We start from the raw sequence: 144,179 nt of genomic DNA, 5'->3' as shown, positions 1-144,179 counted from the left end.
CATTTAGAATATTGTGTACAATTCTGGAGGCCGCACCTTCAAAAAGATATAAAAAGGATGGAGTCAGTCCAAAGGAAGGCTACTAAAATGGTGTGTGGTCTTCGTGATAAGGAGTATGGGGACAGACTTAAAGATCTTAATCTTTATACTTTGGTGGAAAGGCAGGAGAGGGGAGATCTGATAGAGACACTTAAATACCTACATAATGTAAATGCGCATGAGTCGAGTCTCTTTCATTTGAAAGGAAACTGCAATGAGAGGGCATAGGATGAAGTTAAGAGGTGATAGGCTCCGGAGTAATCTGAGGAAATACTTTTTTTATGGAAAGGGTGGTAGATGCATGGAACAGTTTCCTGGAAGAAGTGGTGGAAGCAGAGACTGTATCTGAACTCAAGAGGGCCTGGGATAGGCACGTGGGATCTCTCATAGAGAGAAAGAGATAATGGTTACTGCAGATGGGCACATTAGATGGGCCATTTGGCCTTTATCTGCCGTCATTTTCTATGTTTCTATGGATGGAAGGGATGTTAAGAACCGTTATCTCTCAGAATCAGACTTTCTCACAAGAAGTAGTTGATAAATTTGTTAATGTGGACTCAAATATTTCTTTATTGGATAAACATTTTAATGTGATAGTCACAGGTTTCAGCTCTTCAAGCTGTTTCAGCTCCAGTCATTAAGGATTCTTGTAATATTCATTTTAAAACGGAAATGCTTGAGAATGCTGATAGAACTAGAAACTTAGGATTTGTGAATTTTCCAATTATATATTTGCATTCACCTGAGATCCTTTTGAGGAAATACCTCAAAGAGATTCTAGGTATGGAAAATGCTACCACATTGTCTTTTTTGAAATGCTAATATATGTCTTCAAGAAAAAAGTTCCAAAATGAACAAGAGATGGACCATTTTGTCTCATCAGAAGTAGATTTAACTGCTTTGACTCCCAAGATGTCTTAGGCCACATTTTTTCTTTAAATCGCCGGCTGCTGTGGTAAAAGCTCTGACACTCATAGAATTTCTATGAGCGTCGGAGCTTTTACCGCAGTGGTCAGACTTGCATGGTCTATGTCCTGTAAATGGCAATTCAGTTTAGGATGGGCTGGAGAGGGCTTCAACTGGAACTCCAGTGATTTGGAACATGAGGACAGTGCTGGGCAGACTTTTACGGTCTGTATCTTACAAATGCGAGACGGTTTTGATAAGCTGGAGTGAGCTTTGATGGCAACTCCAGTAGTTGGAACCTAAGGACAGTGCAGGGCAGACTTCTATGTTCAATGACCCAAAAAAAATCAAAGAAAAAAGACAATTTAATTTAAATCATGAATTTATAATGTTTGTAACTATTGGCTGGTTGGATGGACCGTCCAGGTTTTTATTTGCTATTTTAATCATTTATGTGCATAATTGGCATATGAATGTTAGTGTCTATCTCTCTTCTGTGCCCACATTAATTTATGATCTTTTGCTTTCCTCTATTCCTTTTCAACCAGATTCCCCTGTGTTTTACAGGATGCTGTTAAGGTTACCCAAGCAGTACCACTCCCAAACATTTACCCACTCACTAGCTGTCCACCTTCTCTCATCCTTTCTTTGTCTATCACCTGAGTCAACTCAGTCTCTCTTTACCATCTCCTTTCATCCCTATTTTTTCAGTTTTCCCCATACCATGTGGCACCATCAAGCAACACTTGATAACCCCTTTTCATCTCTATTTCCACTCTCTCTTCCAAAATCCCCTATCCCATATTTTGCCACCATCCTCATTTTACTTCCTGCCTTTTCTTTTTCTCCTCATCCAACCGCACACATTTGAGTACTTCATTCACTCTGTTTACTCCATTCCACTGTAAAATCCCAATAATTCTATTCTTGTACTTATTTCTTTCCTTCTTTTTCTCTCTTTTTATATTACATATTTATTTATTCAGTTTTCTCTACTGTTCTCCCCAGGGAGCTCAGAACAGTTTACATGAATTTATTCAGGTACTCAAGCATTTTTTCACTGTCTGTCCCAGCAGGTTCACAATCTAATGTGCCTGGGTCAATGGGGTGGGGGAGTGGGGGGGGAATTAAGGCCTAGATTCACTAAGGGCACGGATCTGATCCAATCCATGAGGGATTCGATCCATGTTCGGGTAGGCTGATCTACGAATCACCCTCATGCAAATGAGGGCGATTGAAATCATGCCCCCAACTGACCGCCGGGATCGCTCTGTAGCGATCCCGACACATGCACAGACTATCTGTAGATGGTCTGCGCATGCTTCAAAGAGCAACAACTTTTTTTTCTTACTTTTACTAGCCCAATGAGCCCGTGGTTTTAACCCACTTTAAACCTGTGGGCTCGCACTGTGGGGGAAGGTCAGGGCAGCGCTTGGGGCAGACAGCAAGAGAGTCAGGGGAAGAGCGCTGCACAGGAGATTCAGGCCAGAGCAGGGCGGCAGGAGAAAAAGGCAGAGAGTCAGGGCAGAGAGAGCAGGGGGTAGAGAGCTGGAAAGTCGGGGTAGACAGCAGGCAGAGAGCAGGAGATGGCAGTCAGAAAGCGGTGAACAAGTGGTCCCCAGCAGTTGCTTGTTTGTGATTGGCCAGCCCAGTCGGTGATGCAGGTTTTTTGTTAGTGAATCGCTGCCTGCCATCATTTGAATGCCATTCCCCCCTCATTTGCATGCGCTGATCAGAGGATGATCGGGACAGAAGTTAGTGAATCGGGTCAGAGTGGAATTGGGTCACAAAGGGGTTGCAAACCGATCGGTACACAATCGGTTTGCTTAGTGAATCCAGCCCTAAGTGACTTGCCCAGGGCCACAAGGAGCAGGCATGGGCTTGAACCTACAACCTCAGTGTGCTGAGGTTGTAGCTTTAACCATTGTGCCACACTCTCCCCAAAAGACATATCAAGGTCAAGAGGGCTGGAGGAAATTGTCCAATGGTACTTACTGTCAGCGCTTTTCTGTGGTGACCTCAAGTTGTTGCAGTAGTACCTGTTATTTTAATTCTTTTCCTGGATTTGAATGTGCCACTTCAACGCCACTTTCCCACATTGCTGGATGCATCAGAAAGGAATCTTGAACGGGCCTCGTAAGCTACTGTTCATGGCACTGAAGGGCAAGCCAGAAGACTGACTGATAAAAATCTTTTTATATCCCTCATTTGTAAGGAATGAACATTAGTACAACTGCTTTACTTGATTACGTATTAAAATTCAATGAATCAAGGAGATCAGGCTTAATGTGTATGTTTTGATTAAAAAATTGTATCTCATGCACACATTTTCTAGTACAGAGTATTGTTCTTGAAGAACACTTTAATTCCTATAGGTCGTACTACATTATATTAGACCCAAAAAGCTTGCATTGGCTCCCACGTTAGGTTGGACTGAAGAGCTGATGTAAGGAAGCATTCATTGCTAAAGAATGCCATGAAATAGGTGCTCCCTCAATAAAGATCTCCAGGATGTGGCAATTGAAGATTAGATTAGCATCAATTAGTATGAAAAAGTAGAAGATGAAATGCTAAAGCAATTAGAAATATTGGAATGAATATTCAGCGGCTTGGCTCCTGTTCCAGTCGTGGAACTGCTATTTATATGTACAGTATTGGCTAATTTACACATATAAATCCTCTATTTATATTTGTAAATTGTGTTTAAGCCTTCTAAAATATACTCCACGGCATCTAACTTGATTACTATAGAGAAAGGGAAATTTTGTGTATGCGTGTGTGTGTGTGGAAACAATTAGCCTTGATTACTATCCTCCCCCTCCCCCTCCCCAAAATCAATTCTTTTGTGTTGGCTGCACAAGAGAAGCTATTGTACAATATGTGAGAAATGGTCAAGCAAAGCACAGGAAAGAGCACAATATTGTTTGTGGATGTTCCAGCCAACAGCCATATTCCAGGTACAGCAGATGTTCATTCCCTTGTGCGACATAACTGATTTCATATACATTAGGGGGCTCATTTTCAAAAAAATAAAGTTATCCAAAAAATGGCATAAACTGGCACTTGGATGTCCTAATTGCCAGGATTTCCAAGTGCCAATTTTCGAAATCAACTTTCTGGACATCTTACTAGGCTTCCTAACCTCTGTGTGTTCAAAATTCAAAAGGGGGGGGGGGGCATGGTACAGGCAAGTTATGGGCGTGTTATGGACGGGATTTGGGAATGCTTAGACTTAGACACCTGAAGTTGTGGCTATATTCATACCTTTTCTAAGACATCCAGGATGCAACTTAGACATCCAGAGCTAGATCTGTTTTAAAAGCATCTAAGTGCCAAAAAGAAACTAAAAAATGACCAGATGACTCCTGGAGGGATTAAGTAATGACCCCCCACACTCCCCTAGTGGTCACTGATCCCATCCCACCCCCACAAAATCTGAATGAAAGAATTCATACCTTTCTCTAGAACAGCAGCACCTGGTATGGGAAATCCTAGTAAAGCATCACACAAGTGTCTTAAGTGGCCCGGTGGGTGAACTGGTGAATTACAGTGAGAAGGAACCAAGCCCATAAGCCAATCTAACAACTACATTTCTGGTGGAAAGTGTGAGCCCACCAAAACCCATCAAAATCCTACTTAATTGCCATATAGGTGCCACCTGCACCATGAGGGCTATTGAGGTGGTAGACAGGTGGGTATAGCAGGTTTTGGGGGAGTTTTGGAAGGCTCACCATACATTATAAGGAGGTTTGGTGAGATGTACTTCTGGCAGCCTTTATGTGAAGTTCACAGCAGTGCCCTCATAGGTGCCCCACTATTCTATTTGCATGTCTGTGTGGCCAATCCATTACAATGCTGCCTCCCCCCCATGTACAAATGGTCTGTATTTGGATGTTTTGAACTTGGATGTTTTTGTGGTCACAAATGGCCAAAATGTTAGGCATCCTAAGGTTGGATTTCCTGTAGGCCAAGACATCTAAGTCTGCAGTCTGTTCCGAGAAGAGGTTTCTCCTGACACAGCTCAGCGAAACAAGGGCAAGCAGGGCCTCTTGTTGAGTTTTTGGACAATAACCTGGTGAGCTGAATTTTTGTAATACGTGCAATGCTGGATTTGGGATGAATTACAATCATCGTTTGAACGTTTGATTGGCAACAGACAGACTGTGGTGGTTTGGCGTCCATCATCTGAAAGCTAAGTACAGCGGGGGGGGGGGGGGGGGGGAGGTTGGATTTTTCGTTTTGGGTCCCTTTACTTGTCAAAAGGTGGACTATTTATATGCAACAAATTGTTTATTGAAATAAACTCTGCCTGCATCTTGTACAGTGGTCTGCAGTTTTCTCTTTTTGTCTTGGATTTACTGTATCCTCACTGCAGATTTGTTGGATTTTTTTCCTTTGTCCGACTTATATTCTTGTACTTAGCACCCTTTTTCTAGTATTAAGTTTTTTGCTTGTTTTTTTGGGCTAGATATTTTTTCTCCTTCAGTTGGTTTTAGGAAGGAGTTTTTTCTCTCTAGCCTGTTTCCAGAGCCATCTATAATAGGATGGTTCAGACTCTTTAATGGATATGTGTTCTCCCTGAGTTCTGACTCCTCTATGGAGCTGAGGTCCAGTTCGATAATATATATAATTACTAAGGGGTGGCTGGATACAAGAACATTGGAAGATTTTTTGGCTTAGTGGTCTTACTATTGGCATGTGGTCTTAGTATTTGATCTTACTTACCAATTTTTTGATAGCTTTATATTTTGAGTCATTTTTTTTTTTTTTGGGGGGGAGGGGGTTAAACCCCTACATGTATATTTTATACAGAGCCTCACAATCTCCTGTATGACTTCAAGGATTATGTTTTAAGCAGAAGTGAACTTTGGTCTACATCTGCTCCTTAGCAAGAACTGCTCAAGGCTACTCAACTAGTGCAACTTTGGACCAGCATTGCATTATACATTTTTTGACCAGGCATGTACTGAGGGCAAGATGACCTTAGCCACTAAGGAATCCTTCATAGGAGCCAAGTTCCTGGAACTGCAACCATGGGTGATGCAATGTGGTTATTTTTGGAGTGTCCAAGACCAGGAGGTAAAGAGTACATCTTATCTCCAGAGATAAGCCCTCTGAGTCGTATAAATGAAGCATCTCCAGAGAGCATCGAGGTTGATCTCTGTTTCTAGAGGTCTAAACTGGGCTGCAACAGTTCCTATGGTCCTACCGTCAGCAGCTCATTATTTTTGATGGCCGATCTTTACCTGGATGTATTAAGCATTGCTTCAGAGCTCTTCTGGCAAACCCCTTCTCATCTGGAGCACCTCTCCCTGACAGATAGGTTGTACACAGCTCTGTATACCTGGGAAAGAATTTGAGGAGGCATAATGAAGCCTATAGGGTGATTTATGTTTACTCTAAATTGATTTATGTAATAGTGAGTTTATTGTGTTATAGTTTATAGTTTGTTCAGTATATAAACTCACATCCCAATTTTACTGTTTGACCATTTCAGCTGCTACTTGTTTTAGAAATAAAATGTTTTTATAATACCTGGCCTGATTCATTGCTTGTTGGTATTGTGTTTCAGGAGTTAGGGATTTAGATCTGATATTGGTTCTACATATACATTCATGTTTTGTTTCCTTGAGGTCTAGGATGAAGCTCTTCTTCTGCTTATAGCTCCAGCTTCTTGTTCCAGCTCTAAGTTTCATAATCAGCTCCCATTTCCAAACGCTTTGAGTTTCGATTTCAGTTGTTAGTAGGAGCTCCTGCTTGAGTTTCAGCTTCAGTTCCCATTCAGCTCTTGCCTAAGTTCTAGAACTAAAATCTAAACAAGACCTGACTATACTGACAGTTAGTGCTCAGAGAGTGACAAGTGCTTTATAAGGTATGCTCAGAGAAGTGAGACTCTGAAGAGGGGGTGAAAACCCTCTCTTAGGGTAAGAGTCTACCGTCCAATCACTGCATAAGTAGTTCAAAGTCACTTTCTGAGAACTAGGAAAAAATCTTTAAAAAAAAAATTTTTGTTATTCTTTTCAATACTGTATTCAAAAATTGATAAATCTCACTAGATCATAAATGTGCTGTAAAAGTATGCTTAACTTGTAAGCTTGTTTCTCTGGGGGTCTCGACGTGGCCCCGTTTCGTGGTCTGCTTCAGGAGACCCAAAAGACAATCTTTAAAGTACTGTAGACTGTAATACGCTGAAATGAGCTGTAAAGCGGTTCAATGAAAAAATCCTTAACAGGATCAATGAGATGATCTGAAATACAAAAATTAGTATCAGAACATAGCACAGACAGTTCTCTAAATCAGCTGCGCTATGAATAAGTCAAGACTTACTGGCTAAGAGGGAAAAAGGAAGCAAAAACAGTAAATTCAAAAACATACCGATTGCAGGAGGAGTTCAAAGGTTCCAAGCAACAAAGAACGCTGCCGATCCCGCCAAATTTAACCCGATGCGGGAGGGGGGAGGGGAACCTCCGTGCAACGACGCGATGATGTCATCATGTCGGCACACGAAGGAAAAACTGATTGAATGAGAGAGCCACTGTCTGAAAGGAACCTTTGAAAGTGCATGAGATTAAAGAAAGGCAACCCATTCTAGTTCATTATTCAACCCATGAGGAGATAGTGTGTTCAACTCATAAATCCATTTCTGCTCTTTTCTCCAGAGCAACTTAGCCATATCGCCTCCTCTCGTGGTTGATACAGTGTCAATAACTGAAAATTTAAGATCCGACAGGTCATGTTGAAATTGAAGCCAATGTGAGACCAACGGGGCTTCTTGTATGTTGGTTCTAATCTTGCTGATATGTTCACTGATCCTAATCTTGACACTGCGGACTGTACACCCTATGTAAAGTAAGCCACAAGGGCATTGTATGATATATACTACTTGTTTGGAAGTACAGTCTGTATTTAGGGGAATATGTCTTCTCTTGATGTTAACATGCATCTGGTGCAGAGGCACACTGTACTGACACATTTTACAGTGTCCACACGGACTGTGACTCCCCTTGGTATGAATAACTTCTTGAGATCTATTGATGAATTGTGAATGAACCAATCTTTGCTTAAGGTTTTGATTCTTAGAAAAAGCAAAGCGGGGCAACTCTTGAAACTCTTGGTGGTATTGCATGATATGCCAGTGACGTTTGATGATGTACTTGATTTGAAACGCGAGATGTGAATAAGGTAACACACAAACCAAAGGTTGTTCTTCAGACTTCGGGCGAGACTCAAGTAACAAAGAGCGATTGGCATATAAACCCCTCTTGTAAGCTTTATGAATGACTGAAGCAGGATATCCTTTCTCCCGAAATCGCTCCTTCATAACTGCTGCTTTAGAGATGTATTCATTCACAGAGGTACAAAGTCTGCGGAGCCTCAAAAATTGCCCAACTGGGATATTGTTCCTCAAATGTCTTGGATGAAAACTGTCATACTGTAAAAGGTTATTACGGTCCGTGGGTTTTCGATATATGCTGGTGTGAAAACTACCCTCACTTAAGAAAATATTAATGTCCAAAAAAGGAACCTGATGATAGTCCTTGGTCATAGTAAAGTGTAAATTGACATCACAAGAATTAAGCCATACAAAAAACAAGTCCAATTCATCTTCTGTGCCCGTCCATACTCCCAAAATGTCATCTATATAGCGTTTCCAAAACAAAAGATGTTTCCAATGTACAGAAGGATACAAAAATTTATGTTCAAATTTAGAAACATAAAGACAGGCTACGGAAGGAGCCATTTTGGCCCCCATAGCAGTGCCCTTGATTTGCTTGTAAAAACTATCTCCAAATTGAAAGTAATTCATATTCAGTGCAATGGATGCAAGTTGTATTAAAAAATTAATTCTGGAATCAGGAATAGCTGACTCGTGAAGTTCAGCTTTAATGATGTCGATGGCATCCTTTTGGGGCACATTTGTGTATAAGGCTGTGATGTCCAGAGTGAAAAGTATGGCGTGATCAGGGATATTGGTGAAAGTGGCCAAAAAATTGATCATGCTGACAGTGTCCAAAACATAAGATGGTGCAAGAGGAACTCGGTCCTTAAGATATGTGTCTAAAAAAGAAGACAGTGGCTCTAAAACAGATCCTATCCCTGAGACTATAGGTCTCCCCGGGGGATTCGTTAAAGATTTGTGAATTTTGGGCACAAAATAAATAACTGGTATAGTAGGGTATTTACACAAAAGAAATTTATATTCCCTTTCAGTGATCACTCCCTTTTCCAAATTCTGAACTAAGCAGTGAGAAATGATATTTTGAATAGCTTCAGTTGGATCATATTGCAAGGGCTCATAATATACAGGATCATGAAGTTGGCGTGTAGCTTCTGCTATATATTGTTCTGTGTCCAAAATGACTACACCTCCCCCTTTATCCGCTGGGCGAATAACAATACTACTGTCTATAGCTAAAGACTGTAATGCCTCTTGCTGTGGACGAGAGAGATTAAACCGTAAGGGGGACTTATGGAGTTCTAAATCCCCCACTTCCTTTAATATAAGATTCTCAAAGGCCTGTATCTGAGGATCAACGGTGCCTGGTACTATATAGCTTCTGAGAATATGTACATTTCTTTCTGATGTTACTCTGGAATTGGTGTTTCTTTATGAAATCCTAACTTGTATAAGAAAGTAGAAACAATTAGTATCTGATCCAATTACCGATTCCTCAAAAGTGGTGTAAATAATGTTAACCTCTCCCCCTCCTTAGACAAATCTATATTTATTTTTTAGTGAAGGATAATGCACAGCCAGTTTTGAGGATTAGGTGCACATGCTGTTTGATGCACCTCTGGATGTTTGGGCTTCCACTTGCAAAGATTATCTAGATATCAAGTTTTGTGATTAGTCTACTGCCACAAAGGGGGCTTTTCAACTGTTACTTGTCAACTGTTACTTTTCAACTGTTACTTTTCAACTGTTACTGTTACAACATAAGGTCAAGGGAACACTTGTTTAGAATAGCATTCCATTTGTCCAAAAATGCTGTATTGTCAAGAAAAAGTCTTGGCTCGGTCCGCATACGGAGGCCTTGCGGAATCCTTCTTAGCCGGCAATATTCAGCTAGCGTTGCTGCATGGAGTTCAGCCCTTACCATATTCTAAACAAGTGTTCCCTTGACCTAATGTTGTTAGTAATAGAAACCACAAAATCAGAACTACAATCATATCAAAATGATTACCAACTAGCTAAGGATAGCTTAGAGAAAACTCAGATGAATATAGCAAATCCCTTCAAGAGCTTAATATGAAAATAGACGGGTTTAGGGAGGATCTTAAGAAAACCAAGAAATTGCGTCGCGATGAATTAGATTACACCAAGGGATTTGTCTATGTTTGGATGGACAAATCCCGCCCCTCTAAGAGAACTAATCGCCCAACATACGCTCAAACATCCTCAGATTCATCTGATGAGGACAAAAAGCAGCAGAAGACCTCTGCACAGGGTCCTAATGTCCATTTTCAAGAGGGTTCAAAACCAATCACAAAAAGACCGACCAGGTCCAAACAAACACGCTACCAACCTTGACATCCAACATTTTCAACCTTTCCCACAGGATTCTCACTCCCATTGAAATATCTGCCTTAGACAAGGGGTTGTCCTTTGTACCTTCTATTATTTATCAACCATTTGATACTAGAATAGCAATTTTTAAGTTTATAAGGAAATGTAAACTTAAAAATTTTTTTCACAACAGAGAAACATTGAGTCAAGATAATATTACTCACACAGAAGACACCCCAAGTCAGGGCAGTTCTGAATCTGACCAACAGAGCTTTGAGAATCCTCATTTGCAGGTTAAATCCACATGGTGCCCTCCAGGCACCGTTGATCCTCAGATACAGGCCTTTGAGAATCTTATATTAAAGGAAGTGGGGGATTTAGAACTCCATAAGTCCTCCTTACGGTTTAATCTCTCTCGTCCACAGCAAGAGGCATTACAGTCTTTAGCTATAGACAGTAGTATTGTTATTCGCCCAGCAGATAAAGGGGGAGGTGTAGTCATTTTGGACACAGAACAATATATAGCAGAAGCTACACGCCAACTTCATGATCCTGTATATTATGAGCCCTTGCAATATGATCCAACTGAAGCTATTCAAGATATCATTTCTCACTGCTTAGTTCAGAATTTGGAAAAGGGAGTGATCACTGAAAGGGAATATAAATTTCCCCGAAGGACCGCTCGCACGCACTCCCACCCGCACCCGTACCCCCACCCTGAAGGACCGCTCGCACCCCCACAGCCTCCCGACCCCCCCATCATGTTGAAGCTCCTACCGGTGTCCTGCTGCTTCCTCTTGGCGGTCCCGACTCCCCGACACGGGTTGGGCCCATGTGCCTCAGGCCCCACCCCCAGGTGGGACCTAAGGCTCCCGGGCCTATTCTGATTGGCCCAGGCGCCTTAGGCCCCACTAGTAGGCGGAGCTTTGGGATGGATGGGCCAATCCGGCCTCATTCCGTCGTTGGCTGCCTGCTGGACAGGCGAGTTTGACTCCCGTCTGTCCGGCCAACTACACAAAGGTACGAGGAACGTGGATGGGGGTGTCGTGGGTGTCGGCCAGGGGGGTCGCGGGTCGGCTGAGGGGGCAGTCGGAGGTTCTTGGGGGGGGCAGTCATTGGGGGGAGGGGGGTTTGCGTCAAGGGCAGGAGGGCCTGGGATCCCTCCTGCCCGTAATGTAGTGCGGGGTGGGGGTAGGGGGTCACCATGGCCAGGAGGGTTTGGGCTCCCTCCTGGCCTGAACAACTAGCGGGGGGGGGGGGGGCCACCAGGGCCAGGAGGACTTGGGCTCCCTCCTGGCCCGATATTGTCGGGGAGTTGGGGAGTCGGCGGGGCAAGAGGGCTTGGGCTCCCTTTTGCCCTGATCGTGTCTGGGAGTCGGGGGGGCAAGAGGGCTTGAGCTCCCTCTTGCCCCGATTGTGTCGGGGGTGCTGCGCTTGGCTGGGGCAAGAGGGCTTGAGCTCCCTCTTGCCCCGATCGTGTCGGGGGTGCCGCGGTTGGCTGGGGCAAGAGGGCTTGAGCTCCCTCTTGTCCCGATCATGTCGGGTGTCGGGACCGCCAAGAGGAAGCAGCAGGACACCGGTAGGAGCTTCTACACGATGGGGGGGTCAGGAGGCTGTGGGGGTGCGAGCGGTCCTCAAGGGTGGGGGTGCGGGTGCAGGTGGGAGTGCGTGCGAGCGGTCCTTCGGGGTGGGGGTGCGGGTGCGTGCGAGCGGTCCTTCGGGGTGGGGGTGCGAGCGGTCTTGCGGGGGGGGGGGGTGAATCAAACATCGGGGGGGAACTATGTAAAAAAAATTTGTACAACGCGCTCACGCGTACAACGTGCAAGGGTATGCGCGGTACGTAAAAACCACGTATAACGCACGCATTATATGCGAGAAAATACGGTACTGCCCAGAGGAAGCGCTATTGTAGATCTAGTCCTTAGTGAAATGCAGGGCAAAGTATGAGAGGTAATAGTGTTGGGTTTGCTGGGAAACAGTGATCATAACATGATCAGATTTGAGCTAATATCTGGAGTGAAGTCACAAAGAAAATGATTGTATTGGCATTTACTTTTTGAAAGGGCAACTATGATAAAATGAGGAAAATGGTTAAAAAGAAGCTCAAAGGATCTTCTGCAAAGGTTAGGATTTTACATCAGACATGGACATTTAAAAATATCATCATGGAGGCCCAGACTAGATGTATTCCAGGTTTTTACAAAGGTAGAAAAAAGGACAAACAGCCAACATGATTAAAAGATGAAGCTAAGAATCTATTAGAGCCAAAAGAACATCCTTCAAAGAATGGAAAATGATCTGAATGAAGAAAATAAGAAGTAGCATATGAACTTGCAAGTTAAATACAAAGCATTGATAAAGAAGACTTAAAAAGAATATGAAGAGAAACTTGCCACAGAGGCAAAAACTCACAGGAACAATTATTTCAGGTACATCAGAAGCAGAAAGCCTGTGAGGGAATCCATGGGACTGTTAGATCATCAAGATGCAAAACAGAAGGATAAGGCTATAGTGGAGGGACTGAATGAATTCTTTGCTTCAGTTTTTACAGAAGAAGATATAAGTGTGGTTTTCAAGGGTGAGGATATAGAGAAACTGAAAGAAATCTCAGTGAATCTGGAAGACTGAGCCAAACTGACAAGTTAAAGAGTGATAAATTACTTGGATCAGATGGTGTACACTCCAGGGAACTGAAAGAACTCAAACATGAAATTGCCGATCTTCTGTTAATAATCTGTAACCTGTCATTAATTGTCTGTCATACCTGAAGATTGGTGGGTGACCAATGTAATGCTGATTTTTAAAAAAGGTTCCAGGGGTGAGCCAGGAAATTACAGACCAGTGAGTCTCATGTCAGTTCCAAGCAAAATAGTGGAAACTTATAAAGAATAAAATTTCAGAACAGACACACATGGGACAGAGTCAGCATGGATTAAACCAACAGAAGCCTTGCTTCACCTATTGTGCTTCATTTCTTTGAAAGCATGAGTAAATATATGGGTAAAGGTGAGCTAGTTGATGTAGTTTATCCATGATACAACTTCACTTTTATTGTGTTCAATTCTGGTTACGGTATCTCAAAAAAGATATAGTAGACTTAACAAAGGTTCAAAGAAGAGCTGCCAAAATGATAAAGGGGATGGAACTCTTCTCATTTGAGGAAAGGCTATAGAGGTTAGGGCTCTTCAGCTTGGAAAAAAGACAACCGAGGGAAGGAATGATTGAGGTCTACAAAATCCTGAGGGGTCTAGAATGGGTAAAAGTGAAATGAGTTTTTACTATTACAAAGACTAGGGGACACGCAATGAAGTTACATGGAAAAACATTTAAAACAAATATGAGTAGGAAGAAATATTTTTTCATGCAATGACTAGTTAAGCTAACAGTTGTTAGCATAAATGGGTTTAAAAAATGGTTTAGACCAGGGGTCTCAAAGTCCCTCCTTGAGGGCTGCAATCCAGTTGGGTTTCAGGATTTCCCCAATGAATATGCATGAGATCTATGTGCATGCACTGCTTTCAATGCATATTCATTGGGGAAATCCTGAAAACCCAACTGGATTGCGGCCCTCAAGGATGGACTTTGAGATCCCTGGTTTAGACAAATTCCTGAAGGACAAATCCATAGTCTGCTATTGAGATAGACATGGGGGAAGCCACTGCTTGCCCTGGGATTGGTACTATTTGGATACCACTGAACTATTTGGGTATCTGCCAGGTACTTATGACCTGGATTGGTCACTGTTGGGTTAAATAGATCATTGGTCTGATCCAGTATGCTATTTTTATGTTCTTATGTTCTAGGACTGCCTGCTAGTAGGACTCACCTGCCTCTGAAAAGAGCTAAGTTCTAGTATGATAATTTGAAATCAGGTGGTGTTGCACTGGGAAGAGGTCAGTATGACAGACATTGTACTTATTACCAAGAGTGTTGCTAAGCTGTCTCTGAGCCTCTCCTTACTTCCTTCTACCTTCTCCCCATCGGAACTGGGCAGTAGCAGTAGCACTTAAGCATGTCCTCCCTCTTGCTGCTGTGCAGAGCCAAGTCTCATAATAAGATCTGTTACATATCACAGTTCCTACTGTGAGGCTTGGCTCAGTGCAGCAGCAAGTACACATTTAAATGATTCTGCTACTGCCCGGGCTGCTGAATGGGAGGAGGGTGGAATGTTGGAAGGAGAGGATCAGAGATAGCACAGCAACACTTCTGGAAGTAAGTGCAGCTACTGCAGTGCTGACCTCTTACCAGACCCCTTCACTCACAATTCCACTGTGCACCTGGTTTCTCTGAAGCCTCTTCTATACATCAACTCCCTCCATGGACAACCACCTCAGTCCCTTTCCTTGCCCTAGAGCAGATCCCACCATTCACACCATTGCCAGGGCAGGATTAACCAATAGACCAAGTAGGCACGTGCCTAGGGCCTGAAATGGTCAGGAGGGCCCGATGAAGGAAGGCATCAATATTGTTTATTCCAAATGGTGATGGGCCCCTCCAGCATCGATTGGCAATGCGGCCCCCCCCCCGATCGGCAACCCCCCCCATCGACGGAAAGTAAAACAAGCAAGCAACGCGGGTAAGAAAGGCAACAGGAACTGTAATTGTGCAAGCGGTGCTGCTTGCCCAAAGCTTCCCTCTGACGCAGCTTCCTGTTACAGCCTGTGCACATGGTGTGGTGGGGCGGGGCAGGTGGCCCAGTGTACTTGTGTGCCTAGGGGCCCTCGACAACTTAACCCTGCCTTGACCATAGCTGTGTGCCTGACAGCTCTCTCCTGATTCTTCTGAATCCTCTGCTGCTCTCCAAAGATAAAAACCTCACCATTAACCCACACCTCTTCTTTACATTACACCCCCACTCTTACCCTTCTCCTCAGTCCCTATGCCCCATCTACCTCAGGCACCCCACCTACAATCAACATCCCTATATATATATATATATATATATAAGCCCTGATATCACACCCAATCTGTGCTCCCAATGTACACAAGCCTCCACCTCAAAATCACATCCACAGCAGCTACCACCTTCAATCCCTTATTGTCCAAGATGCCCCTATACATGTACCCCATGGTCCTAGACACCATACCTTTCCAACTCAAACATACCCCAATACTGCCTCCCCCACATCCTGACTGGAGCTCTGAGAGGATCCCCCTGGATCCCAATACCTTGGGCCACATGGTGCTATAGGATCTAACTTAACTTGCCTGGGGCCATTCAGTTCTAGCTGTAGTTAGTAAATAGTTCCCATAGCATTGATTAGTCCCTTAGAGAGCAATTCTATAAAGGGGCACCTATATATAGGTGCTAGAAGGTACCTATTTAAAGCCTGTACTATAAAGGAAAGTAGGGGACCTACTTTTCTTTAAAGAATACTAGTCCGCCCGATATTCATCTGTATTTAGCTGCCTGGGAAAAGCTCCTGGCCGGCTAAATATCACTAAGCCAGCTACTTTAGTCAGATTGTGAGCCCACCAGGACAGATAGAGAGAAATACTTGAGTTCCTAAATATAAACCACTTAGGCCAGGGCTGCCCAAGTCCGGTCCTCGAGATCTACTGGCAGGCCAGGTTTTCAGGATATCCACAATGCATATGCATGAGAGAGATTTGCCTGCACTGCCTTCTTGGTATACAAATCTCTCTCTCATACATATGCATTGTGGGTATCCTGAAAACCTGGCCTGCCAGTAGATCTCGAGGACCGGACTTGGGCAGCCCTGACTTAGGATATAAGTGATGCATAAATACATAAATTTTAGCTGGAGATAGCCGGCTATTTCCTACTGAATATCTCAGTCAGCAGATTGGCTGGGGATTGGCTATGTCATGTGCCATAGTCAGTTACCACTAATATTCATTGACTGATTGGATATGTCTAGTGGCCAGATAGACTTGCCTAAAAATCAGGTCTACCTTTGACTGTTATACCTTAGCTGGCCAGTGGCCATTTAAGTCTTTGGTGGCTGCGTTTAGCCCAGAAATTCAATGCCAGTGGCTGGATATGGCCCCAGCATTGAATACAGAGGTTCACTGCCAACTGCAGGAGGTAACTGTGCTGCCTCCAGTAGTCTGAATATTGGCCCCAGGTTAGGCACAAGCACTAACTTAAGCCTTAGAACTGGTGTAAATGCTCACACTAGGTTTGAGAGATATGCACATAACTTACAGTTGTCTATAAGTTCAAGTTCAATTTATTTAATACTAGCTGATGCCCCGGCGTTGCACGGGTATTTAATTATAGCAATAACACTGTAAATGGAATCAAATAAAGATACTTTATAGTGGTGAATGAAATTATTTTTTAACAGCTTTATAAAAAGTACAATAGTCAAATTATAATGTGAAATATTTGACAAAATGAATACAATACAACTAAAACAAAACTTGATTATAAACAACATTTTTAGTTTCACCTCCAGGAGCAAGAACATATAAATTCTTGGGTGAACCCACCCTTGAGCAAGCAACATAGAGTTGGCCAATGGGAAAAACAGGGGGATCTTAAATCCACTCCACAGTATGTAATAGTCTGTCCCTGTGATTTGTTGATTGTGATAGAGAATGCAAGTCTCACTGGAATTTGCAATCTCTTAAACTGAAAAGGAAGATCTGTTGGAATAAGTGGCATCCAAAAGTTCCAGTATTGATTAAAACAATTCAATATGTGGAAACTCAGGTTGAAAAGAAACTCCATGCAGTTGTTTCCCGGTTCAGAATGGAACCTGTGTTCCTAGTTCAGCATATGTGAGTACTCATGTAATGCAATAACATTAAGAACTGGGGTGCATGAAGGAAACAGTTACAAACACAGTTAGAACATACAAACTCTATATGTATGGTGTCTGTGGTAGAATAGAAACGATGTCCCTAGTGGTTATAGTGTCATAGAAAGTGTTTTATAGTTGGAATTACGGTGAGAATGGCAGCTTTTTACATCCTTTCCATTGACATGAATGGGTGAAATCTGATTTTCTGTTTGTAGCTCCGTCCACGTGTGCAGGTGGGCAGCGAGACCCCCAGAACATATCACCCCAGGTAGAAACATAGAAACATAGAAACAGTAGTGAGGGATCTGCATACCAAGTTGCGTTCAAATCGGTCAAGCCGTTTTTGAATTACTGAGAGAATGGCAGCTTTTTACATTTTTTTCCATTGACATGAATGGGTGAAATCTGAAGTTCTGTTTGTAGATCCGCCCATGTGTGCAGGTGGGCCGCGAGACCCCCAGAACATATCACCCCAGGTAGTTGGAATTACTGTGAGAATGGCAGCTTTTTACATTTTTTCCATTGACATGAATGGGAGAAATCTGATTTTATGTTTGTAGCTCCGCCCACGTGTGCAGGTGGGCCACGAGACCCCCCAGAACATATCACCCCAGGTAGTGAGGGATCTGCATACCAAGTTTGGTAAAAAGCGGTCAAGCCGTTTTTGAATTACTGTGAGAATGGCAGCTTTTTACATTTTTTCCATTGACATGAATGGGTGAAATCTGATTTTCTGTTTGTAGCTCCGTCCACGTGTGCAGGTGGGCCGCGAGACCCCCAGAACATATCACCCCAGGTAGTGAGGGATCTGCATACCAAGTTTCGTTCAAATCGGTCAAGCCGTTTTTGAATTACTGTGAGAATGGCAGCTTTTTACATTTTTTCCATTGACATGAATGGGTGAAATATGATGTTATGTTTGTAGCTCCGCCCACGTGTGCTGGTGGGCTGCGAGACCCCAGAACATATCACCCCAGGTAGTGAGGGATCTGCATACCAAGTTTCGTTCAAATCGGTCAAGCCGTTTTTGAATTACTGTGAGAATGGCAGCTTTTTCCATTTTTTCCATTGACATGAATGGGTGAAATCTGATTTTCTGTTTGTAGCTCCGCCCACGTGTGCAGGTGGGCCGCGAGACCCCCAGAACATATCACCCCAGGTAGTGAGGGATCTGCATACCAAGTTTCGTTCAAATCGGTCAAGCCGTTTTTGCGTGATCGCGACACATACATACATACACACATACATACCTCCGATTTTATATATATAGATTAAAATCTAAGTGGTTTACAATGAATATAAATTGGGGAGGTAAAACTAGGGTTATCAGATTTTCCGTTTGAAAAATCTGGACCCCCCTAGACCCGCCCTTCAGGCCCGCCCAGTTCCACCCATTCCTACCCCGTTATGCCCCAGCCACGCCCCCAGTCCCACCTGAGCCCTGCCTCCCACTGCATGCTCTTGTCAGGCAGGAAGGCACCCGTGCACGTGCGGATGCGACGCGATAACATCACGCGCGTGTACGTGTGCACGTGACATCATCGCGAGGCATCTGCGCATGCGCAGATGCACTCCTGCCTGACAGTGATTTGTTCCAAGCTTTTCAAAACAAAGTGCCGAGTTTTGAAAAGTCATCCAGTCCCCCGACCATGTCCTCAAAAGGAGGACATGTCTGGGGGAAATCCAGACGTCTGCTAACCCTAAGTAAAATAATACAAAAATAAACTCCATTACATTTATTATTATTTAATTAATTAATTTATTTAAAAATGTATATACCGCATACAACTATGCGGTTTCCATATCACATACATAAAATCTTGTTTCCCTCCAATTATCACATATAACATAGACATGTCAAAACAACATCGTTAATCGTCCCTGTTATAATAGGGTTAGAGCACAAATTCACTCAATTCAGAAGTACAAACAAGCTTTAAATCATACATTGATGTCAGAAAAATTCTAGAAGGCCATTATCAACTGAAATACATCTTAGCATAAGAAGGCATTAGCAAACAATTGAGTTTTCAGTATTTTCTTAAAATTCATCCTTCCCATACAAAACCGCAGCATAACAAGCAAGGCTTTCCATAGTTGTACGCCAGCCGCAGATACCATTGATGCTCCGATCCTAGCATGCATAGTCGACATTCTACCCTCCAAACTTAATTTCATCCCATTTACATCTCTAAGCTCTCTTCTCGGTTTATAGATATGGAAGAGTTCTTGTAAGATCTTTGGGAAAAAAACAATAAGGTTAGACTACAAGAAAATTTGCAAGGGAAAGTCAGGGAAAAGACCCCCCCCCCCCCCCCACTAAGAACAAAATGCTTGAGAGTAGTAGAATGCCTTTAATTGAGCTTTGAATGCAGGGAACAATTTTTCGTCACGTAGTTCTAGTCCTCTACTTCTAGTCCTTCCACCTTCCTCTCGTGGAGTTGGGCAGTTGCAGAACACTTATGCATGTTCTCTCTCTCGCTACTGCGCAGAGCCAAGTCGCATGATCGGTAGATTTGGCTCCATTTTTTATTGTTACCTGATAGTGTGCACCCCACCCATGCTCTGCCCAAACTATGCCAAAGTATATAAAGTATGCGCTATTGAAGATATGCATAATATTGAAGATCACAAAAAATGCTACGAGTGGGTATATAGCTTGTATAGCTTGGTAGATTTCTTTATATCAGAAGCCTCAGTTACACCCCCCTCCTCTGCTGAAGATGTCACATAATACTGGTATTTGAAAGCTTACTTGTTGCTTAATTCCACAAGGCTCCTTATAGAATTACCTCCTTATTGCATGAAAGAAAGAGAATAAAGATTTAGTGAATGTGAAAGAGGAGAAAATGATTACTGGAGGGAAAACAAAAGAAAAGATAAGAAAATAATTTATATTAAGTCCCAACATCCAGGCAGTCAGGACAGCAAGATTCCTAGCAAATGAACTAACCATACTTCAGGCAATAATCAGCAAACCCCAGTTATGACTGCCCAACCCATTTAAACATCTGCTGTAGGCCAATAATAACAGCAGTTGGTTTTAGCCAGGTTCTGCTGAGGAAAACTGGAACTCATCCATATTTAACAAATGTTTAACAGATACTAATCTCCAACCAAAGCAAAAAAAAAAGAAAACCCCAGCATCAACTAGAGCTGGTGTTCAAGTGAAGCAGTATGTCATCCTCTGAATAAAGACAATAACGGTGATTACTCTGATGAATTACATTCCCAAGAGGACACTTCCAGTATGCACCACACAGAAAAAGCACTGGACCAAGAATAGAAACCCATGCAGTGCCATGAGTTAAAAAAAGGATGGCAAAACTGAATTTCTAAATACTTTCCTGTTGAGCATGGGTAGCATTAACAATGTCAGCACTCTCCAGCCATGCTCTCTATTTCACTCTGATGATGCAGACGGGGTTTCTTCCACATCTGTTGAAGTATTTTGCCCTGAGAACTTTTTTTAAATTGACTTGGAGCTGATTTGTTTCCAACTTTAAAGCTATTATCAGGGGAGCTGTGATTAAAATTAATTGGATGCACTTTAAGTAGGCTCAGGTCAAAATCAGGCAACATTGCGAGGGGTACGTTTAAGGACACAATGAAAAGAAACACAACTAAGGACAAAGGAGCTAGCTCTGTGGGTGAAGGGGGATGCTTGAGCAGTGCACCCCCTATGCTGGGCAAATACCTACCCAGTTTTCAGGGAGGTGAAGTTTGTTTTGAATTGAGCACCCCCATAAATTTTGAAAAGTTGACTCCTATGTGTAGGGCTTATTTGCTAACAGTGTATAACTCTGTTATTGTGCATTATCTGTCGTAAAGCCCATTTTATGCAGTGGGCTTTGAGGCAGAAAAGGGGCAAATCTATAATTGAGCACCTCCGTTTAGGCACACTGAGTGTGTGTGGTAGATGCCTATTCACTAAAGAGCCTTAGGGCTCCTTTTACAAAGGCGTGTTAGGGCCTTAACGCGCGGAATAGCGCATGCTAAAATGTCACATGTGCTAGCTGCTACTGCCTTCTCTTGAGCAAGCGGTAGTTTTTTTGGCTACCACGCGCTATAACGCGCGCTAATCCGGCGCAAGTGTTAAAAACGCTAGCGCATCTTCGTAAAAGGAGCCCTAAGTTTCATTATAAAATACTTGCAAATGCCAGTATTCTGTAGTTATGTGCATTTCTTCAAAAGCGCATAAGAACATAAGAAGTTGCCTCCGCTGAGGCAGACCAGAGGTCCATCCTGCTCAGCGGTCCGCTCCCGCGGTGGCCCATCAAGCCCATTGCCTGAGATCTATCTGTATCCTTCAATCCCTTTTTCTTCCAGGAATCTATCCAAACCTTCTTTGAAACCATTTAATGTGTTCCTGTCTACCACAGCCTCTGGAAGCGCGTTCCATGTATCCACCACCCTCTGAGTGAAGAAGAACTTCCTAGCGTTTGTTCTAAACCTGTCCCCTTTCAGTTTCTCCGAGTGCCCCCTTGTACTTGTGGTGCCCCTTAATTTGAAAAATCTGTCCCTGTCTACTTTTTCTATGCCTTTCAGGATCTTGAAGGTTTCTATCATGTCTCCTCTAAGTCTCCGCTTTTCCAGGGAGAAAAGTCCTAGCTGTTTTAATCTGTCGGTATATGGGAGATTTTCCATTCCCTTTATCAGTTTAGTCGCTCTTCTCTGTACTCCCTCTAGTATCGCCATGTCCTTCTTGAGGTGCGGCGTGCCTATGTATAATATTTCCACTTTGCAGGTGGAAATATTATACATAGGCAGAGTTTGGGCAGAGCATGAAAAATGGAGCCAAGTCTAACTATCATGAAACTTGGCTCTGTGCAATAGCGAGAGAGAGAACATACAACTACCCAACTCCACGAGGGGAAGGTGGAAGCAAAAGAAGGAGAGGACCAGAACTTATAGACAACTGTAAGTTATATGCATATCTCTCAAACCTAAGTGTATGGGCAGCGCTTGGGCAGGCTCTGGGCAGGCTTAGACTTAGACGTCCTACAGAGATAAACAAATGTTTTGGCAGATGTTCTGGATGGAACTTACACATTTAAAGTTAGACTTGTTTTAAAAGGGTATAAGTGTTACAAAGTTAACCAAAGTGAGCAGATAAACACTGCAGGGATAAAGTAAAGACCCCCCCTCCCCCCCCACACACTTCCCCAGTACTCACTGACCCCTTCACAGAATACAAAAGTACATACCTGTCTCTAGAACAGCAGCACCTGGTATAGGAAAGCCTAGCAGACCTACATACAGGTGTCTTAAGTAGCCTAGTGGGTGGGCTAGTGAACCACAGAGAGGAGTAGCAAGTCCCATAAGCTACTCTAACCACTAAGTAAAAGTTTGGAATTAGAGAATGACACGGTGACAAAATTCATCACCGTCCCCGTCCCTGCGGATAACCGCGGGAAACCATCTTCATGTTATTCTTTAAGGAGAGAGGAAAGAATCAGAGCATGAATGGCCACAACCACTGAGCCACAAGCTTTGCTTTGAAGAATGCTGGTGTAGAAGGACTGAGGTTGAAATAGACACTAAAGAATGACAGTCTCTGGTATCCAGAGCAGATATTGTGATGTCATAATGCCTCATTCCATCAGTGCCTAAGAGCCAATCACATCAGTGATGTCACAATGGCTTCATTATTCTTGGCTCACATAAGAATCAGAATATGAATGGCCACAACCACTGACCCCCAAGCTTTGCTTTGAAGAATGCTGGTGTAGAAGGACTGAGGTTGAAATAGACACTAGAAAATGACATGGGATTATTTCCCGCGGTTATCTGCGGGGACGGGAACGGTGATGAATTTTGTCACCATGTCATTCTCTATTTCGAATGACCTTCCTTCTATAATTAGAGTTCTCTCTCAACTACCCACTTTTGGTAAAGTACTGAAGATATATTTATTTCAGAAATTTACTAATGATTCTTCTTTTTCAAATAATCAAAAAAGATAAAATTCTGGCCTATAAGACATAGGGGTCCTTTTATCAAGCTGCGGTAGGGGTTTAACACGCGTAATACCGCGCATTAAACCGCCTGCCGCGCTAGCCGCTAATGCCTGCATTAAGCAGGCGTTAGTTTTTTAGCCAGCCGCAGGGGTTAGCGCGTGATGAAATGTCCGACGCGCTAACCCCGCTAGCGCGGCTTGATAAAAGGACCCCATAGTTTCTGTTCTAATCTCCTGCATAATTTTATTAATATTTTAAGAACATAAGAATTGCCGCTGCTGGGTCAGACTAGTGGTCCATCGTGCCAAGCAGTCCGCTCACACGGCGGCCCTTAGGTCACTGCGTGAGCGGACTGCTGGGCACGATGGACCACTGGTCTGACCCAGCAGCAGCAATTCTTATGTTCTTATGCTCTTAAAATATTACCAAGTCGAGCTCTCCTGTTGGAATGAATCGGTATAAAAACCCCAAAGATTAGATTAGAAAGTATGAGCCCACCAAAACCCACCCAAAACTTACTGTACTGTCATATAGATGACACCTGCATCCATAAGGGCTATTAAGGGTAGTAAACAGGTAGGTACAGAGCAGGGGTGTCCAACCTGCGGCCCAAGGGCCGCATGTGGCCCTGTGAAGTATTTTGTGAGGCCCCGGTCGAGGGCGATGCAGTGTTTTCCTCTGCTGCCCCTGGGTGTTTATTGTCTTGCCGGCTCCCTCCTCTGTCTTCCTGCAGTGCTTGTGCATTTGTGCGGCCCCAGAAACATTTTTTTCGGCCAATGCGGCTGAGGGAAGCCAAAAGGTTGGACACCCCTGGTATAGAGGTTTAGGGGGAGTTTTGGAGGGCTCACCATACACTAAAAGGGGGTTCTGGTGAATATGTCCTGGCACCCTTTATATAAAGTTCACAGCACTGCCCTGTTAGGATGTCTGCGTGACCAGTCCTTTAAAATGCTGACCTCTTCCAGATCCAAATGGGCTTGATTTGGACGTTTTGAACATGAACATTTTTGTATTTGAAAATGGCCCGACAAGTTAGACATCCTAAGGGCCAAGATGTCCAAATAGGTCATTTTAAAAAAAAAATTTGGGCGCCTAGCGGTTTTAAAAATGGATGTTTCCCTGTCCCGTTCTTTAGATGTCTTGTGGGATACGTCCAAAGTTGGATTTAGACGTACTATCAAAAACACCCCAGTGATCAATAGTGAATACATAGCAACCGTAATGTAAGTCATGAGTAGGAACGCAAACGTAATTGATAATAATGATTATTAGCTTACAGTAGTCATGATTCCTGATAAGCGACATTTTCCAGGGTACAATGTCCACTGTTTATTATTTATAAGGGTATATTGGTAAAACTGTGGGCTCCTTTTACTAAGCCGCATTAGGGCTTTAATGAGCGGAATAGTGCGCGCTGAATTGCCGCGTGCGCTAGACCTTAATGCCTGCATTGAGCTGGCATTAGTTCTAGAAGTGTAGCACATGGTAATTTCCTGCGTGCACTAAAAAACGCTAGCGCACCTTAGTAAAAGGAGCCATGTGTCTTAGAAAAATAATAAACTGTGAACATTGTGTATATATCATAGTCCAATATCTTCAATGTTTGTTTTGTTTGAATTTTACTATATTTTATTTTATATCAGTGATTTATCAAGTTAGTGTTAAGACTGTCATTTTTTTCCATTAGGTGCTGTTATTATACTTATTTGTGATTCGTCATTCCAATATTAATTTTAATATTGCCTACAAGAATCAAGAGAGGAAATATGTAACATGATGTGATTAATTTTACTGGATTTGAATCTAAGGACTATAATTTCTTATACTAAACTCTGAATGAACCTAGGTCATCTGCCTTCAGAATACTGAAAATCTGAAACACAAGAAATAAAAGAGGAAATTCTGTATAGGATGCCAGTCTCAGCCACCGCCTAAGAAGTGGCTAAGAATCACAGACTGGCGTCCTATACAGAATCATGTCTTTCTTAACTGACAAATGCACCGATTCCATAACCAGCACCCATGTCACAGGCGCCGGTTAGAGAATTGCACTGCCATCAGCTGATCATGGCAATAGAATCCCCCTGCCGCAATCAGCTGAGCGGCTATGGCAGGGAACCCCCCAAGAATTTCCCCAGCAGGAGGGATGCCCACTCCCTCCCGCAGGAATCCCCCAGAACTTATGAACCTCCCAGTCGGTGACAACCCCCTTCCAGACCACCAACTTGCGACACCTCCCTACAGACCCTCCAATCAGCGACACCTCCTCCCAGATCCCCCCACTCACCCAAGCATGTGACCAGTCAAATTAGATGACATCACCAAGACCCAGAACAGAAACCAATTTTGAACTGCTCCAGAATCCTGATTAGACTACTACGCATCATCTGACTTCCAGCTCCTACAGCCCATAAAAAGGGCAGATTCACCTAAGCTCTCTTCTTCTTGGGATCGCCGATGGATATGCAACACACCTTGCTAGAGATCTCCATGTTCTACTTCCAGCCATTCTGCAACTAGAGAACTTTTCTTCTAGCAAGGGACCATCAGCTCCTCAAGCTATTCTCTGCAGACACAATACCTCCATTATCAGACTAAGTTACTTTCCTCCAGCATAATTAGTCAGTTTCTCGCTAACAATATTTTATCTTGTGGCACATTCCCCTTGTGTAAAGATCCCTAAATTGATAGCTAAAATCACTGCATTGCCTGCATAATTTTGTAGATAAATTTGCTCTGTAAAAATAAAATCAAGTTCTTCCTTATTGTTCTAAATATATTGTCCTAAAGTCACTTCATTGGCTTCCCATCCATTTTTATTTATTTATTTAGATTTTTATCCCGTCCTCCCATTTTCGAATACAATTCAAACTCCTCTTACTGACCTACAAATGCACTCACTCAGCTACCCCTCACTATCTATTTTCTCTTATCTCCCTCTATGACCCCCTGTGAGGTCCACTTAGCTGGTAAGTCCCTCCTATCTGTGCCATTCTCTTCAACTGCCAACTCCAGACTCTGTCCCTTCTGCTTTGCTGCACCATATGCTCGGAACAAGCTGCCTGAATCCCAGCGGCGGGCTCCGTCTCAGGCAGTATTTTTTAGGTCTAGATAAAAGCCTGCCTCTTTGAGAGTGCTTTTGACTCCTAACTCCTCTCAACTTGGGTTTTTCATCCCCAACTCATCAGGTCGGTAGGACTCGAGCACGAATTGATGACACCTAACAACAACATTGAGGACCTGCAAATTGTTCAGATATTTGGTCATACCATCAGAAGAGAGAGATCACTGGAGAAGGACATCATGTTTGGGAAGATCGAAGGAACCAGGCAAAGAGGGCGACCTGCAATCAGATGGCTGGACACATTGAAAACAACCATGGGGATGACGTTGGAGGACCTTTCTGGACTAGCACAAAACCGATTTTTTTTCAGATCAGCAATTCATTAAGTCACTAAGACTCGAGCACGAGTCGATGCACCTAAGAACAACATTGAGGACCTGACAAAGAGTTCAGATATTCTTAATAAAGTTATTATGAGGCATCTCATTCCTTTCAAAACTGCACATGTTCTTTAACATATTATATGCACAGAACTACTATTTATATCAGAAACTCATTAAATCAAGATATGGTGTAAACACTATTACAGATCCAATGAATACCATATAATAAGACAAATTTATTTAAATATACAATCAGGAACACCTGAACCCATTATGCAAGAATGCAAAAGAGCTCGTAAAATTCTCAGCTTCCTAACTTTAGAAAAATATGATATGCTTGCTATTGCCACATCAGATATATTCCTTCTTGATTGTGATAAGTGCATACAGCTGTGATAAACACAATGCCTCATCTTCTAACAAGCAATAAGGTACACACCATACCGTCTAACATTTTGTAATTTAATGATGTTTTGTAGCAGAATAAGCATTTATGAAGTTTTGGTTGCAGTTTAAGCCAACCTGCATAGCAAGAGCAACCCAAGACCAGGAGACTTAACTAACACTGGCAGATGTGCACAGGGCAAAAATCTGTGGTTTGTTTTTGGTGCTTTCAGGTTTTTTTGCTCCAGATTTTAGACAGTTTTTGTTCATTGCACACATTTGTTGAAATTTTAATGGGCGTTAGAGCTTTTTAAAATGCATTAATTGATTTAAAATGCATTAAATTGATTTAGCATTTGGTTTGTGCACCTTTTAACACAGAGGCACTCTGGCCCTTTTCGTCCTTTCCACACATTTACTCAAATCTTCAACATCCCACTCTCTTGCATTCTCCCCCTTCTATTCCTCCTCCCCATACCCCCATACTCTTTATCTCCCTTGCAGTTCCTGCCCCCTCCACCCTCTCCAGTTTTTACTTTTTTTTGCCTTTACAAATCTTTTCTGTCTTTTATTGTGATACTGTCTAAGGACAGGGGTCTCAAAGGCCCTCTTTGAGGTCCGCAATCCAGTTGGGTTTTCAGGATTTCCCCAATGAATATGCATAAGATCTATGTGCATGCACTGCTATCAATGCATATTCATTGGGGAAATCCTGAAAACCTGATTGGATTGCGGACCTGAAGGAGGGACTTTGAGATCGCTGGTCTAGGACATTTCCATACTATGTATGCCCTCTTTCTAAAGTGATACATCTATTTGCTCTTTCTTCAACCCTTCATTTGGAGAGTTAAAAAGTTGTTTCTTGTGTTTGCATTGCTCTGGTGGAAACCTGATAGTATACTCCTCCTAAAGAAACTTTAATTGCAAAGTCTGCTCTGCCCACAAACACCACATCTAAATAAATAACTAAAATAAATCTTGCAAGTCATCCACCAGAGAGGAAAGACCATGCACAAAATTCTTTTCACACCTTAACTGTTTGTTTTATGGAACATACTCCTGCCTGGTAAGCATTACAGAATAAGCAGTTTCAGAGATGCCAAGTCTCACTTATTAGGAGTGTATGACACTCATTTGAAAGCTTTCTCACTCATACACTCTTTGCACCCTATTTCTCACTCATCAAAGATTCAGTACAAGTGCACTGATCTTGATCACTGCTTTCATGAGAGGGACATGAGAAGTAAACCAGGAGGTCCAACCAGAAAGAAGTCTGAGCATACCTTGCTGCCTACTGCTTCTGTTGCCCTTTATTCCTAGTACATGTGATCTGAAACCAATGTACATACTTTTAACTAATGGGGCAGATATGGTGTGTATATAACACACATGTCATCTGTGGCTGTTAAAAAAAAAAAGGGCTAAACTATGGTTAGACAGGTCTTGACCAATCACTTTTTTGGATCGCTAAAAGTGATCACTTTTTTTTGTGCGTTAGGAAGCCATGTTAGAGCATCAGTCACTGCTAGTTTATATGGCATTTCAGTATTAATGAGCTTATTTGCATGGCTGGATTGGAGAATGAGCGATTGTGCAGAAAACCACAGGGTAAGCCATTTTCTGCATTGGGTCAGTAAAGGCGACCGTTGCTAAACCAGCCAAAATTGGTTAGCGATGATCGTTAGACAATCGCTGACTTTAGTGTATCTGGCCCCAAGTTCTTTAATATACTCAGAGATGGTATATCTCTTAGATAGAGATACAAAAAAAGTGAAAGTATTTGCTAAATGTTTTGACTTGGAAATGAGGGGTGCATCTGGGGGACAGGTTCTCAATGCCAGATCTTCTCAGATATGCATCAGGTACACATTGGGGTTACAGGTTCCACTCAGAGTTTTGAACTGATTTGTTCTCCTTGCTTCCTTCTAAAATGGTTAAACCTCAATCACCTCTCCTTTCTGAGCTGATGCGAAAGGCAGATGCTTCAGCCTAGATTTCCTTTGGTTCTTGTTTTCTTTCACCCTTGTAGCTTGGGTAAGCCTAACCAGCCAATGGAATAGCAGCAGTCTAGTAGGTGACCTAGCTAGCTTTCCAGCTTGCTGATCTCCTTATGGTATTTCCCTGCCCTCCTCAGAAGGAACAAAGACCTTGGATCCTAGACCTTCCCCCAGGCCCAGCCACTTCCACCCTTCCCTGCCCCCACCCCTCCTGCCCAACACAACTGCGAGGAAGCTTTTCAAAACCCAGACAAAGTGCCAGGTTTTGAAAAGCTGTCCATATCCCCGGACATGTCCTTAAAAAGGAAGACATGTCTGTGGAAATCCGGACGTCTGGTAACCCTACCCTGGAGTTATAAAGGCAGGGTCCTTTATATAGCCCTCTAAACTTGAGAAGGGATTCCTCTTGCCTGGTGACTGGCAAGTAAGTCCAGCCTCCATTATCTCATATTGCTACAAAGAGCATACAGCTCTCCCTCCAGATTTGCGATTTCCCTATTTGCGAATTCAATTATTCGTGATTTTTTTTCTTTTATTTTTCTTCTATTTGCAGGCTGCCCAAACCTCCCTGGACCTTACCTGGTGGTCTAGCGGTGACACGGGGCAGAAGCGCTCTTCCTATGCTCCTGCCCTGTGCAGAGCTGTTATCAAAATGGTGCCCTGAGTTCCCATTGTAGTCTCGAGACTATAACGGGAACTCACGGCAGCCATTTTGATGATGGCTCTGCATGGGGCAGGAGCATAGGAAGATCGCTCCTACCCTGTGTCACCGCTAGAAAACCAGGTAATATCCAGGGACGCAGAAGGGAGGCGGGAGTGGGCCAGAGTTGGCCCAAAAACTTATTCGCAGGCCGGCTCTGCACCTAACCCCCTTGAATACAGAAGGAGAATTGTATTAGGAAAAGGAATGTTCCTCTTTGTGGACATAAAGGACAAGTTTTGGTGATCCTGCTACAGAAATATAAAAAAATAAATCAGAACTAGTCAAAAAAATATTAATGAAGGGAAGAAAAATGTTTGACTAGATTAGTGCTTCTCAACCCAGTCCTTGAGATACACCTAGTCCCATCAGGTTTTCAGAATATCCACAATGAATACACATAAGATAATCTCCCCAACCCTGTAATGTCCTGATTAAATTAGATTGTAAGCTCTTCTGAGCAGGGGCTGTTAATATGTACTGCATATGCCTTTTCAGCGCTAAAGAAATAATAAACAGTAGTAAATAGTAGTAGTTGATTTACATGTACTGCCCGCTTGGTATGTGAATCTATCTCATGCACATTCATTGTGGATATCCTGAAAACCTGATGGGACTAAGTGTGCCTGAAGGACTGGGTTGAGAAGTTCTGGACTAGATGATCAATATTGAAGCCTCTGTTTTTCAATGATTCCTGTTATTCACTTTGACCCTGATTCTGTGCCTATATATTATATGTCCAGTGACATAGCAAGGGAGGTTGGTGCCTGGAGTATCGGTGCCCTCACTCTTCCCTGCTACTTTTGTGTCCCCCACTGATCCCTGATGCTACTTGAGTGCCCCCCCCCCGCTCCCTTTGTACCTCTTGAAATGTCGGCTGGAGAGTTGGGTTCAATTGCTGGTATGAGAAACATCTTCCAACTGCCATTCGCGCCAGCCTCAGCTTGTTTCTGATGTCATGTCTTGGATGAGCCAATCAGGGCCTGGAAGGGGGACGGGCAGCCACTGAAGAGGCAGGAGGGAGTGTTGATGTTTCTTTGGAAGGTCAGGAGATGTCAGGAGTGTGGAGGATATCAGGGGGTGTTGTGAGATGTTGGGGGAAGGGTATAGAACTCAGCAGAAGGGAGCTCTCTGTGGAGAGGGCTGGGGGGATTGGTGGGTGGGAGGGAGCGAAGAACTGGGGATCTCCCTGCCAGGTGTGTGGGGATGTCATGGGGGGTGTCAAGGGATGTTGGGGGGCGTCAGCTCAGTGGAAGAGGGCTATCGGTGGAGGGGGCTGGGAGGGATCAGTGGGAGTGAGGGAGAGATGGAGAGGGAGAGAGGAATCACAGATCTCCCTGCTGGTTCAGCTTATCTGTGACATTGGAATATCAGATCAGATTATCTGTCAGGGTATCTGTCAGGGTAGGACAATTGGAAAGTACTGTTTTTCCACCCATCTTTGGGTGGTGGAAGGGGGGGGGGTCATGCCTTAAACCAGGGGTGTCCAATGTCGGTCCTCGAGGGCCACAGTCCAGTCGGGTTTTCAGGATTTCCCCAATGAATATGCATTAAAAGCAGTGCATGCACATAGATCTCATGCATATTCATTGGGGAAATCCTGAAAACCCGACTGGACTACGGCCCTCGAGGACCGACATTGGACACCCCTGCCTTAAACCCTCCAGTAGTCATCTTTTCAGTTTGGGCACCTTTTTAGTATTTAGACGCTTTTAAAACAGGTCTAGCTCCAAATGTCTAAAAAAAAAAAAGCTCTGGATGTTTCATTACAGGTTTGATTATCCCTGCTGAACATCCAAATGCTAAAACCGCCCTAATCCTACCTAAAACATGCCTCTAACAACCCCCCCCCCCTCTTAAGATTTAGATGCACTGGATACAAAACAACCAGAAAGACATCCAGAAAGTCAGTGTTGAAAATGCCCTCTTGGATGATTTGACTAGTAGGATGTCCAAGTGCTGGTTAGAACATAAGAATTGCCATACTGGGACAGACCGAAGGTCCATCAAGCTCAGTATCCTGTTTCCAATGGTGGCTAACCCAGGTCTCAAGCATCTAGCTAGATCCCAAGTAGCTTTCTTTTTTGAAAAAGATCCCCATAGTTTCCTGCTGTTGCTTGAAATTTATGGTTCATGATTTTCTTTTTTCCCTTTGATGATCCTAAATCTGTTTCCTTGGAATAAATATTTTGGTCAAGTACTAAAAATTGATGGTAAAAGTAATTGCATATATAACAACATACAACAACAGTAGTTTTACATATCCATGACTTAATGCTTCAGTAATCACTGATGTGAAAGGTTTTTTTAAATTCTACTTGTTTTTTTATTTCTCTGGAATTTGAGCTTCAAAGACACCTGTGACATAACAATAAATTGCCTTCCAGGTGTGTCAGCAGTTTATCTCTCATTCTGTTCAGAGATAAATTAAATTTACACAAGAAAGAAGAAATTTCACTGCATAGAAACTTGATCTTAGAATTGATAACAAAATCATGATAACAAAAATGGGCTTCTTATTAATTTTGTAGGTATCAGTTTCTCACTGCTACCACTATGTTATCATGAGGCTAAGGCTAGCTCCGCTTTATTCAAGGAACAACTCCTAAGAAAATAACTGAACAAAGTACTCCTGGGATTTTTCTGCACAGATGACTGAGAAGGGACCAGGTGTTTGGTAGATGTGCATAAACCCACCATTTGGAGACCCTAGAGCAAGAATATTCTCTAATGGTTCTCAAAGACACGAGTAGGCTAAGTTCTCAGGATACCTCTAATGAATATGCATAACTCAAATTCTTAAAACTAGCTATTAAATATTTAATACAAACAAATATTATCTGAATCAATTCAATTTTAATCTTATCTCCCACAGTTTATTTCATTACAGTACTTTTACAACTTACCAATACTTAATTTATTAATAAATATCAAAATAATTTAGTCAGTGAACCTAATCCCCATCACTCACACTCACACTCACTTCCCAACTTCCCAACACACATACTACAGTCATTGCGATTACTTTTATCCAAAACTGGATCTTGGTTAGTTCATGAGTTCATTAGTCCATGAATATGCAAGAGAGATGTGCATGCAAGCTGTCCAACCTGACTATAATTTATAAGGTGAGTCTCCTAATATACTATAGACTATATATAACACAGCTTGATAAAATGTGGGATTGTTTATAATAAATTTTGGAGCCCATTTTTTTTCTTATTACATATTACATGTACACTGTGGACTTGGTATAATGCAGTCACTTATAACATGGTCTAATGACTTGGATCCCAGTATCTACATTATTTGGAGCCTACAGTGTAAACCTGGCAGAGAATGATGGCAAATCTATCTTTAATTTTAAATTATTCAAAAGCCATCTAAAAATATAATGTGAAGAGGATGCCACTAAAGGACTTCAACAGCAAAAGGAATGACATTTAAAAGAGATGAAATGAGGGGGATTTTCTCTACAAAACATTGGAAATGTACTTGTAAGAAGCTTTGCAGTCTAACATAAGAAAAAAATGGCAAGGAGACTTGGGGTTTAAACCACAATGCTTGACTTTGTATTTAATGAGACTTATTCCTTTAGTTGTGTAGCTTCTTTCAGACCCAGTCTGGTAAGGAGGCAGCTATTAGAAGTCCTGCTGAGTGGTGAACCATAGAAACATGATGGCAGATAAAGGCCAAATGACCCATCTAGTCTGCCCATCCGCAGTAACCATTATCTCTTTCTCTCTCCAAGAGATCCTACGTGCCTATCCCAGGCCCTCTTGAATTCAGATATAGTCTCTGTCTCCACCACCTCTTCTGGGAGACTGTTCAATGCATCTACCACCCTTTCTGTATAAAAGTATTTCCTTAGATTACTCCAGAGCCTATCACCTTTTAACGTCATCCTATGCCCTGTCATTCTAGAGCTTCCTTTCAAATGAAAGAGACTCGACTCATGCACATTTACATTATGTATATATTTAAATGTCTTTATCATATCTCCTCTCTCTGCCTTTCCTCCAAAGTATACAGATTGAGATCTTTAAGTCTGTCCCCATAAGCCTTATGATGAAAACCGCCGCCTTCCTCTGGACCGACTCCATCCTTTTTATATCTTTTTGAAGGTGCGGCCTCCAGAATTGTACACAATATTCTAAATGAGGACTCAAAGTCTTATACAGGGGCATCAATACCTCCTTTTTCCTACTGGCCATACCTCTCCGTATGAAGACGTATGAGGAGAGACTGGAAGCCCTGAATATGTATACCCTAGAGGAAAGGAGAGACAGGGGAGATATGATTCAGACGTTCAAATACTTAAAGGGTATTAACGTAGAACAAAATCTTTTCCAGAGAAAGGAAAATGGTAAAACCAGAGGACATAATTTGAGGTTGAGGAGTGGTAGATTCAGGGGCAATGTTAGGAAATTCTACTTTACGGAGAGGGTGGTGGATGCCTGGAATGCGCTCCCGAGAGAGGTGGTGGAGAGTAAAACTGTGACTGAGTTCAAAGAAGCGTGGGATGAACACAGAAGATTTAGAATCAGAAAATAATATTAAATATTGAACTAGGCCAGTTACTGGGCAGACTTGCACGGTCTGTGTCTGTGTATGGCCGTTTGGTGGAGGATGGGCAGGGGAGGGCTTCAATGGCTGGGAGGGTGTAGATGGGCTGGAGTAAGTCTTAACAGAGATTTTGGCAGTTGGAACCCAAGCATAGTACCAGGTAAAGCTTTGGATTCTTGCCCAGAAATAGCTAAGAAGAAGAAAAAAAAAAAAAAATTTAAATTGAATCAGGTTGGGCAGACTGGATGGACCATTCGGGTCTTTATCTGCCGTCATCTACTATGTTACTATGTTACTATGTATGCAACCTAGCATCCTTCTAGCTTTCACTGGTTGTTTTTGTTTGGATATTCAACTGCAGGTAACTAGATAAAAGTATGGTATTTGTTGTTAGGTGCCATCAACTCGTGCTCAAGTCCTAGCGACTTGAATAAAAAAAACAGATAGATTTAAAGGATTCCTGAAAAGTTTTTTATGCAATGATGTTTTTGAATCGTAGAAACCTTAGCATGACATCTTTGATATCAATCTGCAGTATTTATGAACTTTCTTGCTTATTCTCTTTAGGAGTTTTAACTAATCCACCCCTCCTCATGGTTCCCCCCCCCCTTTATTTACTGTAGTTCATTCCACTTCCCATCTTGTTTTAGTACGTTTGTTCATGTCATTGTCTGCGTTTAACTATGTTTGTTTGTTCAATAGATGTCATATGTATTCTCCCCTCCTTTTTAATTATTGTACTTCGCCTAGAAGTTTGGATAAGCAATTAATCAAATTTTAAAATAAACTTTAAACTTGAATTGCGAATCTAAAAAGAAATCGGTTTTGTGCTAGTCCAGAAAGGTCCTCCAACATTATCCCTATGGTTGTTTTCAACATGTCCAGTCATCTGATTACAGGTCACCATCTTCACCTGGATCCTTTGATCTTCCCAAACATGATGTCCTTCTCCAGTGATCTCTCTCTTTTGATGGTGTGCACAAAATAAGACAGTCATAACTTCATCATTTGGGTTTCAAGTGACATAGCCACTTCGAGTGACATAGATCTCTTCCAGAATCGATTTATTAGTTTTCTGATGGTCCATGTCACGCCTAAAATCCTTCTCCAGTACCAAAGCTCAAATGAGTCAATCTTCTTTCTATCTTGTTTCTGTAGTGTCCAGCTTTTGCATCCATAATTGACCACTGACAAAATGAGTGCATAGACAAGTCTGATCTTCATTTGAAGTGTTACTTCCTTGCTTTTGAATCCTTTGTCTAGAGCCTTCATTGAAGAGTGGCCAAGTGCTAGTCTGTAGAGTATTTCCACCCTGCTAGTTGCTTCTTTGTTTACAAAAGAGCCTAGGAGATTGAAATCCTTTAGAACATCTATTCTATTGCTTTCAAGCTCAAAATCTTCATCATTTTCCATGTTCATGATCTTCATCTTGTTTATGTTCAGTTTTAATCCTATGTTATGACTTTTGGCTTTGACTTTTTTCTCAGTAGATACATCATGTCTTCTTTGCTGCTGGTGATGAGTGTTGTATCATCAGCATAGTGCAGATGGTTTATTTTTCAGCCACCAACTATGAAATTGACAAACTTCTTCCAAATTTGCTTTTCTGAAGATGGTTTCTCCATACAGGTTGAACAGTTAAGGTGACAAGATGCATCCTTGCCTGATGCCACGTTTTATTGGAAACCATTCAGTGTTGTCATATTCAGTTCTCACTGCAACTTCTTGATTTTCATATAGGCTCTCTGTCAGCTGAGTTATATGTTTGGGTATTCCCATTTGCACTAGAGTTCTCCATAGTTTATTGTGATCCACACAGTCAAAAGCTTTGCTGTAGTCGATGAAGCAAAGGTATAGGGATTTTTTTTGCTCTTCTCCAATATCCATCTAACATTGACAATAATGTCTCTTGTTCCTCAACCTTTTCTGAAACTAGCTTGAACTTCGGGCTATTGCTCAACGTATGATTGTAGCCTTCATTGTATTATTTTCAGCAATATTTTGCTAGTGTGTGGAATTAATGCAATTGTTCTGTAGTTGTTACAGCCCTTGGCATCACCTTTCCTCAGTATAGGTATGAACAGTGACTTGTACAGATGAGGACAGATCTTGAAAGGATGGGGCAGAGATAGGGACAGATCTTGTGGGGACGGGGACAGAGATAGATCCCACGGGGATGGGAACAAATTTGTCCCGATGTCATTCTCTCAATCAAAGCGGTTTACATATTTTAGACAGGTACTTATTTTGTACCTGGGACAATGAAGTGTAAAATGACTTGCTCAGGGTCACAAGGGAGCTACAGTGGGAATACATCAGATAAGTTCCAATATATTGAGACATATTTGATAAACTGACTTAGTCTTACTTGATTTATGAACATTAGGTTTACTTGTGGGAATGTGATTTTTTGACACTCATGAAAATATCTTTAAAAAATATAGGATGAAATATTTTTTCACTCAATGAATAGTTAAGCTCTGGAACTCATTCCCAGAGGATATGGTAACAGTGGGTGGCATAGCTGGTTTAAAAAATGGTTTGGACAAGTTCCTGGAGAAAAGTCCACAGTCTGCAACTGAAACAGACATAGGAGAAGCCACTCTTTGCTCTAGGATCATTAGCTACTATTTGGGTTTCTGTCATCCTGTTTGTCTGTCTTGCCTGTTTAGATTGTAAGCTCTTTCAAGCAGGGATTGTTTTCTTATTCTTTGTGACTCTGTGCAGTGCTGCATGCATCTGGTAGCACTATAGAAATAATTAATAGTAGTAGTGGGCATTTGTGACCTGGAATGGCCACTGTGGAAATAGGATACCAGGCTAGATAGAACATTGATTTGACCCAGTATGAATATTCTTATTTTCATAATATAAAATAACACTAGTATTTTAGCCCGTTACATTAACGGGTGCTAGAATATATGTCTGTCTGTCTTTATTTCTGTCTCTCTCTCTCTGTCCTGCTGCTGTCTTTCTTTCTGTCTGTCTCTCTCCCTGGCCCCTTTTGTCTGTCTGTCTTTCTGTGTCTCTCCCTGTCCCTGTGTCTTTCTTCTTTTCTTTCTGTCTCCCTTCCTCCCGCTGGTGCTAGAATATATGTCTGTCTTTCTTTCTCTCCCTCCATGGTCCCCTTTGTCTGTCTGTCTTTCTGTCTCTCTCCCTGCCCCTGTGTCTTTCTTCCTATCTCCTTCCCTACTTCCCTGTGCAGTAGCCACAGCATTCCCTCTCCCTCCATTTCCCTGTGCATCATCATTTTTTCCCTCAGTCTAGCTTCTCCTGACCCTCCTACACTCAGTACTTTAAACTTCGGCCCAGCCTGTAGGTCAGGGGTTTCTCGGGCTGACCGCCACCCGCTGCTGGTGGCTCCGTGCTCCGTGCTCGGCTGCCGCGGCCTGCAGTCGCTGGCAGCCGCCAGTCGCCACAGCCTGCAGCCGCTGACAGCCACCGTGGCCTACAGCTGCCGCAGCCTACAGCCACCGACAGCTGCGGCGGCCAACATCCGCCTCGGGGGGAAGAGAGAAAGAGAGAGAGAGAGATTAGTGCGCATGCGCACTCCTACCTGCAGTGCCCTACAGCTCACAGAAAATGGGAGCACGCAGGTGGGAGTGCGCATGCGTGGCTTAGGGTTTTATTATATTAGATGGTATCTGTATACCACTAATACCATAATGTTCAAAGTGGTTTATATAATGAAATCAAGTTAAAATTGCAACCTCAATATTTAATTGGCAACACTTATGCATTATGACAGGGAAGGCCAGTCATGATCTGGGGAACAGTGGCATAACCATCTGTGGGCCTGGATCCATCCACTTTGAGCTTGGGTCCAAGCAGTGGCAGTGAAAACCTCTTTGTTGCTCAATGCTGGTACTCTGCACATGCTCAGCTTTCATGCCCAAGCTTGCACTGGATGGCAGTGTCAGGTGCCTAAGAAGAGCTGCCATTGACTACAGCTGCATTGAAAAGAGTCCTGGTCGTGTTCAAGGGATCCCAACAAGCTCAGGTATTTCATGATTTTTTTTTTTTTTTTTTGGGGGGGCAGAATATGGAAACTACATGTGCTCGCCCAGTGGCCCACCCAAAATTTGAGGTCTAACTATGCCTCAGCTGGGGAGATGCTGAACCGTATGCCTGGAACAAACTGCCAGACTTGGTATGCCAAGATCCGTCTCTGACAGTATTGAAATCCAGACTCAAAGTCCACTTCTTTGAAGATGCTTTCAGTTCCAAACTCCAATCCACCTTCTAAGCACCAATATCTGTCTTATTATTCCTTCTGTAATTCCCCCACCTGAGAACTCTGAATTGATGTCCAGTTTGGCTGTCTTGACTAGATTATAAACTCTTTTGAACAGGGACTGTTTCTTCTATGTTTTGATATACAGCACTGCATATGTCAAGTAGTACTATAAAAATGATTAGTAGTGGAGGGGAGGGGGCACAGAAAGCCTAGCAATTTTCTATATTCCCCAGTGTGGTTTGAAAGTACCAGGTCAAAATTCTTAAGTAAAAGTGAAAATAAATAAGCATTTTAATCCTTGAGTAAAAGTAAAAGCACAGTGAAGAACACATATAAAGATTTACTTAAGTGAAAGTAAAAAAAAGTTATTGCCTAAATATTACCAAAATACCACAACTGCAATGAATGGAAATATTGTCAATGTTTTTAATCCAAATAATTTTATTGCTTTACAATTCAATTCACTTTGCTTTTAGTAAAATTAAATTTTGAAAATGATTTTTACTCATGAGAGCACACTTGTGAGTCATTAATCCATCAATTGAGTGCAGGACAAAAGTGCTCCAACAAAGACGTGCCGACAATTGCGCGCAGGACGTATGCGTGCTGCTGGTCCCACCGCTTTAAATGCATTACGTTAGTACTGTGAGGGGGGGAACCCCCCCACTACATGTACGAGTCCTCGCGTTCCAGTTGGGGGGTGGGTGGGGGAGAGAGCCACCCCACTACACTGAAAAACACCCGAACTCTGATAACTTAATGGAAAATGGAAGTTTTAAGTGTACTGGGGGGATTTCACCCCTCCAAACCACCCCCCAACGGTAGCGCAAGGACTTCTACATGCACTGGGGGGCTTCCCCCAAACCCCCCTCACAGTGATAACTTTACCAGTTTAAAGTGCAATTGTTGGTGCGTCTTTGTCGACATGCCAATGTCCGGCGCGCTTTAGTTACACAACCGCTATAAAGGTGTTCAACAACTGCACTAGCAGGAAGTGGATTATTCAGTCTGATAAAAAAAATTCCTTCACTTCAGGCCAGGTTACAATATTATTGATATCTTCTGACTGGGTCTGTAGGTTTTGACTGATGGATTCTCTGAAACACTTGACTTCTACTGTATATGAAAGCATGCTTTTTGTTTATTGGGATTTATTAACTGCCTTTTTCATGAAGAGGTTCACCCTAGGTGGTTTACAATACAGTGATGCCTTGGAATCCAAACTTAATTTGTTCCAGAACCCCGTTCGAGTTCCAAAGCGTTCAAGTTCCAAGACAATTTTTCCCATTGAAAATAATAGAAACTGGCTTAATCCATTCCTGGGCCCCACAAACTCAAATTTTAACAGTAAATACACTGGATTTTAAGGTAAAATATTAACAAATATTCCAAAGCAGCATTCAGATTCTGGGGCAGAAACACACACATACAATGTGCAGGGCGTTCGGATTCCAAAGCAAAGTTCGGATTCTGGGGCAAAATTTACTACAAAAAATAATTTGGATTCCAAAACGTTCGAGTTCTGGGGCGTTCGGATTCCAAGGTACCACTGTATACTGAATGGTAATCAGGTGCTCTTGAGTGTTTTCCCTGTCTGTCCTGAAAGGCTCACAGCCTGGTTGTGTTGCCTGGAACAGTGTGTGTGTGGGGGGAGGGGGGTGTGTGACTTGCCCTGGGTCACATAGAGCAGACTGGAATTAAACTCATGGCTTCAGGGTGCTGAGGCAATAGCTCTAACCACAAGACCATGCCTCCCCTCTGTCATTGTTATTATCATTATTGCCATCATTGTCATTATCATCTTCATTAGAAGTAGTGCTATCTAATTCATCACTTGCACCTTCATCTTCATTATCATCATCATCATGCTGTCCAGTTACAAAGAAGGCTTCCATAAAGATTTTGTTTTAACCATTTTTCGTCTGATGGCAAACTCTGACTATCTTCAAGAACTGATGCAAGAGCATCAAATGTGTGGGAATCGTTCAGTCTTTAAGTCCAGACAGACTTCCTTTCTAATTACGCAGTCACCCTGATGGAAAAATCTCCATGGGATAACCAGCAGTCTGTTTTAGTAGAAACATATAGTATGTATGTTCACCATGAATTGCAATGAGCTTCAGCTTCATCTCCACTTCAAAGTGATCCAACTCATTATTGTTCCATTTGGCTGGAGTCCAGTAACTAGTTAAAGAAATACAGACAACTTCACTATTTTCATAAGCTGTGTTTCCTGAACAGCAAAATTTAAGATGATCCATTGTTCGCGTGACGAGGTTTGTAATAGTGAAAACCTGTTCCTGTTTCATTTAATTTACTGTGGAATCATTTACATTTCATCACTTTTTTTTTTTTTTTTGCAAAAGGACTCAAAATCATTATGTTTCAGACCCAATTAGTGCATAAATCTCATCAGAAATTAGCCTTAAAAGCAGCTCAAAAGTTAAGAACACAAACATTTGGAACTATGGCAGTTTATTCACAACACGGCACTTTCTCCTCAGAGCAGCAACATTTCCACCATAGAGGGAGGGAAACAATAAAATGGCCATGCTGTTTCTAACTGCTAATTTTATACTGACTACAAAGTCACTTTTTTCACAAAAGGACCCATAATAAATATGTTTAAGACCCCAAGTAATGTTTTAATGGTGATACTAACCAAATAATACTTAAATCTCATTAGAAAATAGCCTTAAAAGCAGCTCAAAAGTTGTTGTTTTTTTTAAATCTTTATTGATTTTTCATTACTAACCAAAAGTGCAACATAATATTCATATAAGTAACAACAAATAAGCACTTAAATTCAATCAGTAACAATGCAACAATATAAGCCCCCCTCCATCCCACAATTACCTCAAGGAATCACACAGAGAAAGATATATCTCTCACCTCCCTGCCCCCCCCCCCCCCGGATGTGTTTGAAATGTACCAACAAAAAGAAGGATAAAAGAAGTATAACAATTGTACAAAAGATGTCAATGGACCCCAAACTAAGTTAAATATCTTAGAATGCCATAGTATGTCAGCATTCATTTTTTCATACTCGTAGCTTAAACATAAGCTCGCCCAACAAAAAGAAAAATTAAGTCGATTACAATTTTTCCAATTGCAAGTTATCATCTGCATAGCTATCCCAATCATAATCAGAAAAAGCCGGCATTTATAGCGGTCCTAGGGGGGTTTAATATACAGTAATGTTCCACATATAACTACCTCATAAGTCAATGGAATTGTAGTTTCCAGTATGAGATTAATCTGTCCCCATATAGACTTCTAAAAGTTAAATATCAGAGGACAATAGAACAACAGATGATCCACTGTCCCAATGTCTAGATGACAGTGCCAGCATCTATTAGACTTAGAACTGTCTAACTTTTGTAACCTGATAGGGGTCCAAAAAGATCTATGTAATAAGAAAAACCAGCTCAAAAGTTAAGAACACAAGCATTTGGAACAATGGCAGTTTACTCATGCTCATCATTGATTTGCTTATCTTACTCTATCTAGCAACCCCTTGCGTCCCTATTCCTCGCCTTCTATCCAGCATTGCCCCTTATGTGTCCCTATGCTCCCTTCACACTCAGCATCTCTTCTGTGTACACATCCCACCCCTTAGCCACTTTCTTTCTTCTCTCTTCCCTTCCACCAGCACCCCCTACCACTGATCCCCCTCAGTAGTCTAGCGTTTGTCCCTCTCCTTCCCTCCCTCCTTGGTCCATGATCTCTCCATTCTCCCTCTCTCTTTCTTCTGCATATCCTAATTCAGCATTTGCCCCCTCTCTTTCCCTCCCCTGTCTTTCTCCTCTGCTCTACCCAAGTCCAGTGTCTGTCCCCCTTTCCCCCTCCACCTTTGTTCTAGGTCTTTTTTTTCTCCCCACTTCTGCTTCACTCCTTTTTCATGGTCTGGCATCTCTAATTCTCCCCTCCTTGGTCTAGGGTCTCTTCTTCTCTTTCCAGTCTCTCTCTCTCTTCCCTCTGTACTCCCCTCCAGTCCAGTATCTATTCCCTCTTTTCCTCTTTGATTTAGGTTCAAACCCCGTGCTGCTCCTTGTAACCCTGGGCAAGTCACTCAGTCCTCCATAGCCCCAGGTATGTTAGATAGATTGTGAGCCTGCCAGGTCAGATAGGGAAAATGCTTGAGTACCTGATTGTAAAACCGCTTAGATAATCTTGATAGGCGGTATATAAAAACCTAATAAACTTGAAACTTTCTCCTCCTTCTGCTTGCTCCTTCCTTCTTTGCTTCAGGTCCTTTTCTCTGTCTGTTCTTTATTCTCTTCTTCTCCCCTGTAGCAGAGTCTGGGTCTCTAAAGCTCCCCCACCACCAGTTCTCCACACACTGAGATGGCTTGTGGCAGAAACAGAGATGAAGGTGGCCTCTTTCTTAAGCCAGCAAAGCCTTTCCTCTGTGCTCTTAAGTGAGTGACATTGCTGAAGAGTTAGAAGGTAAGGATTGTCTTTTTGCGGATGATACCAAGATTTGTAATAGAGTGAACACCCGGAAGTAAAAAAGAATCTGCAAAAATTAGAAGGATGGTCTAAGGTTTGGCAACTATAATTCAATGCGTAGAAGTGCAGAGTGATGCACTTGGAAAGTAGAAATCCAAGGGAACCATATGTGCTAGGAGGTGAGAGGTTGATATGTGCAGATGGGGAAAGGGATCTTGGAGTGATGGTGTCTGAGGATCTGAAGGCGATGAAAGTGTGACAAGGTGGTGGCTGTAGCCAGAAGGATGCTGGGCTATATCGATAGAAACATAACCAGCAAAAGAAAGGAAGTGTACAGGTCATTGGTGAGGCCCTACTTGGAGTACTGCATTCCGCTTTGGAGGCCATATCTGGCTAAGGATGTACAAAAGATTGAAGCGGTCCAGAGAAAAGTGACAAAAATGGTATGGGACTTGCACCAAAATACAAACAAGAAAATACTTTAAGACCTGAATATGTATAATCTAGAAGAGAGGAGAGACAGGGGAGATATGATACAAACGTTTAAATATTTGAAAGGTATTAATATAGAAATAAATATTTTCCAGAGAAAGGAAAATGGTAAAACTAAACGGCATGAATTAAGATTGGGGACACACTCAAGCCAGTCTGGTTTTCAAGATATTCACAATGAGTATGACTGAGATAAATTTGCATGCCTGCCTCCACTGTATGCAAATCTACCTCATACATATTTATTGCGGGCATCCTGAAAACCTAATTGGCTTGGTATGTCCCAAGGACTGGTTTGCTCATCTCTGCTCCAAGGTAATCTTTGTTGTGAAGGCAGTGCACTGAGACAAAAATATCCTTGTAGTCTTCCTCTCAGGCCAGCGAGGGATTTCAGTTCACTAACTGCAGCCATCAGTTCAAAGAGGCAAGGGAAGAAAGAAGAAAGGCCTGCATCTGAGGGGTTGTGAGTAATTGTGTGGGAAGTGCTTGTGGGTGAATTGGGGTGGTGGTAGGAAATCCAATGATGTATTTATGATTAAATAAGAAAGTCAGCTAGCTTAGTCATACAATAGTTTTCATTCAGATTCAAATTCAATTGCCCTTTTCTGTTGATGCTATTTCGTTTGTTCCATATTGTTGAAGGTAAACAGTATCTGGCAGATCCACAGAGTGACCTTTCAACTATTTATAGTGTAATCATGTATCCTGTTAGCTACCTCCTCTCCAAGGTAAACATTCACAGCTGCCTTGGTTGTTCCACATTCAGTAAATTCTCCATACTTCGATTAACTTTGAAATGCTTTCAATGGAGTTTGTTTTTTTATAAATTTTTATTAGTTTCTAAAGCAAACATAAAGTGCAATAGAACATATGAACAAATGATACAATAATCAGCACTTATATCTAACAAATAATAATATAATTACATATCACCCTCCTTCCCCCCCTCCCTGGGATGTGTGTAAAATTCATTCAGAAATCAGAGGCTTATACTAGAGATCAATTCTTTACAAACTTTGCTAATGGAGTTTTAATACCCTCTTACAATACAATGATCTAAATTGTATATCTCGTTAGAAGTATGACTTCACTATGTCCCTATACAAATAGGGCTCGATAGTCTAGAGATTTGATCACACATGAAGAAAAAATATTTGAGGAGCTACATTAATTCCTTTCAATTTGTTCAAACATATATTGTACCTACTAAACCCTATTTACCCAAGCACACGAATCCAAAAATATTCACTTTGGTTTCATGCTGTGATAGGTCCAAGCTGAAGTGCTGCTTTAGAGAATGACACGGGTACAAAATTTTTCCCATCCCCACGGGAACTCATTTTCCCGTCCCATCCCTGCGAATTCTTTTCCTGTCCCTGCCCCATTTCTGCAAGCTCCATCCTCTAGTGCTGCCCGATTCACGATTCGAATCGGTTCACTGATTCACTTCGGGTGAATTGATTTGAATCGATTTAAATTTTAAAAAAATCGGCTTCCCAATTCGGACTCTCTCCCCTCGCCCCCTAAAACAGGAGCGGCAGCACTGCTCTTGCTGGCTGGCCACTGCCGTACCTGTTTTAGAGGGCGAGGAGGGAGGGTCAGTCGGGAAGTGCTGCTGTCCAGCTTCCCTCCTGGCCTCCCCGAAGGACTGCCCCCCCCCTGAAAGACTGCTCCCCCCCCCCCGAGAAAGCCTCCATGTTCCCCCTGGCCTCCCTGAACCATTTACCTTATTGCTTGAGCCTGCAGCCGAAGATTGCGGTTACAGCGTCTTTGTGCTTTAAGCTGTTTCCTCCACCGTGATCCTGCCTCTGACATCAGAGGAGGGGCGGGACTGAAGCAGAGGAAACAGCTCAGAGCATTGCAAAGACGCTGTAACCGCGATCTTCGGCTGCAGGCTCAAGCAATAAGGTAAATGGTTCAGGGAGGCCAGGGGAAACACGGAGGCCTTCCTGGGGGGGTGCAGTCTTTCAGAGGGGGGCAGTCTTTTGGGGGGCAGTCCTTTGGTGGGTCAGTCCTTCAGGGGTGGGACAGGCCTTGGGGGGGTGCAGGTCTTCGGGGGGATGACAGGCCTTCAAAGGGGGGACAGGCCAGGGATGGTGGTAAAGGCCTTCAGGGGGGACAGGCAGGCCTTCGGGAGGGGGCAGTCCTTCGGGGGGTCAGTCCTTCAGGGGGTGGGACAGGCCTTGGGGGGTGCAGGCCTTTAAGGAGTGAACAGGCCTTTAAGGGGGGGTGCAGACTTTTAAGGTGGGGGACAGGCCAGGGATGGTGGCATAGGCCTTCAGGGGGAACAGGCAGGTCTTCAAGTGGGGGGGACAGGCCTTCATGGATGGGGAAAAGGCCTTCAGGGGGGAGGTACAGATCTTCAGGGGGGACAGACCTTAAGGGGAGGGGGGCCCTGGTGTAGAAGGGAGGGAAGGGGGGTTCAAAGAGACATGCATATGCCGGACTTTGGGGGAGGGGAGAAATTATGGGTCTAAAAATAGAAGAGAGGGAGAGAGATGATGGACAATGGAATTTATGGAGGGAAGGAACAGAAAGGGAGAGAAGTTGGACACAAGGGATGGTGTGGAGGGGGGATAGAGATACTGGATAGGAGGGTAGTTGGGAAAAGAAAAGGAGAGAGGGTGGACCCTGGGGTGGTGGGGAAGGAGGGAGAGATGCTGGATGAAAGGGTAGTTAAGAAAAGATGGATCTGTGGAGGAAGACGAAAAAAAGAAAAGATGCCAGACCTCCGGGGGAGGGAAGGGAAACAGAAGGGGAGGACAGAGATGGCAGATGGATGGTTAGCATGCAGAAAGAAGAAAGAAGGAGACCCTGGCAAGCAAGTTTTCAGAAGACAACCAGAGCCTGGGACCAACAAGATTTGAATAATGACCAGACAACAAAAGGTAGAAAAACTAATTTTATTTTCCATTTTGTAATTACAATATGTCAGATTTGAAACGTGTATCCTGCCAGAGCTGGTGTTAGACCGCAAACATAGGCTAGGATTTAAGAGACAGAGGAAAAGTGTTTTTGTTTGTTTATTTTGTTTACACACCAGAGCCAATGTAGTTAGGAGAAGGCAAAGGGGGTGAAGAGGCTATAAAATAAACCCACCAGGTTGTTTGAAAAAAATACCCAATTGGGCAGGAAAATTGAATCGAATCGATTTTTTTTTTCCTGAATCGGGCAGCACTACCATCCTCATCTGCACAAGCCTCAAACACTTTAAAATCACAAATGTTCAAGACTTGTGCGGTTAAAGCAGAGCTTAGAGGAATGGGGCAGGGATAGCAACAGCGACAAAACTCATGGGGACGGGATGGGGAAATTGAGTTCCTGTGGGGACGGGGACATATATGTCGCCATGTCATTCTCTATGCTGCTTCAGGTGAACAATTCCCACTGCTTTTCACACAAGTTAGTGTAAAATTTGTTCTTGACAAAAATAGGAAAACACGCAGGAGCAAACTCTCTTCTTTTACTCATCAGGCTGAAGCCCAAAAATAGTTTTAACAACTTCCTGCTGATTTTAATCAATGCTAAACCTTCCATGAAAAAAAACCTGCTTGTGAAGAGTAATATTTTATAAAGACTCATGGAATAGCATTTTAGAAAGGATGTCTAACTCAGAATAAGTTTGTCCAGATCAGTCCATTGCTGGGGGGGGGGAGGGGCTAGTATTTTAGATTCCTTTCTAAAATTTGTGAGAAATGGTGACACATGTGCTGGAGACTTCCAGCATGAACATTTTACAAACAAAATGGTCAGACTGTCAGTGGTATAGCGAGGGTGAGAGACGCTTGTGGCGGTGGCGCCCCCCCCCCGCGCCTTTCCTGATCCCACCTGTCGCACGTGCCTCGCCCTTCCCTTCTTTCTCCCGTACCCCTAGTTGAAGTTGTTGCTTGCAGCGGTCAACAATGTGCTCCTCGCGACCCAGTCGGCTTTCCCTCTGACATCACTTCCGTGGCACCCGGAAGTGATGTCAGCAGGAGAACCGACAGGGTCGCAAAGAGCACATTGTTGGCCGCCAGCTAACAACAACTTCAGCTAAAGGTATGGGGGAAGGGAAAGGGGTGCGTATGCGGAGGGGAGGACTGGGAAGAGGCAGGAGGCCGAGAGGAGGAGGGGCACCAGCACCCCCACCAACATGGTGCCCAGGGTGGACTGCCCCCCCCACTACGCCACTGCAGACTATGAAAAGTACAAAAAAAAGGACATGGATGTTATTGTGACAGCACAGGAACATCCATGCTATAAAATGTGCCCCATAGATCCAACTCTATGGTCGCCCAGTCAAAGAAATTAATCAGATTTTTCTGATGACCTGCCTCCAGTGAAACCATGCTACCTCAGATCCTGCAATCCACTAGATTCCAGAAATCTCACTAGTCTCTGTTTTAACAGTGTTTCTATTAATTTACTTGCCACATAAGTAGGATTTACCAGCCTGTAGTTCCCAATCTCTGCCTTCTGATTTTGTGGAGAAGGACCACATCCGCCCTTTTCCAGTCCTGCAGGATCACTCCCAATCCCAGAGAAGCAATAAAGGTCAGGCAGCAGAGCTGTCAGAACTTCCCTTAGTTCCTTCCGCAACCGTATGCCATCCGGCCCCATCACTTTTTATACCTTAAGTTTAGCTAGGTCTTCACAAACACAGTCCTCAGAAAATTGTTCAGGGTTTCTTGTTTCTGTTGGTCTTCTTCCCCCACATCAGATCCATCCCCTCCCCCCAGCATCAGATCTTTTCTTACACTTGTGTGGAGAATTAAGTCCACGAATATTGTAAGATACTACTCTAATGCCCATCATTCCCCCCCAGAACAGAATTCTGCAAATTAAAAGGCCCATAAACCCTATCCCTACTGGACTTAGACATTCTGTTTGGAAATGGCCCTCATTCTATATCATTTGTGTATAATCTGTATGAACCTCCTAGCTCTTTTAGCAATTTACAAAGTAGGATCATATAGATATTGAATAATAGTGATGAGAGGACTGACCTTTGGGGAACCCCATTTCTAACCTCCTGATCAATCTCTACACAAAAATACTTTCTAGAAAAAAAAAAGATTTAAACCAGCTCAATTTCTGTTCTTGCTTTCCCAAATCTTGCAACTGTGCTTCTAAAAAAGAAATGATAAACTGTATCAAATGCTGTAATATAACCATCAGAAATGATCCTCATCTATCAAATCCTGCTCTTAAGTTTTCACTTAGGACAAAATCCAAATTGACATTAGAAACATAGAAACATAGAAATAGACAGCAGATAAGGGCCACGGCCCATCTAGTCTGCCCACCCCAATGATCCTCCCCTACCTTTCTCTGTGAATAGATCCCACGTGTCTATCCCATTTGGCCTTAATTCATCAAGAATATGGCTAATAGCCAAAAAAATCTTCCAAAATCTTAGCAATTAAAAGAATTGAAGAAATAGGGGGGTAATATTGTCTTATCCCAAATACCTTCATTCCCCTTATTAACACACTAACCTCGTACCTGATGAAAATGTTCTTTAGAGGACGAAGATCCTTCTTGGATCCTCTGATCATAATATACCTCTTAGATGCCTGAACAGCATCTTGATAGCTTTCCAAGCATTATTTATAAGCCATTAAAGTAAAATAATCAGGATATTTTCTCCATTCTCTCTCCTTTTTATACAACAGTTGCTTTTGAGAAATCAAATCTTAAACTGTTTCGACTCTAAAGGTGCAATTTCATCTAAGCTCTTTTTCAATGATGATAACCATCTATTCCCTATTAAATCTAAAGAAAGGGTATTAAAGTTCTCCATTTGTTCTATTTTCCTTACAGTTGATCTTTAACAACAGTATTTTTAAACTCTTGGAGAGTCTGAATATCACTTTGAATCTGCTGGAATTTGCTGGAAGATTCCTGTTTTATATCTTCTACCATTTTAGCCAAAGTGTCCACTTTAGACATTGAAGTTGTTACTTCAACAGAAAATTTTCTTACTGTAGACGTTAGTTCCAATATAGCTTTCCAAAGGGTATTCAATGTTACTGCCATGGGGGACTCAGAAATATCTGCTCCTCTGACGATTTTCAACTCTTGACATTACTCAGATGGTACTCCATCCTCACTCAGAGTATTTGAAGGCACCAATCCCGTAGCCACCTTTAACTCATCTATTTTTGTTTCAATGATTTTATATGTGCTACTTAAAAATAGCATGCACAAAAAAAAAAAATCAAAGGAAAAGAAATAGAAAATAAACCTTTTTTTCATGAGCACCCCTACATTTTACTACTTTCAATTTTATCTATAAGGCATGCTTTTTATTCCAAGTTTCCAAGTTTATTAAATGTCTTGATTTATCGCCTATTCACATTTCTAGGCGATGTACAAATTGTTCAAAAATTAATTAATATATCATTTACAATAAAAACAAAAACAAAAAAGAAAAAATTAAAACTTAAATGGGATTTAACTGACAATAATAAAACATAAGGTAAGTTATTTAATTTAATAGTTACATACAGTTATTATGTTCAAAAATTCAAGGGAAATACATTAGGAGGGGAAAGGTAAACAATAAATTCAGAGAATTAAATTGACAAGGCAGAGAGGTTTAGTCATTAACAGACTTAATCATTAAATGCATCTGTAAATAAAAAACTTTTAAGATGAGCTTTAAATTTTCCTAAATTTTTTTCTTGTCTTAAGTAAAGTGGAAGGTTATTCCAGGACTGAGGGGCTGTTATAGAAAAGATTGTGGTACGTCTTGTGTTAATGACTTTCAATGAGGGGATAGCTAAGAGATGTTGATCCTGTGATCTGAGAGATCTAGAGGAAGTATACGGTATTAATACTCTATAGATAAAGGCAGGAGTTTTAAATTCTAAAGTTTTATGTGTAAGTAGGCATTGTTTGTATATGATACGGTGTGCGACCGGAAGCCAATGTGCTTTCTTGAGTAATGGTGACACATGATCAAATTTTTTAGCATTATATATAATTTTAATGGAGGCGTTCTGTATTATCTGTAATCGTCTAAGCTCTTTTTGTGGCAAACCAATGAATAGGGAATTACAATAATCAAGTTTAGAAATTACAAGAGAATGAAGTAGGATATTCAGAGATTGTGTACATAAAAATTTTGATATAGATCGAATCTGACGGAGTCTGTAAAAAGTTGACTTGACCACTTGGCTTATATGATCGTGAAAAGATAATTTGTTGTCAAATATTACTCCTAAGATCCTAATGTTTTTGGCCATTTGCAAAGGAATACCCTTAATAGAAATAGGAGAGGAAAGTGTTTCGTATTCTTTCCATGGAAAGAACATAGTGTTAGTTTTCTGAATGTTTAAGGATAATTTATTACTTTCAAGCCAATATTGAATTTGATCCAGTTTGTCGTTTATTATTACTATTTCATTCGGATTTTTAGTATTAATTGGATGTAGTAGTTGTATATCATCTGCATAAATTATTCTGATGTATTACTGAAATATATATATATAGCTCCTTGTATTTCATCAGGATACTTCCTGTGTTGTGAGCCGCTTAGAACCTCCCCGGTATGGCAGCATACAAATAAATTATTAATATGAACAGTGTGATAAAAATGTTTACACTTCTCCCTCTGTATTTGCTATGATAGGGGATTAACAGAACCGCAAATATAGAAAAACCGCAAATAACTTTTTCATATGTTATTCGCTGTTTTCTATGAAAAACCATCATGAATATAGTGAAACCATGAATAACATGGTGGGAGACCTGGTCTGCTCCTGAAGGAGAGGCAAAACACGTGAAGAAAGTGCTGGGAATCAGCAATTTTCTCTGTAAACGCTTGGAATCAGTGATTTCTCTATGCAAGCTGATGTAATTTGGGGGGGAGGAGCCAGCAAGCTAAAAACTGTGAATAATTGAAACCGCAAATGCTGAAACTGAATACGGAGGGAGAAGTGTACTCTGATTACAAAGACTGCAAAGAAAGTATTTGATTTTCAAATGCTATTTACATGGGGGGGGGGAGGGAAATTATGTGTGTTTGTGTGTGAGGGAGGGAGGGAAATTGGGGATGGGGTAGGTAGGAGGGAGGGTACAGCATACTGCTGTGAGTTGTTTCCTTCCAGCAGCTCCACCCTTAATTCCCAGAGTCTCCTGATCTCACGAACATGGAATGCCAAGAGGAAAAGGAAGTACAGGCAAAGGACTAGATCAGGGGTGTCCAACCTTTTGGCTTCCCTGGGCCGCATTGGCTGAAAATTTTTTTTCTGGGGCCGCACAAACACAAACACTAGCCAATGAGCAAAAAAAAAAACGTTGAGCAGTTCCCAAATTTGCAATCACTAATATAGAAGATGTACGTATCTAATAATAAACCTTCATTAAAGGGACACTGTGGAAAGGAACCCAAAAAAGCAGTAATACTTACCCTGGCTGAGTGATCCTCCACGTGCACCGCTGACAGTGGGAGCAGCCACAGGCTTCCGCATCCCCCACTCTGATGAGCAGGGATGTGCGCTCCTGGTTCTCCCATTCACTTCTATTATAGCTACGGTGAGCCTCTTCAGAGGTGAGCTTCATAAGACCGGGGATGCTGAATCAGCTGTCAGGAGTGCATGTGGAGGATCGTTTAATCAGGGTAAATATTACTGCTTTTTTGGGCCTCCCACTTTGAGCTTAGGCTCCCTCAAAATTAACATCTCCCCTGTTGTAGCTAGTAGGGATCCCCAAGCCTCACCAACTGACAGCCACCTCCTCCCCCTCCAACTTCCCAAGTTCTGCAGCTGGCAGCAATATTGCAGAGCGGCTGCCTTCCCTCCTCCCTGCCCCCCCCCCCTTTGGCTTTCATGCATGCATGAAAGCAGGGGCAGCTTGAGGATATTGCCATTGGCTGCAAAGCTTGGAGATTTTGAGTTGCCAGACTGGAGGAAGATCTCTTCAGTTGGCAGGGCTTGGGAATCCCCACTAGCTCAAGTATTTATAAATTGCACTCAGACAGGGAGAAACTTTGGTGCCCATCCACTAATTTTAGGCTCGTCCCTCCCCCAAATCAGCTGTATATGACTAAGCCACTGAATACAAAAATAATTGTGATGCACATATTCCAAAGCTAACATATTATAGTTAATAAATTCAAAATAAAATCATTTTTTCTACCTTGTTGACTGGATGTTTTGTTATTCCATCATCTTGGTCCCAGTTTCTCTTTCTGTTTTTTCTCTATCTTCAACTAATTATCTTTCCATTGTCTGCTGTCCATTTTTTTCTCCTCTCCTCTTCTCTCATTTCATTTCCTTCCTATGCCTGTCTCCAATGTATTGATTTTTCCTTTTCAGCTTTCTTAACTTTTTCTTTTCTTTTTTGCCTCTGTCCACTCAAATCTTGTCTTCCTTTCTCACCCTTCTTCTTTTTAAAGTTCAGCTACCTCTCAATTCTCCATCTTCTCTCAGTCCCTAGTTCTCCTATTTCCCATCTAATTCCTTTCCCATTCAAATCTTGCCTTCCTTTCTCACCCTTCTTTTTAAATGTTCAGCTACCTCTCAATTCTCCATCTTCTCTCAATCTATAGCTCTCCCATTTCCCATCTCACTCTTTTCCCAGGCTCCTGTTCCCTTTTATCTACTCCCCATTACCACATTTCTACCACTGTACTCACTGCTCTCTCACTCATCTTGTCTTCTCCATTTTGACCTCAACCACATGGCTCACCACTTTAAGAATCCCCCTCCATCTCTCCTCTGGTCAGGCTACAATTCCCTGTCCTTTACTTTCCATCTCCTAGCTCTCTTCCCTGCTGCCGTCCTATGGGTCTATCTCTGCTCCTTTATCACCATGATCCAACATTTTGCTCCCTTTCTTTTCTGTTTTTCTTCTTTCCTCCCCCCCTTGATGCTGAACAATGAAATGGAGGGGAAAAAAAGAGAGATGCTGCATCTCTCTGCTTTCCATCCACAGGCCTAATATTTCTCCCTCCCTCCCTTCCATCCCCAAATCCAACTTCTCTCCCTTTCTCTTTCCAACTGCCCCCATCCCATCTCTCCCCCTGCCTGCCTGCCTTCCCCAGGTCCACCATTTCTCCCTTTCTCTTCCCAACAGTTCTCGCTTCAAGTATCTCTTTCCCTCTTCCTCCACACTACCCCAGGTCCAACTTTTCTCCCTTCAGACTATTGCCCACCATCTCTCTGGCCTGTTTCTGGCCATCATCTCTCTGTCATCTGTTTGTGGCCCTATAAGCTCTCTCCCCACATCCAATCTAGCACTTCTTTTAATACCCTCCCCCTCTGCACTTAAAAAAAAGTCCAGGAGGCTTCCTCGACCCAGTATGTTTTTCCCCTTCTCTCTCCCCAATTGCACCAACTCTTTCCCTTTCTCAGACACCGAGTTCTCCCTTTCTATTATCTCCCTCACCTCTGCCTCTCTTTCCTTCACTCCCTCCATTCTTCCATCTTATGGCTCATGCTCCCTTCTGTCTTTCCCTTCATTCTGTCTCCTTCACTACTGCCCCCAGCCCTCTCTGCCTTCTCCTGAAAGGCTACTGCTGCTGGTGTCTGTAACTCCCAGTTCCTTAGCCCGTTGATGTTTTGTTTTTTAATCATTCTTTAAACACAGATAGGAAACAAGAAAAACACAAGGATCCCAATCTCCTGAAAAGTAACAACCAAACAACAACGTCCCACCAAGCACAAGAACTGTGTTGAACATTTTTAAGAGTTTCAAAAAAAGTTCCAGGTCAATGACAAAAGGCTGGTGACCTAAAAATCACCACTGGTCATGTGAGGTGATGAATATAAAGTGAGCCAGTCTGATGATGCTGTTGCTAAGGGCTTAGTGCCAGTGTTAACACTGAAATTGTACAGTATTTACAAACAGCACTGTAGACTTTATCACTGCAAATAATCCTGTACTGTATTTGTAAGTCAAGTTTAATAGCGTTGCTTTGCCAACTGACTTCTATGTCCCTACATTTCAAACGACATGAAAGGGGTAGACCAGCATGGGCAGCAAGTTAGAGATGCTTCTCGTGCTGGGGAAACTAAACAGGTATGGGGTAGGGGGGGAAGGAAAGGGAGCGTGCAAGGTGGAGGGGGTGCCACTGCCACGGGTGCCTCTCACCCCTTGCTATGCCACAAGGTAGGCAATTTTCTTCTTACAATGCTTCAGAAAAAAAAGATTCCTGACTAATTTCTTTAGCATTCCAGATTTTCCTCTGCTAAAAAGCAAGTGCTAATTTGGTTGCATTATTCTAATAACAGGTTTTTTTCCCCAGACATTGAGGTTTTCTATACAACACTGGAAGTGTGGGAACCATTTTGCCGGATTCCCATTTGGTTAGAAATCAATAGAAAAAAAAATATTTGAAAGACTTACCAACGCAGATTGTGATTATTAATGTGATGGCAGATAAAGAACTCAAGGCCTATTGAGTTTTCTCAACTCCATTCCTGCCACAGTGCCACAGACCCCAGTTATCTTTTGTTTTCTACTCACTTCATAGCCAGGAATCCTCTGTGCTTAGTCAAGGCTTAACCGATATTAGAGAGGCTAAACAAACCAACCTATACCCTGTCCAGAAGCTCTTTAGTTGTTGCTGCATTTGGTAAAATATTGGTTGGGCCATGGCCCTTCTGGGCCATCCTCTTTCACTTCCTATACTGGAACAGGACAGAATGGTGTCCTGGTACTTTTTCAGCCTATAAGCTGGATGTGGCATCAGGGTTGATTCCATCTTCATGGAGGCAGAGCAGCGCATGCGGTTGCCTCATGTAAACTTCTACAGCTTTGAGAGGAGGCTCAAATGTTTATGTTCATTTAAGATTTGTTATACCACTCCTGCATTTTACTGACCTAAGCGGTTTACAATGTATCAAATGCTGACCAAGGGCATGTAAGCATCCTCTTCTGACTCCCTCTCATGTCCGAATTGGTTTGAGGGGTTTTAGACATAGGACACCTGGTCATAAAATTTGGTCATATAGGAATATGGTCATAGGATTCTGGTCATCATGGATTCTGTTCATAGGATTACTGGTCACTTGTATTGTTGATCATAGGACAGTTGGTAATAACATAATATAACATGACATAACATGACATGACAGAAAATAGAAAGGCAGACAATAATTAGGCATAAAAGATACAAAAAAATAAGATTAGGTAAAATGGGCATTTGATATTTTATTTCAAACCATATCACATAGAAAACTCAGTTGTTTTCACACAATATCAGTTTTGTGAAATAAATGCCATACTCGTAAGTATTTTAATTTAATTTTTTTTTTAATTTAATTTTTATATACTACTAATAACCGTGAGGTTTCTAAACGGTTTACAAAAATGATGCATTAAAAGATACAATAAATAAAAATAAATAAGTGATTCTCATCAGATGGAACACTTTCAAAACAGCAAAACCTCATTTTTTTCCCCAAAAATGACTATTTCTAGATGTATTTGCCCTTAGTGCATCTATCTTTTTTGACCATTAAAAAAAAAGATCCAAATGAAAAATGCATAGAACAAGCTATTAGGATGTAGGAGGAGCCACCATTTGTAGTAGACTGGCCATACAGCCTTCCCAGCAGAGCAGTGGGGCATCCAAGGGGGCCCTGCAGTGAACTTCACATAAAAGGTGCTCACATAAAAGGAGCTCTCCAAAACCCACCCAAAATCTACTGGACCTAACTGTACATTACAATAGCCCTTATGCCTGCAGGTGTCACATATATGTAGGTACAGTGGGTTTTGGGAGGCTTGCACTTTTCACAAGTGTAGGGTTTTGGACCTTGGTCCCCTTCTCTGGTGACCACTGCACTGACCACCATGGTACTCCAGAGTCCTGTTTGCTGCTCTACTAGGACTGACCATACCATTTGAAGCTATGGCAGAAAAACATCCAGGTCTTAAGCCCACCTTATTCACGCCCACACCACGCCTCTAATACCCCCACTTAAGATTTAGACAAACTACTGATCAACAGCATAGATATTCATCTAGAATATAAGTTTCAAAAATAGCAATTTGGAAAGGTTTGACATGAAAGACATCTATCTGCCCCTTTGAAAATGAGCCCCATGTTTGTAGAGGAAAGTTGTTTTGCCTTTTTTGTGAAATACCGTATTCTCCCTTCACTTCTATTTATGACAAACGCTTTCCATCGAACTTTTTAAACAAAGTTTATACTAATAAATTTTCTAAACTAGGTCCCTTTTTACTAAGCGGCGTTAGTGAGTGCCCTGTGGCAACCGCACTGAAGGGCATAGGAATTAAAAAAAGTTGTGGTATGGTTACCATGCTGGCCTGCACTAATCACCTTAGTAAAAGGGAGCCTTACTATCAAGCACAAACATGCATATTGCACCAGCTACTTAAGAACATAAGAATAACCATACTAGGTCAGACCAATGGTCAATGTAGCCCAGTATCCTGTTTCCATTGTAGCCAATTCAGGTCACAAGTACTTGGCAGAAACCCTAATAGTATGTAACAACATTCTATGCTATCGATCCCAGGGCAAGCAGTGGTTTCCCCATGTCTGCCTCAATAGAAGTCTATGGACCAGAAACTTGTCCAAACCTTTTTTTAAACTCACACTAACTACTGTTGCTGTATCTTCCAACAACGAGTTCCAGAGCTTAACGATTCTTTGAGTGAAAAAATATTTCCTTCTCTTTGTTTTAAAGGTTCTTCCCTGCAACTTTATTAAGTGTCCCCTAGTCTTTGTAATTATTAAAATAGTAAAAAAAATCAATTCACTTGTACCCATTATAATACCACTCAGGATTTTGTAGACCTCAATCCTTCAGGCATCTCTTTTCCAAGCTGAAGAGCCCTAACCTCTTTAACCTTTCCTCATATGAGAGGCGTTCCATCCCCTTTATCATTTTGGTCACTCTTCTTTCGAACCTTTTCTAATTCTGCTAGATCTTTTTTGAGCTATGGCGACCAGTATTGAATTTGCAATCATAAACTATATGGAGTATAGCAATACAAATTTCCTGAGATTTTATATTAGTTCAATGCTGAATTACCGTACACTCAGGCTCTATACCTTATATTCAAAAATCCACTATATGTAGTGCGTAATCATGAATAAGTCAATCAATCCGTTGCATAACCAAATAATTGTATGTGCTAAAGACTGTGTTCAGATCCGCATACCTCAGTGCTCAAATGAAATCAATGTGATATTTAGAGCAGAGGTTGCTGATTGGAACCACAGTATAGTCCCATAAAGTGCATCGTGTAACTTTTAAAATCCAGATAAAAAGGTGTACTTATCTGGGAACAATGCAACATTTCTCTGATGAATAGAAGTGAACAAAATAAACCAAAATCAACCTTTTTCACTCTTTGCCCCCTAATGTGTTACCCATATATGTCTTCTTTTTACTTGAATGATTGTACTTCACCCCCCCTTTCCTTTTTTGACTGTATTGAATCTTGTATGTATATATTATTTGGTAATAAATTGTTGTAAAGTCTTTCCCCTATTTTAATCTGTAATAGGCTTTGAAATATTTGACATTGCGTACGTACACATCAAATTTTAATAAAACTTGAAACTTGAAAAAACTTGAAACTCAAAATCAACCATGCACACCCGAAGGTGCCTACACCCGGTCCCTCTACTCAAGTTTCGCTCCACGCATCATCAGGAGGGAATAAACTACAAATAAAAAAAGCTAAAATTACTAATAACTCTTACTTTGTATGCTGGTATCTAGGCAACTATCTTTACATCTATCATAAATGAAATACAGCAGAGGATATCCATAAGAGAAATGTTGCATCATTCCCAGATAAGTGTATACCTTTTTATCTGGGTTTTAAGTTATACATGATGCACTTTATGGGACTATACTGTGTTATGGTGGTTCCAATCAGCAACCTCTGCTCTAAATATCACATTGATTTCAATTGAGTGCTGAGGTAAGCGGATCTGAACACAGTCTTTAGCACATACAATCATTTTGTTATGCAAAGGATTAACTTATTCATGATTACACACTACATATAGTGGATTTTTTTTAATATAAAAGAGCCCAAGAGCTAGTTTTGATAGGCGACTATAACAATGGACTGGATGGCCCAAGTAGTCGCCCATGCTGAGACAGTTTGCAAGGGCATAGGGGAGGTAGTTGGGTAACAGTGAGTCGGAGATAGAAAGGAGGGACTTGCTTTCCCAACGGGAGGCCGGGAATGGATTGGTTGTGCAAGGGGAAGCAGCACATGATGGGAAAGGTTTATAGGTTGCATGCCTCCGAGGAACAGTGCGCATCCCTGTCCCTCGGAGGCAACTTTCTCGCCCACCCTCCCTTTTGGATATAGGGTTCACTCAGGTGATTTGGGGGTTTAGGGTTGTAATAGCGGCGGTAACCCGAGCTACAAGGTTTTGGCTCATCGGAGGATGAATGGGTATTTGGCAGTCAGCTCAGTTGAGTGGTGATGCTGTGGATCAGGTGACCCTGTAAGGAGGGGGCATGGTGGTCCATGCCTAACCCCCCTGGGCTCATCATGGGATGAGCAGGTAAGGGGAAGCGATCTCAAGTGAGCGAATATGTCTTGAGGTCCATAGCACGGAATAGGGGCAAGCAAGCCACACAGTTGCCGCTAGCATTAATTTAGACATGGTTTCATCAGGCAGCCTTGGGGCCTTTGCTGACTGGCCTGCTTTGATGATGTGAGGTGGGGCGGCCTAGCAAAGGTCCCGAGGCTGCTTCATGAAACCACAGCTAAACTAATGCTAGTAGCAGCTGTGTGGTGAAGTTAAAAGCACACAGTGAGCTGCCACTAGGCTAGAGGGAGGAGAGGCATTGCTAGAGAGGGGAGGAGGGAAAGGAGAAGGGGTACTGCTGGACATAGGGAGAGGGAGAGGTGCTGCTGGACAGGGGGAGGTATAGGGAAGGGAGGAGAGTTACTGCTGGACAGGGGGGGAGGGAAGGCAGAAGAGGTACTGCTGGACCTGGCAGAAGGGGAGGGAAAGGAAAGGTGGTACACACTGGAGGGGAGGGTGAGATGGTGCATGGGGAGAGAGTATGTTGGGTTGGGGGGTGGGAAGGAGGGCTGCCATGCTAGGGAAAAGGCAAGGACAGAGACAGAAAGTGTGCAGGAGGCAGAAAGTGTTGGATTCATGGAGAGGGCAAGATGGATGAGGAGAACAGAAAGGAGGGAAGGAGAAATGTCACACTCGGGGGAGAGGGCAAAGAGTGAAAAGTTGGACTCATGGAGGGAGAGAGAGAGAGAGATGCTAGTTAGGGGAGGGATGGAAGACTGGAGGAGAAGCATGCAGAAGGAAGAGAGAAATAAATGTTGGACTGGTGGAAAGAACGGAGAAATGTTGGACTGGGAGGGGGCCAGAAAGGAGCAAGGGAAAGGAGATGGATTGCAGGGGGCAGAAAGGAGGAAGGGAGAGAGAAATGTTACACAGGGGTGGGGGGTGGAGAGATGACTAAAGGAAAGGAGAGATACCAGACCAGGGATTGAGAGGGAAGGAGGGGAGGCTGGTAGCACTATAGAAATAACAATAGTAGTAGTAGGGAGAGATGCCAGATTATGGGAAGGAGAGGAGAGCGATATCAGACTGGGAATGGGGGAAAGGAAGGAGAGCGATCTCAGACCACTGGGAGGAGGGAGGGAAAGAGAGAGATGTCAGACTACTGGGGGGGGGGGGGAGGAGAGACCATGGAAATGGGGAGGGAAGGAGAGAGAGATAGAAAGGGAAGGTAAGACATGGAAAAGTAGATTTTAAGAAGAAAACAGAAAAATTGAAAAATTGAATGTTAAGTTAATGCCAAAGATGGTTGCAGAGCAGAAAGTGAAGAAAGAGAGAAAAACAGTCAATGGATAAGAAGGCCCCGAGAAACATAGTTAAAAGCACAGAAAAATAAAGTCACCAGACAACAAAGGTAGGGAAAATGATTTTATTTGCAATATAGTGATTGAAATGTGTCAGTTTTGAGAATTTATATCTGCTGTGTATATTGTGTGCACATAGGAACATAAGAATAGCCTTACTGGGTCAGACCAGTTGTCCATCAAGCCCAGTTGCCAATCCAGGTCACTAGTACCTGGCCAAAACCCAAGGAGTGGCAATATTCTATGCTACTGATCCAGGGCAAGCAGAGGCTTACCCCATGTCTTTCTCAATAACAGACTATGGACTTTTCCTCCAGGAACTTGTCCAAACCTTCCTTAAAACCAGTTATGCTATCCGCTCTTACCACATCATCTGGCAAGGTGTTCCAGAGTTTAACTATTCTCTGAGTGAAAAAATGTTTCCTCCTTTTGCTTTTAAAAGTATTTCCCTGTATCTTCATTGAGTGTCCCCTAGTCTTTGCAATTTTTGACAGAGCGAAAAATCGATCCAATTGTACCCGTTCTACTCAGGAGTTTATAGACTTTAATCATATCTCCCCTCAGCCATCTCTTTTCCAAGCTGAGGAGCCCTAACTGTTTTAGTCTTTCCTCATACGAGAGGAGTTCCATCCCCTTTACCATCTTGGTTGCTCTTCTTTGAACCTTTTCTAGTGCTACTATATCTTTCTTGAGATAAGAAGACCAAAATTGAATGCACTACTCCAGATGAGGTCGCACCATGGAGCGATACAGGGGCATTATACTATTCTTAGTCTTGTTAACCATCCCTTTTAAAAATAATTCCTAGCATCCTGTTTGCTTTTTTGGCCGCTGCCGCACATTGGGCGGAAGGTTTAATCGTATTGTTTACGATGATACCCAGATCCTTTTCTTGAGCGCTAATCCTCAAGGTGAACCCTAGCATCCGGTAACTGTGTTTCAGAGCTTGGGAGGTCTGTGGTTGGGGGTAGTTAAGAAGTAGTTGAGAAACACAGCTATAGGCAATCAGCCGGCACCAGCACCTCTCCTTCTCTCCCACCCTCTTCCCTGCTGGCACCCCCTACTGGCGTCTCAGGGCCCATCTGGATGACCTCTGTGCATGCGTGTGATGTCATCATGGCAAGTGCCACACACTTCTTGGTGGTTCAAGCTTTGGCACTACCTTTAGTGTGCCCCGGCTTGAGAAAGTTTGCGAGACACTGGTCTTTGCACTGAAACCCCAACTGCATCAAAACATCCAATGTTTTGCCAAACTTTTGAGCAGGTGCATTGTCTTGCAAAAAGAAAACTCCTTTCTGCAGCTTCCCTCTCCTTTTTTCTTTCAATGCCTCTAATCAGCCCAGCAAGTTACAGTAGTATTCTGCATTAACTGTTTGGCCCCTTGGAAGATAGCAAGTCATTACCTCACCTTCCTGATCCCAAAATACCGTGGCTATGAACTTTCCTGATGAATTTTGGGTCTTGAATTTCCTTGGCCTGGGCGAACTTGAGTGCCGTCATTGCATGGACTGTTGTTTTGTCTCAGGAAATAGTGCTGTAACCATGTTTCATCAATAGTAAATTGTTCCAAAATGTTGGCACCAATTCGCTGAAAATGCTGCAAAATCAACTTGGAAGTGTCCACTCGACATCGTTTCTTGTCAGTATTCAAACATTTGGCCAGCCCGATCCTTGGAACACTCATGTTTGGAAGGGTGTCAATGGGACCCCAACAAAAAAGAGAGCTATTGGTTTCAAAAAGCTAGCCAAGTAAGTTGCTCTCTCTGAGACGGCCAGTTTTCTTCTAAGGAAGTGATGGTATATGTCATGCATCCACCTTGACACTGACAAGGCTAAGTTAATAGATAATGCACCATATTCACCAATCTGCCAGAATCAGGTCATGGACATGGTCAACAATTTCTTGAGCTGACACTGAGGCCTCTCAGACCTTGCTACATCTTTGGCAGAGAGGCTATGGTGGCATGCTCTAAATAGGGATTCTCCTTGAGAAAGCTTATTCGTGAAATGTGAATTCATGTCGGAGTCCCATTGAGTTCCTGATTAAGATAAGTTATTTATTGCACGAATGTTGCACAGAATATACGCATATCTACAGCGTAAAACAAATGCTCAAAATAATTGCTGACCGATGAGGAGGCTTGCTACAAAAACTTGAACGTCACATGAAATATGCTGTTTGAGTGTAGCTGCTGAGGTCTGGTTGTGAAATGCTTCTGAATCATTTTTTTAAACTGCTTTAAGTGATATATTTATAAAGAAATTGTGATGTATTATACAAATTTGCTATGGAGTGAGGCATTGTTGGATATTATGGATATTGCTTCCCTCAGAATTTTCATTAGAGATTACAGCCTTAAGATATACAGTCATGTGAAAAAAATTAGGACACCCCATGAAATATTCAGTTCTTTCTTACATAGTAACATAGTAGATGACGGCAGATAAAGACCCGAATGGTCCATCCAGTCTGCCCAATCTTAAGAAATGTTCACATATCGATGTCAATTTTTTTTTATTTTTTTTATTTATCTCTGGAAAAGAAAGTGATATAATTGCAGGTAAACAACATGAACATCCCTTCTGATCCCCCCACCCCATGGGACTCTCATCCCACTCCCTGTAAGCCTCACAAGTCCACCTTAATTCCTCATGATCCGGCATAGTCCATTAGGACAGGCGAGATGCCCATTTGCTCCTGCACATGGCCTAGACGCATTCAGTACGGCGGCTGTAACCTTTTACCCTAGTCTCACGGTGAAAGGCCGGGGCCGCTATATTGGATATGGCCATGACCACGGCTAGGAGCAAATGGGACCCTCAGTCGACCACCAAGGATTAAGGTAGACCTGGAGATCCTATGGGGAGCGGGGTGGGGGACCTGTGAGGAGGGAAGAGGTGGCCATAGGGAGGGTGGGACCTTACCCATTTTCATTTGCCAACTACAGGAAATGACAGACAAAATGTTTTCATTATCAATGATCCTCTATCCCTACTGTGTGCCCGTAGTTACACGAGCCATAGACCCGTCATAACTGCAGTCATGTAAATATGGCAGGGACACATAACTGACAGTGTTCTGTAACTTGTGCATGTAAGTGTCAGCCTTACCCATGCTCTGCCCATATAAATGTCCCTTCACATGTAAATGCCCTTCTTATGTGCACTATTATAGAATAGTGCTTAGTCTCCCTGCTGCAAAATTGTCCTTACTGTGGTAAGGAGATATTTCACTTCTTGTGGGGACTGCTCACCATTCCAAAAAGGATGTTGGCTTAAAGTGGGGGTGCTTAGCTGCTTTTAGATAAGAGGGGACCTAGGCTACACAAAATTGCACCCTATTAATCAGATCACAAATTAGGTGACTGTGAAAAATATAAGCATGAATTTGAAGTACTGTAAAGACATGAACATAGGTGAAGGTTGGTTGGTTGGGGAGGGGAGTGTTTGAAAGAAAATGGTAGAAATAGTACAAGATGTCTGCCCCGTGGCTCAGGCATGTAGCAGTGTGATTGAGTGAAAGGAAAATGTACATAAAGATAACGATTACAAAAATAGTAATACAAAATAAGCAATGAAAGAAATGTTTCAGTGGTGAGTGCTGTATTGGTGCAGGCTGTTTCTGTTGTAGCAAAATGCGCTTCTTATCTTTGTTGTAGGCTATCACTGTGGCCTGTTTATTCCACTAGAAGACTGTATTTTGCCAAGATATTACGAATTTTGCTTAAACAACACCGTGGTGTAAGGGGCAGCAGGGGAGGAGGTGGTGGTGGGAAGGGTGGGAGTAGGGAGGGATACCAGTTAGAAGTGTTTTGTGTTATGCATTGTTTCAAATTCACACATGTATCTTAACCACTGCTCCTAGATTCCTGTTGGGTAATTACGTAAATGCCAGCGCTCTCTCTCTCTCTCTGTCTCCTTCCCTCTCCTCCCCCCTTCCTGGTTATGCAATCCAGCACATCCATCCTACTGTACCAGCTTTCACAGAGGAGTCTTTTTTTTTTTTTTTCTTCTTCCCAATTCAGAATAGGTCCCGCCTCCTTTGTCCCACCGGTAAGCCGCTATTGGTCGCCGTGCCGGAGCCGCGAGCTCTGATTGGCGCCAAGCTCTTGGTGTGCCGGAGCTAGGCTGGCAGTGCACTGAACGTACGTCGAGGAGCATTGACCTACTAACACAGATCCCCGTAGCAGACTCTGGCAGAAAGCTGCGAGGGAAAGCACGAGAGGCGCTCAGGGAAAGCTGCTTTGGGAACTTCATTCTCCGGTCGCATCCGGCGCACGAGGAGGCCAAAGAGTCGCCAAGGCCAGGAGGGTCCTTGCTGGGGAGGGGGCGCGCGGAGGTCATCCCACCCTGCCCGTGAAGATCAAAAAGGTACACTCTTGTTATTGTCTACCCAGTATATCGAAGGGGTGATTGCTTTGACTCTCTCGGACCTGTTTCCCCTCTTGTTAACTTTCTGCTGGCATTTCGGGGTTCTGATCGGTGCCTTCACATGATCTTGTCTGAGGGGGGGGGGGGGGGGGCATGCTCAGCGGCGCATATCCTGGGAGCTGCGGCTCTGCTACTTCATTCTTACATAAGCTAAGCTGTCTCATTAAAAAAAAAAAAAAAGATATAACTACAGAAGCTGCTCTGACACAGATCGGTCCTCAGCGGAAAATGACAAGAAAAATTTTAAAAAATAAAATAAAAAAAATAGCATCACTTAATGGTTATTTATTCATACTTGTATTGTTTAAAGAAAGGATGGCAAAATGTTAAGGGATTCAATGAAAATTCCTTCTCTTTTAAGGCTGATTCTTTTTTTTTTTTTTTTTTCCTTCTAGTCTTCCTCCTTTTGTTGCTGCTGTGGTGTTTAACCAGCCCCAGGGCGGGTTTGTGTGCCTTGCTCTTTCATACATTGCATAATTTGTACACTGTAAAATCCTGCCCAGGATTACATGATATGTATGTGCAAGGTTTAACGAATTTAGGCGTAGCATTAGGAATTGGAAATCCAATTCAAACACAGCATGTATGCATAAAGATCATGGAACACAATGAAATATAGACTATATTAGGGGGGAAAAAGTAGGCTTTTTTAATTGAAGCAAATGTTTACATAGTAAAGCCAATTTATATATCCGGCCAAATCATTTCCTCATCCATCCGTGGTTTTTACCGAGTCCAAGGTCTGTCAGACCCTGCAACAACGCTGATCACATAACACAGTTCCTGGAAATGTTGCATTATGTAACCACATAATTTGCTGGCAGTCAGGCTGAGAGAAAGGGAGCTGATTATGCAATTTTATATTTTTGTCACCAAAATGACTAGGATAATCAGCCTGAAAATTTTAGCTATAAGATTTTTTTTTATTTATTTTTTTTTTTTTTAGGATGTTTGAACAAAGGCAACTGAATGGGTGGCTTGTTTGCTCACGCTGCTGAGTGCGTCATGCTCTGTAAAATCAAATTTGCTTTTGTCTATGTTTAGCTCAAAAGTATCACATTTTCGCAGTTGTGGCTTCGCTTGCTATTTCTGTTCTTTCCTCCAGAGCAGTAGAATAGGTATCTGCATCTCTTTTAAACCCCTGTTATCTAAAGATAACAGAGACTGCTCAATTGATACGCTCTGTTTGCGGCGATCAACAGTACCTTCTGTCTTTACCAAACACATGGCGGCTAGTGCTTTTGCAATACTGAACTAGAGGTGGTTGATTATATGATTTCCCCCTTGATTTTTACTGATCGATAGTATAAAGTGTCAGACATGACTTTTTAAAACATGATCCCATTAAAAATGCTGAAAAATTGGAACTTGTTAATTGTGTGTGTATACACACACACACACACACACATAGTATATTCGTGCCATATATTCAGAATTCAAAATATGCTCCATATTTTACCATATCATTTTGTGAGACAGATCCGTGAATTATGATCATCTTTCAAGGAAAATGGATCAAACTCTCTCGTTTTGGACAGTTCACTTTCTCTGTTCTTGTCATACATACTGACACGAAGTACAAACAAGGTGAAAGCGAAGCCGCCTTGCTCTCAGGATAGATCGGCAAATAAACGAGGAAGTATATTTTGCCTGAGTTCTATAGGAAGAATAAGGGCTGGAATCGGACCGCGTGCCGTCTGACTCCTGGGGGGAGGGGGGGGGGGGAAAGACATTGGCTGAAGTGCTGCGGTGCACAGGGTGTAGCTCTGGTCCGGTGAACGGGGTGTTGGCCAGAACTCTGAAGGGCTAGGATAATGATCGAACCCGGCAGCGCTGCTGCCTGAGATCTCCACATTCCTTTGTTCTGTAAGGCGAAGGGGGGACGCGGCGGCAGCTGATGGTGGAAGAGAGAAGGGGGGGGTGGAGTGTTGACTAGGATGACAGACGCGGTACAATTGACAGGAGTAAGAAGGGATCCTGCTGTTTGTTTGCTATGTGAGGGAGACGGATAGGGCTGAGTAGCCTGGAGAGGCAGGCATGCTCCTCCAGTCACGTACTCTCTGTGTACTCGCTGCTCATTAACGTAGTCACACCGAAGGGAGGCGGGGGAGGGGGGGGAGAATAGGGCTTGCCGTCTCCCTGTGTGTTGCAAGTGGAAATATGTTAAGCAATCCAGCTACTTTCTCCGAAGTGTACTTAACAGGCATTCAGCCATTCCAGCGTCTTGAATTTGCCAACATATGTACGAAGTCTGACTTTTTGAAGGAAGGTGCTTCAGTGCAACCTGAGAATCGCCATGCTAATTAGAGTAAATTCCTGCTGCTCGTGGGGCTCTATCCTTAAGAAGCTGAGGAATGCTTTTGTTCCATTTCAGCTCTGTGTATGGGTAGAGCTGTTGCTGGACAGAGCAGATTTACAGTACGCTTCGGTAATCCTAATCACCCAGTCCGCTGGGGTTATGGAACACATCCTCTGGAGCTGTAAGAAATAAGCCCTCAGCCTGAAATTGTTGGGGGGAATTATACCTATGCCTTAACCAGAAAAAAAACCGCTCCCTTGCTTTTTAGCCAATTTCAGTTAATGCACTATATCAGCTATTAAACCCATTAAAAAAAATTATACCGAAAAGCTTGCTTGGTCAGTTCTTGCCTGCCACCTGATAAATGTGTGCTGGCAGTCGCGGCATCTCCTGGCTATTAATGCCCCCCCCTCCCTGATCAACCCGGCATGATTCAGGATTCATTCCCAACATTCTGCTCGGACCGTACTTCCTTCCACACGCATGAGCACTCGTTTGCACAGAGTTTATTTGTAGAGCGATGTCTCCAGCAAGCCGAGGCAGTATTTAATGGTTGTGAACTATAATTAGAGCATACTAGAGTAGCGCAGCTGTTCCTAAAATACGTCTTGGTGTCTGATTTTTACGCATGTGACGCGTTAATTTATTTAGGCTTTTTATAAGATCATTAGTGCATGTGACATATACGGTATAATATGTGGGCAAAAAGGTGATAGCGTCTATATTGATCAATATAGATACAGACATAGATAAGGCTGAGGTTTGGGGCTCCTTTTACTAAGGTGCGCTGGCGGTTTTAGCTCGCGCATAGCATACGCTACAATACTGCACGCGCTAAACACTAATGCCTTCATTAGAGCTGGTGTTAATATTTTTCGTTTAGCGCATGGTTAGCGCGCGCTAAAAACGCTAGCGAACTGTAGTAAAAGGAGCCCTTGGTTTAAACCTTTGGAACAATATTAATCTAAATGGCCCTAAGTAGAACTACAAGGGAATATGGAATTTGTAATCTGATTCAAAATATAAAAAAACCCCAGCCATTAACATTTTCTGTTTTATTTCTTTATTTAAATTTGTTTTTATTCCACTTAAAAACCTATTAAATAAAGTAGCTAGCTTTTTTTTTTTTTTTTTTGTTCTTATTACATGAGTTAATCCTTTGCCACAGTTGCATAACACCAGCACAGATATTACATAACCAAATTCTTTAAGAGCAATCTGGAAGGTAACTTTCATAATCATTTTCCAGTGAAAGATGTTGACTTTTAACTGGATTAACAGTACAAGGGTGGTTTGAAAAGTTTGGTTAAAAAACAACAACTAGTTAAACAACATGGGGGTCTTTTTACAAAGGCGCGGTAGCGGTTTAACGCACAGAATACCACATGTTAAACCGCCTGTCGCGCTAGTACTTAACGCCTCCATTGACGAGGCGTTAGGATTTTAGGCTACCGCGGGGGTTAGCGCGTGATGAAATGTCCGACGCGCTAACCCCCGTAGCGCGCCTTGATAAAAGGAGCCCATAGTCTCCATCAAGGGCTATACACTTGGGGCTCCTTTTACGAAGCCGCATTAGCGGCTTTATCGCACGCACATTTTCAGCGCGCGCTAACCCCTGCGCTAGTTAAAAAACTACCGCCTGCTCAAGAGGAGGTGGTAGCGGCTAGTGTGGCCGGCAAATTATCGCGCGCTGTTATGCACGTTAAAACGCTAACGTGGCTTCGTAAAAGGAGCCCTTAGTCCAGCGAGTTTTGTTGTTTGTTTTTTTGTGTGTTGTAGGAAAAAATAGCTTGCAAAAAACTGAAAACATGCTGAACTAAGGGGTCCTTTTACTAAGGCGCGTTAATTGATTTAGCGTGCGCTAAATGCTAAGGCACCCATAGAATATAATGGGCGCCTTAGCATTTAGCATGTGCTAATCTTTGCGCGCGCGCTATATTGATTAGCGCATGATAGATCAGCACACGCTAAATCGGTTAGCGCGCCTTAATAAAAGGACCCCTAAGTGCATAGCACTTGATGGAGACTAAGGGGTCCTTTCATCAAGCCGCGCTAGCGGGGTTAGCGCGTCGGACATTTCATCATGCGCTAACCCCCCTCGCGGCCGGCTAAAAAACTAACGCCTGCTCAATGCAGGCGTTAGCGGCTAGCACGGCAGGCGGTTTAACGCGTGGTATTACGCACATTAAACCCCTACCGCAGCTTGATGAAAGGACCCCTAAATTGTTTAACTTGCATTTTTACCAAACTTTTTAAGCCACCCTCGTACAAGGCTTGGTTTGCTTTTGAGAGCTTTTTTTGTTTTGTTCTTGCTTTGTTTTGAAGTAGAGAATGACACACAGATAAGGATTCCAGCTCTGTATGGTCCTGCTGGTTGATGGGTATATAGAATAGATAGTGAATTCAAGAAAAGAAAAACAGAACATGTGAGAGCTCTTTCAAAGACTGGAAATCAGGTAAACAAAGGCCACCAAAGCCAGAGAGGAGCGAGTTAACAGAAAGCCGTGTTGACTGAGGAAGTTATGGAAACCTTTCCATTCCCTTTCAGCTGCTGGTGACAGATCAGGTTACAGATACATCATGATCCGGAACAGGAACAAAACTAGTGAAAAGACTCGCAGGTACAGACTTTGAAGAAATGGGTCCAGGAAGAGCTGTTCATATGAACAAGAGAAATTATATATCTTTTGGGGTTTGTTTTTTTTTTTTTTTGCTTAAAATGTTGTTTTTTAAAAAACTTCTCTTGGCATACACATTACATTTTGGGTTTTAGTCTGCGAGGGAAGGAATGTAAATCAAATGTTAAGAGGAGGAAACTGTTGATGGTATGCTGAAATTAATTTTAAACTAATATGTTAAAATATAAATATTCAAAATTAGATGTACAAATCAGAATGAGAAAGGAAATTTTTCTTTTTTTTTGTATTGTATAGGACAAATGTTGGTAGATAACTATTTTGTTTGAAATGATGCATATAACCTCAAACTAACAATTTGGTATTTTAGAGAACGGCCAATGGAAGTGCAAGAAACCTGTGTCCAAATGAAGTGAATCTATAAACTGTTTTCCAAGCTCCCAGCTTTCTTCCACTGTCAGCAGGGAAATAGTTGATTTTTGGGCCAAGGTAGTTTGGAAAGATAACAGCCTCCCATGGCTCTGCTGTGAATCACCAGCAATCAGCAGCTCAGTTCTCGCCTAAGCTTTGTTCTTTTCTGTTTCTTTATCTGTAAAGAAAAAGCAACAGCATAGAAAGGCTGGCAGACATAGAATTAGAGCCTTATTTACTATAATGCATTAACCGCCCCCTTTTATGAACCCACGTTAGGCTTTTTTATCACTGACTGCGGTGGTAAAATCTCCGACGCTCATAGAATTTCTATGAGTGTCGGAGCTAATGCTGCCATGGCCGGCAATAAAAAAGCCCAATGCAGCGTTGTAAAAGGGGGCCTAAAAAAATGTGGAGGGGCATAATCGAAAGGAACATCTAAGACCAAGTCGCAAGTCGTCCAAAGTAAAAAAAAACAGCTTAGGACACATTTTCGAAAAATACGTCCAATTTTTTTTTTTTTTTTTTTTTTCATTTCTAAAATTGTCTAAGTATACGTCCTGCTGATCTGATCATCCAGGCTGCTAAATCGTCCATCTTTAGACCACATTATCGTCCAACTTTTCGTCCAAGTCAAAAACGCCTAGAACAAGCCCTGTTGGATGTGGGAGGGGTCTGCTAAGGGACGGACTGAACACCCAGACATGGCACCTAAATAGTGGGGTACTTTACAGGGCACTGCTGTGAACTTCACAAAAAGGGTGCCATAGCATCATCTCACTACAGCTCCCTTATAGGTCATGGTGAGCCCCCCAAACCACCTCCAGAATCCCCTAGACCCACTTATCTACCACCCCAATAGCCCTTATGGCTGCAGGAGCCACTTATATGCCAGTACAAAATGGTTTTGGGGGTGTATAGGGGAGTGCACATGTTTCAATATCAACGCAGTGATTACAAGGGCTTATGGGCATGGGTCTTCCTCTCCATGGGTCCCTAACCCACCCCCAAAGCGGCTGAAGACGCCTCTGTGCAGCACGGCTAGGCTTTCCTATGCCAGGCTGTCTGGTGATGATGTTCTGGAAGCACAATTTTAAAGTTGTGATTAATATTTTATGGGGGTGGGGGTGGGTCGGTGATCACTACAAAGGGTAGTGTGTGGGGGTCTGTATTATGTGTTGTATATTATGTGTTATGTATTATGTGTTTGCAGTACTTATCTGGTCACTTTAGGTGGGTTTTTGTGTCAGAGGAGAAGCTTCCGCCCACACACACGACTACAGGCAGGCCCGGCCGGCTTTGAGCAAGTTACTTTACTAACGCCGCAATGTGCCGTGAAGGGGAGGGAGGGAGATGGATTCGATAGGTAGGAAGGAGGGAGGGGGGCCGCTCTCGATCGGTGACCGCGCGCATTCCCTCCCTTAACTGCCGGGACGAGGCCAATCACCGCTTCACGGGGCGGTGGATGGCCTTTTCCCCGTGCCCGCAGTGAGCACTTTTTCCCTCCAACGTTTCGGCGGGTTACCCGCGGCTAGCCGTGGGTAACAGCCACCGTGTCATTCTCTAATCCAAAGCAATCATTTCACCTATGTACCACGTAACCACTTTGGATGCAGCCTGCCTCTTGGCATAGGACAGTGCAGAAGGATACCATCCCATTTGCTTCATTAGTTCGCCTCTGTCTTAGTAAGGTCTGTCTTGCAACTGCAGGAGAGGCTGGGGAAGTGGCTTAACAACCGAGTCATTGCTACTAGGCTGCCAGACCCCCTTTCTGCTGTTCTTTCCTGCTCCTACTGCTTTATTGTATTGTATTGTTTATTTATTCCAAGTCTTTAATGAACAAACATAAATATAATCATAAAACGGTTTGTATCCAAGTTTTTGATTTTCAGACCAGCACTAACAGAGATAGGAGATGTTTTCCACTTAAGGTTTCCTTGCAAGTGTGTGATTAGATATCAGTCCCTAAAGTATGTTTTCTTAGATCCATCACAGTTATCCAATTTTATACCTCTTAAACGCCTTGGGAGAGAAGTGAAATAATATAACATCATATCTGAATGAGTAAGACTGTAATTCTTGATAGGTTTATTAACCTTTGTTTTTCTTTGTTATCACTCTGAATTAATCTTGGATCTCCAAATTGAGGACTTGAGATAGATTAAGCAAAGTTTTTGTTTCCTTTGCCAAATCATTGTTCAATATTATTTAATAATACCGGCTCAATCTACCTTTCTGTACAAGTGTTTAATGCTTGATTTTTGTGAAAATTATAAATAAATAATAATAATTAAAAAACCAAACAGTTTGTATCCAAAAAGGTTGGTGAACTGGGATCTGCTGTGGTCCGTGTTTCGAAAAAACACTCCTTCCTCAGGGGTCCAAAAGCGTATCATACACAAGGAAACCTTATGGATAACAACTGGAAACAGCGATGTGGGAACAACTCCGCAAGTTGTGAGCTCCTACTTTTGCTTTTGTCCTGCACCACGTAGAAGCTCACACAACTTACGGAGTTGTTCCCACATCATTGTTTCCAGTTGTTATCCATAAGGTTTCCTTGTATATAATACGCTTTTATGGACCACGTCGGGTCCTGGTTCACCAACCTTTTTGGATACAAACTGTGTTATGATTATATTTATGTTTGTTCATTAAAGATTTGGGCCCTGATTCTCTAAAAGTGCGTCCCGATTTTAGGCAGCTGTAGACGTCCTACAGCTGTCTAATCAGCCAATCGGGATGCACGTTTTTTAAAAAAAAATGCTCCCCAAGCAGGCCTGAAGGCGCCTCCGGGAGCCTAGGGAGACCCGCAAGATGCCTAAGCTCGTCTAAGGGCCTTAGGAGGGCCTTAGGCTGAACCTAGGCGGCCCTACGCGTCTCCCTAGTAGATGAGAAGCTTAAAAATGTAGGCCAGCAAAATGCTGGTCTACATTGTAAGTAGACGCGGCCGCTATACTTATCGAGGCAAGGGATCTCTCTGCCGCTATAAGTATAGCGGGCCGTGGCCCCTGACCGATCACTGGCAGGAGGGTGCCCAAACCCTCCTGCCCGAAGACGCACCCCCCTCCCCGACACTACCGACCGCCCCCCCCCGACACTACCGATCGCCCCCCCCCGACATTACCGATCCCCCCCGACAATATCGGTCGCTGGCAGGAGGGTGCCCAATCCAGACCTTAGACTTGGCCAATCAGACCTTAGACTTAGTAGGGATGGGCGGACCCGCTATTCCTAAGGCCTGATTGGTCCAGGCTTCTAGAGCCTGGGCCAATCAGGCCTTAGGCTTCGGCGGGATGGGCCGGGAAGGGGCGGGCCCGCCTCATTTCGACGAGGCGTGCCTGCTTGCTCGACGTGCAAGACCCATCTGTAAGAACAGGTTTGGTGGAGTGGGGGTTGTTAGCGCCGGGGGGGGTGCGTCTTCAGGCAGGAGGGATTGGGCACCCTCCTGCCAGCGACCGATATTGTCGGGTGGGGGGGGGTGAGATCGGTAATGTCGGGGGGGGGGCGATCGGTAGTGTCGGGGGGGGGCGGTCGGTAGTGTCGGGGAGGGGGGTGCGTCTTCGGGCAGGAGGGTTTGGGCACCCTCCTGCCAGTGATCGGTCAGGGGCCACGGCCCGCTATACTTATAGCGGCAGAGAGATCCCTTGCCGCGATAAGTGTAGCGGGCCGTGTCTAATCTAACCCGATTCTCTAACCCGCGTCTGTAACATGGACGCCGGTTACAGAATCGGGATTTAGTTTAGGCCGATTCTGAATAGGACGCCTCTCCCGGGCGTCCTATACAGAATCAGGGCCTAGGTGTCTTGCGGGCCTCGCCTTCAATATAGGCGGCCTGCCTGGGGAGCATTTTTTTAAAAAAAACGTGCATCCCGATTGGCTGATTAGACAGCTGTAGGACGCCTACAGCTGCCTAAAATCGGGACGCACTTTTAGAGAATCAGGGCCTTGGTGTCTTGTACACCATTCCTGCAGTTTCTCCTTTTGTTCTTTGTATCGATATTTTTACTGCAGTTTTGTTGGATTCTTTGCTTGTGTTTGTTTATTTATTCGCCTTATACCACAGATTGACATGCATAATAAATTTCAACATACAAACAGCAAAATCGATCAAACAATAAAATACTAAACACAAAATAATGGCCCATACAGAAAAACCCAAAGATCCAGGCGCACTTCGCCAATCCAGCATTGCACCTTCAACCATACTTCATCGCACAGAAAAGGTGACGCTTTAGCAATTTTTAAAATTTCATTAGATCCCCTTGATGTCGTTCATATGAACTAGTGCTGCCCGATTTACGATTCGAATCGGTTCACCGATTCACTTCGGGTGAATTGATTTGAATAGATTCAAAACAAAAAAAAATCGGCTTCCCGATTCAGCTGTCCCTCCCCCCTCGTCCCCTAAAGCAGGAGTGGCAGCACTTCTCTTGCTGTCCGGCTGCTGCCGCACCTGCTTTAGAGGGCGAGAGGGGAAGGTCAGTCGGGAAGTGCTGCTGTCGGCTTCCCCTCCTGGTGTCCAGTTCCCCCCTGGTGTCCGGCTTCCCCCCTTGGCCTCCTCGCACTGTTTACCATCGAGGAGCAGCCTGCAGATAAGATTGCGGTGCTAGTGATCTTTGCACTGCTTCGGAGCTGTTTCCTCCGCCGCGATCCTGCCTCTGATGTCAGAGGAGGGGCGGGACCATGGCAGAAGAAACAGCTCTGAAGCAGTGCAAAGATCGCTAGCACTGCGATCTTATCTGCAGGCTGCTCCTTAATGGTAAACGGTGTGGGAAGGCCAGGGGGAAGCCGGACACCAGTGGGAGGCCAGGGGGAAAACACAGGCCTTCCGGGGGGGGGGGGAAGGAGGGGGTGAGCAGTCCTTCGGGGTGAGGGGGAGACAGGCCTTCAGGGGGGACAGGCATGCAGGCTTTCAGGGGTGTGATGCAGGCTTTTAAGGGGGGGGACAGGCCTTCAGGTGGGGGACAGGCCTTCAAGGGGGACAGACCTTCAAGAGGGGGACAGGCAGGCAGGCTTTCGGGGGAGATGCAGGCCTTCAAGGGGGGGCAGGCAGGCCTTCAGGGGTGAGATGCAGGCTTTTAAGGGGGTGGGACAGGCCTTCAGGTGGGGGACAGACATTCAAGGGGAGGGACAGGCAGGCCTTTGGGGGAGATGCAGGCCTTCAAGGGGGGGGACAGGCAGGCCTTCAGGGGTGGGATGCAGGCTTTTAAGGGGGAAGGAAAGGCCTTCAAGGTGGGGGACAGGCCTTCAAGGGTGACAGACCTTCAAAGGAGGGGGGGGGGACAGGCAGGCAGGCCTTTGGGGGAGATGCAGGCCTTCAAGGGGAGGACAGGCAGGCTTTCAGGAGTGGAATGCAGACCTTAAAGGGGGGGACAGGCCTTTAAGGGGAGGGACAAGCCTTCAAGGGGAAAAACAGGCCTTCAGGGATGGTGGCACAGGCCTTTAGGGGTGGGGTGCAGGCCTTCAAGGGAGGACAGACCTTCAGGGGAGGGGGGGCCCTGGTGTAGAAGTACACGAAGGGAGGGAGGGAAGGGGGTTCAAAGAGACGTGCATATACCAGACTTTGGGGGGGGAGAAATAATGTTTCTGAAAATAGAGGAGAGGGAGAGAGATGATTGACAATGGGATTTAGGGAGGGAAGGCACAGAAAGGGAGAGAAGTTGGACACAAGGGATGATGTGGAGGGGGGAATAGAGATACTGGATAGGAGGGTAGTTGGGAAAAGAAAGGGAGAGATGGTGGACCCTGGGGTGGTGGGAAAGGAGGGAGAGATGCTGGATGAAAGGGTAGTTAAGAAAAGGTAGATCTGTAGAGCAAGACAAAAAAAGGAAAGATGCCAGACCTCCTGGGGAGGGAAGGGAAACAGAAGGGGAGGACAGAGATGGCAGATGGATAGTTAGCACAGAGAAAGAAGAAAGAAGGAGACCCTGGCAAGCAAGTTATCAGAAGACAACCAGAGCTGGGGCCCAACAAGATTTGAATAATGACTAGACAACAAAAGGTAGAAAAAATAATTTTATTTTCTGTTTTGTGATTTCAATATGCCAGATTTGAAACGTGTATCCTGCCAGAGCTGGTGTTAGATCGCAAACGTGAGCTAGGATTTAAGAGAGAGAGGAAAAGTCTTTTTTGTTTGTTTATTTTGTTTACACCACAGTGCCAGTGTGGTTAGGAGAAGGCAAAGGGGGTGAAGAGACTATAAAATAAATCCACCAGAGTTTTTAAAAAAAAACAAAACACCCAATTGGGCAGGAAAATCGAATCAAATTGAAAAACCAATTCAATAGGCTGAATTGAATCGAATCAAAATTTTTTTCCTGAATCGGGCGGTACTAATATGAACATAAGAATAGCCTTACTGGGTCAGACCAATGGTCCATCAAGCCCAGTAGCCTGTTCTCACGGTGGCCAATCCAGGTCACTAGTACCTGGCCAAAACCCAATGAGTAGCAATATTCCATGCTACCGATCCAAGGCAAACAGTGGCCTCCCCCATGTATAGTGTGGAAGCTTGTTCCATGCCTCAGGACCAACACAGGAAAACACTCCTGCCCTCATTGTTTGCATTTTCATCTCTTTTCTTGAGGGAACAGACAAATCCTGCTGTCCCGAGGAATGCAATTGGGAAAGCGCAGCATAGTACGAAAGACAATCTGTTAGATATTTGGGGGCCAACCCATGCAGGCCTAAATATACCAACAGCAGTAACTTGTATCGGACTCTAAAATCGATCTTAAGCCAATATAGCCTAATGTAGTAGGCAGATACATGTTCAACTCTTGTCCATCTGAATGACACCCTAATGATGGAATTTTGTGCTACCTGCAAAATGTGTAACACAGTAGCGGGAAGATCTAATGTCACACTATTGCAATAATCAAGGCATGATAGCACAACCATCTGGAGAACACGTTTATGCCTGCCACATGAAGGACTTCCAGCCTCCCCAAAAAGCAAAGGAGTCTTATGTTGCATTTGTAATTGGTACTTCATAGAAGTTTTGGATAGATGGCCAATTATTTTTCCCTGGCTCCTACGTGGTTTTCTGCAAGGCATGGACTTCCCAGGGCCCAAAAGTGCTTCAAAACATTTGCTTTTTTCCTTGAACCCTTCATCCCTGTATACTTGGTGGCTACTATGAAATCCTTAGATTTGCTGAGGCACTGGTGTATTAGTAGTAGCATAATTACTACTTTGGCTAACATTTGCAACCGGATTAGTAAGTGTCTCGTCCTCATCAGACACTGGACTGCTAACCTCCTTAGATGAAACACCACCAGAACTTTCTATTTCGAATTCTTTTTTATCATCATTATCTGATTCAAAGGCTGGATATTTATGAAAAGAGAGCATTGCACTGACTTTGGCTACTGCTCTTCTTGTACTCTTCTGCTCCTGCCAGGCTGAACCTCCAACTCTCTTCCAGCTTGTCTGATAATACATGCTTACTTTCCTTTCTGGTGGGCAAATTTGTGCTTCAGCTATAGATATGAAAAAATGAATGCCGATAGTTTGGGGCACAGTAATTTATTTAAGCTGGTTTGGGGGCCGTTGACATCATATGTTACCTCACTGTAGTAGGTCTTTGATTATGAGTCAGTTTTGGTTTATTTTTATACACATCCAGGAAAGGGTTTTTTTTTGGGGGGGGGGGCTATTTCTGTCCTAATTTGGCTTTTGAGTATGTCCACCTGGGGTGGGAGGAGGGTGGGAGGATATTTTTAATCTGTATAGGATAAGGTTATTGGGATAGTCTATGTTTCTGTGTTTTATTGAATAATCATTGGGTGGGGGGGGGGGAGAAAATGGTTGGTTATGCATATTTGTAAGTTGAATGTGCTTTTATGAACTTATATGATATAGATATAGATTTGTGTATTGCACTTTTGAAGTTTAGCAAATCGATAAAGAATTTTTTTTTTTTTTTTTAAATATGCTTACTTCTAGGTGGGGGGGACTGATGCTAGCGATAACTGCTAGTGCCACCTAGAACAGCCATAGTTTTCTTTCCTTCCTTCTCACCTGCTCTGTTTCCTCTCTCTTGATCGATGTGTTTATGTTTAAGATAAGGGAAAGACCAAGCACGCTATTTCCCTAATTTTATAAACATAGACACTCAACTTTATGCTTAGGACTGAATTCTGTATATCGTGTCTAAGAAATTGGTGCCAAAAAAGTGCTATTCTATACGACCTGCACTTAAATTTAGACCTAGATGCCCTTATTCTATAATTATGCATGTGATGTAAAGTAATGCCACTGATTTGCCCATTTTTATGCCCCCTTTTTTATGTTGAGTTGATCCCTGAGATCAGAGGGGACGTTAAGGGCTCCTTTTACGAAGGCGCGTTAGGGCCTGCACGCGCTAAAATGCCGCGCTAGCCGCTGCTGCCTCCTCTTGAGCAGGCGGTAGTTTTTCGGCTAGCGCACGCTAATCCGGTGCATGTGCTAAAAGCGCTAGCGCACCTTCGTAAAAGGAGCCCTAAAACTGGTTATGATGGGTTAGTAAGTAAGTGTTCATTATGCCAAAATGAGGGCTTCATTAATTTCAGTGGCAGGGGTGCTTCTTTGGAGTAATCTGACAGGACCACTTAGATCGCTCTCTGACTTTCAGAAATTTAAAGAGGTGTTGAAGACAACCTTATTTATAGAGGTCTTTTCTTGAAAGATGGTCCTCTTTTTATTATTGGTGGAAGAGTTCTTTTACTAATTGTTTTTATAGTATTGTTTTATGATTGTGTATGTATTTGTGAACCACTTAGGTTTTAAGCAGGGTATAAGCTTATAAGTGATAAAAAAAGAAAAAACATAAAACTTGCACGTAAAATTTAGGCATGCACCCAAAATGCATGTGCACTTTAATTGAATAACGAGCTAATCCTGAGCCTAAATTTATGCACACAACTTGTAATTGATTCTAATTAGCACCGATCATTGCTTGTTAAAATGCCAATTAGCTTGTAATTCAATTAAATTACACAAGCAATTTGGGTCCATGATCAAAATTGCATGCACAATTTTTAGTGCATTTTATAGAATTAGGAGGTTAACGCACAAAGTTGGGCATCCAATCTCTAGCGTAATGTCAGTTGCGTGTACAACTTAGTTTAATAATTGGTAGGTAATTGACAGTAACAGCCACCAATTGAGAACTGCATGTGCCACTGAGCTTAGTAACTATTCCAGAAGCAACTTCTAGGACAGCTGTTTCCATTCCAGTCCTCGGAGAACACCTAGTCCCATCAGGTCTTCAGGATATCCATATTCTTGAGTTTGATTTGCAGACATTGCCTTAGTTTCATGCAGATCTATCTCATGCATATTCATTGTGAATATCCTGAAAACCTGATGGGACTAGATGTGCCAAAACCAAAAAGGAGATGATCACCTCTGCACAACTAAACACAAGGTCCAATAGAAGAGAGCAGAGAGTGCCTGGTCTTCAAACCCCACTTTATTAGCAACCAAACATAAAATCCATACAAGCAGTAAGTAGTCTTGTCAATCATAAAATCCTGTGGCAGATCATGTAAGGGGTTTGAACAAAAAGAAGTATGAGAAGAGACCTGGAAGACCTAAATATGGGACAGGGGAGATATGATACAGACATTTAAATATTTGAAAAAATGGTAAAATTAGAGGGCATAATTTGAGGCTACAGGGAGGAAGACTTAGGAGCAATGTTAGGAAATTCTTCTTCACGGAGAGGATGGTAGATGCCTGGAATGCCCTCCCGAGGGAAGTGTTGGAGAGGAGAATGGTGATGGAATTCAAAAAAGCATGGGATAAAAATAGATCTCTAATTAGAAAACAAAGGATGTAAATTAAAGAACTAAGGCCTAGATTCACTAAGCCCACCGATCCTACCCGATCCGTGGCATGCCGACTGATTCTCAACGCGTCGTCATACAAATGGGGGCGATCAAAGGCATACCCACCACGACCACACGGATCGCTACAGAGCGATCCTGACATATGCGCAGACCATCTTCTTTGCCTGTAGACAGTCTGCGCATGCTTAAAGAGCTGTAAACTTTTTAATTTTTTTTACTTTTACTTCATGAGCCTGTGGTTTTAATCCGCTTTAAACCCATGGGTCAAAACCATGGGCTCACACTGCGGGGAAGGATGAGCAGGAGAGTCGGGGCAGAGAGCAGGAAAATCAGGGCAGAGAGCAGGGTGGTAGAGAGCAGGAGATGCAGTTTACTGAAGTCAGCAGAGAGCAGGGCAGCAAGAGCAGGAGAGTCGGGGCAGAGAGTAGAGCGGAAGAGAGCAGGGCAGTCGGAAAGACGTGATCGACAGGTCCCCATCAGTTGCTTCTTTGTTGATCGGCCAGCCCAGTCAGTGTTCCTGATTTTGATTAGTGAATCGTTGCCTTCCTACTTTGCATGCCGTTTCCCCTCATTTGCATGCGTGGATCAGATCGGATCGGAGGATGATCGGCACAGAGGTCAGTGAATCGGGTCGGAGGAAAATTGGGTGTGTACACGATCATAAACACGATTGGTGGGCTTAGTGAATCTAGCCCTAAGGTTGGTATTAGACAGACCTTCATGATCTGTGTCCCATATGTGGTGATTTGGTGTAGGATGGGCTGGGAAGGGCATCAACGGAAACTCCACTAATTTAGAACATGAGGATGTTACTGGCCAGACTTTACGGTAGATGCCCTGCAAACAACGGGATGGTTGGATAGGCTGTAGTGAGCTTGGATGGCAACTTCAGCATTTGGAACCTGGGACATACAGTCTATGGCCCAGAAATATCAAAGAAGAGACAAGTTATTTTCATCATGTATTTTTTAATGGGTATAACTTATGGGCAGACTGGATGGACTGTTCAGGTCTTTTATCTGCCATCATTTACTATGTTACTATGTGGTAAATCATGGACCCAACACGGTCCATGTTTCGGCTGCATAGCCTGCATCAGGAGTCCTAGAACACATGAATTTTTATACCATATAACATAGATATCACAATTTAAGATAAATAATTGACAATACTTAAAATAATAAAAGATTGATTAAAAATGAATAAAAATTAAAAATAATATATAATATAAACCCAAAGTATTTGACTGTGCATAACATACATACCCAGACAGGTAAATAACAAACCAAAATTGCAATTCAAAGCTGTGAAGATACTAGGAAAGACAAAATGCATACTTAAACTCTGCCATAAAACATTGCAGCTTATGATTCACATCTATTGAAGTCAATTTTATTGTCATACCATTTGTCAGCTGTTTGGATTTGCTGAAATTGGAATCATCAACAAGATAGCATCATTTTAGTGCACAGGATTGTGTATTTCCCATCAAAACTGGCATATTTATGGGATCTATGTGTTGATTTATGTCAGTGACAGTCATTATTGTTTGTAATTATTTTTATTATATATTTTTTATTAACTTGATTACTTCTAGTTCATCCACTCCACTTTAGCACCCGTTTTTGGCTGGCATTTTTTTGTGATTCAAATTTGTTGTCATACAGTAGAATAGAATACAAATAAGCATATGTACACCTAGCTTTAAGCGTACGGACTTATGCCATGTCAAAGGCTGCCTAAAGTAGCAGTTGCATATGTGACAGTATTCTATAAGTTATGCATGCAGCTGCAAGACACCTCTCTGATCCACCCATGTGCATGTTCCCTTTGTAATTGTGCTAAACCATAGCATATAAGTGCTAAGGGTCAGATTCTGTGTGGTATGACCAAAACTGCGGGTACAAAATTGCACATGCAACTTACCTTATCCTTTAATTGAGTATGAGCCAATCAGCGCTGATAATTGATTATTGACAAGTAATGATTGGGCTCTAGTTGGCACTAATTACCATGTTACCCCGAAAATAATACCTAGGATCATTTTTGGGGTAGGTCTTAATATAAGCCCTACCCCAAAAATAAGCCCTAGTCCCGGGATTCGCCGGTAACTATGCAGCCCGGTCCCCCACTACCACCATGCAGCCGAACCTCTGATGACCCTCCATCCTTCCCTCCCTGCCGACCGCGAGTGAGCCCTATCTTCAACCGAAGCAGCGTCGGGCCTGCAGCACTCTAAAAGGCTGCTTGGCCTTGTCCATCAGGGATTTCACTCTGCCGCACTACTGATGACGTCAAACTGGGCAAACTTCTGATGCACTGGGTGATGGGAGGGGAGGAAAGATGCTGCACATGTGGGGGAGAGAAAGGAAAGAGGAAGAATTGGGGGTGAAGGAGAGGAAGGGAGAGATGATCGTGTGCATACCCTGAAAATAAGACTTAGTGCCTTTTTTGGTCCCCAAATGAATATAAGACACTGTCTTATTTTCGGGGAAACAAGGTAGAATTCACATGCACAACTTTCTAAGTGTACTCTGTAAAGTGGTGTGTATAAATTCCACAAGAGGGTGCTGAAAGGTTCTCGGCCCAGCTAAGAAGAGAATGCCGTGGATGTGGTTCAGTCAATGATCTGAATGTCAAAACAGAGAATTTCGTTTCTGCAAATTGGCACTTAACGAAACAAGATAACACTCTTTTCAGCTACCTTGGCAAAATGTCGCTCAGAATTTAGGAAGTTGGTTGGTTGGGCTGACAACGTTTCAGCACCCTCTCGTAGTGTGTGGATCTCAAAAAGGGGCTTGGCTAGGGGAGAAGCATGGGTGGTTGTGAACGTTCCTAAAAGTTAGATGCGCTGTTATATAATATGCCCAATCTGTTCACAGCTTAGGCACAGGTATTTTGGCTTGGTTTTCATTGGCATAAATGATTATGCCTGAATGTTAGTCATGTGCACAGTTACTACATATGACTCTATTAACTGCGCCTAGCTTTGGAAGCATTTTATAGAATTGTGCTAAGCACCATTCTTTTGGGCGCTTATTGTTTAGGCATCATATATAGAATATGGCCCTAAGTTTATATCCCTGTATGCCTAAGTACAATTGAACACGGCTGTAATGTTGAAAGCTCACCCTACTGCATACAGTCAAGGAGCACAGATTAGAGGAATGGCAATTCTTTATATCTGAAAAGATATGGCCCCCTTTTATCAAGCTGCGTTAGGGTTTTTTTTTAAATCGCAGGCAGCGGAGCTTTTACCATAGCAACCCGTGATAAAAAAAAACCCTAACGCAGCTTGATAAAAGGGGGCTTATATTTTTTAATTTAGCAGCTGTTTGCTAGTACTGGAATAAGGGTCCCTCTGTGTGTGCAAAAGTCACACAGTGCTACAGAGCACAAACAAAGGGACACAGCATAGTAAGTGAGCCTGTGTTTCTTCTGTGTACTTATGAAGCTTCTCATCCATTTTCACGCAAATAACGCGCACCCGTATAAAACGCGCACACGGGTATAGCGCGCAGAAATCACGATGATATGTACAAAAACTTTGGTATACCGCGCTCACGGGTATACCGCGCATGCTGCCCGACGCTCCTTTCGCCCGCCCTGACTTTCCGACTCTCCGTTCACCCCCCCTGACTTCCGTGCACTGTCCCCCCTTGAAGGTCTGTCCCCATCCTGAAAGCCTGATGCCCCCCCCCCCGACGTCCGATACATCCCTCCCCCCGAAGGACCGCCGACTCCCCAACAATATCGGGCCAGGAGGGAGCCCAAATCCTCCTGGCCACGGCGACCCCTAACCCCACCCCGCACTACATTACGGGCAGGAGGGATCCCAGGCCCTCCTGCCCTCGACGCAAACCCCCCTCCCCCCAACGACCGCCCCCCCCAAGAACCTCCGACCGCCCCCCCCAGCCGACCCGCGACCCCCCTGGCGACCCCCCCACCCCCCTTCCCCGTACCTTTGGTAGTTGGGCCAGAAGGGAGCCCAAACCCTCCTGGCCACGGCGACCCCCTAACCCCACCCCGCACTACATTACGGGCAGGAGGGATCCCAGGCCCTCCTGCCCGCGACGCAAACCCCCCTCACCCCCAACGACCGCCCCCCCCAAGAACCTCCGACCGCTCCCCCAGCCGACCCGCGACCCCCCTGGCGACCCCCACGACCCCCCCACCCCCCTTCCCCGTACCTTTGGTAGTTGGCCGGACAGACGGGAGCCAAACCCGCCTGTCCGGCAGGCAGCCAACGAAGGAATGAGGCCGGATTGGCCCATCCATCCTAAAGCTCCGCCTACTGGTGGGGCCTAAGGCGCGTGGGCCAATCAGAATAGGCCCTGGAGCCTTAGGTCCCACCTGGGGGCGCGGCCTGAGGCACATGGTCGGGTTGGGCCCATGTGCCTCAGGCCGCGCCCCCAGGTGGGACCTAAGGCTCCAGGGCCTATTCTGATTGGCCCACGCGCCTTAGGCCCCACCAGTAGGCGGAGCTTTAGGATGGATGGGCCAATCCGGCCTCATTCCTTCTTGGCTGCCTGCCGGACAGGCGGGTTTGGCTCCCGTCTGTCCGGCCAACTACCAAAGGTACGGGGAAGGGGGGTGGGGGGGTCGTGGGGGTCGCCAGGGGGGTCGCGGGTCGGCTGGGGGAGCGGTCGGAGGTTCTTGGGGGGGGCGGTCGTTGGGGGGGAGGGGGGTTTGCGTCGAGGGCAGGAGGGCCTGGGATCCCTCCTGCCCGTAATGTAGTGCGGGGTGGGGTTAGGGGGTCGCCGTGGCCAGGAGGGTTTGGGCTCCCTTCTGGCCCGATATTGTCGGGAAGTCGGCGGTCCTTCGGGGTGGGGGTGCGAGTGGTCCTGCCGGGGGGGGGGGGATGTATCGGACGTCGGGGAGTCGGCCGGGCAAGAGGGCTTGGGCTCCCTCTTGCTCCGATCGTGGATGCGGGTGCGGGTGGGAGCGCGTGCGAGCGGTCGTTCGGGGTGGGGGTGCGAGCGGTCCTGCTGGGGGGGGGGTGAATCGGGCGTCGGGCGGGGTGGGAACTATGTTTTAAAACTTTTGTATACCGCGCTCACGCATATAACGCGCGAGGGGTATGCGCGGTAGGTAAAAACGCGTATAACGCGCGCGTTATATGCGTGAAAATACGGTAATGCTTTCCCCCTGTACTCCTCTTCCCTCAGATTTTTACTGCTCTCACTCTTGAATCTTCCTCATTAGTTGTGAACCTATTCTGTTAACACTGGCCATGTGCTGCCTTCTATCCCAGTATAATAGTGGCAAACGGTTCATAGACATAATCGCGGAAGACAAAGGCGCGCGCCAACAACTGAGCGCAAGACGGAGGCGCGCGCCGAAGAAAATTACTGTTTTTAGGGTCTCCGACGGGGGTTTTTGTTGGGGAGCCCCCCCACTTTACTTAATACAGATCGCGGCGGCGTTGTGTGGGGTTTGGGGGGTTGTAACCCCCCACATTTTACTGGAAACTTAACTTTTTCCCGAAAAACAGGGAAAAAGTGAAGTTTTCAGTAAAATGTGGGGGGTTACAACCCCCCAAACCCCCCACAATGCCCCCACAACGCAGCACGATCTGTATTAAGTAAAGTGGGGGGTTCCCCCCCACGCTCCCCCGTCGGAGCCCCTAAAAACAGTAATTTTCTTCGGCGTGCACCTCCGCGCTGCGCTCAATTGTCTGCACGCGCCTTTGTCCCGGCGCGCTTTTGACCTGACACCGTGGCAAACAGTGCCTCTGTGAAAGTGGAAACGAGGAAGAAATCCCGTTCTTTCTTTTTGTCACCTTTCAAATTGCATTGCGAGCAATTTGATACATTTCTGTGCATTGTAGGATATGCGCTTCCTGCCAATCCAGCCAAACGCTGTGGCAAAATTCACCCTTTACAGTTTTAGAAGCCTGTGTGACTTAGAAGGTATCCACACCTTGTCTTGTATAACTGGGCATTGCGTTTTGTGAATGAGTGGTTGGAGTGGTTTTAATTGCTGGTAGAAATCCCTGCGTATGATAGAATGATGCCAAAAACAAAAGCACAGAAACTCGCGGCTTAACAAGTCCCAGAAAGCAAAGCTAGTAAAGCAGAGGTTTAGAATGAGGTAATCTAGGCGCTAAAGATAGGTTTCATGGTGTCCATTCACATCTTTTTTTTGTCAATTAGACAGTGACTCTGTGGTCTTGCGTGAGTATCATCTCCTTACTCCTCAGATTCCACTAAGTGATAATTACATAAGAACATAAGAATTGCTGCTGGGTCAGACCAGTGGTCCATCGTGCCCAGCAGTCCGCTCCCACGGCGGCCCCTAGGTCAGAGACCAGTGCCCTAACTGAAACCAGTCCTATCTGCGTAAGTTCCGGTTCAGCAGGAACTTGTCTAACTTTGTCTTGAATCACCTGGAGGGTGTTTTCCCCTATAACAACCTCCGGAAGAGTGTTCCAGTTTTCCACCACTCTCTGGGTGAAGAAGAACTTCCTTACGTTTGTACGGAATCTATCCCCTATTTAAACATCTTCAGAAAGGTACAAAGTTACATTTATTAACCACAGTCAGGCCTTTTTTTTTTTGGGAGAGAATGGGCTGGTGGTAAGATTACGCAAACCCAAAGCGAATACTGCCTTAGACACTGCCCGTACTTTTCCTGCCAAGTGGCCTGGTTTCCGAAGAGAGATCATTAGCATACCTGCGTTCTGAGCTTGCATCACAATGGAGCAAGATTTTTCCATCTTAAAACAGTTCATTCTCGTGTGCCAACTTCTGCCAGATGTGGGTGTTAAAAAAGTCAGGATGAAAAAGATACCTTCCTTCCAAAAAAAATGGGGCAATTGTCAGTTTGTAATATTATAGCAGAGAGGCTCTCAAAGAAGCACTTTCTTCATTTAAGCTATATAAACTATACTAGCCTTAATAGGCCAATCTTAGTATTAACAAAAGTGTCAAAAACGTGTCACAGGTTTAAAACAAATTTAAGAAAAGTGTCAAAAACATGTTAAGTGCACTACAGTTAAAGATATTTAGAGAATGACACGGGGACAAATTTGTCCCTGTCTCCACAAGAACTCAATTTCCCCGTCCCGTCCCCGCAAATTTTGCCGCTGTCCCTTTCTTTGTAAGCTCTGCCTTAACTGCACGAGCCTCAAACACATAAGAACACTTATGATTTTAAAGTGTTTGAGGCTTGTGTAGATGAGGACGGAACATGCAGGAACGGGACAGTGACATGAAAAGAATTTGCGGGGACGGGACGGGAAAACGAGTTCCTGCAGGGACGGGGAAAAATTTGTCCCCCGTGTCATTCTCTATGTGCAAGTCACCATTACTGTTAACACAGGCATATAGTGCAGCTTAATGCAAATAATAGAGGTGTGGTGCTAAAACCGGGCATAGGCTGCTGCACAGAGTGCCTTGCCGCCCCCTTTCTGTCCCTTCCCCGTAGCACACCATGCAGAGTCTCTGACTATCCCTTTCCTGCTCCCTCCCGGGGTCTCTCTCTCTTTGAGACTTCCATTTCTGGGTGAGGGTCCATGTTTTGAGGGTGCGGCGGTGCACCTTGAAGCCTCCTGCTTGGGTTCATTCCAGACATTGATGAGTTCCGCCCCCTTCTTTGTGCATTTTCTCTTTCTGTTGTCTGTGTAGTCAGGATCTGGCAATGCTCGGATGTGCTTGAGTTTGCTGGGCACAGTCTTTTTATCTGCAGGTGAGGGGTGAATTCTGGGGAGAAGGGGGGACGGATGGGCGCCACATTGTGTGTTTGGATAAGGCAGGAGGGAAGTAGACATTCATTCTGCACGGGAGGTGGGGGAGGCGTCATGGTGTGCGATTGCATAGGATGCAGTTATGGCTTGCTACAGCCCTGCCTAGCTTATGTCTAAAAAGCAGCAAGAATGAGTATAAATGATAGTATTTTATAAAAATGGCCATTATTTTAGAGGTCATTTATATGCACAAGTGCTCACTTATACATGCAAATTGCTCACTTATAAAGGCAAATGATTAAAGTACAGGTTTTCTTGCTGCCTAAAACTAGGTGGTTTCTTATAAAATCATCAACAGGTGGAGCCATACACAGGAAGCTAGATGAGTTTCAAAGACAACCTTCTGTCATGAAAATATGACACATTCTGCAGTGCTTTCCACTTGTGGCATAAATTCCGTGAGATTTGTTGTCCAGAGGTTCAGTATTTTCTGTAAGCGGTTGTGGCCTTGGCATGCTGCTGCTGCTGCCTTAATGTGATACAAGAAGGATAGTGGAGCAACATCAGTCACAGCTTGCCAGCCAGAATGACGTGCATCCGCTAATGACTAGAGAGGGAAAACAAAACTAGTCACCGGCTAGCTACCAGCAAGTACGGTAACTGAGAAACCGAGAACTTTGTGGATGTGACTGAAGATGCCGAGTATAATAAAGTGGGCCCAATGTTTTACGCTTTATTTTCTTGTTTTGATTTGATTTTGAAAGGGAAATGGATACATGAACATCGCTGGCTTCTGCATATGCTGCTTTTTGTTTTCTCAGTTGAATTTAAAAACAGTGTCATTATGCTACTGGCTCTACACTCAATGATATTAGCATTATTGGACTGAAAAGGGAAGGCCTACAGTAATGACTCATGGTAGGTAGTGAGATGCTTTATCTGGTTGACTATTTTTTTTTTTTAATTGAGGGTTAGCTTAATAGAGCAGTGAGCTGAGAATCCTATTATCATTCCCTGTGATCTTCGGCAAGTCACATAACTAGGGGTGCCAACTTCTTGGCAAAGAAAAACCTGACACATGCCCCTCCTTTTCCCACATATGCTCCTCCCTTGTTCTGCACCCATGCACCGCACCTAGTCCCTTGCCATACCCATTGCATCCTTCTCTGCCCCATTCCTGTTTACAACCAACTGCAAATAGAGACTGAAATGCAAGATATCAAAAAAGAACATTTGCCAAAGCTGACACATTCTATTTACTAAATTCAGAATAAAATATATATATTTTTATCTTTGTTGCCTAAACATTTTCTTTCTCCATTTGCTTTAGTCCCAATCTGTTAAGTGTTTTTCTCTGTTTTCCCCCTAATTCTCTTACAGGGTCTCCTGTCCATTTGACATATCTTCTCACTCCATGTCCACCACCTATCTTCCCTCTGCGTTCTTTATCGTTCATGTCCTCTATGTCCCTCTCTCTATTCTCCTCACATATTCAGTATCCCTATCCCTCCCATGTCCAACTTTGTACCTCTGTGTCTCTGTAATGTAATGTAATGTAATCCCTCTCCATAGGCTCCCTCCATGCCTAGCATCTTTTATTTGTGTCTGTATCCCATCCCCTCTTTCTTTCCCTCCTAAGGCACCCCTTCTCTGAAGTCAGCATCTATCTCCCCTCTCGCCTCTCTTCCTCCGCACCCCAACCGTGGTTTGGTATCTCTCTCCTTTCCTTCCCCTCTTAGTTTGACATTTCTCTCCTTTTCTTCCTTCCCTCTCCCCCATGGGATTTCTGTCTTCTTCCCTTCCATCTCTCCCTCCCTTCCCCCCATGGTCTGGCATCTCTTTCCCTACTCTCCCCCATAGTCTAGCATTTCTCTCTTCCTCTTCCCTTCTTTCTCTCTCTCCCTCAGGTGGTTTGCCATTTTCTCTCCTCTCTTTCCCTCTCTCCTCCCCCCCTGGGTTCTGGCTTCTCTTTCTCCTTCCTCCCCTTGCAATTTGGCCTCTCTCTCTCCTTCCTTCTCTCTCCCTGCAATTTTGTGCCTCTTTCTCCCTTACCCCTTCCTTCCACAAGCCAGTGCGGTATTTCTCTCTTCTTCCAGCCCTCCCCCCCCCCAGGATCTAGTACCTCTCTTTCCCTTCTTCTAAGTGCATGCTACAGCTTTTAATCTTCCAGGCTGGTGGTGGCAGTGTCAGTCAGTTTAAACATGCTGCTGTCGGTGGCCCTAAAGCTGCAACTTCATGTTCCTGCAGAGGGGGAAGCTGCTGCAGAGGGCAAGCTTCCAGGCCACCAATGGCAGCATGTTTAAGCTGATGGATGCTGCCTTTAAGCTGATTGATGCTGCCAGTGCCAGCCTGAAAGATTAAAAGCTGGGATGCCTCAGTAAATAAATAAGGTTTTTTTGAGTGCCAATTTTGAGGGTCTGTTGGCAGCTGGGCTGGGCTGGGCTTTGCAAAACTTACCAGGTCGGCTTAAAATCAGCAGGTTGGCAACCCCTACACGTAAACTTCTATTGCCTCATACAAACTTCAGGCCTAGTTATTTAAAGGATATTTGCTCCTAACTTGGAAGGTTTTGTACTAAAGATTAGTGCATGTTATTTCCGCAAGACCTATAGGAGTAAAAGATCCTCTTTGAAAGTTATGCACCTAAACTGGCCTCTTTGAAAATTTACTAGGACTGAATGCCTAAATTTGTACTTGAATATTTCATTAAACCCCTAAATTTTGGTATATAAAAAAGTGGATGGTAATAGGGGCCAATTTAGGGAGGAGGAAAAACTTAGGTGCTTAACTCTGTTTTTCAAATATCTAGGTAAATTAATACAGGCCCAAAGTTTTAACCATAACTTTTGAGCTCCTAAGTTAAGGTGAATTTTCAGCTGAAAGCATGGATGGGCATTTTTGATATGACATTCAAGTCCAATTATAGATGTTTTGCTGAAGATGTCTAAAACTTTCTTCCTGAACACAGCAATTTTCAGACCAGAGAAACGTCTATTTTTTTTTTGTTTCAAAAATCACTTTTTCAGATGTTTAGGTATCATTAAAAAATCATTAAAAAAAAAAATAGATGTCCTAGAGAAAAAAACGCACATAAATAAATCATAGCAATAGCTTTGTGGCACTATTCTTTATAAGTAGGCCACACAGATATCCCAGCAGAGGAGGGGGGCGGCCCAGTGGTCAATGCAGTGGACTTCACATAATACAAATCCCACATTAACACCCTTATTTAGTATTTTGACCCTCTGGGAATGTCTAAAAGCCTATTGTATCTAACTGTACACAACTACAAAAGTCATCAGGTCTGCAGTTGTCTCCTGTTTATAGGTACAGTTGGTATTTTATAGATTTTGAAAGGTTCCCAATTCCACCACCAATTTCCACACTGGTTGCCCATCTCCCACCACATCGCCTATAAAATTTTATTTCTCATCTTCAAAACAAAACAAGAAAACACACCAGCTTTCATCGACAAACTACTGATCCAACACACTACCTCCTGACCACTACGATCTTCCCAACAATCTATCCTTTCAATTCCACCACTTCGCCATATTTTCTAAGACATAACACGCAACACTATTTTTTCTGTATTGGGCCCGACACTATGGAATGTGCATCCATATCATATGGGGAATGAAACATCCTTATCGATATATAAAACAAATTTAAAAACTTTTCTGTTTAAGGTTGCCTTTACCTCTTAAGAAATTCCCTCCAGTAGGCAGTGCAATTCATTACTCTTACCCCTTCCCAATGTGTCAGGCCTTTGTTTTCCTTTTTCTTTTTTTGAATATTATATATGTCTCTTGTCTTTTGCTCTTATAATTGACTTTTTCAATATCATGTATTGTTATTATAATAATAATAACAACTTTATTCTTCTATACCGCCACAATCTTGCGACTTCTAGGTGGTTTACAGTCAAGAGAGCTGGACATTCAGCAAGTTACAATATGTAGATAGTCAGAGGAAATACAGAGTACAGAAACTTTAAGAAAGCGAAAAATAAAATATACAATTTGCTAAGAAATTTCCGAGAGGACCTTTTTGAGAGAGGTCGTGAATTACAAAAAATACAGCGAATATTACAAAAATACAGCGAATATTACAATATACAGTTTGTTAAGAATTTTCAGAGGGAACTTTTTAGATGAAAGGTCCAGAAATTATAAAATATAGTTTGATTAGGATTTCAGAGGGGGCATATTGGGAAGACGAGAAAAGAAAAAAGAGTTCGGTGCAGATTCTGTTTAGGTGATATATCTATCGAATAAGGCAGTTTTTATGAGTTTTCTAAAAGCGTTGTAGGTCAGTCTAGCTTTATTAATGTAGTTGTCTAGCCAATGTTGTTGTTTGTTTGCTTGGTACACGAAGGTTATGTAATTTTTTTTTTTTTGCTTTGGTTTTAACCTTGTATTTTTATTGTAAACCGCCTAAAAGTAATGACAGGCGGGATAACAAATATATAATAAACTTGAAACTAGTTAGAGTGGAATATGGAGTTGGGGCTAGATTCACAAAGCAAACCGATTATGTACCGATCGGTTTGCGACCCACAGTGCTGCCCTGCAGTGCGACCCGCAGTGCTGCCCCGCTTTAAACACACGGGCTCACACTGCAGGGAAGGCGGCAGAGAGCAGGAGAGTCAGGGCCAGTGTGTTTTAGCTGAGCTTCCTATCCAATCCCCATCGCTTACACGAAACCCAGCAGCAATAGAGAAAGGGGCTCTTGTTTATGGAGGGTGCCTGACGCTCATCCCAAAACTATTGCAAACTTTTTGATCGACAGGGAGCCCGAGTTTGAACAGGAGGAGTTTTAGCTGAGGCTGCTGCCGCCGGGGATCACCCTTCTATACAACTAGTTGAAGAGACAGGAGAGTCGGGGACCCCCAACCCCCCCCCCAAAAAAACCGCTGCGAAAACAAACAGGAACGCATGCGCAGACCATCTATAGGGAAAGCAGATGGTCTGCGCGTGTGTCAGGATCGCACACTAGCGATCCGTGTCGGCGGAATAGGGCGTTCCTCCAATCGCCCCCCCCATTAGAATATTACTGGTTTCTGAATCCATCGGACCTGCCCGGATCGGACATGGATCAGTAACGATCGGACAAGTTAGTGAATCTAGCCCTTGGATCCCTTTCTCTACAGTCCACTGCACTGACCACTAGACTACTCCTGGGACCAGCTTGCTGCTCTATGAATGCCCATAATATCTGAAGCTGTCACATCTTTGGTGGGGAGGGGTCAGTGAAAACTGGGGGGATTAAGAGAGGGATCATAACTAGATTCCTCTAATGGTCACCTTTTCAGAGCACCTTTTTGTGATTTAGTCATGATTGAACCAGGTCCAGATAAAAATGTCCCAGTTTTTACCCTCAACATTTTATCTTGTAATATTATCCCTTAAAAATGTCCAAATTCTGCCCCAAATGCCCAAAACATGCCCCAACACCCTCCCTTGCAATTTAGATGAACTGTGGAGGAAATGGTCTGAAATCAGAGTTTTAAAAATTGCAACTTAAATGTTTTCCCTTGAAAAAAGTCCATCTGGCATTTTGTGCCACATCTGAGACGTTTTTCTCTTCAAAATGAGCACCTTAGTTTGGCTAAAAATAGGGCACAAGTGTAGAAGACTAACTTAGGAGCTATGAAGATCCACTTCCGGTAGCATATTGGAAAAGGATCTGTTGATATAAATGATGACAGGAACAAACTGATTTGCTGCAATGACTCCAGTGTTAAATGCACTGACTACCTGTAAAATTTCGGGTGCTCTATAAAGTTTTGATGATGGTACATCGAGCCTTATATGAGTGAGCACCTTCGTATTTTCAGCAGGTGTTAGCTGTATATATACCCAGGAGAAAATTAAAATCTGAAACAGCTATGAGGTTGACAACAGATACTATGACCACAAGTCGGTCTGCATTTTCAGTGGCTGTGGCAAAATTATTGAATGAGACTCCAGGCACTCTGCGCTTATGTATGGATATTGGCCATTTTCGAAGATTACGGTACTTAACACTTGACTGTTCAGACATTCTTTGGTTAAATATTCTTTGTCATATTTTATGGGTTGGAAGTATATTATTAGATGACATGGGAGAATTTGTCCTAAAAATGGAGATTAGTTTTATGTATGTTATGTTGTAACTCACTTGGGGTTTAGGCGACAAATTAATTTTAAAATAAATAAATAAATCTTTTTCTAAAGTACACTTAGGATGCCAGAAAGTATGTATATATGGCTGTGCATGCAATAGGACCATCCATTTTGCAAATACATATGTGGATGAAATCAGAGGAGGAAACATGACAATTTACATGTGTATCATTGTGAAATACCATTTGCATGTGTAAGCATCAACACATGCACCAGCCATTTTGAAAACCTACACATCTGAATGCTGCTATTAAATAATAAAGTCTGCAATCATAGAAATATGATGGCAGATAAAGGCCAAATGGCCCACCTAGTCTGCCCATCTGCAGTAGCCATTATCTCTTCCTCTCTCTAAGAGATCCCACGTGCCTATCCCATGCTTTTTTGAATTCAGACACAGTCTCCGTCTCCACCACCTCTTTCGGGAGACGGTTCCACGCATCTATCACCCTTTCTGTAAAAAAGTATTTCCTTCGATTACTCCTGAGCCTGTCACCTCTTATATTTCTAATCAGAAGTGGGAAATACACACTGAGGGCCTGATTCTATAAATGGTGCCTAGCAGCTCCTACATTGGTAGCACCTAGATCAGGGATCTCAAAGTCCCTCCTTGAGGGCCGCAATCCAGTCGGGTTTTCAGGATTTCCCCAATGACTATGCATTGAAAGCAATGCATGCACATAGATCTCATTCATAGTCATTGGGGAAATCCCGAAAACCCGACTGGATTGCGGCCCTCAAGGAGGGACTTTGAGACCCCTGACCTAGATGATTTTAGCATGGAACTTAAATTTTTTTGGCATGATAATTGAGAACACTATTAAAATCCAATTAAAAAATAACAACATTAATTTGAGTTCCGCACCAAAATCGGCAAGGCAACTACTGGCATCTACATGAAGAGTAGGCAGTGTTTGGCGCTAGGATTTTAGGCCAGGATAACCCTGGCCTAATATACCAGCGCCTAAGTTGTAGATGCCTACAGTGCCTAACTTGATTTAGGCGCTGGTAGCTGTGATTTTACAAATAGCGTTTAAATTTGATTGACATCTACCGATTTAGGCGCCATTTATAAAACTGTGGCCTGAGTAATTAAGGAGGATACTTCCCTTAACCCCCCGGGGTGTCAAAGTCCCTCCGCAAAGGCCGCAAACCAGTTGGGTTTTCAATGAATATGCATGAGATCTAGTAGCATACAATGAAAGCAGTGCATGCAAATAGATCTCATGCATATTCATTGGGGAAATCCTGAAAACCTGACTAGATTGCGGCCCTCAAGGAGGGACTTTAATACCCCCTGCCTTAACCCCTCCTGTAAAGGACTGCTGAAGCAAGCAATTGTGAGAAAAAGTTATTTGTATAAAGGAAGATATTGGGAAATACCCTGTGTTCCATTTTTGAAAAGAGGAACAAACATGTAGACTTTGGTTCTGCCCAAACCCCACCCAAAGTATACCCCCATGCAATCTACACATAATTCAAGATTTCCACAAGTAAAGAGTGGCTTTCTGAAATTGGTGCTTAACCTAAGAATAGCCATATTGGGTCAGACCAATGGTCCATCTAGCCCAGTATCCTGGTTCCAACAATGGCCAGTCCAGGTTATAAGTATCTCAAAGAAACCCAAAGAGTAGCTACCGATCCCAGGGCAAACAGTGGCTTCCCCCCATGTCTGTCTCAATAGCAGACTATGGACCTTTCCTCCAGGAACGTATCCAAACCATTTTTAAACCTAGCTGCGCTAACAGCTGTTACCACATCCTCTGGGAATAAGTTCCAGAGTTTAACTATTCATTGAGTGAAAAAATATTTCCTCCTGTTTGCTTTAAAGTATTTCCATGTAACTTCATTGTGTGTCTCCAAGTCTTAGTACTTTTTGAAAGAGTAAAAAAATCAATTCACTTCTACCCATTCTACATCACTCAGTTGTCTTTTTCCAAGCTGAAGAGCCCTAATCTCATTTAGCCTTTCCTTATATGAGAGGGGCTCCATCCCCTTTATACATGCATGCCATATATGTGTGTAAATGCCACTATTACACATGGAAATTGCGACTAGGGCTTCTACAATAAGCATCTAATTTAGGAGTGCAGATCATTATTATTATTTTTTTTTAATTTTGGGCCATTTAGATTTGAGGGACAAGCAAAATACCGACTGCACCTGTATGTAACTTGCCTTGAGCTACAACTGTAAAAGGCATGAGCTAAATGCAATTCCCTTTCCCTTATCTACTGAAAAATTAATCTTAAAAGTAACATACTGTATGCTGTCAGAGGGATTATTACAGATCAATAGTGTCTGTGTCAGTGCTTGTGTTCTGCTGTACCATAGCACTCTTAATACAGATGTGGTGAAATGGCTTTACACTGGAGACGCTTTGCCACTATTACTGGACGTAAATTCATTATTTTGTGGATTGGGCTGAATCCCAAAGAAAGTTATTAACAGATAAACTTTATATGCTGTGTGTATGAACTACGGCATCATAATTAGGTTATATCCTAGAATTAGGTTATATCCTAGAATAAAGCAGTTCTTCAAAAACAGCCAGAAAGACAGCCAAATCTTTGCTGTGTGTACAAACTCATTGATCCTTGCAGGTAGCATGTTTTCTATTAATAACTAAAGAACACCCAAAGTCTCTTTTCTTTAAGACTTTTGTTTCCATTAAAACTTGTCAAGTGCTGTCGGGAAAGAGAGCCAGCAGTTTATTGGTAATGCTGTAGCCAGAGTCACAAAACCACCACTCTTGCTGCTAAATACTTCTTCAAAGTGAAGGTTTGTGTGGAAGCAGAAGGCTTCCTGGAGAAAGGAAAGTTTATGAACCACATTCCTGATATGTTTGGAGCCAGGAAAGGTCTTTTCCTCATGGAGCCATGGGAATTCTGTGTTTTGAAGGGTATAAAATATGCCTAAAGTATCATTAATGTCTGCCTTTTGAAGATATTTTGGCACCCTGTCTCTTGACCATGGCATGAGAGGGATGTAATGTGTTTGGTCTTGTATTTATTTAACTGTGCTGAAATTATAGTATGACTTGAAGTATGGATGAAGTTGGGAGTTGGATTTTATTCATGCCTTTTCACTCAAGATAAGTTACATTCAAGTATTTTGGGCTCAGTTCTAAAAAACAGCACCAAAAACATAGGCACCGAGGAACATGGTGCATAGCGCATATCAATCTTAAGTTAGGTGCCGTTTATAGAATTGCGCCTAGAAGCACTTAACGACCTGAACCTTAGATGCACCCTATTTATGCCAGGATATTCTTGTTTTAAATACTGGCACCTAGGTCCATTTTAGGTAACTCCATGCAAATCATGCCCACAATCCACCCCTAACCATGTCTACTTTCTGGTAGGTCTGAATAAAGTAATTGGAAACCAAATAGTGTCCAAAAAATATAAATGTTGGAATTAATCAAATGTGATGGAACACCTATGGTGTATATGATGCAAAAGGAGCAGCAGTCTGCGAAATGAGCAATGAGCCATTTTGAATTTCCATTGGCGAGTTATTAAGCCCTATCATTTCCCTTGAAGAAGCCTCACGGTGCGAAACGGACAGGGCCTCCGTCGGGTTACTAAGATAAGTGCTTATTGATATTTTCTTGGACAAGCCAGTTAAAAATCTTGAATATACAATGCTTTTCAATGCTCAATGGCTAGAAGAAAGTTGAGATAATGAAAAGTTAATCATGATAATGAAAAATTGATTATAAAAATAACATAAAATTATTACACAAAATTATTAAAAAATTAAAATTAAAAATTCAAGGGTTTTTGACCTATGATGATACCCAACCCCAATATGATTGTAACTCATTGATTGCATTCTTGGGGTATTTTGAGGTCTTTTTTCCCTTGATTTAAATTGCATCATATATACCATAGGTGTTCCATCACATTTGATTACTTTCTGGTAGGTGCCTTTAAATAGATGCCAACCCTTAGGCATCTTTTTATACAACCAAGGCCTTTCTCTGTCCTTGGAGAGCTCACAATTTAAATGTGTACCTCAATGAAGGGTTAAGTGGCACTTTTAATAAGCTGTGTTAAGAGCTAAGACGTGCTTTATGCAGAAAAGCTGGACTAAGCCAGGATGCACTAAAGTGTGTTAGTTTTGCCATTTGTACACACAAAGCAGGTGAAACAGAGAAATATAGAAACATGATGACATATAAAGGCCAAATGACCCATCCAGTCTGTCCATTTGCAGCATCCACTGTCTCCTCCTCTACCTATGAGATGGTATTTTAATATTTTTTTTGGAAGGGAGCATGTCATGGGCAGAGAATGGGCGTGGAAGTGCTTTTCAGCTAGTGCGCTGACATTAGAAACATAGGGCTCCTCTTACAAAGGTGAGCTAGTGGTTTAAGCGCACGCTAGCCGCTACCGCCTCCTTTTAAGCAGGCGGTAGTTTTTCGGCTAGCGCGTGCTAAAGGTGTGTGTGCGCTAAAAACGCTAGCGTACCTTCGTAAAAGGAGCCCATAGAAACAGAGAGAAGGATGGATGCCACACACCTACGAAGACGGCGGCCGGGGCGGACCACTCCCCCACCCTCCCTTACTATGCCACTGCTCACAATTAATGTTAATTGGAATTAATTGACAGGCACCTCATCCAAAGCGCCAACCTAAAGGTGGGCATGGTTAGAGGTGGGTGTGTTTTAGATTTAAGTACCTGTTTTTTTACTTAGGTGCGTTTGTGCACCTAATTTAGGTACAGGCATTTAGGCAAGAAAACACTGGCGTAAATACACGCGCCTAAAATTTAGAACACCTAATGATGCTTAATACCGCTTAGGCAGCAGCATTAGGCATGATTCTATGCAGAATGCCTAATTTTTGCAGAATCGCACTTAGCGCCGCAATAGGGTTCATAGTCAAATGCGTGCAATACAAAAGCGCGCGGACAATTTGCGCCCAATTGTCACGCTCAGTTGTCTTCGCGCAATTGTCCACGTGCTTTTGTCTTGCGCTCATTTGACTTGCCACCCCATAATAGTCAGCGCTGATTTTTTTAGGTGACATATACAGAATCAGGAAATCAGCGAGTCACACACACACTAAGGTCATTGTTGTTCAAAGATGTGTTTCCCACATTTTCTTGCTTTTGTGACATTATTACTACTACTACGATTTATTATTTCTATAGCGCAACCAGATGCATGCAGCACTGTGCATTAAACACACAAGAGACGGTCCCTGCTCGAAAAAGCTTACAGTCTAATTATGACAGACACACAGGACAAAGGACATATTATTAGGAGGGTTCCTATAAGCCTGCAATAAGTACTGTATTGCCAGGAATTTGCCTAACACAGCTGGAAAATACTGAACTGTGGTAACAGCAGTTGCGCTTTTCAAAAATGTGTCATCTAATTTTGGAGTTTCTATTAAGGATCTAAATATACACTGTATATTCTACAAAAAGTGTGAGGAGATAGAAAGGTGGTATGACGAAAACATTCAAATACCGCAAAGGCAGAGATACCACCAAATGCCTGCCAGATTTGGGGCATAGTAGGGAAGGGTGGAGGGGGGAAATCTTGTCTCTATCTTGTCTCTGATGATCTGGTATTGGGATCCAGAGAAGAATTGAGAGTCAGGGAGGGGTCTCAAATGCAGCACTGCATCCTGTGCAATATTCCAAGCCTGTCAGAGGGCAGTAGGAGAGCAGCATCCCATTTAAACCTGCTTCCTTAAAGGTGCATGAGTTTGGCCAGTATGAAGAGAGTGGGCATTAAGTGCAACCAGAGTGGTTTACATATATTATATGCAGGTACTTTCTCTCTCTTTTGAATGCTTACAGTCTAAGGGGCCCTTTTACTAAGCTACACTAAAAAGTGGCCTGCAGTATTGGTATCGTGGGACGTTCCCACTACTGCTGCCCGATTCACGATTTGAATTGGTTCACCGATTCACTTCGGGTGAATCGATTCGAATCGATTTAAAACTCCCAAAAATCGGCTTCTCGATTCGTCTGACCCTCCCCCCTCACCCCCTAAAGCTCTTGCTGGCCGGCCGCTGCCGCACCTGCTTTAGAGGGCGAGGAGGGAGAGTCAGTTGGGAAGTGCTGCTGTGCTGGTCTCCGGCTTCCTCCCCCTCCCTGGCGTCTGTTTTCCCCAATGGCCTCCCCGAAGGGCTGCGCACTCCCCTCCCCCGGGAAGGCCTCAGTGTTCCCCCGGCCTCCCTGCACCATTTACCTCATAGCTGCAGTCTGCAGCAAAGATCGCGGTTACAGCGTCTTTGTAAACTTGCTTTTGAGCTGTTTCCTCCGCTGCGATCCTGCTTCTGATGTCAGAGGAGGGGCGGGACTGCAGCAGGGAAACAGCTCAAAGACGCTGTAACCGCGATCTTCGCTGCAGACTGCAGCTATGAGGTAAACAGTGTGGGGAGGCCAGGGGGAATACGGAGGCCTTCCCGGGGGGAGGAGGGGCCTTTGAGGGTGGTGCAGACCTTTAAGGGGGGGAACAGGCCTTCAAAGGGGGGACAGGCCAGGGATGTGGCATAGGCCTTTGGGGGGACAGGCCTTCAAGGGGGGGGGGGTCCTGGTGTAGAAGTACACAGAGGGAAGAGGGTTCAAAGAGACATGCATTTGCCGGACTTTGGGGGGGAAGAAATAATGGGTCTAAAAATAGAAGAGAGGGAGAGAGATGATGAACAATGGGATTTAGGGAGGGAAGGAACAGAAAGGTAGAGAAGTTGGACACAAGGGATGGTGTGTGTGTGTGGGGGGGGATAGAGATGCTGGATAGGAGGGTAGTTGGGAAAAGAAAGGGAGAGATGGTGAACCCTGGGGTGGTGGGGAAGGAGGGAGAGATGCTGGATGAAAAGGTAGTTAAGAAATGGTGGATCTGTGGATGGAGACGAAAAAAAAAAGAAAGATGTCAGACCTTCGGGGGAGGGAAGGGAAACAAGGGGAGGACAGAGATGGCAGATGGATGGTTAGAACAGAGAAGGAAGAAAGAAGGAGACCCTGGCAATCAAGTTATCAGAAGACAACCAGAGCCTGGGACCAACAAGATTTGAATAATGACCAGACAACAAAAGGTAGAAAAACTAATTTTATTTTCCATTTTCTGATTACAATATGCCAGATTTGAAACGTGTATCCTGCCAGAGTTGGTGTTAGACTGCAAACGTGGGCTAGGATTTAAGAGAGAGAGGAAAAGTCTTTTTTTGTTTGTTTATTTTGTTTACAACATAGTGCCAGTGTGGTTAGGAGAAGGCAAAGGGGGTGAAGAGGCTATAAAATAAACCCACCAGGATGTTTGGAAAAAAAAACACCCAATTGGGCAGGAAAATCGAATCGAATCAAAATTTTTTTTCCTGAATCGGGCAACACTAGTTCCCACACACTGAGGCTGTAAAATGGCCACATTTCCTACTTCCCTCAAGAATGGCCATGCACTAATTTCCCAGTCAGTATGGGGCTATTAGCGCGGGAGCCTTTACTGACATCTGTTTACTAAGCAGTACTATCCATGCATTGATTGGTTAGTATGCAGCGATGCAGCTACACTAACCGATTAGCGCTAGGCATGCCTACTTCTCCACTCCCAAACATGCCCCTAGTGCTTAAAAAAAAAGTATATATATATATATATATTTTTTTTTTAGTGTGGGTTAGTGCGTGGCAAAACCAAAACTACTGTGGGATGCCTGAGCGCACCCCTTAGTAGTAGATTTTAAGGTTCATAGACAATTGCGCGCAAGACAATCCGATGGTCAAGCGGCCTCTAGTGGCGCGCTCAGTTGTCTTGCGCTGAGTTGTCTTGCGCTCAATTGTCTTGCGCTCAATTGTCTTGCGCGGAGTTGTCGCTGCGCTGAATTGTCTTGCGCTGAGTTGTCGCTGCGCTGAATTGTCTTGCGCGCAATTGTCTTTGCGCTTATTTGTCTGCGCTATTTTGTCTGCGCGCGATTGTCTTGCGCGTTTTTGACCTGTCACCGATTTTAACCTGCGATAGGCACACATTAATACTTCTGCAACTTAGTAAAAGAGACCTAATTTTTTGGTATCTGGAGGAGTAGTGGAGGGTTAAGTGATTTGCCCAGTTGGTCACAGGAGCTACAGTGGGTCTTGAACCCTTTACTCCAATGGCCAGTAGGCCTGTGGCTAGCAAGGGCCTTTATTCTAAGGAATCCAGGGACAGTTAATATTTCTAGAGAAATTTCTAAAGTAAGAAATTGTGATAAGAGGCTCAAAAGAATATTCGGGTGCAGCATTAGAAAGTAGCTTTCCACAGAAAAAAAATGGTGGATCCATGGAATAACCTCTCAGGCTGCGGTTAATGTGAAAAGAAACACGATATTCAAAAATGCACAGGATGAGCACAGAAGATCCACATCAAAGTATGAAAAAATTGAAGGAAAGTCAGAGGAAAAACTGGGGTCTGTGGTTTTTTTACCAAAAGGTAAACTCTGCAGACTGGATTGATGGATCTTATGGGCCTTATCTGCTCTCACAGTCTGTGTTTCAAGAGTATCAGTTTTATATATTAGGACAGTTTTGAAAGGTATTTAGGTGCCCAGTCAGAGAATAGATTGCCCCTGCACATCATATAAGATAGTACAGCTGATTTTTAGCCTCTGTAAGAAGGTGGCTTGGGTCAGGACAGAAAAAATGAATGTTCATTTTGAGGGCTCTGCCACCCTTACCACATAAAGAGCAGGTAAAAAGTGTGTGGGTAGTTTTGTATTTTCAAAGAGAAAACTGTTTTAAGGCAGGCTCAAAAGTACTCACACACTTTGTCACTGTGTGGTTTATTGAAATTTGCTGCCCGTACCTGCCGCATTTTACTTTTGATCTGCTCTGTGAGATATTCTGATGCTGATACTGTTAGTTCAGTACTCGTCACACAACAAGACTAGCTTCTGATTTTAGTCGTAGCACTAAAACTCCTGTTATCAAAGATTCTGTAATTATTAAATCTGGGTTACAGGGGAGTGGATTACTTGCCTTGTTTGTATTTTCTGGAAAAGACAAGACAAATTTGTGGGAAAAGGCTTTTCGAAACCTCTAGAATGTTTCTAGCAGATAAGAACCACTCAGTCCATGAAAGATTGTGGCAGAAGTATGAAGAAAATGCCACTAAGCTGCTCTCCTCAGTCATTTTAAAAGTACCTTTGAGAAACAGTGTTGATGTTAACTAACAGGCATTGACGTAGATAGAAAAGCAGGAAGGTACAGGGTGAGGACTGACTGGATGGGAAAAGGATGTGTGTGCATGAGTCGTTATCTTACTAAATGTGGTTTAAGCAGGACTGTGACTAACTGGAAAGTTAGGTACAGGGAAGCTCTGTACAGGAATGAGAGCACAGCTTTGTTACGAAGGCAGCCAAATTTTGTTTTCACATGCATTATATTAGACGTCAGATCTAAATGCAAGGCTGGGCTAAGATGGTAAGTATTTCCAGCAACTGAAATTCAGCTAGATTTTGGGAAACTATGGGCTCCTATTACACTAAGGTACACTAGGGCCTTAATGCGCGGAATAGCGCGTGCTAAATTGCCACGCGCGCTAGCCGCTACCGCCTCCTTTTGAGCAGGTGGTAGATTTTCGGCTAGCGCGCGCTAGCATTAAACGGTGAGAGGCAATTTCGTTTACACCGGTGACCCCTTTAACTTTTGAAGTGTTGCAAACATACATCGAATAGCATAGTTTGCACGGTTTACCACAAGCTGCAGTATTTTTTTGCATATTAATGAGATACTTTGAATTCTGTTGCATGCTCCACAGCTCATTATTATTTTAACCACAGTAAAAAAAAAAAAAAAAAAAAATCCTACATTAAGCTGGGTTATTGACAAATAATGCACTGTAATCTAATATAATAAAATGCTAGGCCGCGCATGCGCACTAAAAAAAACGTGTTCCCTGATCCGTCCCGAAAACACGAGTGCGCATGCGCACGTTTTACGTCATCACCTACTCTCCACCTCGCGCCACCGATCACTGTCACCACCTGCACCATGCCACGCCAGGCATGTCCGCCGCCGACCTCAAACTCCTGGGGGCCGCCGGTGCTGTGCTGAGGTCCCGCCTCCCGCTTCCGCCCTACACGGCGCCGCCAGACCAGGCCCTACACTGAGATCCGCGATCAGGGTTGCCATGGAAACCCTGCCGCAGCCTCGCGGCTAAGTAGGGGGACAACAATCGCGCTTATGTTCAAGCCGCCGCCACGACTCCTCTCTCGAACCGCACCAGGATCGAGAGAGGAGCTGCGGCGGGGACTTGAGCATAAGCGCCATTGTTGTCCCCTACCTGCCCAACATAGCTGCAACCAGTGTACTCCAGCAAAGCACAGCCGCCATGACATCACACTCTCCCATACCGTCACGGCCAACCCGGACTGCTGCAGCATCACAAAACCCCTACCGTGTCACTAATGGCAGCACTCCACTCCAAAACACAACCCCCCCCCCCCAAATCTAAAGACAGGGAAGAAGGGAGGGAACGGAGTAACCAACTGCACTCCCGAAAGACGAGGAGGGTGAAAAATCAACTTCCAAACATGACCGTGCGCGACTAAGGCCGAAACAACCATAGCGAGGCTGCGGCGGCCTTCCTCACCCGGCTCACATTTAATCCAAATAAACAACCGGGGCTGCCTAAAGAAACAAACTTTCACGGTGCTTGGCCCGCAAAACAATTCCTGCCGTTCCCGAAATTTACCCCACCGTTCCTTCCCTTCCTCCATCAGGTACAGCTGCTTTGAAATTGGAGCCCTGCCGCCACCGTAACACGTTCCCTCTGCCGCGGTCCCATATGTCAGAGAAGGGGCGGGACCAAGGCAGAGGGGAACGTGCTACGGCAGTGGCAGGCCTCCGATTTCGACGCGGCTCCTTTTAACATTGGTGGATTCACTGCACCTGATGGAGGGAGGGAAGGAAAGGTGGTTGGACGCTGTTGAGCCCCTCTTTAGCCTCAGACCCTCTCCTAACTGCTCCCTCCTGTCTCAGACCACTGGGGGGAGGTGCCTGTCTTCAGCTGCAGGGATGGAGGGAGGGAAGAAGAAAGAAGGGGCCCTGGCAAGCCAGTTATCAAAAGCCAACCATAGCCTGGGACCCCTACATGATATGAATAATGACCAGACAACAAAAGGTAAGAAAAATAATTTTATTTTCTGTTTTGTGATTACAATATGTCAGATTTTAAATGTGTCTTGAGGGAGGCTGCCGCTGCGGCTTTGCACAGAGGGGCACCATTTTCGTGGGAGCCGGCCTTCGGAGAGGCATGGGACGCGGGGACGGATTGCGGAGGGGCTGCCGCTGCGAAGGGCTTTGGAGGGGGAGCCAGCCAGACCGCGAGTGTGGGGACGTTGTAAGCGCGGATTGGTCAAGGAGCCGCCGCTGCCGAGGCTTTGAAATTGCTCTCCCACCGTCACTCCCTCCCGCCCCATCTCTGCCTCTGCCCCTGCCCAGGTTCAAAAGCAGGAGACATCTAGCACCAGTTAATCTAACGGGCTTAAACACTAGTTGATAAATATTGTGTGTTGACTGCCATAATATAGTTTAGTAAATTAGGAGCCTTAATTTGCGGAATGTTACTCTAACTAATCATTTTAAACTGCCACCGTGGTTGGCACTATGTTGCTTCATTTATTTGAATTCATAAATCATAGAATTTGTGATGTGTCTGATTCTTGTTTTACAATCAGTAAAAAAAAAAAAGAAAATGTCTAAGATGCTGTAAGTATCAGTTTTCTCAAATAAAACAGGCAGTGCTAATACCCAAATAATATCTGCAGAGGTAGTACTTCTGAATTACACATGGCACCTCTTCTTCCTCCCCCCATTTCCCCTTCCTTCCTTCCCCCTTCACCTCTTTCTCCCCCCCCCCCTTTATTTTCTCCTTTTCCTCTTTGTTGTCTTCTAGTTACAATTTTGGCTTCATTTTTACACAAAATGTTTTGAAGCTTTGATATTTTAAATGTATTATTATTATGTATTTATTTTTTAATATAATGATGCCTCATTTTTTAAATTATTATTTTTAATTATTATGTTTCTGTAACATAAATGGTTTTAATGTTATAATAAATTTGATTTTTTAGACCAGTGAGGCAGGCCTTAGGGCCAAAAAATAAGAACATAAGAATAGCCTTACTGGGTCAAACCAATGGTCCATCAAGCCCAGTAGCCTGTTCTCACGGTGGTACCTGGCCAAAACCCAAGATGTAGCAATATTGCACGCTACCAATACAGGGCAAGCAGTGGCTTCTCCAACGTATGTGTCGGGTCTTGTACGTGAATAAAAGATTGAGCACCACAGGTCGCTTCTTTTGGTTTTTCTGTGTTCTACCTTGAGGAAGCAGAATCTCTTGTTTGGGTATAATGTAGGGTTCCATTATTGGCTCTTCTCTATTTATTTATTAGAATTTATTTGCCACTTTTTTAAAGGAATTAATTCATGGTGGTATACAGCAAGAATAAGTCAAACATAGATAATTAGTACAGTATGATTGCACACGAAGGGCCCGATTCTAAAAACGGCGTCCCGATTGTAGGTAGCGGTAGGTGTCCTACCAGTGTCTTAATGGACCAATCATGACATACATTAAAAAAAAAAAAAAATAGATGGGACGATAGACGCCTACAATATAGGTGTCATTTGCATGCGTATGGAGAGGTCTAGGCACGCCTATGGAGACCTAAGGCCGGGTTAGGCATGGTTTACACCGGAAATGGCCTTAGGCGCACCTAGGCACTTCTCTTAGTCAGACACCTTAAATGTAGGCCTGTAAAACGCGGGCCTACATTTAAGGCGTCCGTAAAGAAAATAGCTGTGATTCTGGATGCAGTGGTCACCCATTTTGCAGGCGCCTACCGTGGCAGGTGTCGTTTCCAGAATCAGGCCTGAACTGTTTGTGTACTAAGGGTATGTTTTGCAAAAAGAGCTGAGCTTCTAAATATAGGGCCCGTTTAACAAAGCCACAGCGGCGAGTCCGGGCGCGGCAAATGCAATACAGATCAAAGAAATTATAAAAGGGTTGTATCACGTTTGCCACGCCGGAAATCACTAGTGTAGCTTTGTAAAAGGGGCCCATAGGATCTTGTTAGGCTCTGAAATTTGGAGCCCTTTTACTAAGCTGTGATAGGTGGTAATGCGCACCGAACGCAGCTTTAAATGGCATACTGTGAGATGTGCTCAGGTATCCTGTGATAAATGCCAAATGTGCGCACGCTAACCATACGCTAAACATTTTTTTTAGGGGAGAGAGCATATCTGGGAGGCAGAAAGTGGATGTTCCTGCGAAGTGGGTAGTAGGGTTTCTGTGCTATACCATAATACATATGGATTTTTGATATGCAGCCATATATATAGGGGCCGTTATTGAGACCTTGGGAGGGAAGCTGGCTGGCTAACACCCGTTGTCGGCAACAAACCTGAAAATTCAGGTATCCGGCGACTGGCATTGAATTCCCAGGGTTTTTTTGGTCAGCTGGTTCAGTTGATATTCATCGGCCAAAGATAGACTTGCTATTTATGCGAGTCTCTAAATTTAGGAGCTTGAAAGTTATGATTATAAATGCAAGCAAGCCATTCATTTGTCTAAGGGGTCCTTTTATCAAGCCGCAGTAGGGGTTTAACGCGCGTAATACCGCGTCCTACCGCCACCTAACTTAATTGTTTTAATTGGCACTAAACAAAGCAGTAATTGACTGCGTCATTTAAACCCAATTTTTAAAAAAAGTTGTTACTACACGGCCTCCGGGACCAGTACCTAGATTTCTGGCGGCTAACAGCGCATAGCGACGCTGAAGCTCGGAAGTGGACATGGTTCGGGGCAGCGACCAGACTTTGGCGTCACTATACCCCACTGGCCGCAATTCTGATGGGACCCTAGGGGCCTGCAATGTAGGCCTGTGAAACCTTGGCCTACGCTTCCGGTGCCCAGGGTCCCGTCAAGCTGCGATTCTGGAAGCGGAGCCTGTCGGTGATTGACACGCGGCAGGCGCCACTTACAGAATCAGCCCCAGAGAGACACCTACTTACGATATTATGGGAAACCACAAAGTGTTCAGCAGCACTCTACATTTAAAAAAAAATAAAAAAGTCTTTTGAGAATAGACCCCTAGGTTTTCTTTGTAACGTCTACTGTGATATTATCTAAGAGACAGCTGCTTTTTGAAGATGTAAATTGCTTAGATTCCTACTGAGGCCAGTTGTTGTTCTGATCCTTAAACCATCCTTATGGTGTCTGAGGTTTTTAGTGAGTAATTTGCAGCCGTCCTAATGTGTAACTACAAAGAAGCTCTATGTACTTCTGTTATATAACAGAACGTGACTTGCGAGCAGCTTAGGCTCCAGAGAGCAATATAATTAGACAAAGCATCCCACTCAAAGAGAAAACTGCATATTGTAACAATCCACTATATGCATCATAGTTACCTCAGAGTTACTATGTCAACAGTCTGATTACTTGGACAAGGTTCTTTGCCAAATATAGGTGACCATATTCTGAAAGCAATGGTGTGCGGTTTAAAAGCAGAATCTATGAGCAGGGATAGGCAGCCATTTAAAATAACATGAGCAATGCCAACAATGTTTTCTCTGTCATTCCGTATCACTTTTACCCTGAAATGACAGTGGAAAAAAAAAAGCAATATTTTGAGGTTTTATCAGTGTTGTTAATAGGACACACCGTTGTTTAATATGCTCCATAGTTTCCTATTGCTTTAGTAGGCACCCCTTGAAATGCTTAGTAGGGGCCTTTTTCTTCAGTAGGCGCCTGTTGAAGAATAAGGGGCTCATAATCGAAAGAGAAAAACGTCCAAAAACTGGCCTAAGTCGGCACTTGGACGATCATCAGTCAAAAACGTCCAAGTACCGATAGTAAAACCGGGTTTTGGACGTATTTAAAAACGACCTAGGCCTTCACAGTGCCGCTGAATGACCATAGCTAAATGGGGAGTTTCGGGAGGAGTGTCGAAGGCGGGATTTGGGTGGGACGTGGGCAGACTTAGACTTAGTCATACTGCATATATAACCGAAAGTTATACAGCACAGCATAGACGGAACTTGGACGTTGTGACTTAGACCATTTAAAACCCATCTAAAGTGACCAGATAAACACTGCAAACACATAATACAGACCCCCACACACTACCCCAGTGATCACTGACCCCCCCCCCCATAAAAATATTAATCACAACTTGAAAATTGTGCCTCCAGAACATTATCACCTGACAGCCTGGCATAGGAAAGCCTAGTCGTGCTGCACAGAGGCATCTTAAACCATCTTGGGGGTGGGTTAGGAACCCATGGAGAAGAGGAGCCATGCCCATAAGTCCTTGTAATCACTGCATTGATATTGAAACATGTGCACTCCCCTATACACCCCAAAACCCTTTTGTACTGGCAGATAAGTGGCTCCTGCAGTCATAAGGGCTATTGGGGTGGTAGATAAGTGGGTCTAAGGGATTCTGGAGGTGGTTTGGGGGGCTCACCATGATCTATAAGGGAGCTGTAGTGAGATGATGACAGGCACCCTTTTTGTGAAGTTCACAGCAGTACCCTGTAAGGTGCCCCACTATTTAGGTGGTTGTCCAGTCCATCATTTTGTAGACCCCCTCCTACGTCCAAAAGGTCTATTTCTAGGCATTTTTGCCTTGGATGAAAAGTTTGATGAAAATGTGGTATAAAGATGGACGATTTAGTGGCTTGGACGATCAGATCGGCAGGACGTATAGGTAGACGATTTTCAAAACGGAAATAATTTTGTATGTATTTTTTGAAAATGTGCCCTAAGCTGTTTTTTTAATTTGGACGACTTGCGACTTGGACGAAAACGGACTTAGACGTTTCTTTTGATTATGCCCTTCCACTGCTCAAGATTGCTCAAACGGTGCCTATTGAAATACTTACAGGCATCTATTAAGTGATGGTGTGTACTATTGTTCAATATATACAATGTTAATGAAATTGCTCTCAAACCTAAAATTTAAAAAGAACTACAAATGACACAGAATATTAAAGCATTTCATTTTTGCCTGTACATCCTTGATTAGTAAAATATATCATGTCTTTCTTTATTTTAGGTCACTTAGAAGCTGCAAGTGATTCCTAAAAAGAAGATGAAGTTCAGATGTTCTTATCGTGTGACAACTTGAGAGAAGAGGGTACTTCTAGACAGATTTCAAACCAGGCGGATTCCATTGGATTGGCATGGTCTAAGAAGCAACAATTTGCTCACTCAGGAACTGAGATTTTTTTCTAATGCAGTTGAGGACAATGCAGTCTATTAAAAAGGAGCTGGCGTCTTCTGATACAAATAGCAACATGGACAACGTCCTCGTACTTAAATCTCCTATGGCAGACACATCAGAATCTGTGGATTCCAGTGACGACCTGTTTAGCGAAAATAATAGCCAGAAAGCAAATAAAATGGCATGCCGGAGAAAACGAGAATTCATTCCAGATGAGAAGAAAGATGCCATGTATTGGGAAAAAAGACGGAAAAACAATGAAGCTGCCAAGAGGTCTCGTGAAAAACGGCGACTGAATGACATGGTGTTAGAGAATAAACTTGTTGCATTAGGCGAAGAGAATTCCAACTTAAAAACTGAGCTACTGTCCTTGAAATTAAAATTTGGTTTAATTAGTTCTACAATTTATGCCCAAGAAATACAGAAGCTTAATAGCTCAACTGCTGCGTATTTCCAGGATTATCCACCTTCAACATCAAACATGAACTCTTTCGTAGATGATCATCCTCTGGTAGGGAATAGTTGCATTTCTGTAATCAAACATTCCCCACAAAGTTCCCTTTCTGATATATCAGAGTCATCCTCTGGAGAGCATGCTCGAGAGAGCCCCATTCAGAACAGCTGCACAGCTTCTGAAAATAAGTTCCAAATTATAAAGCAGGAACCTATGGAAATGGAGAACTACTCAAGGGAAGTAAGGGATGACAGTGGCTCCTATGCAGCTTCCATATATCAGAGCTACATGGGAAATACATTTGCTGGGTACTCTCATTCCCCTTTGCTTCAAATTAATAGTAGTTCTAGCAATTCTCCAAGAACATCTGAAGCGGATGAAGTTGTTGTGGGAAAGTCATCTGATGGGGAAGATGAGCAGCAGGTTCCCAAAGGTCCGATTCATTCCCCAGTTGAACTGAAAAATATTCATATGACGGTCATAAAAGTACCAGAGGTGAACTCTTCGGCACTGCCTCATAAACTCCGAATTAAGGCTAAAGCCATGATGGTCAAAGTGGAAACCACCGATAATGAGTTTGACACCACTCAGAAGTCACCATCACCAATCGACATGTCTGCTAAACGATATTTCCATCTTGACAAACACAATGCACATAACCTTGTCCATTCATCCCTTCCCCCTTTGTCCGTCCAAGTGACTAATATTCAGGATTGGTCTTTAAAGCCAGGTCATTGGCACCAAAAAGAACCCAGTGATAAAACTTTGGCTATGTGTAATAGTGGAGCGGTTGAGATGAAGGACAATGTCTATAAGGCCTCCGAATCAGAGAGCTTCTATTTAAAGCAAGGCATAGCAAACTTATCGGCAGAGGTTGCCTCACTTAAGAGGCTTATAGCTACACAACAGATCTCTGCCTCAGACTCTGGCTAAGTTACTACTGAAGAAAACAAATGCCTAATGTCTAAAAGATGTCATTTGCAGTAGACTGGTATGTTTTGTATAATGCTGAATTTTCACTGGGCTTGTGACATCATTTCACTGTAATTTTTTCACATAATGTCTGGTTGATGGCGTCTTTTCTTTTTCCCCCCTCCCCCTGCACAAAACATTCTTACGACTAGTCTGTATTTTGATCACTAGTACCTTGTGTACAGTCCAGTGGTCTGTGCAAGGTTGTACATATACGTATGTATATACATATGAAACCTTATTTTTTGCTGTTTGGTTATAAATTGTGCAAGTTACCAGTTACAATAAAGCCTTGGTGACAAACAATTTTTTTTTCACATGTGTTCTGTTTGCAAATAAACTGTTTTTGTCAACCGACAAGTTTTGCAGGTCTTACAGCTTGACCTAGTTATAAAACTGCAGACTATGCAAAAGAGCTTTCTAGGAAAATTATAAATCACAGCATGCCTATTCTCTAAAGCCATTTACAGAAATAGAACAAAAAGGAAAAAAAAAAAAACCCCAAACAGAACAACAATTTAGTGGATGGATTTTAGAAACACCCTGAAACATTGTCCAGCTCCATTGTCTGCAGCATTTTTTGACTTGCTTAAAACAGGCATATGGAGAAAAAAAAAGTAGAAATAATTAAACCAGTAATTTGGGTCAGATTCATTAAATGGGATTTCTCCTTGGACACAGAAGTGAAAACCCTTGGTTTATCAGATCCAGTAACAATTTAGGTTTCCATCTGTGTTTTTTATCTTTAATTTTGTTTCTGGAGAGATATGTAATATCTGTGGAAGTTCCTCTCACATAAGCAATTTACTGTTGTGAATCTGAAGGGCTCTTTTACTATTGTTATTATTATTCAGGACCAATGTAAAAGGCACCAGGTCATCTTGACCATTAGGCATACTAGGCACCTGCTTTGGGCTGCATAGCTTGGGGGGGGGGGGGGGTGGCAGCAGCACAGCAGTCATGATAACTAAATAATAGTTATTGTGGCTAGTGTGAGGCTTTAAGCATTTGTACATCCTAAGGGTTGCTACCTTTCTCCCTTCCAGAATGTGGCATGTACTGAGCATGCACAGATGCTCAAAGTCCAGCACAGACTGCAGAATTCTTATTTAGTGCTGCAGACCTGGATGGCAGTGGTACAGAGCAGCGCATGGAAGGAAGAGTGAGGTAGACCCAACAGGAGGAAGGAGATAGGGAGATGCTGGGAAACTAATTAGGGGGTATAGAAAACCAAATTCTGAACTCCTTGAGAAAGTAGGGTAGGAAAAGGAAGAGCAGACATTTTGCGATAGAGAAGGGAAGATGCTTGTTCATGGGGAGGAGGATAAGATTTTGAACTACCCTGGGGAAGGGGGGAATAGGGTCTTGAGCTGCCCTGTGGAAGTGTATGGTTGAAGGTTCACCTAGGATATCAGATACCCTAGGTCTAGCCATGGGGAGCTGAAGGCCTGTCTTATCAGCATGCCCTTTCACAGGGGTAAGAGAATGTTCCTTTCCTCTCTTTCAACTAACAATAGTGCCACTTTCATTCAAAATACAGTTTTCTTATATTGAATATTCAATTCATGACCAAATAACCGCTTTACAAATATAAATAAATAATCATAAAGTGCTCAGTGCCACCACCAGGTCATTGCTAATGCAGTTCAGACCACGATAGTTCTGGAACCATCATTGCACTTTATTCTTCCCTGCCTTCCATGAAGTACAGTGTGCAATGGCTTGAATGTTACTCTCTTGTTGCCCTTCTGTCCAGCATTTAACTATCATGTGTCATAAACCGCATTAAATTAATCCATATAAAGTGCTTGTGTGATAAAGTGCTGTCCAGTGTCGCTTTAAAATCACATGACAAGCTTAAAAAAATATCACTGCGTAGTTCCTGCTGACACACTGAGAATTGGAGTTCCTGGGAAGGTTTCAGCCAATCGATAACTTCTCCTAGGCATTGTTCTCCCTGAAGACGAACATGAAACCCAGCTTGGGTTGGAGGACAGTGAAATATTAGACTTGATTGCATATTAGACTTGATTATGTTATTTTAAAGTGACACTGGACAGCAATTTATCACACAAGCACTTTATATGGATTAATTTAATGTGGTTTTTACGTCAGAGCAGGGGCAGGACTGTAGCAGAGAGAACGTGCCACTGAGGACGACGGGCAGCTGCAGGGATCGCTATAGCACTAGCGATCCTGCAGGCTGCCGTATTAGCCATAAGGTAGGAGCGGGGAAGCAGGGGGAAGATACAGGCTTGCAGGGAGAGCAGGCGTTCGCGGCGGGGAACAGGCCGAAGAGTGCCTTCACGACAGGGGTAGGCCTTTGCAAGATGAGCAGGTCTTCGTGGCAGGGAGCAGGCCTTCACAGCAGGGAGGCAGGCCTGTGCAGAGTGAGGAGGAGGAAGGAGTAAGAGAGGGGAGGGGAGATGCCAGACCTGGGGTGAAGTGAAGGGAAAATATAGACCAAACCAAAAAGAGGGGGAGGAAAGCAAAGGAGAGGTGCTGGACTAAAGGAGAGAGGGAGAAGAAATGCAAGACTACAAGGGGACGGGTACAAGAGGGACAGATACTGCTCCAAATTAGGTGGGCAGGGTGCAGGATAGCAGGAGAGATAATAGAAGAAAACCTGTACCTGGGGAAGGGAATACAGGAGGTAAGGAAGAGAGAAAGAAGAAGCTGGATATGGGGAGAGATAAGATGCTGGGCATGAAGGGAGCATAGGAATAGGGACACAAGGGAGACACTACTGGAGAGGAACATAGGGACAGGGACACAGAAGAGAGATGCTAGATGAAAGGGTAGTTGAGAAAAGGAGAGATGGTGGATGGTGGGGTCCATTGCTGCAGCTGCAGGGGGATGGAGATGAAAAAAAGGAATGATGCCAGATCTCCGGGGGAGGAAAGGGAAACAGAAGGGGAGGGCAGAGATGGAAGATGAATGGTTAGCACAGAGAAAGAAGAAAGAAGGAGAGTCTGATCAGAAGACAACCAGACCAACATGGGACCAACATGATTTGAAAAATGACCAGAGAACAAAAGGTAGGAAAAATAATCTTAATTTTCTGTTTTGTGATTACAATATATCAGATTTGAAATGTGTATCCTTCGAGAGCTGGTGTTGGATCGCCAATGTGAGCTAGGATTTAACAGAGAGAGGAAAAGTATTTTTTGTTTGTTTATTTTGTTTACACCACAGGACCAGTGTGGGTAGGAGAGGGCAAAGGGGGTGAAGAGGCTATAAAATAAACCCACCAGGATGTTTGGAAAAAACCACCCAATTGGGCAGGAAAATCGAATCGAAAAATCGATTCAATAGGCTGAATCGAATCAAATCGAAATTTTTTTTCCTGAATTGAGCAGCACTACTAAGGATGTACCAAAGCAGTTCCTGGAGTCTAGGGTGGGCCCACTGAGCCTGCCTTCAAAACATAGGACATGAAAGCAGCATCTTTTCTGGCTGATACGTTCATCCTATAGAACCTGGTAAAGGTATGAGGGGTAGACCAAGTAGCTGCTTTACAGATGTCCTTCGGCAAAACTGCCCGAGTCTCCACCCATGAGGTAGCAACTCCTCTAGAGGAGTGTGCTTTCAATGTGATCATCTGAAAATCAAGGCTTTAGAGCTGGCCTCCCTTTCTTTATTTTATTTTATTTTATTTTATGTAAAACGCTTTGAAATTGGAAAAGCGTTTAATCAAACAATTTAATAAACTTGAAACTTGAAACTTCTTGGCATGATTGGTCAGAACAGAAAGGGGATCCGATACACAAAACTCATTGGTAACTTCGAGGTACCAGAGAAGCACTTGCTTGGCATCCAGCAAATGCAATTCTTTATCCTTTTTCTTAGATCTCATAGTGAAATCAGGCCAATGGATTTCCTGAATGATGTGGAAGGCCAAGACTACTTTTGGTAAGAAGGATGGAACCATGAAAAAGGAGAGCCCTGCTTCAGTAAACTTCCCTGTAGGACAGAGCTTGTAACCTGGAAACTAGTTTCACTAATGTAAACATTTTGACTGTAAGATCCAGAAGGGAAGCTCTCCCTTAAGGGCTCATAAGAAGCTCTACTGAGACCTTGTAATATGGTGTTAAGATTCCAGGAAGGAAAAGGAAGATTATGCCTCCATAGGTGCTTTATGCCGCCTAACATCATTGTAGGCATGGCTAATGCTGGAAGTGGCATTAGGCGACATAAAGCAATGAACTTGGGGTGCAGAATTCCAAGAGAACAGTATGTGCTAGAGGGTGAGAGACTCACATGCAAGAGAGAGACTTTGGGGTGATGGTGTCTGAAGATCTCAGTTGGCAAAACAACGTGACAAGTAATGGTTGCTGCCCAAAGAATACTAGGCTGCATAGAGAGAGGCATAACCAGCAGAAGAAAGGAGCTGTTGGTGCCCCTGTACAAATTGTTGGTGAGGCCCCACTTGGAGTACGGTGTCCAGTTTTGGAGGCTGTGGGGGTAATAATAATAAAAAAAACAAACGTCTAAAAAGTGTCCTAAATGGCTACTTGGACGACCAAAAAGCCTGCTCGTCCAAGTACCCATAACCAAAGCTGGTTTTTAGACGTATCTAAAACCAACTTAGGCCTTTCCCCTGCCTCTAAACGCACAGAGAGAAAAGAGGTGTGTTTAGAGGAGGGGAAAGTGCGGGCAGTGGGCGGGAGGTGGGCTGACCTACACCTAGCCGTACAACAGGTATAACCAATACAGTTTAGTCGGCACTTAGACCTTTTTCACTTAGACAAAATAAAACCAGGTCTAAGTGCCGAAAAAGGGGCTGCTGAGCTGATGGCCGCTGGCGCCATCAGTTCAGCGGCCCAGCAACCTAACCATCGTGGCAGGAGAGATGCCTCATCTCCCCAACCGTGATGCCATCACTCTTCTACCCGAACTGCCGTGACCCCCGGCAGTTCGAGTAGAGGAGTGATGGCATCGCGGTAGGGGAGATGAGGCATTTCTCCTGCCGCGATGCATCACTCCCCTCCCCCCCACACACACACAACATCGGGGCAAGAGGGAGCTCAAGCCCTCTTGCCCCAGCCAACCGCGGCACCCCCGACACGATCGGGGCAAGAGGGAACCCAAGCCCTCTTGCCCCGCCGACTCCCCAACTCCCCGACAATATCGGGCCAGGAGGGAGCTCAAGCCCTCCTGGCCCTGGCGACCCCCCCCGCTAGTTGTTTGGGCCAGGAGGGAGCCCAAGTCCTCCTGGCCCTGGCGACCCCTCCCCCCGCTAGTTGTTCGAGCCAGGAGGGAGCCCAAACCCTCCTGGCCCTGCCGATCCTTCCCCCCCCCGACAACATCGGGCCAGGAGGGAGCCCAAACCCTCCTGGCCACGGCGACCCCCACCCCACACTACATTACAGGCAGGAGGGATCCCAGGTCCATCTGCCCTCGATGCAAACCCCCCTCCCCCCAATGACTGCCCCCCCCAAGAACCTCCGACCACCCCCCCAGGTGACCCGCAACCCCCCTGACCGACTCCCACGACACCCCCACCCCCTTCCCTGTACCTTTGTTTAGTTGGCCGGACAGATGGGAGCCAAACCCGCCTGTCCGGCAGGCAGCCAACGACGGAATGAGGCCGGATTGGCCCATCCGTCCCAAAGCCCCACCTACTGGTGGGGCCTAAGGTGCCTGGGCCAATCAGAATAGGCCCGAGAGCCTTAGGCCCCTCCTGGGGTGGGGCCTTAGGCACATGGTCGGGTTGGGCCCATGTGCCTCAGGCCCGAACAACTTGGGGGGGGGGTCGCAAGGGCCAGGAGAACGGGCTCCCTCCTGGCCCGATCAACTAGCGGGGGGAGGGGGGGTCGCCAGGGCCAGGAGGGCTTGGGCTCCCTACTGGCCCTATATTGTTGGGGAGTTGGGGAGTCGGCGGGGCAAGAGGGCTTGGGCTCCCTCTTGCCCCGATGTTGTCGGGAGGGGGGGTTGCGGTTTAACATGGCAAGAGGGCTTGGGCACCCTCCTGCCTGGATCGTTGTGGGGGGGGGGGATTCTGTAACCGGTGTTGTTTTTGACAGACAACGGTTACAGAATCCAGCTTTTAGGCGAAGGACTGGCTCCTCCTTAGCCTAAAAGCCCTTCTGTTGGACGTTTGTGGCCTAGGCGTGTTTTTGTTTCATTATGGCTAAAAAGTGTAGACGTGCTGTGGGGGTACTTGTAGACGTAGTGGAGATTGGGCGTTTATGCAGAGGAAGGCCATAATCAAAACATGGACGTTTGTTTTGGTTATGGACACTTTCCCTGCTTCTGGGTTGAACGTTTAGGGACTTAGGCCAAAAGGGGACTTAGACGCTTTTTTTGATTATGCCCCTCTGTATCTCTACAAGGATGTAAAAAGACTTGAGGTGGTTCAGAGGAAGGCAGCAAAAATGCTACAGGGTTTGTGCCATAAGATCTATGAGAAGAGACTGGAGGACCTGAATACATATACACTGGAAAAAGAAGAGAGAAAGGTGCTATGATACAGGCTTTTAAATACTTGAAAGGTATCAATATTCCAACAAACCTCTTTCAGAGACATAGAAGTGATAAGACTAGAGGACCCAAATGGAGGTTGTAGGGAGGTAGACTCAGGAGTAATGTCAGAAAATACTTTTTTCAGGGAGTGGTAGAGTCCAAAACTGTGAACGAATTCAAAAATGCATAGGATAGACACAGGGGATACTTAAATAGAAGATGGAAATACAACATAGCCGTTGAGGTATTACCTTGAGTGAGAATAGTGGGAGTTGAGCTTGATGCCAGATAGACCTGTACTGTCTGTATGCCACATATGGCAAGAGGAAAAGAAAATCTAGAATGGTGGAGTGGAGCCTGATGCCGGACAGACTTTTACAGTCTGTGTCCCACATGTGGCGAGAGAAAAAGAAAATCCAATATGGAGGAGTGGAGCCCAATGCCAGAAAAGACTTATACGGTTTGTGTCCTGCATGTGGCGAGAGTCAAGTGAAAGTTTGACAACTCCAGTGTGTGGATCATTTTGTCACATACTGTGAGTGGAGGAACTGTGTAACTTTGGAGGGAGGGGAAAGCATCTTGGCTGGTAAGTTGAATACTGTCAGCAATACGCCACATAGCAACCCCATCATGTTTGGCATGGTGGTGACTTCACAACCAGCATTTAAGCATGGGTGACCCAAGGTAGGCAAGGCTCTGGTCAACTTGTTGGGCAGACTGGATGGTCCATAAGGATCTTTTTCTGCCATCGTTTACTGTGTTACTGTGTGTGTGTGTGGGGGGGGGGGGGGTTGTAGTCATCAAGATAAACTTTGTCCAAGATGGCCACTGTAGAAATCACCACTGCCATCTTTCAAACTAACCAATCAGAAGTTGATATCTTCTTACAAACAAACCAGAATGAAGTATATATTAGAAATACCCATCATTTTCCTTCAATAAAAAGCCCCTTATTTAATATGCATTTTAAACCTTCTGGCTCAACTATTCATAATGTATAATCTATCTTTGTTCTTTCTGTCACACAATCCGTTGTATATCCCTCTCCATCACTAACAGCATCAATCACAATACGGGTCATAGTGTCAAAAATGTATTTTTTCTCAAAATACTGTCTAACCAAAGGTTCAAGCAACTTATCCTTGGTGACACAATGTCTATTTTTTATAATCCTAGTTGTAAAAATCCTTGATGTGTGGCTCACATAGCAGAGACCACAAGAGCATTGAATTAAATTAATTTAATTTTTCAGAGGAACAATTTGTAAAATGTTTAGACCTGGAACACATGCCTTGATTTAACATCTTGCCATTGTGTGACTTCCTTTGTCAATATGCAAATGGAACAATAACCACATTTACAATGGCCTGTAGCATGTCCTTGATTTTCAGTCCCCTTTTCTTTTGACAATCTAAGTAATAATAGTAATAGTGCGTAAGTTGCTATGCTGAGCTGAATATTACACATGTTTTAGCAAAATATTTTGTCTTATATTTTTGTCGCTATTTCTGCTATCCTTTATTGATCTGATTGATAATTGAAATCATCCATTATTGTAGTGTTGCTGAATTTGTTGACTTTTCTAATTTCTAACATTTCATCATTTATCTGGTCATTAACTAGGGCTTCTGATTCTAGGAGTTTATAGTTTGGATTTGTAGGGATTTATTTTTCAGGTAGTTAGGTGCTTTTTTTCTGAGGTTGCAAAAATTAGGGGTTATTGGTTCATTTGTGTTGCAAAAATTTTTAAGCATAAACATAAAAACTCACTTGTATACCGCAAATACCATTAAGTTCTATGCGGTTTACAGAGATTAGCAATACAAATGAATAAACATCCAATGTCTAACTTCCAAAAGATTCTATAAAGAGATGCGTCTTTAAAGCACGTCAAAATTGTTGATACAAATTTGAAAGTGTAAATATGTGAGTCAGATCCCTAATCCATGAGGCTGCCTGGAAGGACAGCAATCGTTCCTGGAATTTCATATATCTACATCCCTTTGCAGAAGGAAACGAGAATAGTGAATGAGATTTTCTAGAATGTTTAGAATTTGTAATGATGAAAGATTCCATAAGATCTCTGGGATTAGACCTGTTAATGCCTTAAAACAAATACAGCCAAACTTAAATTTAACCCGTGCTTCAACCAGAAGTCAATGCAATCAACGATAGAAATCGGTGACATGATCATACTTCTTTAAATCAAAAATCAGTATAACTGCTGCATTCTGAATTATGCACAGTCTTTGAAGATTTTTTTGAGCTCCAGCAAGATGAACGATGTTACAATAACCCAGCTAACTAAGGACCAATGATTGAACTAACAGTCGAAAGGAATTAATATCAAAATATGATCTAATAGTTTTTAGTTTCCATAGAGTATAGAAACCCTTTTGAACCAACAAGTCAACCTGATTTTTCATGGTAAGGGTTCGGTCTAGAATTACACCAAGTATCTTTATGGTTGGCTGGATGCTATTGACTTTATCATTTAAAGCAGGGATCTCAAAGTCCCTCCTTGAGGGCCGCAATCCAGTCGGGTTTTCAGGATTTCCCCAATGAATATGCATTGAAAGCAGTGCATGCACATAGATCTCATGCATATTCATTGGAGAAATCCTGAAAACCCAACTGGATTGCAGCCCTCAAGGAGGGACTTTGAGACCTCTGATTTAAAGCAATAGATGTAACATCTTCATTTAAATTTGGTGATGCAAAAAAAAAATAAATGTTTTTTTTCTGTGTTAATTTTCAATTTGAATTCTGCCATCCAAGATTCAATTGTCTGAAGAATCTCCAGTTTGATTGATTTGAGAGAAAGAAGCATGTATAGGTGAGTTCCATTCAACAACCCAAGACACAATTTAACAATGCTAGCCCTCCTTCAGGTCCCAGCAACATCATTTCTCCCTCCCAAATCCCAGCAACAGCATCAGTTCACACCTTCTCTTAAGAATGGAATGTTGCTACTCTTTGGGTTTTTGCCATGTACTAGGTACCGGGATTGGCCACTGTGGAGATGGGCTACTGGGCTAGATCGACCATTGGTCTGATCCAGTAAGGCTATTCTTATGTTCTTATGAAAATTGACAGAACATCTCATTTTCCAGTAGCTCATCCAGCATGTTGAATCCCTCAGCATCTTACATCCCAGATGGTCTGGTATCCTGTAGTACAAAAGCTATACTCACTGCCTTAATAAGTGATACACTTTTTTTTGTTTATTGAAATTTTTCATAAACCAATTACCATGATACAGTGTGATAATAGAAATAAGGAAATAAAAAAATCATCATTATAAAACATTTAGGAGCCCTTTTATCAAGCTGCGTTAAGCACTAGTGTATTTACCACAGTTTAAAAGGGCTTAACAGAGGATACCTGAGCAAACCCCACAGTAAGTTTCAGATTAGCTTGCATACACCATGCAGAAAAATGTTATAGGGGGCATATCGGGGGGGGGGGGGGGGGAGGGAGGGAGGGGTGAGAAGACATGTCTACAGTAACACAGGTCAACAACAGCAACAAAAATTGAATCTAACTGTATTCTAAGGTTCCTGACTTGTGATTTGAGGGGGAGTTTGTATTTCCCCCCCAAAAGATTTTGATGTCAGGTATGCACCCACTTGTGTTAGGGACCCATAGAAGCTAAGTTTTAGTAGCCTTCCTCTGGACCAACTCCATCCTTTTTATATCTTTTAGAAGGTGTGGTCTCCAGAATTGTACACAATATTCTAAATGAGGTCTCACCAGTCTTATACAGAGGCATTAATACCTCCTTTTTCCTACTGGCCATACCTCTTCCTATGCACCCCAGTATTCTTCTAGCTTTTGCCGTCACCTTTTCAACCTGTTTGGCCACCTTAAGATCATCACATACAATCACACCCAAGTCCCACTCTTCTGTCATGCACATAAATTCTTCACCCCCCCTAAACTGTACCTTCAGGTTTTTGCAGCCCAAATACCACCCAAATGCATGACCTTGCATTTCTTATCAACAAAATTTTAGCTGCCAAATTTCAGACCATTTTTCAAGCTTTGCTAAGTCTTTCCTCAAGTTATTCATACCATCCAGGGGTCTACTCTATTGCAGATTTTGGTATCATCCACAAAGAGGCAAATCATACCTGACAGCCCTTCAGCAATATCGCTTATTAAAATGTTAAAAACAGAACCTTGAGGCACACCACTGGTAACATCCCTTTCCTTAGAGTGATCCCCCTGTACCACTATCCTCTGTCGTCTTCCTCTCAACCAGTTCCTGACCCAGCCCATCACTATGGGGCTCATTCTGAGGGCACTGTATACAATTCAAGAAACCACACCTTTAAAAGAATTTAAACGGATGGAGTCAGTCCAGAAGGTCTAAAATGCTTTGTGACCTTTCATAAAATATATGGGGACAGATTTAAAAACCATGATATGTACAGTATACTTTGGAAGAAAGGCAGGACAGGGGAGAAATGATAGAGACATTTAACTATCACCATGACATAAATGCACAGGAGGCAAATGTTTTTCAGCTAAACATAAGCTCTGGATATGAGCACAGGATGAAGGTAAAGGAGCTAATGTAGACTCAGGAATATTGTAAGGAAATACATCTTTATGGAAAAGGTGGTGGATGTGTGGAACGACCTCCCAATGGAGGTGGTGCAGATGAGGACTGGATTCAAGAAAGCAAAGGATAAGCACATAGGCTATCTTAGTAAGAGAAAGAGATAGCAGATGGTAACTGACGGGTAAACTGGATAGGCCATATCATAAGAACATAAGAATAGCCTTACTGGGTTAGACCAATGGTCCATCAAGCCCAGTAGCCCGTTCTCATGGTGGCCAATCCTAGCCAAAACCCAAGATGTAGCAATATTCCATGCTACCAATACAGGGCAAGCAGTGATTTCCCCCATGTCTTTCTCACTAAAAGACTATGAACTTTTCCTCCAGGAATTTGTCTTGATCTGCTGTCATTTTCTGTGTTTCAATTAAATTTGCTTTTAGTGTCAGCACATCTCCCAGGTGGTAATCTAATTTTTTTCTCTGATGCTTCTCAACCCTCACTTGATGTGTAATAGTACTGCACACAACTTATAGCTCTTCAGCATGTCTTGGTTCTGGATGTCCCTTGTCAAATGAGGTTGCATGTAAATGGGGTGGTGCCTGATTAATCTCCCACAGCAGATTTTTGGAGGGACGTTGGACTCAGGTTAATTGCTTCCTGTTGCCTGGCCGTATTCTCCTCCTCATTCTGGTCAGATTCTTTGTCAGGTGGCTCCTTGAGGCACAGAAAAAGGCACAAAACCCAATCTAAGTTGCTCTTGGCTGAACCAATCATTCTTTTTTTTTAAAAAATTCTTTATTCATTTTTTATTCTTTATTGTTAATGTGTATGATTATATTTAACCCTTAATGTAATTTTGAAAATGTATAAAGAATTAAAAAAAAAAATCAGCAATGATACAAATCATAAACTCTTATCACCCCTCCTTCCCATCCTTTCCTAACATATGATCAAATATCTTGTAGAATATGTAATAATAAAAATAACCCCTCCCCCCTCACTACTAAACTTGTAAATTTAAGGGAAACAAACTCATCTAATCAGTACAATACTTTGTTAATGGCTCCCACACATCCTGAAATTTCCTAAAACAACCCTGCTGTATTGCAATAAATCTCTCCATTTTATATACATGACATAAAGAATTCCACCAAAAATGATAATTTAATCTACTCCAATCTTTCCAATTATACGTAATTTGTTGAATGGCAAGCCAATCATTCTTCACGACAACATTCGCCTGCTCATAGGGAATGTCATTGGAAAAACTACTCGAATACAGCTGGGAGGTGTTACCTCATGCTCCCTACAGTCCAGACATGAGACCGCCTATGCGTGACTTCATTTTGCATCTCTGGAAGAGCTTTCTTCCCCGGTACCCTAGACATTCGGCAACTGAACAAAAATAGTGTCTTAGATGGAATAATGAAGCTTTACGGACGTTGGGACTCGGTCATTGCAAAGCAGGTAGACTATATTGAAGGATTGTAAAGAAATACTTGGAAAAACAAACAAACATGTAAATAAAAAAAAAAATAGTGTGCATTATTTATGAAGTGACCTTCGTAGATACTATAAAATCATTGAATTAACCTTTTGCAAAAATTGAGTGAATGAAAGTTCATGCCCTCATGGGCTTAAAACCTAATCAGTCATCCGAAACCACAAGCGATATTGCTGTTTGTCAAAGGCTGAAGGAGTACAGGTGAGAAAGAGTCCATTTGAACTCTGCCATGCGGCTTATTTAACTATCTCATAATTCCCAGCTAGCTTTCATTTTAGGAGGGGAGTCAGTGGAAAAAAAACAAACAGAGCACTTCAAGATTTTGCTTGGCTGTAAGTTTTGCACAGGGAAAAACATCCACAACAAAAGTATGGTTTTGGCACTGAGCACCAATGACACTGATTCAGCTGCGGTTGCAATAAAATGTTTTACTGAGGCAGCAAAAAAATTGTTTTGTCGCTCCTTCCAACTTGTCTGTGTAACTAAGATGCATGGAAAAGATAGCAGTGTCAGGATTTCCACAAACCAACGGAGAAAATATGGATGACACACAAGTCCAAGAGTTTCTCAGTTTTCCATAGGATTACCAGACGTCTGGATTTCCCAGGACATGTCCTCCTTTTGAGGACATGTCTGGGGATCCGGATGGCTTTTCAAAACCCGGCACTTTGTCCGGGTTTTGAAAAGCCTCCTTAAATCGCGTCGGGCAGGGAGGAAGTCCATGCAGGCACAGATGTCTCGTGATGACATCACGCATGCGACGTCATCGCATGACATCCATGCATGCGTGGACTTCCTCCCTGTCCAATGTGATTTGCAGGCAGTGGAGAGCAGCGGACAAGAGCAGGCAGTGGGGAGCTAGGCTAGGGTGGGACTGGGGGTGGGATTAGGGTAGGGATGCGCAGGCTTGGGGACGAGTCTAGGGGGTCCGGATTTTCTGAATGGAAAATCTGGCAACCCTAGTCTTCCATGTCCATAAGCAGTGCTCAGGGCCAGTGTTAGTCAGGCTAGGGCCCCTGGCAGAAATTAAGGAGGGGGCCTCCCAGTTCCTCTCCTCCATGTCTCTCGCCTGATTTCCCCACCCACCATTACTACCATACATAAAACAACTTTAAATGGCTTCTTCAAACATAAAAAAGAAAAGGAAAAAACCCACGAACAAACCAAAAAAAGAGTGGGGAAGGGACTGAACACATCAACCCAAATACAATTTTATTATAAGCAAAAATAAACATAAAATCAAATCATATATGTAAAATCAAGCTTTATAAAAAGTCCAAGTCTTGTGGATTTAATGGACCCATCACGGTCCGTGTTTTGGCTTCTGTAGAAAAGCCTTTCTCAAGGGTTGGCTTGGTGCTGGAATGCCGTAATAGCGTTTAACAATGAGAGGAAACATTTGCACAGTCTGTGAGTGAAGTAAAAACTCTGCGAGCATTCAGGATTCAATATGAAGAAAACACGCTGCCTTTATGATCTTTAAAATATGAACACCAAACCGAACTGGGAACCCCAAGAAGTTGAACTTGGCAAGTACTGCAACACTTGTGAAATAAAATAAAAAAATGCAATTAATTTTGTATTGAACACAGTTAGTGGCATAACCACAAGAGGGGGTGTGGGTCCCCCATTTTGAGCTTAGGTTCCCCCCCTCTCCAATTAACCATCTCCTTTGCAGTGGAGATGCCAAGCTTTGCCAGCTGATGACCACTTCCCCCATCAGGGCCAGCAACCAGAACTCTCAGCCATAACATCTGGCCTCTTGAAAACTCGAAGCTCTCTCCTGTGCTCAACATTAAGATATTATTCATCCCAGGTTTGCTCAAGAGTTTTTATTTAGCTTTTCAAGTCAATATTAGTACAACCAAATGATCAGGGATTTTCTTTCTCTCCTACAGTTTTTATGTCTCTGCTGACCTAAATTAGCCAATCTCCTCAATGTCTCGTAGCTGTGCTTTTTGCTTACTGGCACAGTAATTACAACACGGATTATTAATTTCTATGAAGCCTCCCAGGCCTTGCTGCATTTTCAGTCTTGAAATCTCCATGCTGAAAGTTTGCACATCACTTCTTCACTTGTGGAGTATGATGGTCATTTGTTACTCAATGTTTGCATCATACATTCATTCACATGTTCAGAAAAGTGAGATCCTGCTTCTGCCAACAACATTTTGCTGTCCTTGTACAATCAATCATTCTTTCCAGACTGGACTATTGTAACTCCATCTATCTAAGTCTAACCAAGAAAAGTCTTCAAAGACTTTAGTGGATCCAGAACACTGCGGCTAGGCTGATCTTCGCAAAAAGTAAATTTGATCATGTTTCCCCGCTTCTGTCAAAACTTCACTGACTTCCAGTGATTTCTAGGGTTCACTTTAAATGTACCTGCCTAACATTCAAGATCCTACATGGCATTCTTCCTCCCACTATCTTGGAATTCTTCGAGGCCTGACATTACCAGATCCACCCAAAAACTTAAACTACCTTTCCCTTCATTAAAAGGCGTCATCTATGCAGGAAAATTAGGGAAATCTCTTTTCCTCAAAATCACTGAGCTTTGGAATAACCTTCCTGCCCTGCTGTGGAATCTGGGCTCCTTCCAATTATTCTGAAAGCATCTGAAAACCTGGCTTTTCTCAAAAATGTAAAGCTCACTACCCTCTTTATAACCACTAATTCTTATGTTTTCCCCTCATTTATTAAAGTACCTGTAAACCGTGCCGAGCTCTATCTTTATAGAGAGGATGCGGTATATAAACTTAAGGTTTAGTTTAGTTTATTTCATTTGCAGTTTTCTCCTGCAGGAATAGGAACTTCATGACGGTTCAAAGTTCCACACTTGAAAATTCCACACTTTTCATTGATATGGTTCAATCAATGATCTGAAACAATGTGAAAACAGAGCATTACGATTCTGTAAACTTGCACTTTGCAAAATAAAATAACACTCTTTTCAGCTATAGTGGCAAAATAATGGTAGAATTTAGGAAGTTGGTTGTGCTGAGAACTTTTCAACATCCCCTCATATGCCTCTTTCAAGCAGGGTCTAGCTTCCTTTCTTTTCCTTAGGTTTAATCTCTACAGGGCTCACTTCTATCCATAGGATCCAACTTTTCAAAATTATTTGGGGTGATAAACTCAAGAAAAATTATCCTTCCCTCCACACTGTCAAGGAGTTTGTTCAATATTAGGGGTGCTCAAGCACCCATAGCACCCACAGCATCCTTAGCACCCACAGAGCTGTTTGCAATGGTTCTACTCTTGATATTAACCCGGGCCCATATAGCTTTCCTCTTTAGGTTTAAAATACAACAGCAGTATTACTTTAACCTCTGCTTGTAAACACAAACCAACAGTGCCATTCCCTTGCTTTTAAAGTGGTCTAACAGGGCTACCACACCATTTCCCTCTCTCCTTTGAACTCAAGCTGGGGAATGCTAATGACTGCAGCTGCCTGGAGTGCAGCTCCATCCCATACTGTCTGCTGGGAGTTGTAGTGTCTTCAAGAAAAATCCCTATTGCCCCTCAGCAATTCAGATTTGAAGTTGGTACTGGACATCTGGCTGTGTGTAAGGAGGAAGGATAATTTTATTTATGTACTTCTCTAATCTTTCCCTGTCCTGGCATGTACACATCCCAGATTTTTGGCAATTGATTTTAGCACAGGTCCTCAACTCCTTCCTGTTTAGCTGCCTTATGTCCCTTATTTTAGTAATGTGAACAGAGGTACCATATTAAAGTTTGGCATAATTAGAGTATTTCCCCCCCCACCTGCCTCATTCCAGTCCAGTATATCTCCCTCTTGCCAGGTGGTCCACCCCTCCCCCCCAAACTTCCCTTCATATCCTTCCTATTTGCTTTGGTGTCAGCATAAGAAAAGCTGTAATGTGCCATGGAGTCTCCACTCAAGCACATTTTAAGTCTCTGCTGTCTTCCACTCCTACAGCAATGGGATGTGTGTCTGAGGGAGCTGGTAGTCGGGCCTGGTAGTGTCGCAACATACAAGAGCAGAGGCTCTGCATCAAATGGCTGTTCTTTTTTATGCTGCCTAGAGAATGACATGGGGGCAAAAATTCATCCTTATCCCCTCATTGTCTCCCCATTTTCATCTCCGTCCCCTTACCATCCCAGCAGTGAAGTGCATTTTTCCCCGTCCCTTCACTGTCCCCATAGTTTTTATCCTTGTCCCCTCCCCGTCCCCGCAGTCTTAATTTATTCCCCATGTCTCACCGCTCAAAGCAGAAAGCAGTTTGTGAGCCCAGGAGTGCTGCAAAGTCAAAGAGAAAAAAAAATCTAAGAAGGAAAAGGGGAGCCTGAATACAAAAGGTAGAAACATGAGGTGCAGTCCCCTACCAAGATGGCTCCTCTTAAAGTACTCATGGATGAGATTCTTTCAGTTAAGGGCATTCTGCAAGATAGCCACAGCTCTCTCTCAGCCCTATGAGATGATATTACTGATTGAAAATCTCAACTTGTTGAAGTGCAGTCTCGCTCAATCGGCACTGAAACACAATGTAGAGTAAACACGGAGAACCTCATCACACTTCAAAAGAAAATCAAAGAATTAGACCTACTACAAAAAGACTTGGAGGATCAAAATAATAGATCAAGAAGAAACAATATTTTGATTTTGGGAATTAAAGAGGGTGCAGAAGGCACAAATCTTATAAAATTTCTCAAAATTCTACTTCCTAAGCTTTTGGACTTACAGCTGACTTCACCGTTAGAAATTGAATGTGCTCATCATATCCCCTCATTGAAATCTGTTCAATAAAAATACCTCAGACCATTCATCCTAAAAATTCTTCGATACCCATATGCACTGCAAAAAGCTAAGATGAAAGCTCCAATATTATACAATAGGATAAAGCTCATGCTTTTTCCTGATTTAAACAAAACCACGGTACAGAAACTCAAGGCTTTCTTAGCTTTCAGAGACTGCCTTAAGAAACTCAGAGCTCAATATGGTTTGCTATATCCAGAGAACTAATGACAGCCATTCAGGGAGCCTTGTGTGCTGCTGGCCTTGAGATCTGAGACAGGCATCCAGCAAGGGAGGGTCAGGAGCGTGGAAAGCTTATTCTTGCCGATACACTGCTGGACCACCAGGATTTAAAAATGTACCGGGGTAAAAAATTGTTAGTCAGCTGGGATAGATCCCTCCTGTCCCAGCCTACCACTAGACCACCAGATGCAATATTTGCTCCATAACACACACAGACATTTCCATCCACTTTTGGGGGGAAAAAGTGTGTCTTATGAAGCAAAAAATATGGTACTTACTTTGTAATGCACAAAGCATATTGGACACCTCAAAAATTAGCTAGAATACTGAAAAAGGACTCACTTAACACATGTTGGTCTTGTTCTACATCAGTTGGCATTTTGTCTCATACTTTATTTCATTGTCCTAATGTACAGAATTATTGGTGCTCTATATGGAACAAAATTTGTAACATTTTCACCCTCAACGCATCCTCCCCTATAACATATAAAACTGTTATATTGCGATCACTTAACTCAGATCTTAATATGTCTTCATTTTATTCAAAATTATTTGCCCTAATGATTGCTATAGCAATTCATTGTGTCGTATGTATAAAATGGAAAGGACATTGGCTATTCAGAAAGGGAATTTTAAGAGGTTTCAGGAGATTTGGGAGCCATTAGCAAAATATTGTGACGTTTAAATAGTGTTTTCCCCTTTAAATATGCACATCCGGGAAGGGGAGGTGGGGGGATGATAGGTTAATGAATTTTGAATAATTGATATGGGTTGATAATAGATATTTTATGTATAGACATGGTATTTGATAAGGGGGAGGAGGTTTCAATTCTGAAATGGATATTACAAGAATATTAAGTGTGATATTTGATCATAAAATGTTGTATTTATTGTTACACTTATTGTAAGTATTGAAATTAATAAAGAATTGGGGAAAAAAACAATTCATCTCATAGTGTGTCTTTGGAAAGACAACCCACAATTGAACTTCTCCGAGTGGTGGAACTATCTTTGTTCCATATGAAAGTATGAAGAAATTATCGTCTCAAAAAATAACTATTATTCTCAATTTTCCAAAACGTGGGTTCTTGATCAGTATTGCGATGGTAGCAACCCTTCTTGATTTGTCATTGCTTGTACTTACTTTTTTGATATGATGCAATAATTAGTTTCTACTATTTTACTGCTGTTCTTGTTCTTTACACTTATTGTTTTCTCTCATAAAAATTCAATAAAGATATTGGGGATAAAACCCCTGAAAATATTATGCTCACACCTGTGACATTCTTCCCCATTTCACTACAGCTATCTGCCACAAATGTTTCTTGCTAAGAGATGTTTCCAAACAGGGATGCTCTCAGATCTGATGTGTATTACACAGTCTCATAGATGGTCAGGCTGGAAAATAAACATAAGCTACAGTCCTAGGTTCTTCTAAGTGTCTAGCAGCTCTTGCTCAGTTATAAACAAATAAATCCCAGATGCACATCTGTAGTGGGTTGTGCAGAAATGTAAACAAGCAGGGCAATGAGATAAATCCTTGGGATCTGTATTTTTCTTATAATCTACTGTAACCACATAATCAAATGCGTTCTTTATTTTTCTCTAGCTTGTGTCCAGTTTATTTCGGAAATTGTTTACAAGTTGTTTATAGGGAAATTCTATACCTGAGCGCCAGCAGTTGCACAAGCCTTGCAACTATAAGTGCCAAGACATAGAAAAATGAAGACAGATAAAGACCATATGGCCTATCTAGTCTGCATAATCATGCCATCTACTATCCCTAATGTAATGTAATCCCCTCCTTATGATAATTGTCACTTTTGCATATAATATACTATGCATTATTCTAAAAGGTATAGTATGCATCAAATTTATATCTATTTTTCAAAATGCATGCACTTAATGTAATTAAACATCAAATAGCTGTCAGATTTTCAACTACTTGTCCACAACCCCTTTGTGTTATTCACCTTATCAGAATCCTCAGCGGCACCACTTAGAGCTCGATGTATCTCATTGGTCTAAGCTTTACGTGTCAAATCGTCATCGGATCCAAGATTTCTCCTCCTTAAACTTTTTATATTTTTAGTTTTAACTTGCTGATGCTTATATTTGCTGTTAATTTGAAAACTTTTAAGCATATACTTAGCTTAAATCATGTGGTCTCTGGCTAGGGATTTCAATGCCGACATATTTCGCTTTTCTCAGCACGGAGCTTGGGGGAGGGATTCCAGTAAGTCATTCATCCTATTGGATTAGAATTTGAAGGGGTGGGCCTATTATATCCTGAACAACGTGATGACGTTTTTTCAGTTGATTGGGCTCCCCTTTCTATTTAAACTTTGTTAATGTTGACATAGTAGTCACAGTTACTGGCGGTATAGTAGTTAGGTAAGTGCAAATATAGGTACTTTGCTGCTTAGTTGACTTTTATATTTTGTCAGCAATGTTGAAAACTATTCAATTTTAAACCATATCTTTTGCTTGTTATAGGGGTTAAGCTTTGAGAAAGCTGAGAAAAGCGAAACATGTCAGCATTGAAATCCCTAGCCAGAGACCACATGATTTAAGCTAAGTATATGCTTAAATGTTTTCAAATTAACAGCAAATATAAGCATCAGCAAGTTAAAACTAAAAATATAAAAAGTTTAAGGAGGAGAAATCTTGGATCCGATGACGATTTGACACGTAAAGCTTAGAGCAATGAGATACATCGAGCTTTAAGTGGTGCCGCTGAGGATTCTGATAAGGTGAATAGCACAAAGGGGTTGTGGACAAGTAGTTGAAAATCTGACAGCTATTTGATGTTTAATTATTCTAAAAGGTAGCACGAGTCACCTTACCCCCAAATTATATACCAGTGGCATAGTAAGGGGGGAATGGGGGATGTGGTCCGCCCCAGGCGCTGTCTTCCTAAGGGTGCGGCGGCATCAACCCTCTTCCTCTCTGCCCCCACTCGCTCGCCCACTTGCTCCCCGCCTGCTCGCTCACTCCCCACTCTTCTCCTTGCCGCATACACACCTTGCCTTCCCCATTATCTTTTTGGCGCTCTGTCTGACATCACTTCTGGGACCCGTGCCTAGGAAGTGACATCAGAGAGAGTGCCAAAAAGGTACGGGAGAAGGCAAGAAGCATGTGCGTGGCAGGAAGGGGCGCCACTCCCCCGAGCACCCTTTACCCTTACAACGCCACTGTATGGTACCTAAATTTGCATGCCACAATTTGGGTGTGCTCCCAAGATGCATGGGCAAACTAATTGGCTAATGAGCCAATCAACATCAATAACTGAGTGCTAACTGCCAATTGTTGAAGTTAATTGGAATCCATTAAAATCTGCATATGTATCTGGATGCATATTATTCTTTAAAGGCATAGTGCTTAACTCTAATAGTGCATAACTCAAAAGGGGATGGGGAGGGGGAAGGCTAGCCATGGGTGTATCAGGGGCATTCTGAAAAGTTGCACACATAATTACAGAATTCTGCCTCAGTGCACTTATCTTAGGTGCCAGCATTTAAACCAGGTTTCATAAGGTGTAAATCTGGCACCCAAAGTTGGGCATGGGAATCATAGAAACATGAAGGCCCATCCAGTCTGCCCATCCACAGCATCCACTGTCTCCTCCTCTCCCTAAGAGATCCCATGTGCTTGTCCCAGGCTTTCTTGAACTCGCGGTTTTTGTCTCCATCACCTCTAGAACTCGCTGGGTATGGCGGTATATAAGAATAAAATTATTATTATTATTATTATTATTACTCTACATCACCTCTATCCTCATTCTTCTTGATCTGTCTGCTGCCTTCGACACTGTTGATCACCACCTCCTCCTCGATGTGTTGTCCTCGCTGGGATTCCAGGATTCTGCTCTCTCCTGGCTTTCTTCCTATCTCTCTCGTCGTACCTTCAGCGTATGTTACGGTGGATCCTCCTCCGCTGCCATCCCGCTGTCTATCGGCATACCCCAAGACTCTGTCTTGGGACCTCTCCTCTTTTCCATATATACCCGCTCTCTTGGTACGTTGATCTCCTCTCATGGTTTTCAATATTATCTCTATGCTGATGACTCCCAGATCTACCTCTCCACGCCGGATATCTCTATGGGTGTTCAGGCTCGAATTTCAGCCTGCCTGTCCGACATTGCTGCTTGGACGTCTCGCCACCATCTCATATTGAATATGGCTAAAACTGAACTCCTTATCTTTCCGCCTAAACTCATTTCCCCCCTCCCGCCATTCTCTATTTCGGTGGATAACGCTATCCTCCTCCCTGTCTCGTCAGCTCGCAACCTTGGGTGATTACCAAAATCCGTCCTCTTCTCTCTGAACACACGACCAAAACCCTTGTTCACGATCTCGTCACCTCGCGCTTAGACTACTGCAACATACTGCCCATATTTTGCCTCTTCATTCTGTTCAAAATTCTGCTGCACGACTCATATTCTGTGAGAGCCGCTATTCTCACATTATCCCTCTCCTCTCTCGCATTGGCTCCCCTTCCATCTCCGAATACAATTTAAACTCCTCTTGCTGACTTACAAGTGCATTCGCTCTGAAACCCCCCAATATCTCTCTTCACTTATCTCCCCCTCCCCGTGATCTCCGTTCATTGGGCAAGCCCCTCTTATCTGTACCCTTCTTCCACTGCCAACTCCAGACTCCGTCCCTTCTTTCTTTTTGCGCCGTATGCCTGGAACAGGCTGCCTGAATCAATACGTCGTGCTCCCTCTCTAGCAGCATTCATATCCAAGCTAAAGGCCCACTTTTTTGAATCTGTTTTCAACTCCTAATTCCCACTCACATAAGAACATAAGAATTGACGCTGCTGGGTCAGACCAGTGGTCCATCGTGCCCAGCAGTCCACTCACGCGGCGGCCCTCTGGTCTAAGACCAGCACCCTAACTGAGACTAGCCCTATCTGCATACGTTCTGGTTCAGCAGGAACTTGTCTAACTTTGTCTTGAATCCCTGGAGGGTGTTTTCATCTATGACAGACTCCGGAAGAGCGTTCCAATTTTCTACCACTCTCTGGGTGAAGAAGAACTTCCTTACGTTCATACGGAATCTATCCCCTTTCAATTTTAGAGAGTGCCCTCTCGTTCTCCCTACCTTGGAGAGGGTGAACAACCTGTCCTTATCTACTAAGACTATTCCCTTGAATGTTTCGATCATGCCCCCTCTGAATCTCCTCTGTTCGAGGGAGAAAAGGCCCAGTTTCTCTAATCTTTCACTGCTGTCAGATACTTATACACCTGTATCATTTCCTCTACCATAATTTCCCCAACCCCGAAATGTCCTGTCTAAATTAGATTGTAAGCTCTTCTGAGCAGTGACCGTCTATTGTATGTTAAAATGTACAACGCTGCATACGCCTTTCAGGGCTTTAGAAATAATAAATAGTAGTAGTAGTAGACTATTCCACACATCTACCACCCTTTCTATAAAAAAGTACAGTACACCCTCCATATTCGCAGGTTAGGCACTCACAACTTTGATTATTCGTGGGTTTAATTCCCCTCCCAGACCTTGCCACAACTTACTTACAACCAACTCTGACTCAATCCCACCTTCCAGACCCTTCCATAACTTATTTAGGGCTGACTCTGACCCACCCCCACCTCCCTCCCACCTTCCAGACCTCTACACAAGTTAGATTTTAAAGCCTGGTGGTCTAGCAGTGAAGCAGGGCAGGAGCGATCTTCCTAAACTCCTGCTCTGTGTAGTCTCCATCCTGTTTATATCTTTTTGAAAATGCAGTTTCCAGAATTGTATACTATATTCTAAATGAGGTCTCATCATAGTCTTATACAGGGACATCAATACCTCCTTTTTCCTGCTGGCCATACCTCTCCCTATTCACCCTAGCATCCTTCTAGATTTCATTGCTACCTTTTCAGCCTGTTTGGCCACTTTTAGATCATCATAAATTACCACACCCAAGTCCTGCTCTTGTTTCATGCACTAAAGTTCTTTACTCCCTAATCTGTGCAGTTCCCTCAGGCTTTTGCAGCCCAAATGCATGACCTTGCATTTCTTAGTATTAAATCTTATCTGCCAAATTTTAGACCATTCTTCAAGCTTTGCTAGGTCCTTCCTCATGTTATTCACACCATCAGGTGTGTCTACTCTATTGCAGATTTTGGTATCATCCGCAAAAAAAGCAAATCTTACCTGACAACCCTTCAGCAACATCGCTTACAAAAATTGTTAAAAAGAACACGCCTAAGAACTGAACCTTGAGGCACACCACAGGTAACATCCCTTTCCTCAGAGAGATTTCCATTGACCACAACCCTCTGTCATCTTCCACTCAACTAGTTCCTGACCTAGTCTGTCACTTTGGGGTCCATCCTGAGGGCACTCCTTTTATTTATTAGACACCTGTGTAGAACACTATCAAAGGCTTTGTTAAAATCAAAATACACCACATCAAGTGCACTCCCTCTATCCAATTCTCTGGTTACCTAGTCAAAGAAATTCATGAAATATGTTTGACAAGACCTGCCTCCAGTGAATCCATATTGTCTCAGGTCCTGTAATCTACTGGATTCCAGAAACGTCAATATTCCTGTCTTAAAAGCGTTCCATTAATTTACTTACCAGAGAAGTCAGACTTACCAGCTTTTAGTTCTCTACATCTTCCTTACTTCCATTTTTGTGGAGAATGACCACATCCACCCTTCTCCAGTTCTCTAGTACCATGCCAGATTCTAGAGAAGCATTAAAAAGGTCAGCCAGCAGAGCCACCAGAACTTTCCTAAGTTCCTTCAATACCCTTGGATGAACACCATCCAGCTTTATTGCATTGTCCACCTTCAGATTAGCTAGTTCCTCACAAACACAATCTTTTGAAAATCGATCAGGATTTACTGCACCTCCATCCCTATTTGCATTTGTCTTCTACTGTCCTGATCCTAATGCTTCAGCTGTGAACACAGAACAAAAATATTTCTTAAGCCATTCAGCCTTATCTTTATCAGCTTCCAGATATTTCTCTCCTTCACCTTTGAGTCTCAGAATGCCACTTTTGCACTTCTTCCTATCACTAATAAACCATTGCTTGCCCTGGATCAGTAGCATGGAATGTTGCTACTCTTTGGGTTTTTGTCAGGTACTAGTGACCTGGACTTGCCACCATGAGGCCGGGCTACTGGGCTAGATGGACCATTGGTTTGACCCAGTAAGGCTATTCTTATGTTTATTAGAAACTTGTAAACCACTACTAATGACTGGGCAGTCAATTCTGAATGCATGAGCTTCAGTAATGGTGCCACAATACATGAGCTTCAATACCAGTGTTACAATACATAGTAAAGGTGTTACAATACATTAGATGAGGTAAAGTTGTTACATTACATTACATTACATTACAGATTTCTATTCCGCTTGTGCCTTGCGGTTCTAAGCGGATTACAAATTAGGAGACTGTATAATTTCAGGAATATTACAGTACATAGAATCAGGAATGTATCAAGTTACAATTGATTAGTCTGGAAGTTTCCAGGAGACATTTAGAGCACATAGTAGATAAATAGTAGGTTGTTGAAGTGAGTTGTACAATGTTTAGGTATAGTTATGGTGGTGGTGTTCGTGTGTGTATTTTCTAGTGCTATGTTGAGGTTAAGATGATGGAAAGTATTTTTTGAAGAGATGAGTTTTGATTTCTTTTCGGAATTCTTTTATGTCTATTGAATTGATCAGTAGATTGGAAATGGTAGTGTCAATTTTTGCTGCCTGTGTAGCTAAAAGGCTGTCGTATAGTTTCTTGCGTCGTATACCTTTGAGAGGAGGGTAAGCGAATAGTTTTTGAGTTCTCCTTAATCTGTGTGAGAGATTACGGTGTAGTCTTTTGTTTAGGTAGCTGGGTGCTGTTCCGTGAGTTACTTTGTATAGTAGACAGTAGAATTTGAACTGGGATCTTGCTTTTATTGGTAGCCAGTGTGATTCAAGGTAAGCGTTGGTGATGTGGTCAAATTTGCTGAGGGAGTAGATGAGTCTGAGGGCCGTGTTCTGAACAGTCTGTAATTGTTTTATCATGTAGTTATACTTGAGCTTTAGTGAAGGTGATATAATACATGAGCTTTAGTAAAAGTGTTAAAATACATGAGTTAAATATATGTATATTGTGGCGGGGCCAGGGATAAGCCTAGCGCTGGCAACCCAGCTCCCACCCCAGGCGCAGGACGGAGCGCTCCTGGAGGACTCCCGCTGGATAATCCCAGTAGAAAATAGCATACACTGCTCACTTGGTAAAATTCAGATTTTTCTTTTTTTTATTATCCCCAGTTCAAGGCACTGGGTCTCAAGTAGTCCCTCTGGGCTAAGTGGACTTGAAACAAATGATAAATCAGCAATGCTTCTCCTTTATAAGAGAGTCCAGACTGCTGTTCAGGCAGATAAACCAAAAATAAACAAAAACGTTTTTTTCTTCAGTTTCACCAATTGTGCCTGTGGATACTTCAGGAAGCTTTTCCCACCTGACCCACCTGAAGTACAATGCCCCCACTACCCTTATGCTCCTGGGGTAGGGGCTGGAGAACCATCCACCCTTTTCTGACTGGTTTAAGTCCCCACCCAAAAGTTCCCCTATTCAGGGCTATGTAACGTCAGGTCAGTCAGGTCACTGAATTCCCGTTCAGGCTTTTCTTGGAAGTTAATTAGGGTTCCCACCTCCTTCTCTCTCTCTGCAAGGCCTATCTCTCGGGCTCTAATTGACCCATTCACACTTCCTTACAGTCCTGCCTAAGGGAGAAAGAACGCTGCACAGAAAGATGTTAACTTTCATTCCCCTCCCCCATTCATTACCTTATTGACTGTGATTAGATAGGAGCAGGGCCGCCATCAGGGCAGTACTACCAGTCCTGCATTCAGGGGCCCGGAGCTGACAGGGGGCCTGGGCTCCCCCAGGGTCCTAGGCAGTGTTCTAAGGCAGGGGCGCCAGTAGCTCGCCAAGGCAAAGTGAGTCGATCACCCAGGACTCACTTTGTCTTGGCGATCTAATCTATCGGGCCGATCAGTCTTCCTCTCCCCGATGTCAATTCTGCAGTCAGAGAGGAAGTTCGGGCCAGCCAATCGCTGGCTGGCTGGGCGGAACTTCCTCTCCGACGGCAGAATTGACGTCGGGGAGAGGAAGACTGATCGGCCCGAAGCAGGGAGAGCATGCGTCGGCGTCGGCTTTGGGGCCTGTTATCCATTGGTGGGTCCTGTTCCCCGATGGCAGCGGCAGTGGCAGTGGCTTGGGGAATGGCAGGGAGAAAGAAAGAAAGGGGACAGGCAGGGAAACAGAAGGAAAGAAGAGAAACAGAAAAAAAGAAAGAAAGGTCAGGGAGAGAGGAAGAAAAAGTTGGGGGAGGAAATGAGGTGTGGAGGAGAGAAAGCATACAGGCTGATAGAAGGGAAGAAAGATTGGATGCACAGTCAGAAGAAGAAAGTGCAACCAGAGACTCATGAAATCACCAGACAAGGTAGGAAAAATGATTTTATTTTAAATTTAGCAAAGTGGAGGCAGTATTACCACAGTCTTCAAAGGAATTTGCCCAAATAACTTAATAGTTAACTGGGTAAATTCCCAGAGAAAACTTCCCTGTCTATATTTTACAATATGGTCCCCTTTTACTAAACCGCAATAGTGTTTTTTAGCGCAGGGAGCCTATGAGCGTCAAGAGCAGCGCTGGGCATTCAGTGCGCTCCCTGCGCTAAAAACTGCTATTGTGGTTTAATAAAAAGGATGGAGGGTATATTTGTCTATTTTTGTATGGTTGTTACTGAGGTGACAATGCATAGAGTCATCTGCCTTGACCTCTTTGAAAAAAACCCAGAATAGGAATGATAATTAACATTTTCTCAGCGTATAGTGTGCTTTGTGTTTTTTAATTTTATTGTTGGTAGATCATTTTGACTTGGTCATTTTAAAGTAGCTCACAAGCTCAAAAAGTTTGGGCACATCTGAGCTAGAGCGTTGAAACTGTGTATTTCTATTTTATCCCCCCTTTTACAAAACTGTGGAGCGTTTTTTAGCGCCAGCCGTGGTGGTAGTAGCTCTGATGCTCAGAATTCTATGAGCGTCAGGGCTGTTACCACTGTGGCTAAAATCCACACTACAGTTTGTAAAAGAGTGAGGGGTTAGTTTGTGATGACATATTCCATACTAGGCGAAGGTGTTTTCTGTGTTCTGTGTGTTCGAAAGACATGGTTTTCTGTTAGGATTGACGGTGTAGGATTGATCTGTGCTGGTCTGGCTTGTTTAGTTTTACAATGGGTGTATTGATGTACTGCTCACTGCAATATGTAAGATGCTGCCTTTTCCTAGGTACTCATGTGTGACGTGTGGTTTGTTACTAAAAATCATGTTTTTCTTACAGATGGGGGGGGTGCCAAAAAATGATGGGCCCCGAGTGTTACATATGCTACGTACGCCACTGTATGTAAAGATACCAGAAAGCTGGCGTAGCAAAAACTTTAAGTAAATTGTTATTCTTCTAAGTTTTGAGTATTTAACCCTCCCACAATCTCACGGGCACTCGTTTCAAGTTTCAAGTTTATTGAGATTTTGATTTAAACGCAATATCAAATATTTTCAATGCGTATAACAAAAATAAATTTGGGGAAATAAATAAAACCATTTGAACAATAAACATACAAACATATCCATAGATGATTAAAATTACATAAGGAGTACAAGGATAAACTACATTTGTTTAAAAATGCGTTCTCCGTGCCTGCTCATAAATTTGTTGACTGGAAGGATCCAGCAATGTGGCCAGGTGCCATTCAGGACAAAGACAGAGAAAGAATTGTGCAATTTGGATTAATGATGGAAGATGATTTAAAGTAAATGGCACAGTCTATGAGTAAAGATCTTGACGGACGTTCTTTTTATCACCCAATGGACGTGAGAAGATTTTACGGGACTGGCTTAGGTGGAGTATTAGCAGAAAAGTATGTGTGTATTCGGCCCATGGAAGAAGGGGGGGTGTCGGGGGGGAGGGAAGGGGTGCGTGGGGGGCCCAATAGGATTGCTCAGTAAGGGGCCCAGAAATTTCTGATAGCGGCCCTGGATAGGAGATCTCAGGCTGCCAGACTGCACTCCATTTCACTTCCTTCAGAGGCCTCTATCTCTATCTCCATTAGGGACTCCCCACTCTCTGAGGCTGGATAGGAATTCCCTTCAGGGGCAGCTACCGGCCAGCCCTGCTCTGGAAGCCTTTCTCCTCCCTTGAGCTTCTGCCTGGGAGCCAGAAGTTTGGTAATTTGTGAGGGCTGAAGGACAGCCTGTTCTTTAGCCCTGGACTGTGAAAGAAAACTCCTAGCTGTTTCCTTCCTGCTTTGCACGGCACGTCTCTCTTCTGCAGTTCCTGAGTTCCCCCGAGTGTTCCTAGGTGTGTTGGTTTTATGCTGCAGGCTCATTCCCACTCTCCCTCTGGGTTTGTCTTGCCTGTCAGCTCTGCCCCTTTCCTTAACCCTTCCTGGGCTAGTTTTCTTTACCAGAGGTTTTACTGGAGAACTGCCCAAGGAATTATAAAAGGGATTATAGTGCCCTAAATCAGATATTGTGGTTTCTGCCCTTCCCTCTCTGCCTTGCCCTGCCTGTTGGCTCTTTGTAATAGGAACAGGGCAGCTTCCTGGGCTTAGGAATAGGGGCAGCCCTTTGCATGGCAGGGTTTAAACTGGTGACAGGAGCTTCCCTGTCACAATATCTTACCTGTGTATACCATCTATGTACATACCTTATATACTCAAATACAATCTCCTGGTGGTCTAGCAGCGCGTTGGGGCAGGAGTGATTCCTACTCACTCCTGCCTATTTTTCCTTAGCAATAAAAATGGCTGCTGAGACTTCCAGCAGCAATCTCATGAGCAATCTTGTATATAAGGTTTATTCAAAAGTGTCCAGAACTGATTTTATAAAAATGTATTCATCTTACAACTGATATATATGTATGTGTTTGTATATACATATATATATATATATTGTGGTGGAGTGATGGGCGAAGGCCATAGCCTGTCTATACCTTAGCCAGTCACCAAGCCGAGTGGAATCTTGGAGTGCCCGAATTGGGATTGCCTGCTCATTAATGAGTTCTGGAACCAACTTGTATACAAAAAGGTTATTTTATTAGGTTTATGCCTGTGCTAAAGACAAAACCAAAATAGCCAATCTTTTCTTCCACCAGACTGTTTCCAACAGTTTCCAACCTACTGGCAATTTCTCAGTTCCAGAAATTTACAAAGTCACAAGGTTCAAAATCACCTTAAATTATTCAGGCATAAGTAACATCACTTTTCTTCAACAACAACAAAAAATCTTTTCTTTCCAGCAAACAAGTCTCTTATCTTTAAAGTCCTGGCTCTTGCTTCTCAGGACAGAAGGCTTATAAATAACCTTCTTTACAAGTAACATGCATTAGCCTTTTCAATTGCCTGTGTTTCACTGCCCTACTGCTTCCTTAGTGAATTCTTAGGCTAGTGCTCTAGGCTAGTGTTCTTCAACCTTTTTACACCTATAGACCGGCAGAAATAAAAGAATTATTTTGTGGACCGGCATCAGTCTGCGGACCTGCGGTTGAAGAACACTGGGCTAAGTTGTGGGCAAGACCCCACCCATCTCTACCCAATCTCCACCCCAGACCCCGCCCCTTAATAGTACTAATTGTAACACTATTTTTTCCATTCATTTTTCATAGATACACACAATATAATCTTATTAACAACACATAATGGTTAACCACAAAATTAAACTACACAAAGCACACTGAAAGCAGATATAAATTCTCAAAATTGACATAATTCAATCACTAAATTCAAAAATAAAATCATTCTCCCTACCTTTGTTGTCTCCCTCCCTCCATGCTATGCCTTATCTTCTGGCCTGCTCCCGCCTGGCCATTTTATGCCGCTCCCCAGTATTATCTTCAGGCCGGCTCCCTCTTCCTCACTGATACAGTGCACAAAGCTGCGGGCAGCGGCTCCTTGCGCATCCCGCGCCTCATCTGAAAGTCTTCCCTCTGACGTTGCGACGTCAGAGAGAAGGCTTCTGATTCAGGCACAGGACGCACGTAGGAGTCACTGCCCGTGGCTTTGTGGACTGAATCAGTTAGGAAGAGGTAGCTGGCTCGAAGATACTGCCGCATCGATCGCACTGTGGACCGGCGGTTGAAGAACACTGTTTTGGGCCTGATGCACGTGCCGGCCCTGTGGACCGGCAGGAAATTTCTGTGGACCGGCACCGGTCCACAGACCGGTGGTTGAAGAACACTGCTCTAGGCAATACCTTGCTTGCCATGCTTTAAACACTTCCTGATCCCAGTCTCTGACTAGTGATCAGGGTAAAGGGTCTATCCTCCCAAGCTGATATACCCACTAGAGAGTTGCATGGGGACAGAAATCAAACTCATCCCCGCCCATCCCTGCTAAGAGCCAAACCCATCCCTGCCCATCCCCACTTGAATCAAATCCGTCCCCACAAGTAATTTAATCCATCCCCGCCCGTCCCTATAAACTTCAGAAGTAGTTATTTCATTTAATTATGCTACTGAATTAAAGGTTCTGGTAGAGACCCATTTACAAATAAGCAAAGACACTTTATTAATTTGGAAATATTAATTGAGAATGCATACTTTGTAAACGAGTTTCTACCAGAGCCTCTAATATAAATATAAAATATAAATATTCTGCTGATGAGGACCCCAAGCTATGTCAGCTGAGGACTTCCTCTGTAGGTGGCCGGGGGTCCCTTTTGCCAAGCTTGGCAGGCAGCAGTAGCGTCCATGCTGGCATCTCAGTGACTCATGAATGCTGCCAGCAACTGCTGCGCTTGGTGGAGGGGAGTTCTGGCCGTCTCTAGAGGAGGTCCTCTGCTGGAGGTGTTTGGGGATCCCCACCAGCCACAACAAGGGTCAGCAAGTACTTCAACACTGTAAAAATAAAACCAGAAATGCATTTCCTTTTCTTTTGAACACAATACAAAGACATCTGCTATATACATTTCCCAAAACTAACATATTTTAGTCAATATATTCTGTTTTTTACCTTTGTTTTCTGGAGACTTATTTTTCCATCAAGTTGGTCCCAGATTCTTTTTTCCATTTTTCCGTCTTCTGTATATTCTTCTGTTGCTGTCCATTGGTTCCTCCTACCATGGTCCAGCATTTATCCCTCTCTCATCTCCCGGACCATGTGCAACATCTTTCGCCCCTGCCCACCAGCCCCATGCCCAACATTTCTCCTTCTATCACCCCTCTCTAGCACCATGCCACATCTCTCCTTCCATTCCCTTCACACTATGCCCAATATTCCTCTTTCTTGCATCCCTTTCAATCTGTCCCACTGTTCCCTTTCTACCACATTTCTCCCTCTCATTTTTCTCTTCCCTATCATCTGTACCTCCCTCCCTATGACCCAAAATTTTCCTCTTTCTTCCATTCCCCATGTACACCTTCTCTCTTTCCCTTCTCACTGACACACTCACGACCAAACAATTCTCCCTTTCTATTCCCTCCCCCACCTCAGCATCTCTTTCCTTCCCTTCCTCCATCCTCTCTCCCAAGTTCATGCCCCCTCCCTCCTTCTGTGTCAAATAAAACGCACTCCCTCTCTTCCTTCTGTATCCCATGTTTGGGCCCCTCCCATGTCTCAACACACTTCCTCCTTGCTGCATGCCTGCTTGCTCCCTTCCTTCTATCTTCCCCCCTCCCTCAAGACTGTACCTTCCTCCCTTCCAGCTGCATTTCTTTGCAGGGCAGCAAGTGGCGCACTGGGAGCATGCACACTGCATAGCGGAGCCAGATGGAGAGCAGGAAAAGAAGAGGTTCCCATGGGATCCTTGTGACCCGAGGAGGTATCCCCAGTGACCCAAAGGGGGAACCCACGGGATCCCCGTCGTTCCCGTTCCCATGCAGCTCTCTAATACCCACCCAATAAGAACCACAGGCAAGATAAAAGTTAAACTAGCAACTCTGCCTGGTTTTATTGCATAGGAGAAAAAAGCAGGATCCCCTTCCCCAACTTCCTTTAGTGTGTTACTACAGCTTAGGATAATTGTAAATGGTTTACTTTTCCCTTTCTTTCTTGCAGGATACACACAGGAGTTCAGGGATCACAACACATTCATACATCTTATTGGTAAAGGGTGTTCTATGTTTTTAAGTCTCAGAGAACTTTGCCTCCTAATGAGTTTCATGTTCAATCAGTGACACCTTCCACAGGCTGCCAGAACATTTCTGAAACCTCCTCCCTGTTGGGATCACAT

General features: G+C 43.4%; 1 protein-coding gene across 2 annotated transcripts; it reads left to right on the top strand.

Annotated features, from left to right (window-relative positions):
• The first annotated feature begins 64,429 nt into the window (after window positions 1–64,429).
• On the top strand, window positions 64,430–111,698 carry NFIL3 (nuclear factor, interleukin 3 regulated). Of its 2 annotated transcripts, XM_033928947.1 has the most exons (3): window positions 64,430–64,650; window positions 69,558–69,630; window positions 109,799–111,698. In XM_033928947.1, the coding sequence occupies exon 3, from the start codon at window positions 109,977–109,979 to the stop codon at window positions 111,351–111,353; it is 1,377 nt and encodes a 458-aa protein (XP_033784838.1). In that variant the 5' UTR covers window positions 64,430–64,650; window positions 69,558–69,630; window positions 109,799–109,976; the 3' UTR covers window positions 111,354–111,698. The 2 variants fall into 2 exon arrangements, with proteins under 2 accessions (XP_033784838.1, XP_033784834.1); XM_033928943.1 differs by lacking the exon at window positions 69,558–69,630.
• Window positions 111,699–144,179: the final 32,481 nt, after the last annotated feature.

The sequence above is a fragment of the Geotrypetes seraphini genome, chromosome 1 (assembly GCF_902459505.1).
Source record: "Geotrypetes seraphini chromosome 1, aGeoSer1.1, whole genome shotgun sequence".
NCBI classification, from domain to species: Eukaryota; Metazoa; Chordata; class Amphibia; order Gymnophiona; family Dermophiidae; genus Geotrypetes; species Geotrypetes seraphini.
This window is presented reverse-complemented; position numbering and strand designations above follow the sequence as displayed.

Coding starts and splice junctions, on each gene's coding strand:
- NFIL3 (XM_033928943.1), top strand. CDS start 109,977: ATGCAGTTGAGGACAATGCAGTCTATTAAAAAGGAGCTGGCGTCTTCT.